Raw genomic sequence first — 144179 nt, forward strand, 5'->3', positions numbered from 1 at the left:
GGGTTACTTAGCACGGCCCTGCGCTTAGTAACCCGATATTTACCCTGGTTACCATTGTAAAACATTGCTGGCATCGTTGCTTTTGCTGTCAAACACAACGATACACGCTGATCTGACGACCAAATAAAGTTCTGAACTTTCAGCTACGACCAACGATATCACAGCAGGATCCAGATCGCTGCTGCGTGTCAAACACAGCGATATCGCTATCCAGGACGCTGCAACGTCACAGATCGTTGTCGTTCTCGTTGTTAAGTCGCTCAGTGTGAAGGTACCTTTAGTCATTGAAGCTATGTTTAAGTGGGTGTGTGTTAGTATCTCTGCTCAACAAGGGGGCTGATCCCAAGAGTGGAAGGACAATAAGCCAAATGTTCAGTTAGTTGATGCTGTGTTTTTAAGGACAAGGATCTGCAGCTGGATCCTGGTATCATGTATGGAGATTGGAGAGCATTTTGCCACATGGAACTGTGATGTCTCACCACCCTACTGGATTTAAGGACTGAATCTAAAGACTTGTGTGGTGACTTGCAAAGGGCTGGGATCTTATGTGAGATCCCTGTGACCATGTGTATTGTTAGAAGCTACCACGTGGGACTATGTTGTGTCCCTCATCTGCTGGATCCCTTGAATTCACCCAAGGACTATTTCTATTTTCCTAGTGTCGTATAGCCGGGTGGCGCCCCCGGATCTACTCCCTTTCTGTGGACTCATTGTGGACTCGTTGTGGACTAATTACGGACACTGCAGAATTATTTTGATTTGTGTTTTCCCACGTTAGCTCCAATAAATCTCATTGGATTGTTTATCAGCCTGGTGTCTCTTCCTGCTCTGTCGCATACCCCATCACAAACTGGTGGAAAGCAGTGGGGTCAGAGCAGAAAGAATGGAGGGCAGCGGCCCATCAATGTCTGGAACCGGAACCTCAGGATTAGTGTTGAGCATTCCGATACCGCAAGTATCGGGTATCGGCCGATACTTGCGGGTATCGGAATTCCGATACCGAGATCCGATACTTTTGTGATATCGGGAATCGGTATCGGGATTAATATGTGTAAAATAAAGAATTAAAAGTAAAAATAGGGATATACTCACCTCTCCGACGCAGCCTGCACCTTACCGAGGGAACCGGCAGCCTTCTTTGCTTAAAATGCGCGCGTTTACTGCCTTCCGTGACGTCACGGCTTCTGATTGGTCGCGTGGCGACCAATCACAACAAGCCGTGATGTAATTTTCAGGTCCTGAATGCCTAATTCTAGGCATTCAGGATTTGAAAATTACGTCACGGGCGGCTAGTGATTGGTCGCGTGCTGCCCATGTGACCGCGACGCGACCAATCACAACAAGCCGTGACGTAATTTTCAGGTCCTGAATGCCTAATTCTAGGCATTCAGGATTTGAAAATTACGTCACGGCTTGTGATTGGTCGCGTGCCGCCCATGTGACCGCGACGCGACCAATCACAAGCCGTGACGTAATTTTCAGGTCCTGAATGCCTAATTCTAGGCATTCAGGACCTGAAAATTACGTCACGGCTTGTTGTGATTGGTCGCGTCGCGGTCACATGGGCGGCACGCGACCAATCACAAGCCGTGACGTCACGGAAGGCAGTAAACGCGCGCATTTTAAGCAAAGAACGCTGCCGGTTCCCTCGGTAAGGTGCAGGCTGCGTCGGAGGGTGAGTATATCAATATTTTTTATTTTAATTCTTTATTTTACACATTAATATGGATCCCAGGGCCTGAAGGAGAGTTTCCTCTCCTTCAGACCCTGGGAACCATCAGGGATACCGTCCGATACTTGAGTCCCATTGACTTGTATTGGTATCGGGTATCGGTATCGGATTAGATCCGATACTTTGCTGGTATCGGCCGATACTTTCCGATACCGATACTTTCAAGTATCGGACGGTATCGCTCAACACTATTCAGGATACAGGAACTGGACTGTGTTGAGCTTACAAAGGCCAGTGAATTAGAAGTCGGCTACAAAGGGCTGTCCAAGGAGCAACTGATTGAGGCTCTGGAAGAAACTTGCCTGCAAGATGGCACAGAGGAAGGATTTCCACAGCAAGCAGAGGAAAGACGGGAGCTGGAGGTAAATACCCAAAAAGTCAGTGGGTTGTGTGGTATGAGGAGGAGATGGCACTGCTTGAGGATGAGGCCACCATAGAGGATAAGAGGGAGGCCATTCTCACAGCTAAGGAGAGGCAGCGCATAGTGGAAGTAGCTTGAAGCCCCAGACAGACTGTAACCACAGCACCCACAATGAAGGAATTCCCAAGGGTGTCCCGCAAGGACTTTAAACCGCTTAACGATGCTGCAGGCGACATTGAGGGCTTCTTCCAGAACTTCGAACATCAATATCGATTAATGGAAGTCCCGGAAAGGGAGAGAGTCAAACATCTGGTGGGCCCTTTTTATTGGGAAGGTCTTTAAGGGGATTGGTAATGTCTATGTTCGTGATGCCACCTGTGGTGTTCGGTCAGGGTAACCGACGCTGCAATAAAGGGGTCCTCTGGGGTGATGGTATGCGGCTAGATGGTAATGCTTCCCACAGGTAAAGCGGGGTACCCAGGGTTTCCCAGGTGTAGGGCACCAATGGTGTGGTGAATGGTAAGGCGAATAATGAGGACACAGGTTTGCAAGCCTTTACCTGGTTTACTGTAGATGGTAGTAGTAGTAATCCTCAGTCCAGGGTACCAAGTGCAAGGTAGCTGTGGTCCGGCCAGCCTGGAGGCAATAAGAGATCTCTCTTCCAGGTGAGGTCCGTAAGCCTTTCCTACTAGCGCCGTTTAGTTAGTTCCCTGCTGCTTGAAGCTCAGTGCAAGTCCCCTCTCTCCTGTCCTAAGACAGTTGTCTGTACGATAGGCAGTTTGAGCCTGTTTATAGGATCTCTTAGGCTACTTTCACACTAGCGTCGGGGGCCAAGGTTCCCGACGCTAGCGTTGTCTCCGCCGCACAACGGGGGCAGCGGATGCATTTTTCCAGCGCATCCGCTGCCCCATTGTGAGGTGCGGGGAAATGCGGGGAGGTGGGGGCGGAGTTCCGACCGCGCATGCGCGGTTGGAAAAAGCGACTGTCGGGAGCAAAAAACATTACATGTAACGTTTTTTGCTCCCGATGGTCCGCCACAGCACGGCGCAACCGTCGCACGACGGTTGCGACGTGTGTCATTGCGTCGCAAATGTGTTGCTAATGTTAGTCAATGCAGAAAAAACGCATCCTGCAAGCACTTTTGCAGGATGCGTTTTTTCGGCAAAACGACGCATTGCGACGTAATGCAGTTAACGCCAGTGTGAAAGTAGCCTTAGATGACCCGGCTCTCACAGTTACTGCTTCACCCCAGATGTAATGCGAGCAAATAACGTATAGTTCAGTGCTCTCCGGTTCTGTCACGCATCCTGGAGAACAACACAACCTCAGGCTCCCGGTACCCGGCTTCTGCACTCTGACCCTGAGGGTGTCCTTCCGCTGTTCCCCTCCTGAGAACTTTCCTCCTCTGTGCTTCTTTCCTCTAAACTCCTCCACGATTCAACTTTCCCTCTGCTTCTCTTTCAAGGGGTAGCAGCTCCCTCATGGCTGCTCGATCCCCACATCTGCTCCAGACGTCCTTCCACAATCTCTCCTTCCTGGAGACTCTCTAATCACTGACTCCTCCTCCAGACCAGGATACTAAGGGAGCTCCCCTGAATCCGGGTCCTGAGCTCCCCCTCCTGGCCTAGATTCAGATTGTGTTGAATGCGAGTGTCTTACCTGACAGATAAGATCCCTCTTGCCTCCAAGCTTGACATCACCCTCCCCGAAGGGAAGGCAACATCACTGCAGCAGCCTGTTACCTGGGGTGCTGCATATGCCCAGAGGCTCAAACAAGTATGTCATCGCTGGCTGGAGGGAGAGGGGGCCTTAACTTGGGATGCTTTCCTCCAGGTCATCCTAAAAGAGTTCTACGCCAAATGCTCTGCTGAGATCCGGGAATGGGTGTGTGAGAGAAAACCAGTGACAATAGAACAAGCTTTAGCTGATGAGGTTTTCACCATTGAGCTTCAGTGGAAAAATTTACTGGTGGATGGAGTAAAAACTACCAGTACCCCACCACCAGTGGTCTCTTGTCCTTCAGTCCCCAAAGTTTGCTGTCCCACTAGACCACCACCTCATACTATTTAACAGCTTGTTACAGCCAGTTCTGGCACTGCCCCCATTTCTGGTCCCTCACCCACTCCGGCTCCCGAGGCTGCTTCCGTACCTCTGCGAGGTCCCTGTCGGGATCTTCGTTCTCTGTCTGTTCCTCGGTGTCCTGTTGCTGTTTCTCTCTCCCCCACTTCCTGGCATGCTGCCAGCAGGCCTCCAGGGAGAATACTTAGGACACGCGTGCACTTACCTCCAGTCTTTTAAAGGGACAGTTTAAAAAAACTGACTGTCACATCCAAACATAGACTAGAGAGAGAGAATGTTAGTCTAAGAACAGGTTTCACAGGTACCCATTCAGATGGAGACGTTTATTCTCAGCAAGGAAAGCGTAGGACCTGGTATACGAGAGATGCCCTAAAGTGGCTACCAGGTACACATAAAATTGGCCATTTTTATGCGCTAAACGCTCTCATTTTTCATATTTCTAGTGCAGTAATGCAGTTCAGTTTTCATGTTTCATGTTTGCATGTTTCAGCGCTGCAGTGTGCTGCCTTATTTACTTGACTGTATATGAGTTGGTGACTCTAGGTTCAGCACCTGTTCACACTTAGTCTATGTTTGGATGTGACGGTCAGTTTTTTGAAATGTATTCTTTAGCCTTCTGACCGAGCACTCCGCCTCCTAGCCACAGGTGTTTTAATCGTAACAGGTCCATTACCCCTCCACAGAGAGAGGGAATGTTAGTCTAAGAGGTTTCACAGGTACCCATTCAGATGGAGACACTTATTCTCAGCGAGGAAAGGAAAGTGTAGGACCTGGTATACGAGAGATGCCCTAAAGTGGCTACCAGGTACACATAAAATTGGCCATTTTTATGCGCTAAACGCTCTCATTTTTCATATTTCTAGTGCAGCAATGCAGTTCAGTTTTCATGTTTCATGTTTGCATGTTTCAGCGCTGCAGTGTGCTGCCTTATTTACTTGTCTTAAAGGGACAGGGCGCATTTTTTAAAATTCCAATTAACTAATGGCAGCGCACTGATTACTACTTCTGGACCCTTTGTCATAGGGAGGGTGCCGGAGCAATAAGTATCTACTCTTTTTATTTCTGGTTCTCTTCCTGCTCTGTTGTTATAGCATTCTGAGGCACTCTGCTTATACTGTTTGTTTCCGCAGAATATCAGTAATCAGTGGTTCGGCTAACATATGATGACACCTGTACCTACATACTCAAGTGCCATCCCGTTCCGTCACTCGCCATCCGAACTCCTCGACAACACTAAAGGTGCTGGAGCCAGCTTCCTCCCATCTACCTGGAATCTGACTTCATTCGCTAGAGCCAGCTTTGTGTCTTATACCCGGTGTCCGCCGGTCAGCTCTACCATATCTGTTTATCCATTTGTCCCGCTGGGACAGCTACCACGTGTCCAGGGTCTAACTGGAGGTAGCACCTGTCTCCCCCAGGTATTCCATTTTGGTCCTGTTCGAGGGATCTTACTATGGATACCTGGGGCTCACTAGTTATGCCCCCTTCGGAGCCCCCCAGGTCAAGGTTCCACTCAAAAAATAAAAAACGAATGTGAACTTCATCATCTGTGCCTCCTCTGCAATTTGTTACACAGCTGTTACAATACCAAGCTAGGGCAGTCCCTATAGGAGAAAAACACAAGAATTATACTGTATTTTCACATATTATATACTCCTGACAATGGAGTGGCGTATAAACTTACGAAGTATATAGTTTCAGGTCTGGGGTCTGCCAGTATGTGGCTGGTTTTCTGACTTGTTTCCGATAACATGATACATTATTTTAGTTTTTTTGTCTAGTCTCACTTGAATATTCGTCAATATTAAATAGTCTCCTGAAGAGTCGCCTTTGGTGAAGATGATGAAACCCGTAGAAATGAGAGGCTGGGAGAGTGTGTGTATACATCACTTCACCCTACATACTGAACTGTGGGGTACATGTTTTTCTATTAGTCACCTACTGACTAAGCTTCAAGGGGTGAATTATGGGTATAGTTTTACATTTGGAATTAATAAAGTTTAGATTTATCCTTTTGTCAGCAAACATGAGGAATGACAAGAGACAACCCATTTAAGAAGATCCAATTTTGGTTAAAACTATTCCAACATTATGAACATAAAAAACGCTTCTCCCCTATGTGATATGTCTGATGTTTATTAACAGTTGACTTCCAATTAAAGTATTTCCCACATTAAGAAAATGAAAAAGGTTTCTCCTCTGTGTGACTGCTCTGATGTCTAACAAGAAGTGCTTTCCATTTATAACATTTCCCACATTCTGAACAGGAAAAAGGCTTCTCCCCTGTATGAGTTCTCTGGTGATTAACCAAATCTGATTTCTGGATAAAACATTTCCCACATTCTGAACAGGAAAAAGGCTTCTCTCCTGTGTGGGTTCTTTGGTGTTCATCAAGATTCCTTTTGTAGGTAAAACATTTCCCACATTCTGAACATGAAAAAGGCTTCTCCCCTTTGTGAGATCTCCGGTGATCATCAAGATTCACTTTGTTGGTAAATCATTTCCCACATTCTGAACATGAAAAAGGCTTCTCTCCTGTGTGAGTTATTTGGTGTCTAACAAGATTCTCTTTGACGGTAAAACATTTCCCACATTCTGAACATGAAAAAGGCTTCTCCCCTGTGTGAGTTCTATGGTGAGTAACAAGCAGTGATTTACGTGCAAAACATTTCCCACATTCTGAACATGAAAAAGGCTTCTCTCCTGTGTAGGTTCTTTGGTGTTCATCAAGATTCCTTTTGTAGGTAAAACATTTCCCACATTCTGAACAGGAAAAAGGCTTTTCTCCTGTGTGAGTTCTATGGTGAGTAACAAGCAGTGATTTACGTGCAAAACATTTTCCACATTCTGAACATGAAAAAGGCTTCTCTCCTGTGTGAGTTCTCTGGTGATTAACCAAATCTGATTTCTGTTTAAAACATTTCCCACATTCTGAACAGGAAAAAGGTTTCTCTCCTGTGTGGGTTCTTTGGTGTTCATCAAGATTCCTTTTGTAGGTAAAACATTTCCCACATTCTGAACATGAAAAAGGCTTCTCTCCTGTGTGGGTTCTTTGGTGTTCATCAAGATTCCTTTTGTAGGTAAAACATTTCCCACATTCTGAACATGAAAAAGGCTTCTCCCCTTTGTGAGATCTTCGGTGCTCATCAAGATTCACTTTGACGGTAAAACATTTCCCACATTCTGAACAGGAAAAAGGCTTCTCCCCTGTGTGAGTTCTATGGTGAATAACAAGCAGTGATTTACGTGCAAAACATTTCCCACATTCTGAACATGAAAAAGGCTTTTCTCCTGTGTGAGTTATTTGGTGTGTAACAAGATTCCCTTTATGGTTAAAACATTTTCCACATTCTGAACAGGAAAAAGACTTCTCCCCTGTGTGAGTTCTATGGTGACTAACCAAATCTGATTTCTTGTTAAAACATTTCCCACATGCTGAACATGAAAATGACTTATTTGCTTTAGGAGCAGTTTGTTTTTTAATGCCTCTTTTGTGACTTTGATTTTCCTTAGTAGTCAGTAATGAATCAGAAGATGGGACCTGTTTCAAAGGATCAGATGATAGATCTTTGCTGTGAATGAATGATGTTATAACTGGAGTAATGGCATTCACTTCAGTTGTATCTTGTAGAATCTCAAGATCATCAGATTTAAAAATTGAAGATGTCAGCTGTCCCTCTAATCTCCTGGTACAGTCATCTGCTAAGATAAAAAAAAATATTTTTAATAAAATAACCTTGAGTTTTATATTTTTGAACATTTCTACTTAAACTGTCCATAAAAATGGCAAGCTATGTAAAAACTTTAAATATTTACCAAGACAATGACAGTCTAATAGAAAACCTTGTTGGATGAACCAGTAGTGTGTGGTGTTCAACTGTTTGTTCATTCTGCCTCCCACATATCGAATAAAAAGAAACCAATCAATGTTATTTAGGCAAAAATAATACCAATTCTCATCTCACAAAAACCAAATCCCCACTCAGGTCCATCATCTGTCAATGGGAAAACATGGGTAACCCTGATGAAGAAGGGCGTTCACCCTTCGAAACGCATCGGTTAGTTTTTTGTCCCTAGTGAGGCTCCGTAGGCCGGAGACGTCACACGCTGCTCGGCAGCGGCGGCCATCTCTTTTTTTCCGAAGTGTAACCAGGGACGCCTCCGGCCAGGACGATCCCTGGCTCTACACTTACCAGCGGCACTCCACACTGGTCATGTCCGATCAGTACCTGTGCGCCCACCTGTTTGCTACCATCTACAGGCCAGGCTCGCGCCTTTGCCTGCCCCTGTCATCTGCGTGACATTGCACACCACCTCCGGTACTCACCAGAAGCAGCTGGGCTGTTACCCAAGGCAGCACATGGTAAGAGATACAGCGATTGTTTCATTATGTGCTGACTGCGGTCACCACATTTGTGTATATGTTTTCTGCTGGGAGTTATATCATTTCCTTTCGGGTGTACAGTATATACCGCTAGCATTATACAGTTGGACAGTGGGCACAATAGCTCATAATTGAGCGTACCACTACCTACAGTGGGGGCGTTCTTATTCTACTATCGCACTTGGTCTATCCCATCCCTGCAGCTAGGGTTAGGTCACTCTAATCACCCGAGCGCAGTATCAGTTATTAACATATTGACGGGAAAACAGAGGTTCCAACACTACTAGTGGTTCAAAGGTTTTTGAAAAGCAACAGGGTTTCTATAAACCAATCCAGTAAAATCCGCTCTCACTTCTGAGTCTTGCAGTGTGCTCAATCAACATTTAGCATCCCTGTATTTAGCAATATTATAGTGAGAAGAATCCACTTAATTTGCGGTGTGTGTCTCCTGAAGAACAATCTGCGCACTATGTGCTGGGTAATAAAATGGCAAATGTGTAATGTTTACTCTCAAACATCCACTGCATGTAAATTTCCAGAAAGTGGCTGTGAAGTCAAAATATTCATTCTGCCTGCACACATGGTCTAAATTGTTGGTACCCCTTGTTTAATGACAGAAAAACCGACAATGGTCACAGAAATAACTTGCATCTGACAAGAAGTAATAATAAAACAAAAATCTATAAAAATAAACAAATGAAAGTCAGACATTGCTTTTCAACCATGCTTCCACAGAATTTTATAAAAATAAAACTCATGAAATAGGCCTGGACAGAAATGATGGTACCCTTAACTAGCGCTTGTGATCGCCAACAGTAGATAAACATCGGCGCTAGAAGGGCTTTGTGCAGCACCGATGTTTGTCTTCAGTCGGCGGTTTTGTGCTCATCGGGACCCCAACGTACCTTATAACAAGGGGATTCCGGCGCACAACACTTCCTGTGACCCCTGCCCTCGAGACCTCATTGGTTTAGGTCCTGATGATGTCAGCGTCACACCAGCCAATGAGACATATCACTAGGAAAGTTTGTTGTAGCAACGAACTTTCCTGGGTGATCTGCCTCATAAAAATGCTGTTTCTCCTCAGATCTCCTGTCAGTGAGAGATTATAGGAGAAATAGTGTTAGGCTATGTGCACACGTCAGGATTTCTTGCAGAAATTTTCCTGACAAAAACCGGACATTTCTGCCAGAAAAATCTGCTTGTGTTTTTTTCTCGTTTTTGACGTGTTTTTTGTGCATTTTTTCCCAAATGCATAGAATTGCGTGAAAAATGCGGAAATCCGCAAAATTAATGAACATGCTGCTTTTTTTACAGCGATGTGTTTTTTTGGCGGAAAAAAACGCACCATGTGCACAAAACATGCAGAATGCATTCTAAATGATAGGATGCATAATGTATGCGTTTTTAATGAGTTTTCAAAAAAACGCGAAAAAAAACCTGAACGTGTGCACATACCCTTACAAGTGCTGCTGACAAAAGCTGTATCAGTCAGCAATTTTGCTATAAAATAAAAAAAAGATAAGACAGGTTAGTGTTTGGGGCTAAAGTTAGGTTACTGTTACGCTAAAGTTAGAGTTGGGGTTTATTCTAAAGTTAGGGTTAGGCTAAAGAATTAGGCTTTTCTCAATTGTCTCCCAATAATTTGGTCACCTCAGTCACGTCACGTCAGAGTTTTCTATTTCTGGGAAAAATAAATAAAAACGAGTAAAATGGCCCGTCAGTGCAGATGAGGCTTATGCACTTTTATGTTCTGACAGCGAAGAAAGTGCAGGCGCAGATGGCGATGTGAATTTCGAGGGCTGTAGTAGCAGCGACAGTGATAGCTCAGAAATGAGCAGTAATTCTGGCCCATCCTCACACACAAGGACCAGTACAAGAAGAAGGACAAATAGCGCTTCTGGAGAAATGTCTCCAACTCAGGGAACAATGCCCAGTACTAGCGCTATCCCTAGTGCTCGTGATTTGGCGCACACCAATGTCCAACGGGCTTTGCCTCTTGATGTAGCATTTCCCAAATGGGAGACTTCATATTCGGCTACTCCATTCATCCCTAATTTTAATGCCATAGCTAGTATAAATGTAGAGCTGGAAAATTTTGGACCAGTTAATTTTTTTAATTTGTTTCTGACAGATAGCTTGCTTGAGCATATTATCCCACAAACAAATTTATATATGTCCCAATTCATCAGCCAGAATCCACGATCCTATCATGCTAGGTCAAATTTATGGACAGCAAATAATGTCCTAGAAATGAAAACATTTTTAAGACTTACATTCTCTATTGGGCTTGTTAAAGGGAACCGGTCACCCCCAAAATGGAAGGTGAGCTAAGCTCACCATCATCAGGGGCTTATCTACAGCATTCTGTAATGCTGTAGATAAGCCGCCGATGTTAAGGTACCTTCACACGAAACGACTTTGTAACGATATCGCTAGCGATCCGTGACGTTGCAGCGTCCTCGCTAGCGATATCGTTTAGTTTGACACGCAGCAGCGATCAGGATCCTGCTGTGATGTCGCTGGTCGCTGAATAAAGTCCAGAACTTTATTTGGTCGTCCGATCGCCGTGTATCGTTGTGTTTGAAAGCAAAAGCAACGATACCAGTGATGTTTTACACTGGTAACCAGGGTAAACATCGGGTTACCAAGCGCAGGGCCGCGCTTAGTAACCCGATGTTTACCCTGGTTACCAGCGTAAAAGTAAAAAAACAAACACTACATACTCACCTGCGCGTCCCCCAGCGTCTGCTTCCTGACACTTACTGAGCGCCGGCCCTAAAGTGAAAGTGAAAGCACAGCGGTGACGTCACCGCTGTGCTGTTAGGGCCGGAGCTCAGTCAGTGTCAGGAAGCAGACGCTGGGGGACGCGCAGGTGAGTATGTACTGTTTGTTTTTTTTACTTTTACGCTGGTAACCAGGGTAAACATCGGGTTACTAAGCGCGGCCCTGCGCTTAGCAACCCGATGTTTACCCTGGTTACCCGGGGACCTCGGCATCGTTGGTCGCTGGAGAGCGGTCTGTGTGACAGCTCCCCAGCGATCAAACAGCGACGCTGCAGCGATCGGCATCGTTGTCGCTATCGCTGCAGCGTCGCTTCGTGTGAAGGTACCTTTACCTGAAAGATGAAAAAAGAGGTTATATTATACTCACCCAGGGGCGTTCCCACTGAGGTCCGGTCCGGCACCTCCTATCTTCATTCCATGATGTCCTCTTCTGGTCTTCACGCCACGGCAGGCGCTGGGCCTCTCTGACCTTTCCCGGCGCCTGCGCACTGCAGTACTTTGCTCTGCCATCAACAGGGCAGACAAAGTACACCTGCGCCAGAGCGGCGGCATGAAGACCAGAAGAGGACGTCATGGAATGAAGATAGGAGGCGCCGGACCGGACCAGCGACGCCCATCGCAGCGGGACCGCCCCTGGGTGAGTATAATCTAACCTCTTTTTATCATCCTTCAGGTAACATTGGGGGCTTATCTACAGCATTACAGAATTCTGTAGATAAGCCCCTGATGACGATGAGCTTTGCTCACCTTCCATTTTGGGGGTGACAGGTTCCCTTTAAATAAGACGAGCATTCGGTCCTATTTGTCCAACCGCCCTGTTCAAGCCACCCCTATGTTTTCTGCCACTCTTCCTAGGACCCGTTATGAAATGCTCATGAGATTTTGGCATTTTAATGACAACAGTCAATGCCTACCCAGAGATGCCCCACAACATGACAGAATATTCAAAATCAGACCCATCATCGAAGACTTGACAGAAAAGCACAAAAACATTTCCATTGATGAGTCCCTTGTAAAATTCAAAGGAAGACTGCACCTCAAGCAATTTATTCCTTCTAAGAGGGCAAGGTTCGGAATAAAGCTCTATAAAATGTGCGAAAGTGCAACCGGATAAATATCAGCTTTTCGCATTTATGAGGGAAAGATAGCCAACTAAACCCACCAGGATGCCCTACTTATCTGGGGATATCTGAAAAAAACGTTTGGGAGCTGATAACTCCATTTTTACAAAAAGGCTACAATCTGTATGTTGACAACTACCACACCAGCATACCCCTATTTAAATGTCTGGTTGAACATAACATAGGGGCTTGTGGGACCATTCAGGGATTTCAACAATCATTGGTCAACAAAAAGTACTGAAAGGGGCAGTCAGGGGCTTTACAAAATGGAGAGCTGCTTGCCCTTAAGTATAAGGATAAAAAAGATATTTTTATCCTGAGCTCGATCCACACAGATGCCACAAGGACCACTGCAGACCAACAGGGATCCACTACTACAAAACCTGTGTCTGTCATGGACTACAACAAATACCGTATATGGGGGGTGTGGACCTTGCCGATCAGGTTCTACAGCCATACCAAGTATCAAGAAAATCATATATCTGGTATAAAAAGTTAGTAATTTATTTGTTTCTGGTGGCCACATATAATTCTTTTGTGTTATACAAAAAAGCCGGAAATGCAGATACTTTCCTTGATTATCAGGAATAGGTAATTGAAAATCTTGTTTTTGAAAATTTTGTCCCCGCCAATCCTTTAGAATCTGAAGATGTCAGAAGACTCACTGAGCGACATTTTATTGCACTCATTCCAGCAACTGAAACAAGAAAGAACCTCCAGAGAAGATGTCTTGTATGTTCCAAGAGAGGAATGAGGCATGATACCCGCTATTATTGCCCACAATGCCCATCATTGCCAGCCTTATGCCTTCATGACTGATTTAAAATCTTCCACACACAACCAAAACTTCAAAATTAAAATTCAAGCATTTGGTTTATTTAGTGACAGACACATCTGAGTAGAGCTGACTTAATTTTCGGGGGTAGGTGGGATGTCTCAAGAGACACAAGCTGGGCACAATTTATTGGGCACTACAATGACATTTTTGCAATTTTTGCTCTAAAACTTCCACTACATGTTTCTGGAAATCATCCATGTAGTGAAAATGGTCACTATATCCATAGATGAATTCCCAGAGGGGTGTCATTTCCAAAATTAGGAAAATTTTTGTGAAAGAAAAGTAAATGTTTATTTTTTCCTTCCACATTCCATTCATTGCTGTGAAGCACCTGAAGGGTTAATAAACTTCTTGAATGCGGTTTTGAGAACCTTGAGGGGCTCAGTTGTTAGAATGGTGTCACTTTTGGATATTTTCTGTCATATTGACCCCCCAAACTCACTTCAAATGTGATGTGGTCCCTAAAAAATGGTTTTGTAAATTTTGTTGTAAAAATGAGAAATTGCTGGTTAACTTTTAACCCTTATAACTTCCTAACAAAAAAAATTGTTTCCAAAATTGTGCTCATGTAAAGTAGACAAGTGGGAAATGTTATTTATTAGCTATTTTGTGCGATATGACTCTCTGATTTAAGAGCATAAAAATAAAAACGTTGAAAATTGTAAAATTTTCAAACTTTTCGTCAAATTTCCATTTTTTTAACAAATAAGCGCAAGTTATATCAAATACATTTTTATCACTATCATAAAGTACAGTATGTTACAAGAAAATCTCAATCACCAAAATTCGTTGAAGCGTTTTAGAGTTATGACCTCATAAAGAGGCACTGGTCAGAATTGAAAAATTGGCCAGGTCAAGAAGGCAAAAACAGGCTCTGGCGCAAAAGGGTTAATATTTTGCTGCACAACCTTTTTAGGCAATCACGGCAATCAAACAATTCCTGTAACTGTCAATGAGACTTCTGCACCTCTCGACAGGTATTTTGGCACACTCCTCAAGAGCAAACTGCTCCAGTTGTCTCGCGTTTGAAGGTTGCCTTTTCCAGACGGCATGTTTCAGCTCTTTCAAAGATGCTCAATAGGATTTAGGTCAGAGCTCATAGAAGGCCACTTCAGAATAGTCCAATGTTTTTTCCTCTTAGACATTCTTGGGTGTTTTTAGCTGTGTATTTTGGGTCATTATCCTGTTGCAAGACCCATGACCTGCGACTGAGACCACGCTTTCTGACACTGGGCAGCACATTTCTCTCAAGATTCCATTGATAGTCTTGAGATTTCATTGTACCCTGCACAGATTCTAGACACTCTGTGCCAGATGCAGCAAAGCAGCCCCAGAACATAACAGAGCCTCCTTCATGTTTCACAGTAGGGACAGTGTTCTTTTCTTGATATGCGTAATTTTTCCATCTGTGAGCATAGAGCGGATGTGCCTTGCCAAAAAGTTCCATTTTTGTCTCATCTGTCCATAGGACATTCTCCCAGAAACTTTGTGGCTTGTCAACACGTAGTTTGGCAAATTCCTGTCTGTCTTTTTTAGGATTTTATTTGGAGATGGTCTTATAACTCTTACCTTTAACATGTTTCTCTATAATTTTTTTTTCTAATCTCCTGAGACAACTCTTTCCTTTGCTTCCTCTGGTCCATGTTGACTGTGATGCACACCATGTCACCAAACAGCACAGTATCTGTAACCCTATATACAGACCACTCACTGATTCCAAGATTGTAGACACCTGTGATGCTAGTCACTGGACACACCGCGATTTAACATGTCCCTTTTGTCACATTATTTTTAGGGGTACCATCATTTCTGTCCAGGCCTATTTCATGAGGTTTATTTTATAAAAAATTTCTGTGGAAGCATGGTTGAAAAGCAATGTCTGACTTTCATTTGTTCATTTTCAAAGATCTTTTATTTCTTATTACTTTTGTCAGATTCAACTTATTTCTGTCTCCATTGTGGGTTTTCCTGTCATTAAACGAGGGGTACCAAAAATTTTGACCACGTGTGTATAGATTATAACCTTCAATGACTTAATTTATAACATGAAGTCACTTTATGAAGATTTCGACTATTCTGGTTTTCTGTCACTTAGTTATATTAGGGCTTCTGCATATGTTGTGTCCAATCTCATCTGGGATCTGTTCCTGCTGTCCAAGTGTAGTACTCTCCTTCCTACTTCAGCCAATTGGAAAGTGCCACACCCTACTAAAGCTCAAAGCACATGGCCGTAATCTGCCAGAAACAGCGTTGTTCTCCTCTGGTTCTGTCCTCTGTGCTCAGCTTGCGGCTTGTTTATTTGTTTACTTTTGTGACCGTGGCCCGTTTACGGACTACTCTTGTGTAGGGTTGAGCGAAACGGATCGGACAAATTCAAAAATCGCCGACTTTCGGGAAAGTCAGGTTTCATGAAATCCTAGTGTGGGATCGGCCATGAGGTCGGCAATCTTCGCGCCAAAGTCACGTTTCGTATGATGCGTTCAGCACCATTTCTCAGCCAATGAAGGAGGATGCAGAGTGTGGGCAGCGTGATGACATAGGTCTCGGTCCCCACCATCTTAGAGAAGGGCATGACAGTGATTGGCTTGCATTCTGCGGCATCAAAGGGGCTATAAAGGGGCATGCACGCCGACCGCCATCTTACTTCTGCCGATCTGAGCATAGGGAGAGGTTGCTGCAGCTTCGTCAGAAGCAGGGATATACTTAGGGAGGGAAGATAAACCCCCAAACTGCTTTTCCTGTAGCGATTTCCACTGTCTAACACCACCTTTTCTTTGCAGGGACAGTGGAGGCTAGACACCTTTTCTTTGCAGGGACAGTGGAGGCTAGACTTTTGTGCATCAGCTCTGTAGCTTATTAGGCTGCCTTGTAAGGCTCCCTGATAGCTGCATTGCTGTTTGTATGCCGCTGTGCAAACCAACTGCTTTTTTAAAAGCAAAAATCCTGTTGCTCCTTTCTGCACAGTTCTATTGTTTATTTGTCCACACTTTTGTGTGCAGCAGTCCTTTTTATTGGTGGCTGCCATACTTGTCCTGAGATCATTGTAGGGAGATTGAAATTGTAGTACAGTCATGTTTTTTATATATATCTTCCAGCCACGTTCTGCCACTTACATTGTATAGTGTAATACATAGGGCCTGTTTTTTGCTCCAGTCTCCCCCCCCCAAAAAAAGGGAGATTTAAATTGCCAACAAGTTTATATACGTCAGTTCTGTTTGTCGTATATCTGCCAGCCAAGTTCTGCCTTTTACATTGTGTAGTGTAATACACAGGGCCTGTTTTTTGCTCCAGTCTCCCCCCCCCAAAAAAGGGAGATTTAAATTGCCACCAAGTTTATATACGTCAGTTCTGTTTGTCGTATATCTGCCAGCCACGTTCTGCCTTTTACATTGTGTAGTGTAATACACAGGGCCTGTTTTTTTGCTCCAGTCTCCCCCCCCAAAAAAGGGAGATTTTAATTGCCAACAAGTTTATATACGTCAGTTCTGTTTGTCGTATATCTGCCAGCCAAGTTCTGCCTTTTACATTGTGTAGTGTAATACACAGGGCCTGTTTTTTGCTCCAGTCTCCCCCCCAAAAAAAAGGGAGATTTAAATTGCCACCAAGTTTATATACGTCAGTTCTGTTTGTCGTATATCTGCCAGCCACGTTCTGCCTTTTACATTGTGTAGTGTAATACACAGGGCCTGTTTTTTGCTCCAGTCTACCCCCCCAAAAAAGGGAGATTTAAATTGTCAACAAGTTCATATACGTCAGTTCTGTTTGTCGTATATCTGCCAGCCACGATCTGCCACTTACATAGTGTCGTGTAATACACAGGGCCTGTTTTTTGCTCCAGTCTCCCCCCCAAAAAAGGGAGATTTAAATTGCCAACAAGTTTATATACGTCAGTTCTGTTTGTCATATATCTTCCAGCCACGTTCTGCCACTTACATTGTATAGTGTAATACACAGGGCCTTTTTTTTTTGCTCCAGTCTCCCCCTTAAAGAAGGGAGATTTTAATTGCCAACAAGTTTATATACGGCAGTTCTGTTTGTCGTATATCTGCCAGCTACGTTCTGCCACTTACATAGTGTAGTGTAATACACAGGGCCTGTTTTTTGCTGCAGTCCCCCCCCCCAAAAAAAGGGAGATTTAAATTGCCAACAAGTTCATATACGTCAGTTCTCTTTGTCGTATATCTTCCAGCCACGTTCTGCCACTTACATTGTATAGTGTAATACACGGGGCTTGTTTTTTGCTCCAGTCTACCCCCCAAAAAAAGGGAGATTTAAATTGCCAACAAGTTCATAAACGTCAGTTCTGTTTGTCGTATATCTGCCAGCCACGTTCTGCCTTTTACATTGTGTAGTGTAATACACAGGGCCTGTTTTTTGCTCCAGTCTCCCCCCCAAAAAAGGGAGATTTTAATTGCCAACAAGTTTATATACGTCAGTTCTGTTTGTCGTATATCTGCCAGCCACGTTCTGCCACTTACATAGTGTCGTGTAATACACAGGGCCTGTTTTTTGCTCCAGTCTCCCCCCCAGAAAAAGGAGATTTAAATTGCCAACAAGTTTATATAAGTCAGTTCTGTTTGTCATATATCTCCCAGCCACGTTCTGCCACCTACATTGTATAGTGTAATACACAGGGCCTGTTTTTTGCTCCAGTCTCCCCCCCAAAAAAGGAGATTTAAATTGCCAACAAGTTCATATACGTCAGTTCTGTTTGTCGTATATCTTCCAGCCACGTTCTGCCACTTACATTGTATAGTGTAATACACAGGGCCTGTTTTTTGCTCCAGTCTCCCCCCCCCAAAAAGGGAGATTTAAATTGCCAACAAGTTTATATACGTCAGTTCTGTTGGTCGTATATCTGCCAGCCAAGTTCTGCCTTTTACATTGTGTAGTGTAATACACAGGGCCTGTTTTTTGCTCCAGTCCCCCCCCCCAAAAAAAAGGGAGATTTAAATTGCCAACAAGTTTATATACGTCAGTTCTGTTTGTCGTATATCTTCCAGCCACGTTCTGCCACTTACATTGTATAGTGTAATACACGGGGCCTGTTTTTTGCTCCAGTCTACCCCCCAAAAAAGGGAGATTTAAATTGCCAACAAGTTCATATACGTCAGTTCTGTTTGTCGTATATCTTCCAGCCACGTTCTGCCACTTACATTGTATAGTGTAATACACAGGGCCTGTTTTTTGCTCCAGTCTCCCCCCCCAAAAAAATGGAGATTTAAATTGCCAACAAGTTCATATACGTCAGTTCTGTTTGTCGTATATCTGCCAGCCACGTTCTGCCTTTCACATTGTGTAGTGTAATACACAGGGCCTGTTTTTTGCTTCAGTCTCCCCCCCCCCAAAAGAGGGAGATTTAAATTGCCAACAAGTTCATATACGTCAGTTCTGTTTGTCGTATATCTTCCAGCCACGTTCTGCAACTTACATTGTATAGTGTAATACACAGGGCCTGTTTTTTGCTCCAGTCTCCCCCCCAAAAAAGGGAGATTTTAACTGCCAACAAGTTTATATACACCTACCTTGTTTTACAGTACCATATAACAGTTGTTAGTTTGGTTAAATTTTCCCAAAAATGAGGAAGTCTGGTGGAAGAGGCCGTGGGCGGTCGTTGCCAGCTGGTAATGATGGTGGTGGAGCATCTGGTGGTAGTGGGAAAAGCAAAATAGCACCTAAGGCTCGAGTTGTTGAGCCAGCATCATCTTCTGGCTACACAAGGCCTCGAAGGCTCCCTTATCTGGGAGTTGGAAAACCACTTTTAAAGCCGTAGCAGCAGGAAAAAGTTTGGCTTTCCTTGCTGACTCAGCCTCTAGCTCTTTCGCCTCCTCTTCCGAAAGTTCCAAATTTAAAAGCAGCAAGTCGTCAGTGGATGTTCCCGGTTAGGATCAAGTCGCTTCCTTGTGTCCTTCACCCAAAGCAAAAGTGAAGGATGTGGCAGGCGACACTACAGTTTACTCCATGGAGCTCTTTACACATACCGTGCCAGGGTTAGAAAGGGAAATAGTTAACAGCCCATTACAAGATGAATCGGACATGGAGTGCACAGATGCACAGCCACAGCTAGATTATTATGCTGTTCCATTGACTCAGATCACTACATTGCCCTCGCAGTGTACTGAGCCCGAATGTGACCCTGATGAGACTATTGTGCCCCGTCCCGAACGCTATAGCACCTTACACAATGACACAGAGGAAGTTGCACATGACATTGAAGAGGAGGTGATAGATGACCCAGTTGGTGACCCAGATTGGCAGCCATTGAGGGAACAGGGTGCCGCTGGCAGTAGCTCTGAAGCGGAGGAGGATGATCCGCAGCAGGCATCTACATCGCAACAGCTTTCATCTGGCAGGTCCGTATCTGACCAAAAACGTTTGACAAAACAAAAAACACTTTTAGGACAGCGTGGCTGTCATGTCGGACGCTGTTCAGACCAGGTCATTCGACAGACAGCGGTAATTCCGCTTTTGACCACTATGTGCTCATTGGCGTCGGCTAGATTTTATCTAGCTGGTCCGGGGTTAATTTACCTGATGCTCGGATTGGAAGCTGGGCCATGCCCATTGCCTTTAAATAGTTCTCCTGAACATTGGGCGTCGCCGATTATAGCTTCTGTCTTGTGCATTGTTATCTCGGTCTGGAGTGGTGAGCTAGTAGTTGGAGTATCGTTGCTGGTGGTGTATTTCCCTTTGTCTTATTTACTCCTTCCTATATTTGTATTTATTTTGCCCTGCGCATTTATAGTGTATTCCTGAGTGACTGCGGGGTGGTGTATATTTTCCATTATCCTTGTCTGTTCTAACTGTGGGTATTGGTGTATTATCTTTTCACTGGGTGGTGTGCGGTGGTTTCAGCCTAGGGTTGAAACAGGAGACAGGGCGAGAGTCGAGGCCTAGACATGCACACCATCAGTGTAAACTGTAGGTAGAGGGTCAGTCAGGATTTCCCTAGTCTGAGGGAAATTGCAGGGGCCCGGGTTATTAGCTCTTGCCCACCTAGTCTCCCCGTGACATTATAATCGGCCTTAAAAAAAAAAAAAAGGTTTCCTTTTTTTTGTTTTGTCATGGATCCCATGACTTCCATAACCCACCAGTTGGAGGCGCTGTCCCTACAGGTCACTGAGTTGAGGGGGGCAGTGCAGCAACAAGGACTAGCAGTATCTAATGTGCAAGCTGGAGCGACAGGTAGAGTTGCTGATTCTAAGTTTCCTTTGCCTGAAAAATTTGCTGGGGAACGCAGTAAATTTGTTTCTTTTCGTGAAGCTTGCAAACTATATTTCCGTATGCGCCCGATCTCCTCAGGTAACGAGGCTCAGCGTGTGGGCCTGGTGTTGTCATTGTTAAGCGGGGATCCCCAAGCATGGGCGTTTTCTTTGCCATCTGATTCTGCTGCATTTGACTCTGTGGAGTTTTTTTTCCTTTCTTGGAAATATTTACGATGAGCCAGACAGAATGGCTCTAGCAGAATCTAAGATACGCACTATTCGCCAGGGGGAGCGAGTTGCAGAGGATTACTGTTCTGAATTTCATCGCTGGGCGATCGATACACAGTGGAACGATCCAGCGCTGCGGAGTCAGCTTATTCATGGGGTTTCTGGAAGGGTTAAAAAAGCCCTTCTGATGTACGAGACTCCTACTTCTCTAGATTCCGCTATGAGTCTGGTTGTCCGCATTGATCGCCATTTGCTTCAGGGGGAGCATGAGACAACGCCTATGGGAGAGGGTTTAGGTTCACGTGTGGTTGCTGCAGGTGAGCCCACGGAGCCTATGCAAATCGCAGGGGTGTTATATGTGAAGCGTCGAGCCCCTGAGCTGTTTTTACTGCGGTAAGACTGGTCGTTTTATTAACATCTGTCCTCTACTGTCTAAGAAAAACGCAACGGCGGAAAACTTCTAAGCTCAGAGGGTGTGGAGGAGACCAATCTGAGCTTATGTATATCCTCAATGGTGGTTTCTCAATGCATTCTCCCTGCTAAGGTTATAATCGCTGGCAGTGAGCTGCCAAATACAATGTTTGTGGATAGTGGTTCAGCCACAAATCTCATTGATGAGGAGTTTGCGCGCACAGCAGGTTTTAGGATTGAAAAACTGCCTCATCCTATCCGCGTGGTCACCATCAATGCTGCTCCTCTCTCACAGGGGGAGATTACTGAATTTGTGGCTGAGGTGAAATTCCACATTGGGGTTCTACATTCTGAGCAGGTCACATGTAAGGTGCTCAGGAATCTTCCTGCTCAGGTGGTTTTGGGTTTTCCATGGTTGTCTATGCACAACCCGGTAACTGACTGGAAAACTCAGGACATAATTCAGTGGAGCGAATTCTGCCAGGAGAATTGCCTGGCCACATGTGTGTCTGCTGTGACTTCAAGCGTTCCGGAGTCACTTCTAGATTTTATGGATGTGTTCTCTGAGAAGGGTTGTTCAGAGTTGCCGCCACATCGCCCCTATGACTGTACTATCAGATTTAAACCAGGGGCCAAATTGCCTAAAGCAAGGATGTTTAACATTCCCAGTCCAGAGAGACAAGCATTAAAGGATTACATTGCTGAAATTTTGAGCAAAGGGCACATCAGGCCTTCATCCTCGCCTGTGGCAGCAGGGTTCTTCTTCGTGAAGAAGATGGCGGATTACGCCCGTGTTTGGATTTCAGGGAATTGAACCAGATTACGGTTCGTGATCCATACCCTATGCCACTAATACCAGATTTGTTCAACCAGGTGGCAGGTGCTAAGTGGTTTACCAAGCTTGACCTCAGGGGGCGTACAACCTCATAAGAGTCCGTCAAGGTGATGAGTGGAAGACGGCTTTTAATACCCCTGAGGGTCATTTTGAAAATTTGGTGATGCCATTTGGGTTGACTAACGCACCTGCAGTGTTCCAACATTTCATTAATGATGTGTTTTCGCATGTTTTGGGGAAATTCGTTATCGTGTACCTTGATGACATTCTCATATATTCTTGCGACCGTGATACTCATTTAGATCATGTCAGGCAGGTGTTACAGCTTCTCAGAGAGAATAAGCTGTATGCTAAACTTGAGAAATGTGAATTTTCTGTTCAAGAGTTGCCTTTCTTGGGTTATATTGTGTCTGCTTCTGGTTTTAAAATGGAAGCCGCTAAGGTGCAAGCGGTGCTGCATTGGGAACGGCCTGATAACCTGAAAGCACTTCAGCGGTTCCTTGGGTTTTCTAACTACTATAGGAAATTTATCAAGGATTTTTCCATCATTGCTAAACCACTAACTGACATGACTAAAAAGGGTACCAATTTCTCCGTTTGGCCTGAGGCTGCTGTGCGCGCATTTGAATTTCTTAAGAACAGTTTTGTTTCAGCCCCCATTCTTGTGCAGCCAGACGTATCAAAACCTTTTGTTGTGGAAGTCTATGCGTCTGAGGTTGGTGTGGGGGCGGTACTATCACAAGGCTCATCTTTGAGTGATTTGCGTCCATGCGCCTATTTCTCCAAGAAACTGTCGTCCGCCGAACATAACTACGATATCGGCAACAGGGAGTTGTTGGCAATCAAGTTGGCCTTTGAGGAATGGCGACACTTCCTGGAGGGGTCGGTACATCAGGTTACTGTCATTGCCGACCATAAGAATCTGCTGTATTTTGAGTCAGCCAAGCGTCTGTCCCCCAGGCAGGCTCGCTGGGCATTGTTTTTCACGCGGTTCAATTTTGTTGTCACTTACAGACCGGGGTCTAAAAACACTAAGGCGGATGCTCTGTCCAGGTGTTTTCCGGGGGGAGAACCTCGGGAGGATCCAGTACCCATCTGTTGTGAACTATACTTTTTGGCTCCCTCTTGTGGTCACTAGTGATTTGGCACTTGGATTGTCTTTTACCAGGTTTGTGCTCACATGCTTCGTTAGGCCTGGGGTGTTGCTATTTAAACTTCCTGGATTCTCAGTCCAGTGCCTGGCTTCGTTGTAATCAGTTCACTTCTGTTTGCTCCTGTCTTCAGGTCCTGGTTCTTTGCAAGATAAGCTAAGTCCTGCTTTCGTACTCTTGATCATTTGCATTGTTCTTATTTTTTGTCCAGCTTGTACAATATGTGATTCCTGTTTTTGCTGGAAGCTCTAGGGGGGCTGATATTCTCCCCCCCACACCGTCAGTCGGTTTGGGGGTTCTTGGATATTCAGCGTGGATATTTTGCAGGGTTTTTTGCTGACCATATAAGTCTTCTTACTATATTCTGCTATTAGTCAGTGGGCCTCTCTTTGCTAAATCTAGTTCATTCTTACGTTTGTCTTTTCTTCTTACCTCACCGTTATTATTTGTTGGGGGCTTGTATTACTTTGGGGTCTTTTCTCTGGAGGCAAGAGAGGTCTTATTTTCCCTGATAGGGGTAGTTAGTTCTCCGGCTGGCGCGAGACGTCTAGAATCAACGTAGGCACGTTCCCTGGCTGCTGTTAGTGTTTGCGCTAGGATCAGGTATATGGTCAGCCTAGTTACCACTTCCCTATGAGCTGGTATTTATGTTTTGCAGACTTTGCTGTAATCTTTGAGGGCCCCTGCCATTGGGATCATAACACCCATCCTCCAAAAGGGTGTTGTGGTTTTGGCTCTCACTACCGAGGTTGAGGCCGAGATTGCCGAGGCTCAGGAGGAGGTACCATCTGAGCTTCCCATCAACAAATCTTTTGTACCGCTTCATCTCTGATTAAAGGTTTTGGCGGAGCATCATGATGCTGTCCTGGCTGGCCACCCAGGGGTTAGAGATACCTTGGAGTTGGTGTCACGTCGGTTTTGGTGGCCCAAGATCCAACAGGACGTGGTCTCATACGTGTCAGCTTGTACCACGTGCGCTAGGGCTAAGACGCCCCGCTCCCGTCCTGTTGGCACACTACTTCCTCTTGAGGTACCTAGTAAGCCATGGACGGAAATCTCCATGGATTTCATCACTGATTTGCCCTCCTCAGCTGGGAACACGGTCATCTTGGTGATTGTTGATCGGTTTTCAAAAATGTCGCACTTTGTGTCTGCCTTCGTTGCCTAACGCTAAGACTCTGGCTCAGGTATTTGTGCAGGAGGTGGTCAGACTTCATGGGGTTCCGTCTGACATCGTGTCTGATAGGGGTACTCAGTTTGTGGCAAAATTTTGGAAAGCATTTTGCTCACGGCTGGGGATCAAGTTATCTCATTCTTCGGCGTTTCATCCTCAGTCAAATGGTCAGACTGAGTGTATGAACCAAAATTTGGAACAGTACTTACGCTGCTTTGTCTCTGATAACCAGGAGGAGTGGTCTACCTTTCTTCCTTTGGCTGAGTTTGCCATCAATAATCACCGCCAGGAGTCGTCTGGGGAGTCTCCGTTTTTTTGTGTTTACGGGCTACATCCTCAATTTTGTACTTTGAGTCAGAGGGGCTCTTCCAGCGTTCCGGAGGAGGACCAGTTAGGAGCACAATTGTCATCAATCTGGAGGAGAGTTAAACAGCGCCTGTTGAGTTTGGGTGCTAGGTACAAACGTGTGGCTGACAGTAGGCGTGTGCCAGGTCCGGACCTGAGTGTGGATGACTGGGTGTGGTTATCCACAAAAAACATAAGACTCAAAATACCATCCCTTAAATTGGGTTCACGGTTTATTGGGCCATTTAGGGTCACCGCCGTCATTAACCCAGTAGCGTACCGATTGGAGCTTCCTACGGTGTATAAGATACACAACGTGTTCCACAGGTCTCTTTTGAAGAAGGTGGTGGGTTCTGTGGACGCGGCGCCTATGCCACTTACAGTCTTGGTGGATGGTAATTTGGAATTTGAAGTCTCCAAGGTGGTTGACTCTCGTGTAGTGCGCCGCACTTTACAGTACTTGGTACACTGGCGTGGTTATGGGCCTGAGGAGAGGTCCTGGGTACCAGCCTCGGACATTCATGCGGATCGGCTGGTCAGGTTTTTTCAAGGTCGCCATCCGGACAAGCCGGGTCCTATAAGCCGTGAGGGCCCTGGGGTCCCTCGTAGAAGGCGGGGTACTGTGACGTCGGACGCTGTTCAGACAAGGTCGTTCGACAGACAGCGGTAATTCCGCTTTTGACCACTATGTGCTCATTGGCGTCGGCTAGATTTTATCTAGCTGGTCCAGGGTTAATTTACCTGATGCTCGGATTGGAAGCTGGGCCATGCCCATTGCCTTTAAATAGTTCTCCTGAACATTGGGCGTCGCCGATTATAGCTTCTGTCTTGTGCGTTGTTATCTCGGTCTGGAGTGGTGAGCTAGTAGTTGGAGTATCGTTGCTGGTGGTGTATTTCCCTTTGTCTTATTTACTCCTTCCTATATTTGTATTTATTTTGCCCTGCGCATTTATAGTGTATTCCTGAGTGACTGCGGCGTGGTGTATATTTTCTGTTATCCTTGTCTGTTCTAACTGTGGGTATTGGTGTATTATATTTTCACTGGGTGGTGGGCGGTGATTTCAGCCTAGGGTTGAAAACAGGAGACAGGGCGAGGGTCGAGGCCTAGACATGCACACCATCAGTGTAAACTGTAGGTAGAGGGTCAGTCAGGATTTCCCTAGTCTGAGGGAAATTGCAGGGGCCCGGGTTATTAGCTCTTGCCCACCTAGTCTCCCCGTGACAGTGGCCATCCGGATAAAGTAGCACAGTGTGCAATGCCTGAAAAGGTATTCAATAGTAGAAAGAGTGCACTGTGGGAGTTTTTTAACCAAGATCCGAATGATCAGTACAAAGTTATCTGTAAGAAATTCTCAAAGACCTTTAGCAGAGGGAAGAATGTCCAAAATGTAAATACAGGGTGCATGCGTAGACATTTAACCAGCATGCACTTGCAAGCCTGGACTAACTACCAAACGTCCAGTACCGTTGGTGCACCTGCTCAGAATGAAGGTAGTCAGCAACGCTACATTGCTTCCCTCACTGTAAGCCCACCAGTTAGGACACCACCAGCAGCAAATGTGGAGATATCGTCGCAAGGCCAAAGCAGTCAGGGAATCACAAGGTTATTGGTAGGAAACACTGTATGTAGGCCAACATCGAGAATACCATCTCCAACCCTCTCTCAATCCGCCATGTCCACCACCGCCACCACCGCTAGTTCCACCATATGCAGCTCTCCAGTCCAGCTCACCCTACAAGAGACTCTCGTTAGGAAAAGGAAGTACTCATCCTCTCATCCGCGTACACAGGGTTTGAACTCCCACATTGCTAGACTAATCTCGTTAGAGATGATGCCCTATCAGTTGGTTGAAAGCGAAGCTTTCAAAGATCTGATGGCCTACGCAGTACCACGCTATGACCTACCCAGTCGACACTTCTTTGCGAGAAAAGCCATCCCAGCCCTCCACCAGCATGTCAAAGACAGCATTGTCCATGCACTCAGGCAATCAGTCAGTAGAAAGGTGCACCTCACAACAGATGCATGGACCAGTAGGCATGGCCAGGGACGTTACGTGTCCATCATGGTGCACTGGGTTAATGTGGTGGATGCAGGGTCCACAGGGGACAGCCATAGTGGGACAGTTCTGCCTAGCCCACGGTCTAGGAAACAGTTGGCAGTAGGCGTTCGACACCCCTCCTCCTCCTCCTCCAGAAACGAAAGCTCGTCCACAGAGCGCAGTCGCCCTACCACTCCATCCGCAGCTGCCAGTGTTGCACACGAGGTGTCACATTATGGAACAGCTAGTGGTAAGCGTCAGCAGGCTGTGTTGGAAATGAAGTGTTTGGGTGACAACAGACACACCGCGGAAGTACTGGCCGAGTACTTGCAGCTAGTGTTGAGCGATACCTTCCGATATGCAAAGGTATCGGTATCGGATTGGATCGGCCGATATCCAAAAAATATCGGATATCGCCGATACCGATACCCGATACCAATGCATATCAATGGGACACAAAATATCGTAATGGTTCCCAGGGTCTGAAGGAGAGGATCCATATGCATGTATAAAATAAAGAATAAAAATAAAAAATATTGATATACTCACCCCTCTGACGGCCCCGGCTCTCACCGGTCCAAGCGTCTGCCTCCGATCCTAAGAATGCAGAGTGAAGGACCTTCGGTGACGTCGTGGCTTGTGATTGGTCACGTGACCGCTCATGTGACCGCTCACGCGACCAATCACAAGCCGCTACGTCATCGAAGGTCATTCACTCCCTGCATTTTTAGGAACGGAGGCACCGCTAAGAGCCAGGGTCCGCCGGAGGGGTGAGTATATCAATATTTTTTATTTTTATTATTTATTTTTTACATGAATATGGATCCCAGGGCCTGAAGGAGAGTCTCCTCTCCTCCAGACCCTGGGAACCATACGCACCCGCACACTTCCGATTCTGATTTCCGATATCGCAAATATATCGGAACTCGGTATCGGAATTCCGATACAGCAAATATCGGCCGATACCCGATATTTGCAGTATCGGAATGCTCAACACTACTTGCAGCAAGAAATTCAGTCATGGCTGGGCAGTGTACATCTTGAGGCAGGCAAGGTAGTCAGTGATAACGGAAGGAATTTTATGGCTGCCATAGCCCTTTCAGAACTGAAACACATACCTTGCCTGGCTCACACCTTGAACCTGGTGGTGCAGTGCTTCCTGAAAAGTTATCCGGGGTTACCAGCCCTGCTCCTGAAGGTGTAAAGACTTTGCTCGCACATCCACCGGTCGCCCGTACACTCCAGTCGTATGCAGAACCATCAGCGATCACTAAAGCTTCCCCAGCACCGCCTAATAATCGATGTTGCAACAAGGTGGAACTCCACACTGTTAGGGGTCGAATTCCTGCCACTGCACAGGGGGAATCTTGGGCCATCTCCGCTGCGGTCTCCCATTCTTCTCCTGCCGCAGTGGAGCCTGCTCGGCGGAGACATCAGTCCCAGTGTCTCGCTCAGTCTGACTCTGTGCAAAGGGTTACTGCTGCTTTTCCAGCTTCTGCCATTGAAGCCAGTGATGGGCAGCGGCGAGCAGACGTTTTTGGGACTAAGTCCTGCTTTTCTCCTTCTGACCATGCCCAGGGTAAGATCTCTCATTGGAGATCGAGGGTCACATGCTTGGATACTGCAGCAAAGACCATTGGTTCTCCAGGAAGGTCCTGAAGGAGCTCAGGCTCTGTGGCAGCCTCTCATTGGTCCTTCCAGGAAGGTCTTGTACTTGCTGCAGCTATATAAGTTTCGCATGGCCTAGTATCAATGCAAGTTATGTGTTTTGCGCCTATGTGGTCACGCTTGTGTGGATTCAGGGACCCGGCTGAAATAAGCCACCTAGAATACCGGCTCCTCCGGTGAGGAGATTGTGTGTATGGTTTCAGGGCCCCGGCTGAAATAAGCCACCTAGAATACCGGCTCCTCTGGTGAGGAGATTGTATGTTTGCCTCCTTGACTGCGTGACCACAAGCTGCGTTCCGCTCAGCAGTTACTGTGTATTCCTGTGGAGTTTAACAGGACACAGCTTTCTTTGTAGCGACTCTGTGAAGCAACAGAGATCGCTTCTACCGCCATATAGTGCCGCCATTTGCCAGCAGCAGGTTCTTTTCCTGCACGGTGGGCCCCGGGCTGCGAACGCACCAAATAACATCTTTATATTTACTCAGTGCATTCCGCCAGCCCTAACACACACTACACATGCTTCAGAGGCTGTGCGAACAGAGGCTGTCATGTTCTCAATGGCTAGAGAACATAGCATCAGCATATATAGGAACTAGCTCTTGGAAGATGGGAACTGAGCTGACCATGAACTAAACCTAACGCACAACTAGCAGTGGCCGGGTAGCATGCCTACGTTGATTCTAGATGCCCAGCACCAGCCGGAGGACTAAATAATGCTAGCAGAGGAAAATATTAGTCCTAGCTCACCTCTAGAGAAATACCCCGAAAGGAGACAGAGGCCCCCCACATGTATTGGCGGTGAATTAAGATGAAATAACAAACGTAGTATGAAAATAGGTTTAGCAAATTTGAGGTCCACTTACTACATAGCAGAAGACAGAAAGGACACTTTCATGGTCAGCTGAAAACCCTATCAAAACACCATCCAGAAATTACTTTAAAACTCTGGCATTAACTCATAACACCAGAGTGGCAATTCCTGTTCACAAGAGCTTTCCAGACACAGTAACGAAACTTCAGCTGTGAACTGGAACAAAAATGCAAAAACAAACATGGACAAGAGTCCAACTTATCTAGTAGTTGTCTAGGAGCAGGAACAAGCACAGAGAGGCTTCTGATAACATTGTTGACCGGCAAGCAACTAACAGAGCAGCAAGGTTATATAGCGACTCCCACATCTTGATGGGAACAGGTGAACAGAGAAGATGACAACACCAGTTCAATTCCACCAGTAGCCACCGGGGGAGCCCAGAATCCAAATTCACAACAGTACCCCCCCCTCAAGGAGGGGGCACCGAACCCTCACCAGAACCACCAGGGCGATCAGGATGGGCCCTATGAAAGGCACGAACCAGATCAGAGGCATGAACATCAGATGCATTCACCCAAGAATTATCCTCCTGGCCGTATCCCTTCCACTTGACCAGATACTGGAGTCTCCGTCTGGAAACACGAGAGTCTAAGATTTTCTCCACAACGTACTCCAACTCACCCTCAACCAACACCGGAGCAGGAGGCTCAACGGAAGGCACAACCGGTACCTCATACCTGCGCAATAATGACCGATGAAAAACGTTATGAATAGAAAAGGATGCAGGGAGGTCCAAACGGAAGGAAACAGGGTTAAGAATCTCCAATATCTTATACGGGCCGATGAACCGAGGCTTAAACTTAGGAGAAGAGACCCTCATAGGGACAAAACGAGAAGACAACCACACCAAATCCCCAACACAAAGCCGAGGACCAACACGACGGTGGCGGTTGGCAAAAAGCTGAGTCTTCTCCTGGGACAACCTCAAATTGTCCACCACCTGCCCCCAGATCTGATGCAATCTCTCCACCACAGCATCCACTCCAGGACAATCCGAAGTTTCCACCTGACCAGAGGAAAATCGAGGATGAAACCCCGAATTACAGAAAAACGGGGACACCAAAGTGGCAGAGCTGGCCCGATTATTGAGAGCGAACTCCGCCAATGGCAAAAAAGCAACCCAATCATCCTGGTCAGCAGACACAAAACACCTCAGATATGTCTCCAGGGTCTGATTAGTCCGCTCGGTCTGGCCATTCGTCTGAGGATGGAAAGCGGACGAAAAAGATAAATCTATGCCCATCCTAGCACAGAATGCCCGCCAAAATCTAGACACGAATTGGGTCCCTCTGTCAGAAATGATATTCTCAGGAATACCATGCAAACGAACAACATTTTGAAAAAACAGAGGAACCAACTCGGAAGAAGAAGGCAACTTGGGCAGAGGAACCAAATGGACCATCTTAGAGAAACGGTCACACACCACCCAGATGACAGACATCTTCTGAGAAACAGGCAGATCTGAAATAAAATCCATCGAGATGTGCGTCCAAGGCCTCTTAGGAATAGGCAAGGGCAACAATAATCCACTAGCCCGAGAGCAACAAGGCTTGGCCCGAGCACAAACGTCACAAGACTGCACAAAGCCTCGCACATCTCGTGACAGGGAAGGCCACCAGAAGGACCTTGCCACCAAATCCCTGGTACCAAAAATGCCAGGATGACCTGCCAACGCAGAAGAATGAACCTCAGAGATGACTCTACTGGTCCAATCATCAGGAACAAACAGTTTATCAGGTGGGCAACGATCCGGTCTATCCGCCTGAAACTCCTGCAAGGCCCGCCGCAGGTCTGGAGAAACGGCTGACAATACCACTCCATCCTTAAGGATACCTGTGGGCTCAGAGTTACCAGGCGAGTCAGGCTCAAAACTCCTAGAAAGGGCATCCGCCTTAACATTCTTAGAACCCGGTAGGTATGACACCACAAAATTAAACCGAGAGAAAAATAATGACCAGCGCGCCTGTCTAGGATTCAGGCGCCTGGCGGTCTCAAGATAAATCAAGTTTTTGTGGTCAGTCAATACCACCACCTGATGTCTGGCCCCCTCAAGCCAATGGCGCCACTCCTCAAAAGCCCACTTCATGGCCAAAAGCTCCCGATTCCCAACATCATAATTCCGCTCAGCGGGCGAAAATTTACGGGAAAAGAAGGCACAAGGCCTCATCACGGAGCAGTCAGAACTTTTCTGCGACAACACTGCCCCAGCTCCGATCTCAGAAGCGTCGACCTCAACCTGAAAAGGTAGAGCAACATCAGGCTGACGCAACACAGGGGCAGAGGAAAAACGGCGCTTAAGCTCCCGAAAGGCCTCCACAGCGTCAGGGGACCAATCAGCAACATCAGCACCCTTCTTAGTCAAATCGGTCAATGGCTTAGCAATATCCGAAAAACCAGCAATAAATCGACGATAAAAGTTAGCAAAGCCCAAAAATTTCTGAAGACTCTTAAGAGAAGAGGGCTGCGTCCAATCACAAATAGCTTGAACCTTGACAGGATCCATTTCAATGGAAGAGGGAGAAAAAATATATCCCAAAAAGGAAATCCTCTGTACCCCAAAAACACACTTAGAACCCTTCACACACAAAGAATTAGACCGCAAAACCTGGAAAACCCTCCTGACTTGCTGGACATGAGAGTCCCAGTCATCCGAAAAAATCAGAATATCATCCAGATACACAATCATAAATTTATCCAAATAATCGCGAAAAATATCATGCATAAAGGACTGGAAAACTGACGGAGCATTTGAAAGACCAAAAGGCATCACTAAATACTCAAAGTGACCCTCGGGCGTATTAAATGCGGTTTTCCACTCATCCCCCTGCCTGATTCGCACCAAATTATACGCCCCACGAAGGTCAATCTTAGAGAACCACTTTGCCCCCTTTATGCGAGCAAACAAATCAGTCAGCAACGGCAATGGGTATTGATATTTTACAGTGATTTTATTCAAAAGCCGATAATCGATACATGGTCTCAAAGAGCCGTCTTTTTTTGACACAAAGAAAAAACCGGCTCCTAAGGGAGATGACGATGGACGAATATGTCCCTTTTCCAAGGACTCCTTTATATATTCTCGCATAGCAGCATGTTCAGGCACAGACAGATTAAATAAACGACCCTTTGGGTATTGACTACCCGGGATTAAATCTATGGCACAATCGCACTCTCGGTGCGGAGGTAATGAACCAAGCTTGGATTCTTCAAAGACGTCACGATAGTCAGACAGGAACTCAGGAATTTCAGAGGGAATAGATGATGAAATGGAAACCACAGGTACATCCCCATGAGCCCCCTTACATCCCCAGCTCAACACAGACATAGCTTTCCAGTCGAGGACTGGGTTGTGAGATTGCAGCCAAGGCAATCCTAGCACCAAATCATCATGTAGATTATGCAGCACCAGAAAGCGAATAATCTCCTGGTGATCCGGATTAATACGCATAGTTACTTGTGTCCAGTATTGTGGTTTATTATTAGCCAATGGGGTGGAGTCAATCCCCTTCAGAGGAATAAGAGTCTCCAAAGGCTCTAAATCATACCCACAGCGTTTGGCAAAGGACCAATCCATAAGACTCAAAGCGGCGCCAGAGTCGACATAGGCGTCCGTGGTAATAGATGACAAAGAGCAAATCAGGGTCACAGATAGAATAAACTTAGACGGTAAGGTGCAAATGGAAACAGATTTATCAAGCTTTTTAGTGCGCTTAGAGCATGCTGATATAACATGAGTAGAATCACCACAATAGAAACACAACCCATTTTTCCGTCTAAAATTCTGCCGCTCGCTTCGGGACAGAATTCTATCACACTGCATACTCTCTGGCGACTTCTCAGTGGACACCGCCAGATGGTGCACTGGTTTGCGCTCCCGCAAACGCCTATCGATCTGAATAGCCATTGTCATGGACTCATTCAGACCCGCAGGCACAGGGAACCCCACCATAACATCCTTAATGGCATCAGAGAGACCCTCTCTGAAAGTCGCCGCCAGGGCGCACTCATTCCACTGAGTAAGCACAGACCATTTACGGAATCTTTGACAGTAAATTTCCGCTTCATCTTGCCCCTGAGATAGGGACATCAAAGTTTTTTCTGCCTGAAGCTCCAAATGAGGTTCGTCATAAAGCAACCCCAAGGCCAGAAAAAACGCATCCACATTGAGCAACGCAGGATCCCCTGGTGTCAATGAAAAAGCCCAGTCTTGAGGGTCGCCCCGGAGCAAGGAAATCACAATCCTGACCTGCTGTGCAGGGTCTCCGGCAGAGCGAAATTTCAGGGACAAAAATAATTTGCAATTATTTCGAAAATTCTGAAACCCAGATCTATTCCCCGAGAAAAATTCCGGCAAAGGAATTCTCGGCTCAGATACAGGTGCATGACAAACAAAGTCTTGCAAATTTTGTACCTTCGTGGCGAGATTATTCAAACCTGCAGTTACACTCTGAAGATCCATTACAAACAGGTGGACACAGAGCCATTCAAAGATTAGAAGGAGAGGAAAAAAAAAAAAATTCTCAGCAGACTTCTTATTTCTCTCCTTTCTCAGCCAAGGATTTTAACCCTTTAGTGGGCCGGTCAAACTGTCATGTTCTCAATGGCTAGAGAACATAGCATCAGCATATATAGGAACTAGCTCTTGGAAGATGGGAACTGAGCTGACCATGAACTAAACCTAACGCACAACTAGCAGTGGCCGGGTAGCATGCCTACGTTGATTCTAGATGCCCAGCACCAGCCGGAGGACTAAATAATGCTAGCAGAGGAAAATATTAGTCCTAGCTCACCTCTAGAGAAATACCCCGAAAGGAGACAGAGGCCCCCCACATGTATTGGCGGTGAATTAAGATGAAATAACAAACGTAGTATGAAAATAGGTTTAGCAAATTTGAGGTCCACTTACTACATAGCAGAAGACAGAAAGGACACTTTCATGGTCAGCTGAAAACCCTATCAAAACACCATCCAGAAATTACTTTAAAACTCTGGCATTAACTCATAACACCAGAGTGGCAATTCCTGTTCACAAGAGCTTTCCAGACACAGTAACGAAACTTCAGCTGTGAACTGGAACAAAAATGCAAAAACAAACATGGACAAGAGTCCAACTTATCTAGTAGTTGTCTAGGAGCAGGAACAAGCACAGAGAGGCTTCTGATAACATTGTTGACCGGCAAGCAACTAACAGAGCAGCAAGGTTATATAGCGACTCCCACATCTTGATGGGAACAGGTGAACAGAGAAGATGACAACACCAGTTCAATTCCACCAGTAGCCACCGGGGGAGCCCAGAATCCAAATTCACAACAAGAGGCGTGCTGTAATGTATTTGTGGGAGGATACACATACACGGGCAGGCAGTTGGATGGCAGACATGGAGTTGTCAGGTGTGCAGTGGTCGAAACTACAAGACCTCTGTCAAGTCCTTCAGTGTTTTGAGGAATGCACACAGCTGGTAAGTGCAGACGACACCATCATAAGCATGAGCATCCCACTAATGCGTCTGCTGATGCAAAGTTTGACGCACATTAAGGAGCAGGCGTCTGCAGCCGAGGATGAGGGAAGCCTTGATGACAGTCAGCCATTGTCTGCTCTGGGAACTCTCCTGGAGGAGGTGGCGGACGAAGAGGAGGAGGAGGAGGATGGGGATGAATATTTGTGGGAGGAGGATGCTTCTCAGGGGGCAATAGAAACTGGAAGCGTTGCAAGGTCAGATACAGGGTTTTTGCGGGAGACAAGTTACATAGTTACATAGTTATTAAGGTTGAAGGAAGACTTTAAGTCCATCTAGTTCAACCCATAGCCTAAAATGCCCTAACATGTTGATCCAGGGGAAGGAAAAAAAAACCCATGTGGTAAGAGTAAGCTCCACCATGGGGAAAAAAATTCCTTCCCGACCCCACATACGGCAATCAGACTAGTTCCCTGGATCAACGCCCTATCAAGGAATCTAATATATATACCCTGTAACATTATACTTTTCCAGAAAGGTATCCAGTCCCCTCTTAAATTTAAGTAATAACTCACTCATTACAACATCATACGGCAGAGAGTTCCATAGTCTCACTGCTCTTACAGTAAAGAATCCGCGTCTGTTATTACGCTTAAACCTTTTTTCCTCCAGAAGTAGAGGATGCCCCCTTGTCCCTGTCACCGGTCTATGATTAAAAAGATCATCAGAAAGGTCTTTGTACTGTCCCCTCATATATTTATACATTAACATAAGATCACCCCTTAGCCTTCGTTTTTCCAAACTAAACAGCCCCAAGTGTAATAACCTATCTTGGTATTGCAGATCCCCCAGTCCTCTAATAACCTTGGTCTCTCCTCTCTGCACCCGCTCCAGTTCAGCTATGTCTTTCTTATACACCGGAGACCAGAACTGTGCACAGTATTCTAAGTGTGGTCGAACTAGTGACTTGTATAGAGGTAAAATTATGTTCTCCTCATGAGCATCTATGCCCCTTTTAATGCATCCCATTATTTTATTTGCCTTTGTAGCAGCTGCCTGACACTGGCCACTGAATATGAGTTTGTCATCCACCCATACACCCAGGTCTTTTTCATTGACGGTTTTGCCCAGAGTTTTAGAATTAAGCACATAGTTACACATCTTATTACTTCTACCCAAGTTTATGACCTTACATTTATCCCCATTAAAGCTCATTTGCCATTTATCAGCCCAAGCTTCTAGTTTACATAAATCATCCTGTAATATAAAATTGTCCTCCTCTGTATTGATTACCCTGCAGAGTTTAGTGTTATCTGCAAATATTGAAATTCTACTCTGAATGCCCCCTACAAGGTCATTAATAAATATGTTAAAAAGAAGAGGGCCCAATACTGACCCCTGTGGTACCCCACTGCTAACCGCGACCCAGTCCGAGTGTGCTCCATTAATAACCACCCTTTGTTTCCTATCCCTGAGCCAGCTATCAATCCACTTACACACATTTTCCCCTATCCCCATTATTCTAATTTTATGTAACAACCTTTTGTGTGGCACCGTATCAAAAGCTTTTGAAAAGTCCATATACACTGCATCCACTGGGCTCCCTTGGTCCAGTCCGGAACTTACCCTCTTCATAGAAGCTGATCAAATTAGTCTGACATGAACGGTCCCTAGTAAACCCATGCTGATACTGGGTCATGAGGTTATTCCTCTTCAGATACTCCAGTATAGCATTCCTTAGAATGCCATCCAGGATTTTACCCACAGTAGAGGTTAAACTTACTGGCCTATAATTTCCGAGTTCAGTTTTTGTCCCCTTTTTGAATATTGGCACCACATTTGCTATACGCCAGTCCTGTGGTACAGACCCTGTTATTATGGACTCTTTAAAGATTAAAAATAATGGTCTATCAATGACTGTACTTAATTCCTGCAGTACTCGGGAGTGTATCCCTTCCGGGCCCAGAGATTTGTCAATTTTTTTGTTTTTTAGACGCTGCCGTACTTCCTCCTGGGTTAAGCAGGTGACATTTAATTGGGAATTTTTATCACTAGTCATATTGGCTGCCATGGGATTTTCTTTTGTAAATACTGATGAAAAAAAGTCATTTAGCAGATTGGCTTTTTCCTCATCCTCATCCACCATTTCCCCCAGACTATTTTTAAGGGGGCCAACACTATCATTTTTTAGTTTCTTACTATTTATGTAGTTAAAGAATATTTTGGGATTATTTTTGCTCTCTCTGGCAATGAGTCTCTCTGTCTTAATCTTTGCTGCCTTGATTTGCTTTTTACAGAATTTATTTAATTTTTTGTATTTACTTAATGCCTCCTCACTACCTACTTCCTTTAATTCTCTAAATGCTTTCTTTTTGTCCCTTATTGCACCCCTTACAGCTCTATTTAGCCATATTGGTTTCCTCCTATTTCTAGTATGTTTATTTCCATACGGTATATACTGTGCACAGGTCCTATCCAGGATGCTAATAAACGTCTCCCATTTTCTTTGTGTACTTTTATGTCTCAGGATATCGTCCCAGTTAATTGCACCAAGATCCTCTCTCATCCGTTGGAAATTTGCCCTCCTGAAGTTTAGTGTCCTTGTCACCCCTCTACTACACATCTTATTAAAGGAGACATGAAAACTTATTATTTTGTGATCACTATTCGCCAAGTGACCCCCAACCCTTACATTTGATATGCGGTCTGGCCTGTTGGTTAACATTAGGTCTAGCAGTGCCCCCCTTCTTGTTGGGTCCTGAACCAGTTGTGAAAGGTAATTGTCTCTCATAGTTGTCAAAAACCGATCACCTTTACTGGAACTGCAGGTTTCTGTTCCCCAATCTATTTCAGGGTAGTTGAAGTCCCCCATAATAATGACTTCTCCTTGAGTCCCAGCTTCATCTATTTGCTTTACGAGGATATTCTCCATTGCTTCCATTATTTTTGAAGATTTATAACAAACTCCTATCAGTAATTTATTATTTTTCCCCCTCCCCTTATCTCCACCCACAGGGACTCTACATTTTCATTAGATTCACCTATATTATCACGCAGGATGGGTTTTAAGGTCGATTTTACATACAGATGTATGTATGTAAGTGATGTTGATTTGCAAGAAAGTGCTCCTCAACCCAGCACAAGCAGTGAATTGACACCTGGAACATTAGCCCACATGGCTGATTTTGCCTTGCGTATCCTAAAAAGGGACCCCCGCATTATAAAAATGATGACCGATGACGATTACTGGTTGGCCTGCCTCCTGGATCCACGATATAAAGGGAAATTACAAAATATCATGCCACATGAGAACCTTGAGCAAATATTGGCTACCAAACAACCAACTCTTGTAGACCGTTTGGTTCAGGCATTCCCAGCACACAGCGGCGGTGATTGTTCTCACACGAGCTGTAGGGGGCAACATGGCAGAGGTGTTAGAGGTGCACAGATCAGAAGTGGCATTGGACAGAGGGGTTTTATGGCCAGGTTGTGGAGTGATTTCGCAATGACCGTAGACACGAAAGGTACTGCTGCATCGATTCAAAGTGACAGGAGACAGCATTTGTCCAGTATGGTTACAAACTATTTTTCCTCCCTTATCGATGTTCTCCCTCACACATCATTCCCCTTTGATTACTGGGCATCTAAAATAGACACCTGGCCTGAATTGGCAGAATATGCATTACAGGAGCTCGCTTGTCCAGCTGCTAGTGTGCTATCAGAAAGAGTCTCCAGTGCTGCTGGTTCAATACTGACCGAAAAAAGGACTCGCCTGGCTACCCAAAATGTTGATGATCTAACCTTCATTAAAATGAACCAATCATGGATTTCAAATTATTTTGCCCCACCTTCCCCTGCTGACACATAGCTTGCCTGAAAAATGTCTTGCTTTTGGCCTCCTGTTACTGACTGCTTCAATTCCTCCATTTGCAGCTGCTGCAGCGGCCTTTTTTTACCTCCTTAAATGGGCTGACTCCCCCCCACAGGGCCATGGTCACCACCTAACGCAAGCACCCGTGCGAGTGCCGTTTGCCTGGACAGGTGGGTGTGCCCACTCTTGGGCGACGGCACTGGCACAGGGTCCCTCATAGTACAATGAAGTGTCTCTGACGGTGGTGGTGCATAACCAACGTCAGACACACCGTCGTAATATAAGGGGCCCTGTGCCAGTACCGCCGCCCACGAGAGAGTGTTCCCCCCAGCTCGGACAGTGCTCTACCACTTGCAAAACTTACCTCTCCCGGCTCCACCACTGTGTAGTCTGTGCTGTTAAATCCTTCAATGGCACTGCCAATACAAATTTGTGATATGATAGATGATAGTAAAAATATACAGGGGCCCTGGCCTCCATTTAGACCACTTAATACTTTGCGCCAACTACCACTGTCTGCTACTCAGCAGAGGAGCCCACCCCTGTACCTAGCTATGCCACCTGTTTATTTTTGAAAAAATTTTTGGCAGACATTTACCTCACTATTATTTTGGCCTACTAACTGTGTCAGCCACTCCTTACAGTTGTCCTCCACTGAACAAAGCTATGCCGCCTGTGTACCCCTGTAACCAGTTTTAAACTGCATTGAGCCTACTTTTTTATTTTAGGCCTACTAAGTCTGTCTGCGCCACTCATTACAATCGTCCTCTGTTGAACAACGCTATGCGGCCTGTGTACCCCTGTAACCAATTTTAAACTGCATTGAGCCTACTTTTTTATATTAGGCCTAAGTCTGTCTGCGCCACTCATTACAATCGTCCTCCGCTGAACAACGCTATGCTGCCTGTGTACCCCTGTAACCAATTTTAAACTGCATTGAGCATACTTTTTTATTTTAGGCCTACTAAGTCTGTCTGCGCCACTCATTACAATCGTCCTCCGCTGAACAATGCTATGCCGCCTGTATACCCCTGTAACCAATTCTAAACTGCATTGAGCCTACTTTTTTATTTTACTTTTTTATTTTAGGCCTACTAAGTCTGTCTGCACCACTCATTACAATCGTCCTCCGCTGAACAATGCTATGCCGCCTGTATACTCCTGTAACCAATTCTAAACTGCATTGAGCCTACTTTTTTATTTTAGGCCTACTAAGTCTGTCTGGGCCACTCATTACAATTGTGCTCCGCTGAACAACGCTATGCGGCCTGTGTACCCCTGTAACCAATTTTAAACTGCATTGAGCCTACTTTTTTATTTTAGGCCTACTAAGTCTGTCTGCACCACTCATTACAATCGTCCTCCGCTGAAAAACGCTATGCGGCCTGTGTACCCCTGTAACCAATTTTAAACTGCTTTGAGCCTACTTTTTTATTTTAGGCCTACTAAGTCTGTCTGCACCACTCATTACAATCGTCCTCCGCTGAACAACGCTATGCCGCCTGTGTACCCCTGTAACCAATTTTAAACTGCATTGAGCCTACTTTTTTATTTTAGGCCTAGTAAGTCTGTCTGCACCACTCATTACAATTGTCCTCCGCTGAACAAACATATGCCGCCAGTTTACTCCTGTTTCCATTTTTGAACTGCTTGGAGCCAACTTTTTTAATGTGGGCCTACAAACTGTGTCTGCGCCACTCATTTCAGCTGTCCTCCACTGCACAAAGCTATGCCACCTGTTTACTCCTGTTTCGAATATTAAACTGCATTTGGCCTACTTGTTTGGTTGGGCCTACTAACGGTGTCTGCTGCTCCTTGCTTTTCTCCTCCACTGAACAAAGCGGAGCTTCAATTTTCAGCCTATATCTAATATTAAACTGCATTTGGCCTACTTGTTTCGTTGCGCCTACTGAAGGTGTCTGCCTCTCCTTGCTTTTCTCCTCCACTGAACAAAGCTGAGCCTCAATTTTCATCCTGTTTCGGATATTAAACTGAATTTGGCCTACTTGTTTGGTTGGGCCTACTAACAGTGTCTGCTGCTCCTTGCTTTTCTCCTCCATTGAACAAAGCTGAGCCTCAATTTTCATCCTGTTTCAGATATTAAACTGAATTTGGCCTACTTGTTTGGTTGGGCCTACTAACGGTGTCTGCCGCTCCTTGCTTTTCTCCTCCACTGAACAAAGCTGAGCCTCAATTTTCATCCTGTTTCGGATATTAAACTGAATTTGTCCTACTTGTTTGGTTGGGCCTACTAACAGTGTCTGCCGCTCCTTGCTTTTCTCCTCCACTGAACAAAGCTGAGCCTCAATTTTCATCCTGTTTCAGATATTAAACTGAATTTGGCATACTTGTTTTCTTGGGCCTACTAACAGTGTCTGCCACTCCTTGCTTTTCTCCTCCACTGAACAAAACTGAGCCTCAATTTTCATCCTGTTTCGGATATTAAACTTAATTTGGCCTACTTGTTTGGTTGGGCCTACTAACGGTGTCTGCCGCTGCTTGTTGTTCTCCTCCACTGAACATAGCTGAGCTTCAATTTTCAGCCTATATCAAATATTAAACTGCATTTGGCCTACTTGTTTGGTTGGGCCTACTAAAGGTGTCTGCCGCTCCTTGCTTTTCTCCTCCACTGAACAAAGCTGAGCCTCAATTTTCATCCTGTTTCGGATATTAAACTGAATTTGGCCTACTTGTTTGGTTGGGCCTACTAACAGAGCCTACTTTTTTATTTTAGGCCTACTAAGTCTGTCTGCACCACTCATTACAATCGTCCTCCGCTGAAAAACGCTATGCGGCCTGTGTACCCCTGTAACCAATTTTAAACTGCATTGAGCCTACTTTTTTATTTTAGGCCTACTAAGTCTGTCTGCGCCACTCATTACAATCGTCCTCCGCTGAACAACGCTATGCCGCCTGTGTACCCCTGTAACCAATTTTAAACTGCATTGAGCCTACTTTTTTATTTTAGGCCTAGTAAGTCTGTCTGCGCCACTCATTACAATTGTCCTCCGCTGAACAAACATATGCCGCCAGTTTACTCCTGTTTCCATTTTTGAACTGCTTGGAGCCAACTGTTTTAATGTGGGCCTACAAACTGTGTCTGCGCCACTCATTTCAGCTGTCCTCCACTGCACAAGCTATGCCACCTGTTTACTCCTGTTTCGAATATTAAACTGCATTTGGCCTACTTGTTTGGTTTGGCCTACTAACGGTGTCTGCCGCTCCTTGCTTTTCTCCTCCACTGAACAAAGCTGAGCTTCAATTTTCAGCCTATATCTAATATTAAACTGCATTTGGCCTAATTGTTTTGTTGGGCCTACTAAAGGTGTCTGCCGCTCCTTGCTTTTCTCATCCACTGAACAAAAGCTGAGCCTCAATTTTCAGCCTATATCAAATATTAAACTGCATTTGGCCTACTTGTTTGGTTGGGCCTACTAACGGTGTCTGCCGCTCCTTGCTTTTCTCCTCCACTGAACAAAGCTGAGCCTCAATTTTCATCCTGTTTCGGATATTAAACTTAATTTGGCCTACTTGTTTGGTTGGGCCTACTAACGGTGTCTGCCGCTGCTTGTTGTTCTCCTCCACTGAACAAAGCAGTGCCACCTGTTTACTCCTCTTACCAATTTTGAACTGCATTTGTCCCACTTTATTACTTGGGCCTACTAACTGTGTCTGCCACTCATTACAATTGTCCTCCACTGAACAAAGCAATGCCGCCTGTTTAGTCCTGTTACCACATTTGAACTGCATTTAGCCTACTTTATTATTTGGGCCTACTAACTGTGTTTCCTTCTCATCCTGCCCATTGCCCAGCCACTGCTAGATGAGTCTGCTGGTACATTGACCCAGACGACTACATTCCCCTTGCACTCTACACAGCCAAAATCTGACCCTGCTGAAAGTCAGGTTCCCCTTCCCGCATACTATACCACCTTACACGGGGACAAAGAGGAAGGTGCAGATGAAAGTGCAGGTTCCTTCATCAGGTGGGGGGCATACTCATTGGCAACGTCACTGGCACAGGGCCCTTCATAGTACGCAAAAGTGTCTCTGCCGGTGGGAGGCGCCCCCGCCGTCAAACATACCGCCGTACTTTGAGGGGCCCTGTGCCAGTGCCAATGCCGAGTGTGCCCCCCCCCCTGTTTGCTCAGGATCACAGCACTTGCAAAGTTTAAATACTTACCTCTCCCTGTTCCACCGCCGTGACGTATTCCGCGTTTCCTGAGCCAACGAAAATCTTGAGCCAGCCCTACCCCCCCACAAGTTTAGCCAAATGACTCCCAATTTTCAATGACTAACTATTATTATAAGGTAAATTAAGATTGACAAGCTTAAGTAACAAGAATTGATGTTTCTGGCATTAAAATGGGCACTGTAGGTGTTTTCCTGTCCTCCACTCACTGCCGACTTTGATTCCCCATTGACTTGCATTGGGTTTCTTGTTTCAGTCGGCCCCCGACTTTTCGCAATAATCGACCGATTTCACCTGACAAAACCCGACTCGATCCTAAAAAAAGTAAAAGTCGCTCAACTCTACTCTTGTGTTTTCTGATTCTGTCCTTCTGGTTCTGACCCAGCTACCTGACTATTTTTCTTGCCATCTAATACCACAGAATAGTAGGTAACACCATGGCCAAAGCCTAGGGGTCCCAATGTAAGTCCAGATCTATGTAAAGGTGTTATACAGAGATAAGCAAGGCAATCGTTGGGATATGGAAAGCAGAGAAGATAGTGCCAAGCATGTTAATGGTGGAGATCTTTTGAGCTGCCAGTTGACCACGAACAGTGCTCCCAGTACATTGTGTCTGCAAACTATTCCAGGTAGATCTGCATTCAAATAGCTAAATGGCACTCCTTCCCTTCGGAACACTGCCATGTGCCCAAAGAGTAGTGTACAATCGTATGTAGGGTATTGTGAGATGTTGAAAAATAATTTGTAAGATCCATTTGTTTTCTATTATCCTTTGTGAATAATTCCAAAGTTATCACCACATAAAGTGACACACGCCAGATTTTAAAAATGGGACCTGATTAAGAACACAAAACTGGCCTCGGGAAGAGGTTAAATCAGAGCATTTTGGACACTACTGTAATCAAAAACTGTGACTATAGACAATAACATCTACTGAAATGATCAAACTCAACAGTCTTCATCAGTAATAAATGAGTAGCTAGTGGTGAAACCTCTCTGGGGTAATTAGAGCACGGGGCTCGGTGACTTCACAATCTAAACTATCGTAAGTTCCAATATTTTCTGTCAGATGAGAAATATTACACTTTAAAAGAGAACTGTGTATAATACTATAGAGCTGAGATGTCTTAAAGGGAACCTGTCAGCAGGATTGTGCACAGTAACCTACAAACACTTTCAGGTCGGTGCTGTTATACTAATTACACTGATACCTAGTGATGAAATCCATCTTGTGGTTGCTGTTTAATCTGTATTTGCAGTTTTCAGTTAACGAGATTCTCTTGCTTCGGGGCAGGGCTGTGGACGGCTTGTGGGCAGGGCTGTGGGCGGCCTGTTGGCGGAGCTTTATGTGGTGCTTTCATTACATATGCATCTGTATTGGCTTATGACAGGTCACTTATCCCTCACTACAGGGGCTGACAGCCCCTCTGACTTTGAATCAAAAACCCCGTGGTAGGACGTGGGATCCTGATCGCTGCCATGGAGACCTGATGTCGTCATGACGACAACCGGGTATCCAAACCTGAGAGGCTTCTTGTCATGCGCAGTGATGATCAGGAAGTCTCTCAGGTCAGTGTATAGAAGCTGCAGCGCTGACAGATCTGTATGCTATAGAAGCGATCAGCCTGCACAAAATGATTGTCCCACAGTGGAAAACAGTGTAAAACTAAGAATGAATTAAAAAAAATACCAGGGGGTAGGTGGATCTACCAGGTTGTAAGTTCTATAGAAAAGGGTTTTCAATGACCAAAGTCATTTAAACAGTTTAGGGTGGAGGAGAATGTTTTGGTCTAGAGGCAAAATGGTGATCATGGTAATATGGCCGGACTACACCACCGATAAAGCAGCCACAGCCTGTGACTGAGAAGAATCTGTGACATCTCTGTAGATAGTGGTTACTACTCACCTGGGTAGTCATATGTGGGAGTCTCCTCTTTACACCACTCATCACCCCTCACATATATCTCTGTAGTATTAATATGGGTCAGATCTTCACCCTGAAACAAATATTATAAAAGTCACAGACAGATGGAGAAGTCACATCTATGATCAGCTCTAATCCTGCCATCTCCACCATTCTCATTACACAAGTATAAAACATATACTACTGGGGGATTAAACAAGACTGAGCACAAGACCCTCACAGCCATCTACACATCATAGGGGAGATCTCATGACACCTTCTCTCCATCTACCTGATGATCCTGAGGTGCATTGGGATCTTCTTGCTTACAGTCCTGTGGAAGAAGAGGACGGGGACATCTCTCTGGTGTTGTCCTCTTACTGGATAGATCTGGAGGAAACACAGGGACTGAATTCATTCTTAACATACAGATAACTATAGGCCGTGTGTATTTAGTCCTATCTATTACCTGGAGATGTGAGGGGCTGGGGAACCTCCATTAAGACGTTCTTGTACAGATCTCTGTGTCCTTCTAAATACTCCCACTCCTCCATGGAGAGATAGACGGCGACATCCTGACACCTTATAGGAACCTGACACATACAATGATACAGTCATCCCCCGATCCCTTCATAGTGTTACTGTATAATGTCCCAGCATTCCCAGCAGTGTCACCTCTCCAGTCAGCAGCTCAATCATCTTGTAGGGGAGTTCTAGGATCTTCTGTTCATTGATGTCCTCATGTATCAGGGGGTGAGGTGGAGGCCCCGTGATTGGGCTCAGGGGTCTTCCCCATCCCTCAGACACAGGGTCCTGACAGCGCTCACTAGAGGTCTTCTTCACTACTGTGTAAGCCTGGTTATGGAGAGACACATTAATAAATCTCACTACAGACATTTCCAGAGTCCTCACCTCTCCAGTTCTGTCCATCTGTTATTCCCAGAGATAAGAATGATGTAATGTGATGTCATCAGAATCTCTCACCTCTCCAGTAAGCCGGAAGAGGATCTCTAGGGTGAGGTGTAATATCCTTTCCGCCATCTTTTCTTTGTCCATATCCATCTTTGATGGGTAAATCAGGAAAATTTTCTTTTGTATACGATCTTCACTGAGAGGATCCGATATTGTAGAGACCTGAATGAGAAGATGAGCTGATGCAACATCATAAAAATCATGTGTAATAATACAATTACTGGAGATAATAAGGGAAACATATGAGGAGATTTATTATTTTACATTATTTAGTTTTCTTCTTGACATCTACTAATAAAACCTATATATTTAGGCCACAGACAACAAGCAGTTTCTTCCTCGGAGTTGGCAGCTGAATACGTTCCTCATAGACTCATCTTCCATAACGCTAATTCTCGTCTCATTTACCGACACTGGAATCAGCATTAGCAATACTGCAGGAGATATTCATTACTCGTGACATGAGAAATATTTACTTCATGATTAGGACAACATCTTCATCTTATACTAGAAACATTTTTGACTAGAGTCGGTTACTGACTCCACCACCGCCGGCCATCTATATGAATGTTTCCCGTCTTCCCCGCACTGTAATCTTCTATCACGCTAGATCTCAGGTCTGATTCACAGACAGAAGTTTGTTTATAGGCTAGGAGGGCGGTAATACCCATGGAGCTTCCCAGGCTATTAACATCAGCTCACAACTGTATACTTGGCCTTTAGTGGCTATTAAAATGGAGGACCCCCCAAAAAAAGTGATATAGGGTCCTCCTATATTTAATAACCAGCAAAGGCTATGCAGACAGCTGTGTGTTGATAATGATAGCCTACGAAGGGGCCAGGAATACTGGTCCCCTCAGGCTAAAAACATCAGATCTCAGCCACTTCGGTAAAGGCACGTCTCTAAGATGCACCAATTCTGGCACTTAGGCTCTCTCTTCCTACTTGCCCTTTAGCGGTGGCAAGTGGAGTAATAGTTGGTGAGGCTGGTGTCACCTTTGTATTGTCTGGTGACATCAAGCCCCGAGGTTAGTAATGGAAAGGCGTCAATAAGACGCCCCCATTACTAACCCCATAGTCACATTGTAAGAAAACACAGACATCCAGGAAAAAATCTTTTAATTTAAAGAATGACACAGACTCCTTAAAAATCTCACTTAAACCATACTTACGACCTCGCCTAATTCCACCGAAGCCCTCAAACTCCTGTAATAAACCAAAGATAATAAAACAACAATATCCCTCACCTCTCCATTGTTCTGTCCCACGCTGTAATCCACGTCTGGGGAGAAATAGTTTCCAACCTGGACATAGTAACATAGTTATTAATGTTGAAGGAAGACTTTAAGTCCATCTTGTTCAACCCATAGCCTAACCTAACATGCCCTAACATGTTGATCCAGAGGAAGGAAAAAAAACCCATGTGGCAAACAGTAAGCTCCACATTAAGGAACAAAATTCCTTCCCGACTCCACATACGGCAATCAGACTGGTTCCCTGGATCAACACCCTATCAAGGAAACTAGTATATATAACCTGTAACATTATAATTTTCAAGAAAGGCATCCAGTCCCCTCTTAAATTTTAGTAATTAATCAGTCATTACAACATCATACGTCAGAGAGTTCCATAGTCTCACTACTCTTACAGTAAAGAATCCGCGTCTGTTATTATGATTAAGCCTTCTTTCCTCCTGACATAGAGGATGCCCCCTTGTCTCAGGTCTACGAGTAAAAAGGTCATCAGAAAGGTCTCTGTACTGTCCCCTCATATATTTATACATTAAAATAAGATCACCCCTTAGCCTTCATTTTTCCAATCGAAATAACCCCAAGTGTAATAACCTGTCTTGGTATTGCAGACCCCCCAGTCCTCACATAACCTTGGTCGGTCTTCTCTGCACCCGCTCTAGTTCAGCTATGTCTTTTTTATACACTGGAGACCAGAACTGTGCACAGTATTCTAAGTGTGGTCGCACAAGTGACTTGTATAGAGGTAAAATTATGTTCTCCTCATGAGCATCTATTCCTCTTTTAATGCATCCTATTATTTTATTTGCATTTGTAGCAACTGCTTGGCACTGGCCACTAAATGTGAGTTTATCGTCCACTCATACACCCGGGTCTTTTTCATTGACGGTTTTGCCCAGTGTTTTACAATTAAGCACATAATTATACATCTTATTTGCTCTACCCAAGTACATGACCTTACATTTATCCCCTTAAAGCTCATTTGCCATATCAGCCCAAGCTTCTAGTTTACATAAATCCTCCTGTAAAATCAAATTGTGCTCCTCTGTATTGATTACCCTGCGGAGTTTAGCGTCATCTGCCAATATTTAAATTCTACTCTGTATGTCCCCTACAAGGTCCTTAATAAATATGTTAAAAAGAAGAGGGCCCAATACTGACACCTGTGGTACCCCACTGCTAACTGTGACCCAGTCCGAGTGTGCTCCATTAATTACCACCCTTTGTTTCCTATCCCTGAACCAGCTCTTAACCCACTTGCATATATTTTCCCCTATCCCCATTATTCTAATTTTATTTATCAACCTTTTGTGTGTGGCACTGTGTCAAAAGCTTTTGAAAAGTCCAAACACACTACGTCCAATGCGTTCCCTTGGTCCAGACCAGAACTTACATCTTCATAGAAACTTCAAAATCAGATTAGTCTGGCAGGTGCCAAGATGTGACTGTACAGGCTGAGAACCACTGACGAATGAGCTGCTGCAAGCGCAGCCTCAGTGTCTAGCGGTGACATCACTGATGCTCCATTCCCAGCTGGGCTGAACTGCGGTGATCTTGGTGAGAAACCCCACTAGCACCGTGAGAAAGTCGCGCGGTACAGAGGTGGATTCACCGGGACATAGCTATAGTAGGAATTAAAACGTAACCTTTAATATATTACGAAGTAAAATGTAAAAAACAAAAAGACAGACAGTGTCACCCCAAGCAAACTTATAATGGTACTAAATAATGTAACCTATATGATAAAACATCATCATGGGTGGTACCACAATAAAGTATTGGTGAGGACAGCCGTTATAAGAATAAAGTGTGCTGTCCCACACTCACAAGATACCTCTAGTGTATAACAACCGCGCACAATCGTGCCAAGATGTCTAACCAGATGACCTTATTTATATAGGTATTAGCAGGTATCATAAACAATAATGAGAGGTAGGGAGGGGGGTAAGAGAAACAGGTGGATGTCATAAACAACAAAAATGTTTCAAATAGGAACAATCTCACCAATTCCCGGAGGTCAATGACATAAGAGGCCCACAGTTCGCTGGAGTGGAGAAATCCATACGATCAGCGTTGTCGGGAGACAATACCCTGTCAATCCCTAGGGGGGATTGAGGAAGTTCTTTCGCAAACAGAACTCCCGTGTGTGTCATGACCTTGGCATCCCAATAGATATGTTACCAGATGTGAGGCTTCTAAATAGCATTGGTGACATTGATCCCAATACTCAGGGTCTGGGACCTTTTTCGCAGCTAAAAGAAAAAAGCACCAGGATGCCACCTAACACGGGTGACCTCTCAGCGATTGATATCTTCTCAAATCTCGTTACCGCAGAATTAAGGGAGCTCTCTCATAGCCACATACAATGCGATTTTAACTGCTCAAGGCAAGAAATGGAAGCAATCAAAAGGCTTGAACAAAATACCAACATAGTTATAAAGCCCTCTGATAAAGGGGGCAATGTTGTTATACTTGGGATTAAAGACTATCAAGAAATGTGCCAAACTATTCTGGCAGATAGAACAACATATGAAATTCTTTCATTTAATCCCACAAATGAATACTGTATTGAGCTAAGAACAATTTTACAGGAGGGCTTGAATGATGGGATCATTGACAAAACGGAGTTTGATTACATCTTTCCAAAATGTCCAGTGACTGCCACATTTTACAGTCTGCCTAAGATACATAAGGGCCTACACCCTCTTAGGGGTAGGCCCATTGTGTCAGGGGTAGATAGCCTTTGCCAAAATGCAGGAATTTATCTGGATCGTATTTTGTCACCCTTCGTTTCAGCCCTGCAATCATTTGTTAAGGACACCCCAGACCTACTGCGACGAATAGAGGGCCTCACTATCGGTCCGGAGTCATCTCTTGCAAGTATTGATGTGGAGGCCCTCTATTCCTCTATTCCCCATGACAAGGGTTTAGAGGCAGTGCGGTACTTTCTCAACACCAGGGGTCAACAATACCATCAACATAACTGCTTTGTGTTAAGGCTCCTTCGGTTTTGTTTGACACGTAACTATTTTGTCTTTGATGGCAGGACCTACCACCAGCTGAGGGGGACCGCCATGGGCAGTCCCTGTGCCCCGGCCTACGCGAATCTCTTCCTCGGCTGGTGGGAGGAGTCTTTGGTCCTGGGTAGTGAACCTGAAGAAAGTGATTCGTCTCTGTATCATGTATCCGAACTGTGGACACGATACATTGACGACATTCTGATTGTCTGGCGAGGTACCAAGGACGAGTTCACCGCGTTTGTAAACTCTTTAAATCATAATGATATTGGTCTCTCCTTTACATCTGTCTTTGACACCTGTTCCTTGCCATTTCTGGACATCTTAATTACAAAGGGTGGAGGTGGAGAATTGCTTACTTCCACATATAGGAAACCTACAGCCACCAATTCACTTTTACACTGGGAAAGTCATCATCCAGCACATCTTAAAAGAGGAATCCCGAAAGGGCAATATCTTCGAATTCGGAGGAATTGTTCTGAGGACCATGTCTTTGAAACACAGTCCCAAGAATTGAGAGAGCGTTTCTTGGCAAGAGGTTACCCCCAGGCAGTCTTGAGCAAGGCATACCATGAGTCAAAGCGGAGAGACCGCAGTGAACTGCTGAATCCTTCCCTTAAAAAACAGGATGATGCCACTGTTCGTTTTATTACTACCTATGACAATGGGGCTAATCGAGTTAGGGACATTCTCAAAAGACATTGGTCCATTCTTCAAATGGACCCAGATATTTCTGAACATCTGGGGGATGTCCCTACTATTACCTATAAAAAATACAGATCATTACGGGATAGAATTGTCCATAGCCACTTTACCAACCCGTCTAGGGATACATGGCTAAAGAGTAATGTCATTGGGTGTCACAAGTGTGGGCATTGCTCGGTTTGCCAATATGTGGACACTAGAAAGTCTTTTGTCAGTAATGTAACCGGTAAGGAGTACCCCATTAAGCAGTTTATTAACTGCAGCACTAAAGGTGTGATCTATAGGGCCTCCTGTACTTGTGGCATGGAGTATATAGGTAAGACGATTAGGGAATTCAAGAAGAGAATTGGTGAACATGTGGGAGATGTTCTGCACAAAAGGGACACGTCCGTGTCTCGACACATTAACCAGTTACATAACGGACAAGTCAATAACCTACGATTCGTAGGGATTGAGAAAGTCATTATGCCAACCCGTGGAGGCAACTGGGATCAGTTGCTGTTGCAGAAGGAGTCAAAATGGATTTTTTACCTAAATACTGTTGCACCCTATGGTCTTAATGACCAAATCAATTATGGGTGCTTTCTCTAATCCTCTGTGAGGATCCTCCTGGTCCTTTTTATCTTTGGTCAAATTGTCTGTGACACATATTATGTGCCCCCCTTAAATCCCTTTTTTTTTGCACCCCTCCCCTTTTCTTTATTTGTGTAGGGATTGTCTGTTATCATTAATACCCCTTTTATATATTCCTATTTGGGGGTATGGTATATGAACAAGATTATAGTTACATATGGGAACTGTTTTGATTAGGGCGTCCCCATTCGGTACTATATGGGAACATATATGACATGTAAACATGTGGATACATATATGTATACTCATAAAATAATTTTTGCTATGTCCATCAATTGGCTTGGTGAGAGGGAGATTTGGTCGACCCTTATACTGATACAATTTTAGCACTCCAGCGTACTGTTATACTCGGCGTAGCGGCGTTTTTGTTGCTTTTGAGACTCTTACACCGATGCAATTTCGGCACTCCAGCATCTTTTTTATACATGGCGTAGCGGTGGTCTTACAGCGCTTTGAATACCTCCATTAGATGTCATGGGGTCTTTCGGGACGCACTGATGTTTTAGTTAATAGTGGCGCTTCTACGTAGGCTATAGCGTGGACTGTAGCGCCCTAGTATCCTAGCAACCAATACTTCCGCTATAACCGGAAGCTTCTCTGTCCGAGCGCTGGACGGCATCACGGTATCTTAGTAACACCAACTTCCGTTGCTACCGGAAGTTGGATAGCGCTGGTATCCTCGTGTTTTTCTTACCAGTTCCACGGTGGAAATTCCCGGTATTACTACTTTACAGGTATGTTTACCTATGGTCTAATTCACGTCTCCTCTCTGCTTATTGATGGAGCTATCAGTACCGATGTATATAATGCTTGTTCTCCTGTGTCAGTCACATGATACGTGCTGAATATGTGATTGGTTAATTATGCCCGACAGCATATTATTTAAATGAACTTGGTGACTCCCTCCGGTCTCCTCAGTATAACATGGAGGGCGGCAGGTTCTTATGTCCTTACCTTTAGCACTCGTGCACTTTATCTCCCAAGCAGGCAGTCCCCTGATGATTAAGCCTGCGAAGAAACGCGTTGGGACACACCAGTAGGGAGAGTGCAGGGCATGATTTTGTTCAGGGGTAGCTGTGGACTGCCCTTGTAAGGGCAGGAGCTGGGGTTTTGAGGTCTATTGTTAGCCCCCTAGGGATTGACAGGGTATTGTCTCCCGACAACGCTGATCGTATGGATTTCTCCACTCCAGCGAACTGTGGGCCTCTTATGTCATTGACCTCCGGGAATTGGTGAGATTGTTCCTATTTGAAACATTTTTGTTGTTTATGACATCCACCTGTTTCTCTTACCCCCCTCCCTACCTCTCATTATTGTTTATGATACCTGCTAATACCTATATAAATAAGGTCATCTGGTTAGACATCTTGGCACGATTGTGCGCGGTTGTTATACACTAGAGGTATCTTGTGAGTGTGGGACAGCACACTTTATTCTTATAACGGCTGTCCTCACCAATACTTTATTGTGGTACCACCCATGATGGTGTTTTATCATATAGGTTACATTATTTAGTACCATTATAAGTTTGCTTGGGGTGACACTGTCTGTCTTTTTGTTTTTTACATTTTACTTCGTAATATATTAAAGGTTATGTTTTAATTCCTACTATAGCTATGTTCCTATAAATTTGGTGGGATTTGTTAGTTGACTCTAACGTTATTAGAATTATACATTTGCTGTTTTTGTGTGGATTCACCGGGAGAATTATTAAAAAATACAGCGTGGGGACCACTCTATTCTTGATAACCAACCTTGCAGAAGCTGACAGTTGAGGGTTGCAGCCCCCAGCTGTGAGTTTTGCCTGGCTTGTTTTCAAAAATAGGGGAAACCCACACAGGTTTTGCTTTGATGACTGCTTTGCACACTCTTTTCATTCTCTTGATGAGCTTCAAGAGGTAGTCACCTGAAATGGTCTTCCAACAGTCTTGAAGGAGTTCCCAGAGATGCTTAGCACTTGTTTGCCCTTTTGCCTTCACTCTGCGGTCCAGCTCACCATCTTGATTGGGTTCAGGTCTGGTGACTGTGGAGGCCAGGTCATCTGGCTTAGCACCCTATCACTTTCCTTCTTGGTCAAATAGCCCTTACACAGCCTGGAGGTGTGTTTGGGGTCACTGTCCTGTTGAAAAATAAATGATGATCCAACTAAACGAAACCGGATGGAATAGCATGCCGCTGCAAGATGCTGTGGTAGACATGCTGGTTTAGTATGAATTTAATTTTGAATAAATCCCCAACATTGTCATCAGCAAAGCACCCCCACACCATCACACCTCCTCCTCCATGCTTCACGGTGGGAACCAGGTATGTAGAGTCCATCCGTTCGCCTTTTCTGCGTCGCACAAAGACACGGTGGTTGAAACCAAAGATTTCAAATTTGGACTCATCAGACCAAAGCACAGATTTCCACTGGTCTAATGTACATTCTTTGTGTTCTTTAGCCCAAACAATTCTCTTCTGCTTGTTGCCTGTCCTTAGCAGTGGTTCCCTAGCAGCTATTTTACCATGAAGGCCTGCTGCACAAAGTCTCCTCTTAACAGTTGTTGTAGAGATGTGTCTGCTGCTAGAACTCTGTGTGGCATTGACCTGGTATTATGAGCTGCTGTTAACCTGCAATTTCTGAGGCTGTTGACTCGGATACACTTATCCTCAGAAGCAGAGGTGACTCTTGGTCTTCCTTTCCTGGGGCGGTCCTCATATGAGCCAGTTTCTATGTAGCGCTTGATGGTTTTTGCAACTGCACTTGGGGACACTTTCAAAGTTTTCCCAATTTTTTGGACTGACTGACCTTCACTTCTTAAAGTAATGAAGGCTACTCGTTTTTCTTTACTTAGAATTTGTATTATGGCAAGAAAAAAGAAGCTAACAGTCTATTCAGTAGGACTATCAGCTGTGTATCCACCAGACTTCTGCACGACACAACTGATGGTCCCAACCCTATTTATAAGGCAAAAAAAAATCACATTTATTAAACCTGACAGGGCACACCTGTGAAGTGAAAACCATTTCCGGTGACTACCTCTTGAAGCTCATCAAGAGAATGCCAAGAGTGTGCAAAGCAGTAATCAAAGCAAAAGGTGGCTACTTGGAAGAACCTAGAATATAAGACATATTTTCTATTGTTTCACACTTGTTTGTTAAGTATATAATTCCACATGTGTTAATTCATAGTTTTGATGCCTTCAGTGTGAATGTACAATTTTGAAAATACAGAAAAATCTTTGAATGAGAAGGTGTGTCCAAACTTTTGGTCTGTACTAATATATATATATATATATATATATATATATATATATATATATATATATATATATATATATATATATATATATATATATATATATATATATATACACTCACTGGCCACTTTATTAGGTACACCTGTCCAACTTCTTGTTAACACTTAATTTCTAATCAGCCAATCACATGGCGGCAACTCAGTGCATTTAGGCATGTAGACATGGTCAAGACAATCTCCTGCAGTTCAAACCGAGCATCAGTATGGGGAAGAAAGGTGATTTGAGTGCCTTTGAACGTGGCATGGTTGTTGGTGCCAGAAGGGCTGGTCTGAGTATTTCAGAAACTGCTGATCTACTGGGATTTTCACGCACAACCATCTCTAGGGTTTACAGAGAATGGTCCGAAAAAGAAAAAAAATCCAGTGAGTGGCAGTTCTGTGGGCGGAAATGCCTTGTTGATGCCAGAGGTCAGAGGAGAATGGGCAGACTGGTTCGAGCTGATAGAAAGGCAACAGTGACTCAAATCGCCACCCGTTACAACCAAGGTAGGCCTAAGAGCATCTCTGAACGCACAGTGCGTCGAACTTTGAGGCAGACGGGCTACAGCAGCAGAAGACCACACCGGGTACCACTCCTTTCAGCTAAGAACAGGAAACTGAGGCTACAATTTGCACAAGCTCATCGAAATTGGACAGTAGAAGATTGGAAAAACGTTGCTTGGTCTGATGAGTCTCGATTTCTGCTGCGACATTCGGATGGTAGGGTCAGAATTTGGCGTAAACAACATGAAATCTTTGGGATGTGGTGGAACGGGAGATTCGCATCAGGGATGTGCAGCCGACAAATCTGCGGCAACTGTGTGATGCCATCATGTCAATATGGACCAAAATCTCTGAGGAATGCTTCCAGCACCTTGTTGAATCTATGCCACGAAGAATTGAGGCAGTTCTGAAGGCAAAAGGGGTCCAACCCGTTACTAGCATGGTGTACCTAATAAAGTGGCCAGTGAGTGTATATTAGCTGTACTACCCGGCTTCGCCCGGGTTAATGACTGCTGTTAGCAAAATAGAATGTGTTAACAAAAATTTATTCTGCCCACAAAAACCACAAAACAAATAGATAGAAATGTAATTATTAAAAGGCAAAAACTAAGCTAATAGAAGAATTTCACAACATATATTAGCTTTGTTATGCTGAGAATGTCTTTGTTGCCTATATTAACCAATCAGAGCTCAGATTAATTAACTGTAGCAAAATAGAAGCTGAGCTGTGATTGGTTGCTATTGGCAGCCTGATAAATCCCCAGCCAACAGGAAGCCCTCCCCTGTATTAGCTCACACATACACATAATAGACAGGTCATGTGACTGACAGCTGCCGTATTTCCTATATGGTACATTTGTTGCTCTTGTAGTTTGTCTGCTTATTAATCAGATTTTTATTTTTGAAGGACAATACCAGACTTGTGTGTGTTTTAGGGCGAGTTTCATGTGTCAAGTTGTGTGTGTTGAGTTGTGTGTGGTGACATGCATGTAGCGACTTTTGTGAGATGAGTTTTGTGTGGCGACATGCGTGTAGCAACATTTTGTGTGTCGAGTTGCATGTGACAGGTTAGTGTAGCAAGTTGTGTGCAGCAAGATTTGTGCATGGCGAGTTTTGCGCGTGGCAAGTTTTATGTGTGGTGCGTTTTGAGTATGTGCAAGTTTTGTGTGAGGCAACTTTTGCACGTGGTGCAACTTTTGTACATGTGGCAATTTTTCTGTGTGTGCAAGTTTTGCATGAGGTGAGTTTTCCATGAGGTGAGTTTTGCACGTGTGGCGAGTTTTGCGTGAACCTAGTTTTGCATATGGCAAGTTTTGCATGTAGCGAGTTTTGCGCGTGGCGAGTTTTGAGTGGTGACTTTTGTGTTTCGACTTTTATGTGGCGAGGTTGGTGTGTGTGTGGTGAAATGTGTGCTGAGGGTCGTATATGTGTTCAAGCACGTGGTAGTGTGTGGCGCATTTTGTGTTTGTGTTCATATCCCCGTGTGTGGTGAGTATCCCATGTCGGGGCCCCACCTTAGCAACTGTACGGTATATACTCTTTGGCGCCATCGCTCTCATTCTTTAAGTCCCCATTGTTCACATCTGGCAGCTGTCAATTTTCCTCCAACACTTTTCCCTTCACTTTTTCCCCATTATGTAGATAGGGGCAAAATTGTTTGGTGAATTGGAACGCGCGGGGTTAAAATTTCACCTCACAACATAGCCTATGACGCTCTCGGGGTCCAGACGTGTGACTGTGCAAAATTTTGTGGCTGTAGCTGCGAAGGTGCAGATGCCAATCCCGGACATACACACATACATACACACACACACATTCAGCTTTATATATTAGATATACCTGTGTGTCATCTCCCCTGTAAATAGTATATACCTGTGTGTCATCTCCTCTTGTATATAGTATATATCTGTATGTCATCTCCTCCTGTATTAGACCTCGTTCACACATTATTTGGTCAGTATTTTTACCTCAGTATTTGTAAGCTAAATTGGCAGCCTGATAAATCCCCAGCCAACAGTAAGCCCACCCCCTGGCAGTATATATTAGCTCACACATACACATAATAGACTGGTCATGTGACTGACAGCTGCCGGATTCCTATATTGTACATTTGTTGCTCTTGTAGTTTGTCTGCTTATTAATCAGATTTTTATTTTTGAAGGATAATACCAGACTTGTGTGTATTTTAGGGCGAGTTTCATGTGTCACGTTGTGTGTGTTGAGTTGCGTGTGGCGACATGCATGTAGCGACTTTTGTGAGATGAGTTGTGTGGCGACATGCGTGTAGCAACTTTTTGTGTCGAGTTGCATGTGACAGGTTAGTGTAGCAAGTTGTGTGCAGCAAGTTTTGCGCATGGCGAGTTTTGCGCGTGGCGAGTTTTATGTGTGGTGCCTTTTGAGTATGTGCAAGTTTTGTGTGAGGCAACTTTAGCATGTGTTGCAACTTTTGTGCATGTGGCAATTTTTCCGCATATGCAAGTTTTGCGTGTGGCGAGTTTTCCACGAGGTGAGTTTTGCACGTGTGGCGAGTTTTGCATGTGGAGAGTTTTGTGCATGGCGAGTTTAGAGCGGCGACTTTTGTGTTTCGACTTTTGTGTTTCGACTTTTATGTGGCGAGGTTGGTGTATGTGTGGTGAAATGTGCGCTGAGGGTGGTATATGTGTTCGAGCACGTGGTAGTGTGTGGCGCATTTTGTGTGTGTGTGTTCATATCCCCGTGGTGGTGTGGTGATTATCCCATGTCGGGGCCCCACCTTAGCAACTGTACAGTATATACTCTTTGGCGCCATCGCTCTCATTCTTTAAGTCCCCCTTGTTCACATCTGGCAGCTGTTAATTTGCCTCCAACACTTTTCCTTTCATTTTTTCCCCATTATGTAGATAGGGGCAAAATTGTTTGGTGAATTGGAAAGCGCGGGCTTAAAATTTCACCTCACAACATAGCTTTGACGCTCTCGGGGTCCAGACGTGTGACTGTGCAAAATTTTGTTGCTGTAGCTGCGACGGTTCAGATGCCAATCCCGGACATACACACATACATACATACATACATACACACATTCAGCTTTATATATTATATATATACATATATATATATATATATATATATATATATATATATATATATATATATGTGTGTATGTGTATATATATATATATATATATATATATATATATATATATATATATATATACATACACACACACACACTGTGTCACTGACATCTATAAGAAAAAAAACTTCCTTCTTACCCCCAATGGAGGTGGTCTTTGTTGTCCTTACTCATTCTCGGGTCTTCTACCAGAGACCTGGGAGTTTGAGGGTTCTGCGCAGGATCTTAGTTCTTCCCAGCATTGCGCTTTTCTTGACAGAGACCTCAGATATTGCTCCTGGGATCTGTTGTAGCCATCCTTCTTACTTAGGGGTCACTGCTCCAAGTGCTCCTATCACCACTGGAATCACTGTTGCCTTCACTTTCCACATCTTCTCCAGTTCTTCTTTGAGGCCCTGGTATTTCTCCATCTTCTCATATTTCTTCTTTCTGATGTTGCTGTCACTTAGCATTGCCACATCTATTATCACAGCTGTCTTCTGATCCTTGTCTACTATCACAATGTCTGGTTGGTTAGCCAATATCTGCTTATCCGTCTGGATCTTGAAGTCCCACAGGATTTTAGCCCTTTCATTCTCCACCATTTTTTTGGGGTCTCCCACCTGGACTTAGGGAGAATTAGCCCATATGCAGTGCAGATGTTCCTGTATACAATACCCGCTACTTTGGTTGTGGCGTTCAGTATATGCTACTCCTGTTTGCAATTTGCATCCTGCCACTATGCGGTTTCTGAGGTTTCTTTGCATAGTCTGCACCTTGGGTCTTGTCTTGTGTGGTAGATTACTGCTTCTATGGATCTGGTACTTAGTGCTTGCACTTGTGCCGCTATGATTAGTGCGTCTGTGCTGTCTCGGAGAACAGCTTTTTCCAGCCATTGGTAGGATTTCTCCATGTGAGCCACCTCCATTATCTGTCGATGGTACATCCAATGCAGCGGCTTGTCTTCCCATGGCGGTTCATGTTCCTGTTCTTCCTTCCAGATCTGTTCTTGTTGCTGCCTTAGGCTTTCTCTCAGCATCTCATCTTTTGGTGCCATTTTTCTGATGTATTCCTGGATGCTCCTTGTTTCATCCGTGATGGTGGCTTGGATGCTTATCAAGCCTTGACCACCATCCTTTCTGTTGGTATACAATCTTTGGGTGTTAGACTTAGGGTGGAGATCTCCATGCATTATGAGGAGCTTTCAAGTCTTCACATCTGCAGCATCCATCTCTTCTTTTGGCCAGCACACTATGCCAGCAGGGTATCTGATAACTAGCAGGGCATATATATTGATGGCGCGGATTTATTCTTCCCCTTGAGCTGGCTCTTCAGGATCTGTCTTACCCTTTGATAGTATTTGGATGTTGCTGCTTTCCTTGCATCCTCCTCATGGTTACCGTATCCTTGTGGGATGCCAATGTACTTGTAGCATGTCTGTACATCTGCTATGTGCCCTGCTGGTAATTCCACTCCATTAGTCTTGACTACCTTGCCTCTCTATTATCAACCGGCCGCACTTCTCCAGTCCGAAGGACATCCCAATGTCTTCACTGTAGATCCTTGTCAGGTGGATCAGTGAATTGATGTGTCGTTCGTTTTTCGCATACAGCTTGATGTCATCCATGTAGAGGAGGTGGCTGATGGTGCTTCCACTCTTGAACTTGCATCCATAGCCAGACTCTGTAATTATCTGATTGAGGGGGTTCAAGCCTATGCAGAACAGCAATGGGGACAGTGCATCACCTAGGTATATGCCGCATTTGATGGTCACTTGTGCTAGTTATCTTGAGTTGACTTCCAATGTTGTTCTCCATAGCCCCATTGAGTTTCTGAGGAAGGTTCTTAATTTCCTGTTGAAATTGTACAGAGCCAAGCATTCATAGATCCATGTGTGCGGCACTGAGTCATAGGCTTTCCTGTAGTCAATCCAGGCTGTGCTGAGATTGATCAACCAGAAAAAATAGGAGTGTTAGGTCCATGAATATCATAAAACATGTAAATTTTAGTGCCCATCACATAGTAACATGATAAATAAATCACAATTTAAGAAAAACATACAGATAGAGAGGGATCATATATTAATCGGCCAAAGGTGTCTCAGCATAAATATAAAAAACAATAAAGTGCCAAGTGTTATTATTATCAAGGGAAGCAAAAATAGCACACAAGAGCTTGTTCAGTCAATCAAGTATATATTTGCTAAGTAGCAAGCTCTCCATACACATCAAAGCCTAATTATGCTTACTGTTCTGTCTCCGCCATCAAATTTTTTACCTCCGATTACCTGTTTGCATAATTTGCAGGTTTCTCAGTTTTCTAGTATACAGTTATTGATATATTCATACCTTTATTTATCTGTAGTGCTTTGGCTCCCTCTAGCGGTCAGAGTCATGTTGACAGTTCTATTTTCTGTTTTTGTATTTTCCATGTCTGATTCTCCTCCCCCTTTGCAATGCATTATGGTAGCTCAGCTTCCATCTCCCTCCATTTTCTCTTCACTTCCTTCAGTCTGCTTTCAAGGAAAGATGCTTGTACTTCATCCCCCTTGCGATTGCATTGCCGGTATGTCTTTATGTTTTCTCTAGATAATTCCTGCTCTACTGTATATTAGCCTAGCCTAGCCAGTTGTACTCCTAGTTCAGTTACTAGCTTTCTAAATGTTATGCATAATGTACATCATGTGTAGTATGTATTTCTTCTATACCATGCACTGATTCTATGTATATCATTGTTTACAATTTCACCGCATCAATATACCACTACGTTTAATAAAGCACTGACTCAACCACAGTCTCCTTATTGGACTCCGGTATAGCGGTTTAGCTGCCTGTATAGCTACGTGAGCCTGCCTTAGTTAGTGAGGACTGAACACTTACCCATTATGTGTTTAAAGCCGGACCCATGCCACGCCGCCACCGACCTGCGTTTCACTTCTCTTTTTCAAGGTGCGGTGGTGTAATGTATGTGGGCCAGTTTAAATACCATTTTGAGCCAGGTACCAGTATCGGCGGCGCATGTTTCCGGAAGTACTTGCCGGAACTTGCATCACTTCGGGCAGGGTAGGACGATACCGAGTGTCACCGCGATCGTCGCACTGACATCACTGAAACGCAAGTGTCATCTACCAGCGCCATCGGTGACGCTCCGGATCAGAGTAACAGGAGACATGCGCACAACAGGACCTGACCATATATGAAGAAAGGAGATAGAAACCATAGGGCAAACCACCATGATTGGAGAAAGGAGATGTATGGATGATACCCTAATATAACTAAGATTAAAAGAGAACTATATATATTGTGGGCAAATGTGAACAGTATAAATATATATACACATATATTATAGTGACTAAGTATAAATGACGACATATATAAAAACTTTTTTTTATAGTCCACAATCAGAACAATAAATGTGAATATGTGTCCATTACCTAGAAATTAACATATATACTTATCCCAATACATCATAGTTATTACATAAATAGTGACTCTTAAAAAAAAATATAAAAAGTGTAAAACAGATAATATCAATCTGTTTAAACATAAAATAATATAACATAAATGTGGATCCACTTCATCTTTCATAATTCCAATCCATAGATAGAAAACAGTATGGATAAGGTTTCAAAACAACTTTTTGGCCCCAGATAACTTTGCCAGTTCACACATCAAGATGGTCACATTCATCAAAAAAAGAGACTAAAAGAAATAATATATATATATATATATATATATATATATATATATATATATATATATATATATATATATATATATACACATATACATATATATATATTTATTTATTTATTTATTTATTTTTTTACCTATAAAAAATGACAAAGATCAAAACAAAACACAAAAAGGTTAAAAACAAGTCAGAGATTTTATGCTCATTACTCTATATAAATGAACTGAAACTCAACTGCTCATTGAGACCTGTCGGTGCCACAGTATTTAATACCGTGATCCATCGACATTCCCTTTAAGCCAAAATACGCTTGGTGTCACCCCCCCCCCCCCAATTCCTGCGTGGATTTGATCAATACCACAGGCTTTCAAACCGTTTGGATTGCATTTAAGTTTGAGGCGGAAATGTTTAGGAATTGGTTTCAACCGATTAACATCCTCCACGTCACGTGCGGCCATGATGTCCCTCACATGTTCGTGTATACAGATACGCAATTCTCGTGATGTTAAGCCAATGTAAATCAATTTACAGGGACTTTCTCCATTCTGTTGACATTGTACAGAGCCAAGCATTCAGAGATCCATGTGTGTGGCATTGAGTCATAAGCTTTCCTGTAGTCAATCCAGGCTATGCGGAGATTGGTCTGTCTGGATCGTGAGTCTTCAGCGACTGCTCCATCTAATAGGAGCTGGTGATTAGAGCCTCTGGTGTCAGTCCCAATGCCTTTCTAAGCTGGATTCATGTACTGGTTCATATGGTTCTGTAGCTTGGTGGCTATGATGCCTGACAGAAGTTTACATGTTGTTGTAAGGCAGGTTATTTAGCGGTAGTTGGATGGAACTGTTCCTTTGTGAGGATCCTTCATGATCAGCACTGTTCTTCCATGTGTTAGCCAAGCTGGGTGGTGGCCTGCCTTTATCAGATGGTTAATCTGCTTTGCCATGCATTCATGTACCACTGTGAATTTCTTTAGCCAGTAGGTGAGGATCATGTCTGGGCCAGGTGCTGTCCAGCTCTTCATGTTCTTGACCCGCTGTTGGATGTCTGCTTCTGTAATGGTGACTGGTTCTTGCTCTAGGTGGTTGCTGTGTTTCATTCTCAGATATTGCAGCCACATTGCACTGCTGTTTTTTTTTTTACACTTTAGATGGTTCTTTGGAGAACAGGGCATTTATCTTCTTGGCCTCAGCTTCTCTAATGTACCTCCATAGTCTTGCCACAAGTGCTGTGAGCCTTTGTTCAGCAGTCTCTTCAGTTGGGGTCAGGCCTTTGTACTTGTCCAGCTTGGTCTTATTCTTGATATTTACACACGTCTGTATTTCTTATAGTTGGCTGACTTCCCTTCGTGGCACCTTGATCTTTGTCTACAGTCTTATTTTCCAAAGGGAGCACATACTTCTGTTGTTCTTGCTGGTTGTATAGCCAAGCATTTCCATGATTACTGAGGCAGTAGCATAGATCAGGTTATTAGTTTGAGTAATGTTGGTGGTAAGTATTGATGCAAGTGCTGCTCTATTGGCATCTTTTAGCATACTGTCTGGTGGTGTTTCTTTGCTGAGCCTTGGTAGTCGATAAATTAATACCATCAATACCAGTTATCTAAGATCTTCTGTTTCAGACCAGCTGCAGTGTTCTCTAGTTGCAGGGTTGGATCAGGATCTTCAGCGGGTTGCATATGTTGTTCTTCCAGGTCTACATGTGGGGTGGATCTGCAGTGCAGTTTATCCATCTCAAGTTGTGATAATGGTTTTCTCTTTATGATATTGAAACGTTTGGTGACTAGTTGTTTCTCAGTTAGTGGACATGCAGATCTTGTGTCCATCCAGAGTTTCTTCGTACTCTTCATATATCCTCTCCCATTTGGACTGCTGTTATAGTAACATTTCGCACAGATCCAGGTTCTCTTGCCTTGTCCATGCATGGTTTGGTCCAGTAGCCCATTTATCATAAGATTGTCGTGGTTCCTCGACATCTTGTTAATCCAGGAGACGTCTGAGCCGGCATGACTCTCTTTGCTCATGACACTCTCATGTTTATTGAGGTAGGCACCATAGTGTTATGGACCATTACTGGTATATTATGTCCAACAGGGCAGAGCCAGGGATTGAACCTCAGTCTCCCACATTGGTGGCTGTGATTTTACTAAACGTGGCACATGTATTGCCGGCTTCCATTACATCTTTTACCGAATGTTACCGACTTTTTCCGATCTTAACAAAAATGCTCGTGTTACCGATCATGAATTCGAGTGTACCATATTCGTGCTGAATTTATGTTTGGCAATCGTTTTACGAACATATTCGCTCATCTCTAATTATGGCCACCACAACCTGCCACACAAAATAAAAAACCCCACTCAGTATGGAGGCATTTACAGTCCACCACAACCCCAGTATAATGGCCCCTAGGAGCCACACATTCAGTATGAGAGTCCCAACAGCTCTTCTCTTAATATGATGCCCCCACAATGCTGATATTTGAAAAAAAAAAAACACTCTACTCAGCCAACCCAGTTCCTGAGGTGCGCTGCTCTGGTCTGTGCGGTGTGAGTCCTGAGGCTCCATACTACAGGTGTGATGTAGTGACATTATTGTGACTGCAGTGCACGGAGTCTCAGACTCAGAAGTGAAGGCTGAATGGTGGATCAGGAGCTTCTGATTCCCTGATTCACTAATCTATTCAGCTGTATCACCATCATGAGAATGTGGATATCACTGAAATTGTGAAGATGGGAAGGAAAGGGTGACCAATACCACACCTCACCGAGCCCTGTCAATTCATAGGCATCATAGCAACAGAGTTTTGGATGATACACTCCTGCCTATCCAACTATCGTATGGTAAATATCTCATAGATCCTGGGTTCATTAGTATCTGCACCAAGAATGAGGCTAAGTGAGTATTTATTAATTAACTGTCGGAGGTAGTCAGTGAGGTGGATGGTACCATATTGTGCATGTAGGGGGAAGTACTGTGGGGACATTACAAAGTGGGGGGATGGCAGTACTGTGGGGACATTATACTGTCTGTGGGGGGATGTCAGTCCCGTGGAAACATTGTCCTGTTCATGTGGGAAGCCACAATTGTGGGAAGAAAATACTGTGTGTGGGGGTATAGCTTAACTGTGAGAACATTACACTGTGTGTGGGGGATGGCGATTCTATGAGAACATTATACTGTGTGTGGGGGTATAGCGGTACTGTGAGAACATTATACTGTATGTGGGGGTATGGCGGCACTATGAGAAGATTATACTGTGGGTGGGGGGATGGAGGTACAGTAGGAACATTATACTGTGTGGTGGGATGGCGGTAATGTGAGAAGATAATTATGTGTGGGGATATAGAGGTACTGTAGGAACTTTATACTGTGTTTGGGGGTATGGCGGTACTACGAAAAGATTATACTGTGTGTGGTGAGATGGAGGTACTGTAGGAACATTATACTGTGTGTGGTGGTATGGCAGTACTACGAGAAGATTATACTGTGTGGGGGGTATGGCAGTACTGTATGAACATACTGTGTGGGGGTATGGCGGTACTGTGAGAACATTATACTGTATGTGGTGGGATGGAGGTACTGTATGAACATTATACTGCGTGTGGGTATGGCGGTACTATGAGAACATTATACTGTGTGTGTGGGAGTATGGCGGTACTGTGAAAATACCTTTTTTACGAGAGATGCCAGTACTGTGGAAACATTATACTGTGTGAGCGGCATCATATATATTGCGTAAGGGGTGTAAAAAGGAGAGTCATAGAAAAGACTCCTCAGGGCTGTGCTGCATTTGTACAAAAAGACTGCTATCTGCCGTCCAGGCGGGACCATGGGAAATCAATGGGAAGAGGGAGGGTGTCAGGAAGGAAGAGTCTAGATGGTACACCTGGTCAGGAGACCTTGATGACACAGATTACTGATATTATAAAGGCCAGAGCCCCAAAGGCAGAACAGATTTGGCACCAAGCAAAGGAAAGGGGTGCGGGGAGGAATCTGAGGTACCAGCTCATGGTAAAGTGCCCGAGGCAGCTGGTTGTGGGGCAGAACCCTGCTTACAGGGGCATAATGGGGGCATTACACTGTGTGGGGCCAAGAAAGGGGCCCTGTACTAGGAGAACAATCCGCTCCCTCACTTCCTGTCCTCCATAGTTGGGTCGTATGTATCTATTACAGGAAACAGAACAAAAACGTTATGATTCTTATAAAGTGGCAACAACAACATCAAAAGAGTCTTAGTGCAGAAGGGGTTAATGTCCCCGCGCTCAGTAATGGGGAATCTCCAGCACCTACCTCCACCTGCAGAGCCGCACTCCACATATATGGCTGCTCTGTGCGCACAGGACCTGTGATGAGGTCACAGGAGGGGAGGAGTCAGGGGTCACATGATCAGGGGCCTCAGGGAATGATATCCGCAGTGAAGACCCTACATGGAAACTTCTCCTCAGTCAGTGACATTCCCGCCATTATTCCCCCTCACTACTGGCACAATTACCTCACGCCGCCTTTTCTGCACAGTGTTATGTGTGGGATGTAACGTGTGATTTCTCTGGAGACAAATAGACCCCACACATGAGGGAATTATTACCAGTTACCGGACGTCTAGTATATGGCGACATATGACTGTGCTATCGCCTCCACACCAGGAGCTAAAATGCCGAAATCTCGCTTATTTAACCCTTTCCAGTGTCCGGCTAAGGGTCATATACGGCCATGCACCTCTCCAGTCGCTGTGGGGGTTTTTTTGTAAAAGGATGGAGGGCTGCGTCCATGCTTGGACCAGAGAGATTAATAAAATCACAGCTCACCTTCCCTATCCTTTACCCCTTATACCTGACCTGTTTAGCCAATTATCTGGAGATAAATGGTTTTACAGACTGAACGCGAGAGGGGCATATAACCTTATACGTATACGCCATGGTGACGGATGGAAGACCGCACACAATACACCAGAGGGGCAGATTGAACATTTGCTGCTGCCATTCGGGTTAACCAATGCTCCGGCAGTCTTTGAAAATGTGATTAATTATATGTTTTTCTCACTGATCAGTAGATTTGTGGTAATTTTCCTGGATGATATATTGAGTTACTCACGAACTCTGGAGGAGCATGGTGAGCATGTCAGACAGGTTCTCCAGGTTCTACGTGACAACTATTTATTTGCTAACCTGGAGAAATGGCAATTTGTGGTACAGCAGGTCCAGGTCTCAGGACATTTGGCTTCTGCATTGGGCTTTCGGATAGACCCCGTTAAGGTCCAAGCAGTCCTTGATTGCTTTTAACCAAGTAACCTGAAAGCGTTAGGGTATGTGTCCACGGTCAGGTTTGCTTCAGGCTTTGGTCAGGATTTTATGCAAGTAAAATCCTGACCAAAAATGCACCTGAGGTCACTGGCAGGTCACCTGCGGTGTTCCTGCATGTTTTGCTCATTGTAGCAACATGCTGCGTTCTGAAAAAACGCACCGCATGTGCATTTTCGCGGGAAAAACGCATGCGTTTTTTACTGCACAGTGGAGATGGGATTTCATTAAATCCCCTCCACTATGCTGTAACATCTGGACGCTGAGTTTTTGACGCTGCGGCTCAGCACTGCGTCAAAAACGCAGAGTTTCCTGAACGTGGACACATACCCTTACAGAGATTTCTTGTAGTTGAGATACTGAGGAACAAACAAGCGAAAAATAGGGTCTTACCTGCTAAGAAGATATAGTGAAAATGGAGGAATATTACACTCACCTGATAGAGTGGCACCTTAGCAACATGTTCAATGCATAAATCAGCTGCTGCAGGACACGGGGCCAAAGACCGAGCAGAATAGTTGATCCGGGTACAATGTGTCTGTACCTGCACTGCTGATGAAGACTATCAGATATGGAGATTTCCTTAAAAACATTTATTCAAATAGGTTTTCAAAGTCAACGCATTTCAAAGTCACGCAGGACCTCTTCCTCAGGACAAAACCTGATAGCGGATAAACATGTCAAGCTTGGAAAGTTTTATATGCTGTCTTTTTGAAAACAAAAAACACGATATGTCAAAGTTCATGAGAAAGTCCGTCAAACAAAGATAAATTATGGTTCAAGAAAAAAAAAACATTTACATACATTAATTATATTAAAAAGTACTTATGAATTAAGTGAGGTCACCTAAAAGAATGAATAAACATGTATGTGATATGAATGAGAAAGTTCTTGCCATTATATAAATCATTTATAAATGGTGTTATTGAGTTGTGTCAGTAGTTTCCTATATGAGATGTGACCTGGTGTTCTGTAAGTTTCTGAAGTCACAGGTATAGTGGTGTAGAGCTGGGCACCACTACTGAACTTGATGGATCAGCATTGGACTGAAAAAATAGGGATTATTGGAAAAGAATCCATTGAACCAGAAGACGAATACGTAACCAAATGGTTAATAAGTAATAAGAATGAATGTCAGCCTAGGGTGTTACATAGTGAGAAATGGAAGTGCTGACAAACCAAGAATGTGATTGAATCTTGTATGTGACGGCTGTCTATTAGAAGAGCGCGTGTTGTTCCTGATCGCGGCTGTTCTGGTAACAGGAGACATAAACCTAGTGAGCATGTATCGGGGTCAGCTACTATGGTGGAAGCTGATAGAATGTTTAGTGAATGGGAGTGAGGGACAATGAGGAGGTGTTGTAGATGAGGTGAATAATGCGATACAAAGAGCGTCGGCTGATCACTCAGGCTACAGAATGGAGGATCCATTGGAGGAGCGCTCTGGATGCCAGAGACAACGAAAAAACTGGGGAAACGAACTACACTAGTGATGAGTGAGCATACTCGGTAATGCTCGTTAGTCGCCCGAGCATCGCTGTACTCGGTGAGCACCGAGCATTTCCGGATTTGCTCGGTGGTAGTTCAGGTCCCCGTCCTGCATGTTTGGTGCTCTTTAGAGAGCCAATAAACATGCAGGGATTGTCTGCCACGCACTGTAATGCCGCAGCCATCTTTGTTGTGGCATTACAGTGATTAATCACAAATAAAGAAAAAACGGCTAAAAAGCCGCAGCCAGCTCACCAACCAGACCGAAGGCACGTAGCAACGGAGTCCGTCCTGACCCAGACGTAGAACACCAGCAGCAAGTCCAAAACATGTAGATACTCCAGCTTTGATAAAATTGGTAAAGTCTTTATTAATCCAAAGTGGATAAAATATGATCCTTACAAACAGTGGACCACATAGGTGCTATATGAAGAAATCTTAGCAACACGTTTCGACCTTAACGGTCTTACTCATGCTTAAGTCAAAGCAGGAATGACATTACATATATAAAGCTCATGGTTTAAGACCCGCCTCTTAAAAGTCACATGATCTACCTTATAGGTCCTGCAGATATCCAAACTTAACTTATAATGCAAAGAAATACATAAAATCATACATATATATAAAATAGAAACAAATAATAACTATACATAGTTAGTAATGGTATAAAATTTCGTTTCTTTTATTTAATCCTAATGGGAAGCGAGTGTTTAAGTTATATATCCAAAAAGCCTCTCGCGTAAGTATGCGTCTTTTCATATCTCCCCCCCGTTTAGGAAAATGTATTTTTACAGTGATTGGCTGGCCCCACAGCATCATCAGGTCTATAAGAGACCTGGTGCCGCCCTGCTCCGGATTCAGACAGTGTAGCGAGAGCTTCTGCCAAGATAGGGTCAGATGTGGGGGGTTTTCAGTTAGTGAGAGTCTACCATCATAGAATCCACAAATCCAGCTAAACCAACAGTCCTTCTAAGGACTAATTACGGAGTATATAGATTGCAGTGCTAGTTAGGCAGGGGAGTGTATGTGGGTATATAGATATCAGTGCAAGGTATGCAGGCACTGTATGTGGGTATATAGATATCATTGCATACATCAAGAGGGTCCATTCCATTACTGTCTGCTGCTGCCTATTACATATGTACATAGCCTCAGGTATAAGTGGCCAGGAATAATTTTTTTGTATCTTAATCCTGATTATTTTATTCCAAAGCAATCCAGATCCCCTTTTTTTTCCCCATTTGCTTGTTGACACTGGAGACTACAGCCAGATCCTTTTCATAGTTCAGCGTAAAAATCCAGCTATTTTATATGGGTTTGCCTGTCCCTGCGATCACATCTGAGTGCGCAGAAAATTCTGCTGTTTTTTGTGGTACTGCAACATTTTTTTGGAGTGTCTTATCCAATTTATTGACACCATTTTGCTGGCCAAAAAAATTTAGCTGCAAAAAAAAAAATTTAACAACAGGGCAGATATTTTCAGCTGAGTTTTGTACAGCACACGGATCGCATATCATTGCGGTAAAAATTGTGCCACTTCAGGGCTCCATAGAATTTTTTTGTTCTGCCATTGCAACTTATTGTCACAATTTTGCTGGGCAAAAAAAAAAATACAGGCCTGATATTTTACAGTGTGGTGTCTCCATGACACGCCTCATCTATCTGTGGGCTACAAACTGTGGCATTTGAGGCCTCCATTGAACTGTTTTTGCTCTGTGTTACCCTAGTTATTGACACCAGTTTGCTAAAAATAATTTGTTACCTACAGGGCAGATATTTTAACCTGTGGTTTTCCCGCACATGGATCACATATAAGTTCACTCCAAATTCAGCCATTTGTAGTGAGCGTGGAAAATACTGTAGTCCATTTAAAATGGGCAAGACGCGTGGCAAGGGATGGGGAAGTGGACGTGATGGTGATGGTGCATTCAGAGGTCGAGGCCGTGGGCAAGATGAAAGTGGGTCACAACAAACACCCACATTTGCTGGCTCGACCTTCCTGTCCCAATTACTAGGGCACTGCAGCAGGACAGCCATATTGAAGCCAGAGCAGTGTGAGAAGGTTGTTGGTTAGATAGTGGATAATAGAAAATAGCAAAAAATGGGAACCTAAAACATCACATTTAATAAGACTATTAAAATGACATGGAACAACAACCAAAATCAAACCTGTATTTAGCAAAAACTAACCAGATAGGAAGCTGATTATAAGCCTAGAGACCACTAGCTAATATAGGCAGGCTTCCCTGCTCCCTTAACTTGAAGCAGTCACTAAACTGATAGACATTTATAGTCAAGCAGAGAAAAGAAACAAGGTACATAGATCCAAAAGAATAATACCACCACTGCCAGTAATATTGTCAACATAACCAAATTTTTACACATTAGGAAAATCAGTGCCACTGATAATCATATATATATATTATGTTAACAAAGAAAAGATAGGGGGTACATGAATAATTGGAACAATCTTACCAAACGATGGGGATACCTCATGGAGAATGGACCCTCCTATTACAGAACAGGAATCCGTAAGTTTGATACAAGCTTTCTCAAACCATTCCTATATAAGACCACCTCCCTACACGTTTCATCCCGGGGGGACTAATCAGGGGATAGGTCAGTCAAGTGGTAGTCTAAATGATGGAGCGCTCCGCCATCGCTGGCCTCTATATGGAGCCTCTCACAAGAAGGATTCCACAAAAATGTCTCTTAAAGAACTCATATCAAAGAAAATGCCCGCACATCAACTTCCTGTTTGTCCACAACCAATCATATCTGCGCGTCAACCAGGTGCCCAGTAGTCAAACTAACCTCATTGGTAGCTCAGAGGATTGAGTCCATGAACCGCACGTCATCCAGCGTGGCCGCACGCCAAGACAGTTAAAAAGAGCGCGCCTGGGGAGTATGGACTCATCCAGTCCATGAGACGCAAGGAGTGGAACCCATAAAAGGATGCAGATCACCTGTTTCCTGTACGCTTATCACTCAGTGCGCATGCGTGATCCGCAAAGAGGTAAGGCATCAATTAACTAGTGAAACTGCAACATATTATAGGAATCTCAATGCGCCAACTATGTTATCAAACTAAATTTCGTCCCAGCATGTAAATTATATATATAAAAAAGCATTATATTAGATGGTGCTGTATGTTACCATAATTATTAAATAACACTGGACGTAAATGAGGGGCATTTAATAATTGTGTCATAAACAATCACATTCTGCCACACATTAGGGAAACGAGTAAAACGAGTAACAAAATGAGAAATTACTGAATAACATATTCAGTATATTAAAGGAGTTTGGGTTGGCCTCACATATTACCACATGGACAAGTCCTCCAGTGAGTGTGAGCCACTGCCGCAGAGTGGGGGCGCCACTGCGCAGGTCTAAGGTTACAACCTCCGCTGCCAGGTAGGGTGTATTTAGTATAGGGGAAGGTGTTAAGGTATTACATATGGTTTTTTACTCCCCCTTCCTTTTCCATTCATAGTGGCGGTGTGATTCACTCCTGTTGGTGCTGGTGCCCAACTTGCTGTAATTAATCGAAGGTGCCACCAGTTTTCTTGTATTTTGGTGAAATTAAGCTTAAAATAGTAATTAAAATGTATTCATGCAATGTTTGCACTGTTTGCAAACATTTCTATATGAAAAATCTACTATATAATTGTCTAAGGGTCACTTCCGTCTGTCCTTCTGAATGTAACGGTTATTCGTTCGCTGATTGGTCTCGCCAGCAGCCTGTCATGGCTGCCGCGACCAATCAGCGACGTGCACAGTCCGGAAGAAAATGGCCGCTCCTTACTCCCCGCACTCACTGCCCGGCGCCCGCATCCTCCCCTCCGCTCACCCCTCACACAGGGTTAATGCCGGTGGTAACGGACCGCGTTATGCCGCGGGTAACGCACTCCGTTACCGCTGCTATTAACCCTGTGTGACCAAGTTTTTTTACTATTGACGCAGCCTATGCAGCGCTGATAGTAAAAACATCTAATGTTAAAAATAATTAAAAAAATAAAAAACTATTATATACTCACCTACGTCGCCTTTCACGCTCCTCGCTATGCAACCGGCACGTTCCGGTGGCACAGATGGTCTGGCAGAAGGACCTGCCATGACGTCATGGTCATGTGACCACGACGTCATCACAAGTCCTGCGCGCCTGCGCGGAAAGGACCTGCCGTGACGTCACGGTCATGTGACCGCGACGTCATCACAAGTCCTGCGTGCCTGTGCAGAAAGGACCTGCCGTGACGTCACGGTCATGTGACTGCGACGTCATGACAGGTCCTGCACGACAAGGACCTGCCGTGACGTCACGGTCATGTGACCAAGTCACGGTCACGTGACCGCGACGTCATCACACCCTGGGACCGGGAGATGCCGCCTGCACCCCAAACAGGCGACAGAGCTACAACACGCCTGCGGAAGGTGATTATATGTTTATTTTTTATTTTTTTAACCTGTGTCATACGTGGATGGGCAATATGCTACATAGCTGGGCAATATACTACCTGTGTCATACGTGGCTGGGCAATGTACTACATAGCTGGGCAATATACTACATGGGCTGTGCAATATACTACGTGGCTCTGTGCTGTATACTACGTCACTGGGCAATATACTACGTCACTGGGCAATATACTACGCAACTGGGCAATATACTATGTGGCTCTGCTGTATACTACGTCACTGGGCATTATACAATGTAACTGGGCAATATACAATGTAACTAGGCAATATACTATGTGGCTGGGCAATATACTACGTGGCTGGGCATTATACTACATCACTGGGCAATATACTACGTCACTGGGCAATATACTACGTGGCTGGGCAATATACTACATGGGCTGTGCAATATACTACGTGGCTCTGTGCTGTATACTACGTCACTGGGCAATATACTACGTCACTGGGCAATATACTATGTAACTGGGCAATATACTATGTGGCTCTGCTGTATACTACGTCACTGGGCAATATACAATATAACGGGGCAATATACAATGTAACTAGGCAATATACTACGTGACTGGGCAATATACTACGTGACTGGGCAATATACTACGTCGCTGGGCAATATACTACATCACTGGGCAATATACTACGTGGGCTGTGCAATATACTACGTGGCTGTGCAATATACTACATCACTAGGCAATATACTACGTCACTGGGCAATATACTATGTGGCTGGGCAATATACTACGTGGCTCGGCAATATACTACGTGGCTGGGCAATATACTACGTCACTGGGCAATATACTACGTCGCTGTGCAATATACTACATGGCTGGGCAATATACTACGTGGCTGGGCAATATACTACGTGGCTGGGCAATATACTACGTCACTGGGCAATATACTACGTGGCTGGACACTATACTACGTCACTGGGCAATATACTCCGTGGCTGGGCAATATACTACGTGGCTCGGCAATATACTACGTGGCTGGGCAATATACTACGTGGCTGGGCAATATACTACGTGGACATACATATTCTAGAATACCCGATGCATTAGAATCGGGCAACCATCTAGTATTATATATTTTCTTACAAATATACATATTTACCACTAGGGGGAGCATTTTCCGTTTTAGACCTCAAGCAGCTATAGTAAGACTTACCAGCTTTACTGTTAGCTGGAAAATTGGGGCAGTAACTGCTGACATCACCATTTCCCTCCCCTTTTGGGTGGTCTAGTATCCCTGGGGCAGAATGAAGAGCAACATCACAGGGCAGCGCCATTTTGTGTGTGACTGCCCTGTGACCTGCTATTACCAGCAGTTACTGCATCAGAAGCACAGCTTGTTTACAGAGCAGGAGACAGTGGGCTCAGCAGCATGGTGGACCCGATGCATGGAGCAGCATTAGGAGCTGTCTCTGACTCATCCCTCAAGAAGGTAAGAAGGAGCTCTTTCTCTTTCTCTCTCTCTCCCATCAGTCTCTCTCAGCCATACCAATGTATCTCTCGCCTCCCTCCACAATGCCTGGTCCTTCACTGCAGACCTGGAGCTCCTTCTTATCTTCTTGAGGGATGAGTCACAGACAGCTCCACTCTGATAATGCTGCTCCCACACTGTTCCTCCTTGATGTATTTGCAGTCTCTGATACTATGCCTGCAGTGCTGGGACTTTTCTCCCACATTTTACTCCTCTGGATCTAGGATCTGTTCTGAAGCAGTAATACTTCTGTTGGCAGATCCTAATGACAGGAGACAAATCACAGCGGAGGGCTCCAGGAATATGGCAGCAGAACACTCCCACTACTGTGAATTGTGCAGCCCACAGAGGCGTGCCCAGTTCACTGCTAATGCTGCTGCACTTTTAGAGATAGGGTCCCTGGCGGTCTATTATCTCCTATGACCATGGGGTGCCATATTATGACACTGATAGTGTCCTGCTACTGCTGTGAAACCAAGATGTCAGCATCCAGTGCCTTCTTTAAACTATAACACACAAAATATGTTTTAAATGCAATCAAATCTTGGTTACAACAGTATGTTATGCTACAATACATTGATTTATTAATGATCTACAAACGCGGTACCTTCCCTTTAAGGTTTCCTGACCTCCTTTTAATGTCCTTGATCTCTTTGTGCCTGTATATCTCTGTCCTTGTGGAATCCTTGTGAGAGGCTCCATATAGAGGCCAGCGATGGCGGAGCGCTCCATCATTTAGACTACCACTTGACTGCCCTATCCCCTGATTAGTCCCCCCGGGATGAAACGTGTAGTGAGGTGGTCTTATATAGGAATGGTTTGAGAAATCCTGTATCAAACTTACGGATTCCTGTTCTCTAATAGGAGGGTCCATTCTCCATGAGGCATCCCCAATGTTTGGTGAGATTGTTCCAATTATTCATGTACCCCCTATCTTTTCTTTGTTAACATAATCTATATGATTATCAGTGGTACTGATTTTCCTAATGGGTAAAAATTTGGTTATGTTGACCAATATTACTGGCAGTGGTGGTATTATTCTTTTGGATCTATGTACCTTGTTTCTTTCCTCTGCTTGACTATAAATGTCTATCAGTTTAGTGACTGCTTCAAGTTAAGGGAGCAGGGAAGTCTGCCTATATTAGCTAGTGGTCTCTAGGCTTATAATCAGCTTCCTATCTGGTTAGCCTTTGCTAAATACAGGTTTGATTCTTGTTGTTGTGTCATGTTATTTTAATAGTCTTATTAAATGTGATGTTTTAGGTTCCCATTTTTTGCTATTTTCTATTATCCACTATCTAACCAACAACCTTCTCACACTGCTCTGGCTTCAATATGGCTGTCCTGCTGCGGTGCCCTAGTAATTGGGACAGGAAGGTCGAGCCAGCAAATGTGGGTGTATGTTGTGACCCACTTTCAGCTTGCCCACGGCCTCGACCTCTGCATGCACCATCACCATCACGTCCACTTCCCCATCCCTTGCACATGCCTTGCCCATTTTAAATGAACTACAATATTTTCCACGCTCACTACAAATGGCTGAATTTGGAGCAAACTTATATGTGATCCGTGTGCGGGAAAACCACAGGTTAAAATATCTGCCCTGTAGGTAACAAATTATTTTTTAGCAAACTGGTGTCAATAACTAGGGTAACACACAGCAAAAACAGTTCAATGGAGGCCTCAAATGCCACAATTTGTAGCCCAAAGATAGATCAGGCATGTGATAGAGATAGGCCACTTTCAGGCAGGTATTTTATTTTTTTTCGAACAGGAGAATTGTGTCAATAAGTAGGTAATTAGAGAGCTAGAGAAAAAGGAGGCATGTACAAAGTGGGGATCACCAAGTTTAGGAATCATATAAATATAATAAATTTTATTGAAAAATCAAGACACACAACACTACAAAAACCTTTAAAAACATATAAAACAACCATAAACATGGTGGATACAAAGACCCATAATAGGGTCTATAACCCTGGTTCACAACACCCCCACATCTGATAATATGTTCAACATCAGTATAATGCACTGAACGTAGATATACTATGCAGTCCCAAATGCAAAAGTATTAAAATTAGCAGGTCTATACTTACACCTGAGCAAGAGGTGCCTATTCAAATGTACCTATGCAGCAATATAGGTTCCAAAGCACAAGCGATTATATACAAAGCCAAGATGGTGCATTGGGCAGATATAAAAGTATAAACCCTATGTAAGGCAAGGTCCCGATCTCCAAGAAATATCAAAGGGATATTGAGGGACAAGCAAGGAGGGTGGAGAACCAGGGCACAAGACGCCCAACGCGTGTCGCCAGTAAGTCTGGCTTCCTCAGGGTAAGTAGGTAATGGCACAACAAATTAAATTCTATGGAGCCCTGAAATGGCACAATTTTGAATGCAATGATATGTGATCCGTGTGGCGTACAAAACTCAGTTTAAAATATCTGCCCTGTTGCTAAATATTTTTTTGGCGGCTAAATATTTTTTGGGCAGCAAAATGGAGTCAAGAAATTGTATAAGACACTCCAAAAAAATGTTACATTACCACAAAAAATGGCAGAATTTTCTGTGCACTCAGATGTGATCGCTGGGACGGGCAAACCCATGTAAAATAACTGGATTTTTATGCTGAACTATGAAAAGGATCTGGCTCTAGTCTGCAGTGTCAACAAGCAAATGGAGAAAAACGGGGGGCTCTGGATTAAAATAATCAGGATTAGGATGCAAAAAAATTATTTCTAGCCAATCGTACCTGGGGCTATGTATATGTGTAATACTCAGCAGCAGACAGTAATGGAATGGACACTCTTGATGTATGCAATGATATCTATATACCCACATACAGTGCCTGCATACCTTGCACTGATATGTATAGAGCCACATACGCTCTCCTGCCTACCTAGCACTGCAATCTATATACTCCGTAATTAGTCCTTAGAAGGACTGTTCGTTTAGCTGGATTTGTGGATTCTATGATGGTAGACCCTCACTAACTGAAAACCCCCCACATCTGACCCTATCTTGGCAGAAGCTCTCGCTACACTGTCTGAATCCGGAGCTGAATGTGACGAGCAGGGCGGCGCCAGGTCTCGTAAAGATCTGATGATGCTGTGCGGCCAGCCAATCACTGTAATGCCACAACAAAGATGGCTGCGGCATTACAGTGCGTGGCAGACAATCCCTGCATGTTTATTGGCTCTCTAAAGAGCACCAAACATGCAGGACGGGGACCTGAACTACCACCGAGCAAACCCGGAAATGCTCGGTGCTCGCCGAGTACAGCGATGCTCGGGCCAGTAACAAGCATTACCGATTATGCTCGCTCATCACTAGTGTAGTTCGTTCCTCCAGTTTTTTCGTTGTCTCTGGCATCCAGAGCGCTCCTCCAATGGATCCTCCGTTCTGTAGCCTGAGTGATCAGCCGATGCCCTTTGTATCACATTATTCACTTCATCAACAACACGACCCTCATTGTCCCTCACTCCCATTCACTACACATTCTATCAGCTTCCACCATAGTAGCTTGACCCCGATACATGCTCACTAGGTTTATGTCTCCTGTTACCAGAACAGCCGCGATCAGGAACAACACGCGCTCTTCGAACAAACAGCCGTCACATACAAGATTCAATCACATTCTTGGTTTGTCAGCAGCACTTCCATTTCTCACTATGTAACACCCTAGGCTGACATTCATTCTTATGACTTATTAACCATTGGGTTACGTATTTGTCTTCTGGTTCAATGGATTCTTTTCCAATAATCCTATTTTTTCAGTCCAATGCTGATCCATCAAGTTCACTAGTGGTGCCCAGCTTTACACCACTATACCTGTGACTTCAGAAACTTACAGAACACCAGGTCACATCTCATATAGGAAACTACTGACACAACTCAATAACACCATTTATAAATGATTTATTTAATGGCAACAACTTTTTCATTCACATCACATACAGTACAGACCAAAAGTTTGAACACACCTTTTCATTCAAAGATTTTTCTGTATTTTCATGACTATGAAAATTGTACATTCACACTGAAGGCATCAAAACTATGAATTAACACATGTGGGATTATATACTTAACAAAAAAGTGTGAAACAACTGAAAATATGTCTTATATTCTAGGTTCTTCCAAGTAGCCACATTTTGCTTTGATTACTGCTTTGCACACTCTTGGCATTCTCTTGATGAGCTTCAAGAGGTAGTCACCGGAAATGGTTTTCACTTCACAGGTGTGCCCTGTCTGGTTTAATAAGTGGGATTTCTTGCCTTATAAATGGGGTTGGGACCATCAGTTGTGTTGTGCAGAAGTCTGGTGGATACACAGCTGATAGTCCTACTGATTAGACTGTTAGAATTTGTATTATGGCAAGAAAAAAGCAGCTAAGTAAAGAAAAACGAGTGGTCATCATTACTTTAAGAAATGAAGGTCAGTCAGTCTGAAAAATTGGGAAATCTTTGAAAGTGTCCCCAAGTGCAGTTGCAAAAACCATCCAGCGCTACAAAGAAACTGGACCACATGAGGACCGCTCCAGGAAAGGATGACCAAGACTCACCTCTGCTTCTGAGGATAAGTTTATCTGAGTCACCAGCCTCAGAAATCACAGGTTAACAGCAGCTCATATTAGAGACCAGGTCAATGCCACACAGAGTTCTAGCAGTAGACACATCTCTACAGCAACTGTTAAGAGACTTTGTGCAGCAGGCCTTCATGGTAAAATAGCTGATAGGAAACCACTGCTAAGGACAGGCAACAAGCAGAAGAGACTTGTTTGGGCTATAGAACACAAGGAATTGACATTAGACCAGTGGAAATCTGTGCTTTGGTCTGATGAGTCCAAATTTGAGATCTTTGGTTCCAACGACCGTGTCTTTGTGCGATGCAGAAAAGGTGAACGGATGGTCTCTCTATGCCTGGTTCCCACCGTGAAGCATGGAGGAGGAGGTGTGACGGTGTGGGGGTGCTTTGCTGGTGACACTGTTGGGGATTTATTAAAAATTGAAGGCATTATGAACCAGCATGGCTACCACAGCGTTTTTGTTATGATACAGTGACCTTGGAGCCGCATGAGACTTTCTCAGGAGTAGGTGGAACCTGTACTGACCGCAAACCCTAAACTGTCACCGCAACTAGAAATAGCCGTGGGGTGTACCTAACACATCCTAGACACCTCGACACAGCCGTAGGACTAAATACCCCTATAGATGGAAATGGGAATTCTATCTTGCCTCAGAGCAGAACCCCAAAGGATAGGCAGCCCCCCACAAATATTGACTGTGAGTATTAGAGGAGAGACACATGCAGGCAGAAATCAGGATTTAGCAAAAGAGGCCACGCTAGCTAAATAGGAAAGGATAGGACAGAATACTAAGCGGTCAGTATTAAAACCCTAAAAATATCCACAGCAGATAATACCAAAATTCCACCATCTAACTAAAGACATGGAATGTAAATCTGCATCTCCTGAGAATCCAACTAGACTGAAATATCCAAACACAGTCTAAGCTGGACAAGAAAAAACATTGAATAGTACTGAATTGTAAAGCACACAGCATGTGTGCTGTAGAAACAAAACCAGACACTTTTCTTTGCTGATTTGGCAGCAGGGCTGGAGGAACCAGACAGAGATGCAAAACCTCCAAGAACAATGGACAACTGGCAAGGGCTAATGAATCCTGCACACCTAAATATCCCAGTCAGAGCTGCAATCAGCAGGGACACCTGCCCAGGATTGCAACCCAGGGACAACTGCATTACTACCAACAACCACCGGAGGGAACCCAAGAGCAGAATGCACAACACGTTTTGCAGCGGCATGCTATTCCATCCGGTTTGCGTTTAGTTGGACCATCATTTATTTTTCAATAGGACAATGACTCCAAACACACCTCCAGGCTGTGTAAGGGCTATTTGACCAAGAGGGAGAGTGATGGGGTGCTGTGCCAGATTACCTGGCCTTCACATTCACCAGACCGGAACCCAATCGAGATGGTTTGGTGTGAACTGGACCGCAGAGTGAAGGCAAAAGGGCTAACAAGTGCTAAGCATCTCTGGGAACTCCTTCAAGACTGTTGGAAGACCATTTCCTGTGACTACCTCTTGAAGCTCATCAAGGGAATGCAAAGAGTGTGCAAAGCAGTAATCAAAGCAAATGGTGGCTTTGAAGAATCTAGAATATAAGACATATTTCAGTTGTTTCACACTTTTTTGTTAAGTATATACTGTATATACTCGAGTATAAGCCGACCCGAGTATAAGCCAAGACCCCTAATTTTGCCACAAAAACTGGGAAAAGTTAATGACTCGAGTATAAGCCTAGTGGAAATTGCAGCAGCTACCGTTAAATGTCAAAAATACAAATAGATACCAATAAAAGTAAAATTAATTGAGACATCAGTAGGTTAAGTGTTTTTGAATATCCATATTGAATCAGGAGTCCCATATAATGCTCCATAAAGTTTATGATGGGCCCCATAAGATGCTCCATATTAAAATATGCCCCATATAATGCTGTACAAATGCGGATTATGGCCCATAAGATGTTCCATACAGACATTTGCCCCATATAAAGCTCCACAAATGTTGATTATGGCCCCATAAGATGCTCCATAGAGACATTTGCCCCATATAATCGTGCACAAACGTCGCTTATGGCCCTATAAGATGCTCCATACACATACAGTAATTTGCCCCATGTAGTGCTCCACAAACGTTGCTTATGGCCCCTTAAGATGCTCAGTACAGACATTTGTCCCATATAATGCTCCACAAGCATTGCTTATGGCCCCATAAGATGCTCCACGTAGATAATTGCCCCATATGCTGTTGCTGCGATAAAAAAATAAAAAATCACATACTCACCTCTCGTCGCTCAGGCCCCCAGCACTTTCTATATTCACCTGCTCCCCGTTCCACCGCCATTACACTGCGTTCCCCGTCCTCTGCACTGACTGCTCAGGCACTAATCGTGTCACCGCGCCCTCTGACCTGAGCCTAAGTGCAGAAGACGGGGAAGACACAGTGATGGCTGGCGGCGGTGGAACGGGGAGCAGGTGCGTTATACTGCGTTATACTCACCTGCTCCTGGCGTTGTACCTGGTTCCCCGGCGCCGGAAGCTTCTTCCTCTAGTGAGCGGTCACATAGTACCGCTCATTACAGTAATGAATATACGGCTCCACCCCTATGGGAGTGGAGTCGAGTCCATATTCATTACTGTAATGAGCGGTACCATGTGACCGCTCACTACAGGAAGAAGCTGCTGGCGCCAGAGATCCAGGGACGTGCAGGGACCGCGCCAGGAGCAGGTGAGTATTACTAAACAGCTGCCGCTCCCCCTCCCCTGCCGACCCCTGGGAATGACTCGAGTATAAGCCAAGAGGGGCAATTTCAGCTTAAAAAAAATGGGCTAAAATTCTCGGCTTATACTTGAGTATATACGGTAATTCCACATGTGTTAATTCATAGTTTTGATGCCTTGAGTGTGAATGCACAATTTTCATAGTCCTGAAAATACAGAAAAATCTTTGAATGAGAAGGTGTGTCCAAACGTTTGGCCTGTACTGTACATGTGTCATGTCGGACGCTGTTCACACTAGGGCGTCCGACAGACAGCCGTAATTCTGCTTTTGTCCACTATGCGCTCAGTGGCATCGGCTAGATTTTATCTAGCTGGTCCAGGGTTAATGTAGCTGGTGCTCGGATTGAAAGCTGGGTCACGCCCACTGCCTTTAAAAAGTTTTCTGAACATTGGGCATCGCCAATTATAGCTTCTGTCTAGTGCTTGGTTATCTCGGTCTGGAGTGGTGATCTAGGAGAAGGAGTATCGTATCTGGTGGTGTATTTCCTTTTGTCATATTTACTCCTTGCTATATTTGTGTTTGTTTTGCCCTGTGCACATATAGTGTATTCCTGTGTGTACTGCGGCGTGGTGCATAATTTCCGTTATCCTTGTCTGTGCTAACTGTGGGTATTGGTGTGTGATCTCTTCACTGGGTGGTGGGTGGTGATTTCAGCCTAGGGTTGAAACAGGAGATAGGGTGAGGGTGGAGGCCCAGACATGCAGGCCATCAGTGTAAAACTCTGGGAGAGGGTCAGTCAGGGTTTCCCAGAGTTGAGGGAAATCGCAGGGGCCTGGGTTTTTAGCTCTTGCCTACCTAGGCTGCCCGTGACATTATAATCGGCCATAAAAGAGAGAAAAAAAAAGGGTTTCTTTCTTTTGTCATGGATCCCATGAATTCCATAACCCGCCAGTTGGAGGCGCTGTCTCTTCAGGTCACTGAGCTGAAGGGGGCAGTTCAGCATCAGGGTCTAGTAGTATCTAAAATGCAAGCTGAATCTGCAGGCAGAGTTGCTGAGCCCAAGTTTCCTATGCCTGAAAGGTTTGTTTGCTGGGGAACGCAGAAAATTTGTTTCTTTTCGTGAATCTTGTAAACTATATTTTCGTATGCGCCCGATCTCCTCAGGTAATGAGGCTCAGCGTGTGGGCCTGGTGTTGTCATTACTGAATGGGGATCCTCAAGCACAATCATAGGCCGCCATATACTAGACGTCCGGTAACTGGTGATAATTCCCTCATGTGTGGGGTCTATTTGTCTCCAAGCAGAGAAATCACACGTTACATTCCACACATAACACTGTGTAGAAAAGGCGGCGCGAGGTAATTGTGCCAGTAGTGAGGGCGAATAATGGCGGAAATGTCACTGACTGAGGAGAAGTTTCCATGTAGCGTCTTCACTGCGGATATCATTCACTGAGGCCCTCTGATCATGTGACCCATGACTCCTCCCCTCCTGTGACCTCACCACAGGTCCTGTGCACACAGAGCAGCCATACATGTGGAGTCCGGCTCTGCAGGTGGAGGTATGTGGAGATTCCCCATTACTGAGCGCCGTGGACATTAACCCCTTCTGCACTAAGGCTCTTTTGATGTTGTTGTTGCCCCTTTATAAGAATCATAACGTTTTTGTTCTGCTTCCTGTAATAGATTTATATGACCCAAATATGGAATACAGGAAGTGAGGGAACGGATTGTTCTCCTAGTACAGGGCCCCTTTCTTGGCCCCCACACAGTGTAATGTCCCCATTATGCCCCTGTAAGCAGGGTTCTGCCCCACAACCAGCTGCCTTGGGCACTTTACCATGAGCTGGTACCTCAGATTCTTCCCCGCACCCCTTTCCTTTACTTGGCGCCAAATCTGTTCTGCCTTTGGGGCTATGACCTTTGTAATATCAGTAGCCTGCGTCATCAAGGTCACCTGACCAGGTGTGTTGTGAATTCTGTTCTCGAACTCCCTCCTGTTGTCATGAATGGTACTTCGGCGAGTTCTGTCCTTGGACTCCCTCTGGTGGCTGTGAGTGGAGCTGCTGGTTCTGAGGTTCCTTCCACAGCTGACCTAGTTTATTCCTAGGCTGGTTTCTCTATTTAACTCCACTCAGATCGTTACTTCATGCCAGCTGTCAATGTCCTAGTACTGGTTCAGATCTCTCTTGGATCTTTCTGATGACCTGTCTACTCCAGCAGAAGCTAAGTCCCTGCTAGTTTATTTGTTGTTCATTGTTTTCTAGTCCAGCTTGCTATCATGATTTTGCCTTGCTAGCTGGAAGCTCTGGGATGCAGAGTGGCACCTCCGCACCGTGAGTCGGTGCGGGGGTCTTTTTGCACACTCTGCGTGTTTTTTTTGTAGTTTTTTGTGCTGACCGCAAAGATACCTTTCCTATCCTCAGTCTGTTTAGTGAAGTCTGGCCTCCTTTGCTGAAACCTGTTTCATTCCTGTGTTTGTGATTTTCATCTTAACTCACAGTCAATATTTGTGGGGGGCTGCCTTTTCCTTTGGGGAATTTCTCTGAGGCAAGGTAGGCTTTATTTCCTATCTCTAGGGGTAGTTAGCTCTTAGGCTGTGAAGAGGCGTCTAGGCAGTTAGGTACGCTCCACGGCTATTTCTAGTGTGTGTGATAGGATTAGGGGTTGCGGTCAGCAGAGCTCCCACTTCCCAGAGCTTGTCCTGTGTTAGTTTAACCATCAGGTCTTTCCGGGTGCTCCTAACCACCAGGTCCATAACACAGGTGCACCATCTAGACCAGGTGTACCATCTAGACTCTTCCTTCCTGTCATGAATTTCAACTCGCCTCTGCACTGTGCGACTTTCTTATGGTGCTAGCGGGGATCTCACTGAGGTCAGCGCAGTTCAGCCCGGCTGGGAAAGCAGCCTCAGGGACGTCACCGCTAGTGCAGTAGTGCCTGATGAATACACCCATCAGCCGCTCTGGTTCTCACTGTTATTAGCAGCTGTAGGTGTCGGATGATGGGAGCTGTAATCCCATCAGCTTACACTAGCCCAGTGCCTATATACCCATGAAACATCCTCCATCCCATAGTCCCATGCCCATATAGCCATCATGCATATCCTCCATCCCATAGTCCCATGCCCATATACCCATCATACATATCTTCCATCCCATAGTCCCATGCCCATATACCCATCACATATACCCATCATGCATCCTCCATCCCTTAGTCCAGTGCCCGTATACCCATCATACATATCCTCCATCCCATAGTCCTGTGCCCATTGTTATGATCCCAGTGGCTGGGGATCACAGGAAATACCAGCTAAGTTACTAAGCAAAGAACAAGCTCTAGGGAGGTGGTAACTGGACTGACCGCAAATCTGATCCTATCCAAACACACTAAAGGTAGCCGGTGAACGTGCCTAAAATCCTGGACGTCTCGACGCAGCCTGAGAAACTGACTACCCCTAAAGAGAAAGCAAGACCTCACTTGCCTCAAGAGAAATAACCCCAAGGATATAGGAAGCCCCCAACAAATAATAACGGTGAGGTAAGGGAGAAAAGACACACGTAGGAATGAAAACAGATTCAGCAAATGAGGCCCGCTAATACTAGATAGCAGAAAACAGATAGAGAATTGTGCGGTCAGCAAAAAACCCTACCAAAATATCCACGCTGAGAATTCAAGACCCCCACACCAACTAACGGTGTGGGGGGGAGAAACTCAGCCCCCTAGAGCTACCAGCAAGCTGGGAAATCACATATTAGCAAGCTGGACAAGAAACATATTGAACACAGATGATCAAAAAATGAACAAAACGGAAACTTAGCTTCTCTTGAAGAGACTGGTAGCAAGGTAGTCAGAAGGAATCAGAATAGCACTGAATACATTGATCGCAGGCATGGACTGAGAGTCCAAGTGAGCTTAAATAGAAAACCAGCCCACAGATAACGAGACAGCTGATGCCAGTCACAACCTGCAGAAAGACAGCACTCACACAGTACCACTTGTGACCACAAGAGGGAGCCCAGAAATAGAGTTCACAACAGTACCCCCCCCTTGAGGAGGGGTCACCAAACCCTCATCAAGACCCCCAGGGCGATCAGGATGAGCCACATGGAAGGCACGAACAAAATCGGCCGCATGAACATCAGAGGCGACAACCCAGGAATTATCCTCCTGACCATAGCCCTTCCACTTAACCAAATACTGAAGCCTCCGTCTGGAAATACGAGAATCCAAGATCTTCTCCACCACGTACTCCAATTCGCCCTCAACCAGCACCGGAGCAGGAGGCTCAACAGAAGGAACCACAGGCACCACATACCTCCGCAACAAAGACCTATGGAACACATTATGAATGGCAAACGATGCTGGGAGGTCCAAACGAAAAGACACCGGGTTAAGGATTTCCAAAATCTTATAAGGACCGATGAAGCGAGGCTTGAATTTAGGAGAGGAAACCTTCATAGGAACATACCGAGAAGACAGCCATACCAAATCACCAACATGAAGTCGGGGACCAACACCGCGACGGCGGTTGGCAAAGCGCTGAGCCTTCTCCAGTGACAACTTCAAATTGTCCACCACATGGTTCCAAATCTGCTGCAACCTATCCACCACAGAATCCACCCCAGGACAGTCAGAAGGCTCAACCTGACCCGAGGAAAAACGAGGATGAAAACCAGAATTGCAGAAAAAAGGCGAAACCAAAGTAGCAGAACTAGCATTAAGGGCAAACTCGGCCAATGGCAAAAAAGTCACCCAATCATTCTGATCAGCAGAAACAAAACATCTTAAATAAGTTTCCAAGGTCTGATTAGTTCGCTCGGTTTGGCCATTCGTCTGAGGATGGAAGGCCGACGAAAAAGACAAATCAATGCCCATCTTAGCACAAAAAATCCGCCAAAATCTGGACACAAACTGGGATCCTCTGTCAGACACAATATTTTCAGGAATGCCGTGCAAGCGAACCACATTCTGAAAAAATAAAGGAACCAAATCGGAGGAGGAAGGCAACTTAGGCAAGGGCACCAAATGGACCATTTTGGAAAAACGATCACACACCACCCAGATGACAGACATTCTCTGAGATACTGGAAGATCTGAAATAAAATCCATGGAAATGTGCGTCCAAGGCCTCTTCGGGACAGGCAAAGGCAAAAGCAAACCGCTGGCACGAGAACAGCAAGGCTTAGCCCGAGCACAAATCCCACAGGACTGCACAAAGGAACGCACATCCCGCGACAAGGAAGGCCACCAGAAGGACCTAGCCACCAAATCTCTGGTACCAAAAATCCCAGGATGACCTGCCAACACCGAAGAATGAACCTCGGAAATAACTCTGCTGGTCCATCTATCTGGGACAAACAGTCTCTCTGGTGGGCAACGGTCAGGTCTATCAGCCTGAAATTTCTGCAGCACTCGTCGCAAATCTGGGGAAATGGCAGACAAAATCACTCCCTCTTTGAGGATACCAGCCGGCTCTAAAACTCCCGGAGAGTCAGGCACAAAACTCCTAGAAAGGGCATCAGCCTTCACGTTCTTCGAACCAGGCAGGTACGAGACCACGAAATCAAAACGGGAGAAAAACAACGACCAACGAGCCTGTCTAGGATTCAGACGCTTGGCAGACTCGAGATAAATCAGATTTTTGTGATCAGTCAAGACCACCACACGATGCCTAGCTACCTCGAGCCAATGTCGCCACTCCTCAAATGCCCACTTCATAGCCAACAACTCCCGATTACCAACATCATAATTCCGCTCGGCAGGTGAAAACTTTCTTGAAAAGAAGGCACAAGGCTTCATCACAGAGCCATCAGAGCTTCTCTGCGACAAAACAGCCCCTGCTCCAATCTCAGAAGCATCCACCTCAACCTGGAAAGGAAGAGAGATAGGCTGACATAAGACTGGAGCTGAAGAAAACCGGCGCTTCAGCTCCCGAAAGGCTTCCACTGCCGCAGGAGACCAATTAGTCACATCAGAACCTTTCTTGGTCAAATCTGTCAAGGGCTTAACCACGCCAGAAAAATTAGCGATGAAGCGACGGTAAAAATTAGCAAAACCCAAGAACTTCTGAAGACTCTTAACAGATGTAGGCTGAGTCCAGTCATGAATAGCCTGGACCTTGACTGGGTCCATCTCAATAGTAGAAGGAGAAAAAATAAAACCCAAAAAGGAAACCTTTTGTACTCCGAAGAGACATTTTGAGCCCTTCACAAATAAAGCATTAGCACGCAGGACCTGAAACACCATCCTGACTTGCTTCACATGGGACTCCCAATCATCAGAAAAGACCAAAATGTCATCCAGATACACAATCATAAATTTATCCAGATATTCTCGGAAAATGTCATGCATAAAGGACTGAAACACAGAAGGAGCATTAGAGAGTCCAAAAGGCATCACCAAGTACTCAAAATGGCCTTCGGGCGTATTAAATGCTGTTTTCCATTCGTCCCCCTGCTTGATATGCACAAGGTTATACGCACCACGAAGATCTATCTTGGTAAACCAACTGGATCCCTTAATCCGAGCAAACAGATCAGACAACAATGGCAAAGGATACTGAAATTTGACCGTGATTTTATTTAGAAGACGATAATCTATACAAGGTCTCAGAGAACCATCCTTCTTGGCCACAAAAAAAAAATCCTGCACCAAGAGGGGAGGAGGATGGGCGAATATGTCCCTTCGCCAAAGACTCCTTTATATAACTCCGCATCGCGGCATGTTCTGGTATAGACAAATTAAAAAGTCGTCCCTTAGGGAACTTACTGCCAGGAATCAAATTTATAGCACAATCACAATCCCTATGAGGAGGCAGGGCACCGGATCTGGGCTCATCAAATACATCCTGGTAGTCCGACAAAAACTCAGGGACCTCAGAAGGAGTGGAAGAAGCAATTGACACCAAAGGGACATCGCCATGAATCCCCTGACAACCCCAACTTGACACAGACATAGCTTTCCAATCCAGAACTGGATTATGGGCCTGCAGCCATGGCAGACCCAACACGACAACATCATGAAAATTATGCAGCACAAGAAAGCGAATCACCTCCTGATGTACAGGAGTCATGCACATGGTCACTTGAGTCCAATACTGAGGCTTATTCTCAGCCAATGGCGTAGCATCTATTCCCCTCAGTGGAATAGGAAATTCCAAAGGCTCCAGAACAAAACCACAGCGCTTGGCAAACGACAAATCCATAAGACTCAGGGCAGCACCTGAATCCACAAAAGCCATAACCGAGTAGGATGACAAAGAACAGATTAAAGTAACAGACAAAATGAACTTAGGCTGTATAGTACCAATGGTGACAGGTTTAGCGTTTTTTTTTAAGCGCTTAGAGCATGCTGAGATAACATGAGTAGAATCACCACAGTAAAAGCACAACCCATTTTGACGTCTAAGATTTTGTCGCTCAATTCTAGTCAGAATTCTGTCACATTGCATTGACTCAGGTCTCTGTTCAGAGAACACCGCCAGAGGATGCGCAGATTTGCGCTCCCGCAAACGCCGATCAATCTGAATGGCCAAAGCCATTGAATCACTCAGACTTGCAGGCGTGGGGAACCCCACCATAACATTCTTAATGGCTTCAGAAAGACCCTCTCTGAAATTTGCAGCCAGGGCACACTCATTCCATTGAGTAAGCACTGACCATTTCTGAAATTTTTGACAGTACACCTCAGCTTCATCCTGACCTGGAGAGATAGCCAGCAAAGCCTTTTCTGCCTGGTTCTCAAGATTAGGTTCCTCATAAAGCAGTCCAAGCGCCAGAAAAAACGCATCCACATTGAGCAATGCAGGATCTCCTGGCGCCAGAGAGAAAGCCCAATCTTGAGGGTCGCCGCGTAACAAGGAGATAACAATTTTAACTTGCTGAGCGGAATCACCAGAGGAACGAGGTCTCAAAGCTAGAAACAATTTACAATTATTCCTAAAATTCAGAAACCTAGATCTATCTCCAGAAAACAACTCAGGAATAGGTATCTTTGGCTCAGACATAGGGCTATGAACAACAAAATCCTGAATATTTTGCACCCTTGCAGCAAGATGATCCACACTAGAAGTCAGACTCTGAGTATCCATGTCTGCAGCTGAGCTCAAAACCACCCAGAGATTAAGGGTATGAGAGAAGCTGGACAGACTGCAGCAAAGGAGGAAAAAAAAATTGTACTCAGGACTTCTTTTATCCCACTTCATGCGATGCATTAAACACTTTTTTGGCCTGCTGTACTGTTATGATCCCAGTGGCTGGGGATCACAGGAAATACCAGCTAAGTTACTAAGCAAAGAACAAGCTCTAGGGAGGTGGTAACTGGACTGACCGCAAATCTGATCCTATCCAAACACACTAAAGGTAGCCGGTGAACGTGCCTAAAATCCTGGACGTCTCGACGCAGCCTGAGAAACTGACTACCCCTAAAGAGAAAGCAAGACCTCACTTGCCTCAAGAGAAATAACCCCAAGGATATAGGAAGCCCCCAACAAATAATAATGGTGAGGTAAGGAGAAAAGACACACGTAGGAATGAAAACAGATTCAGCAAATGAGGCCCGCTAATACTAGATAGCAGAAAACAGATAGAGAACTGTGCGGTCAGCAAAAAACCCTATCAAAATATCCACGCTGAGAATTCAAGACCCCCACACCAACTAACGGTGTGGGGGGGAGAAACTCAGCCCCCTAGAGCTACCAGCAAGCTGGGAAATCACATATTAGCAAGCTGGACAAGAAACATATTGAACACAGATGATCAAAAAATGAACAAAACGGAAACTTAGCTTCTCTTGAAGAGACTGGTAGCAAGGTAGTCAGAAGGAATCAGAATAGCACTGAATACATTGATCGCAGGCATGGACTGAGAGTCCAAGTGAGCTTAAATAGAAAACCAGCCCACAGATAACGAGACAGCTGATGCCAGTCACAACCTGCAGAAAGACAGCACTCACACAGTACCACTTGTGACCACAAGAGGGAGCCCAGAAATAGAGTTCATAACAGCCCATATACCCATCACACATCCTCCATCCCATAGTCTAGTGCAAATATACCCATCATACATATCCTCCATCCCATAGTCCCGTGCCCATATACCCATCACACATCCTCCATCCCATAGTCCCGTGCCCATATACCCATCATACACATCCTCCATCCCATAGTCCTGAGCTGGGTGGCGCTGAGCAGGGAGTTCCTGGAGATGTGCTGTTATGTAACCTGGCAGTGCGGCTCTGTGTGCGGCCGCTGATGATGCGATTTTCTATGCCGGTAACAATAGAGCGCGGCAGTTATAGAGGAGGGGGGATTCATTTCTGTCATGTGCTCTCTGCTCCTTTCTGGGGGGCAGACAATGGCTGGAGCTTATGTTCCTGGGGATGCTAGATTTCTCCCACCCAGTCAGTGTCTGCTGAGGTGTTGTGGAGTGGGAAAACTGTTGCTCATAGCAACCAATCACAGCTCAGCTTGTTTTAAACAGCTCTGGTGAAATGAAAGATGCTTAGTGATTGGTTGCTATGTGGAATGGGCGTGGCTTGACACACACACACATGGAGCGCCCCCACGTTAAGAGCAATGGGGTACTCAGCACCGGGTCCTTCAGTGCTCTGCGGGGACGTCACGGTGGCCAGACCCGGTCCGCGGCCCTTAGAGGGGCGTCCAATAATGGGAATAGTTTTTATGGTTTTGGGAAAGGGCTTTAAAAGGATAGTTTGTGACGCCACCTGTGGTATTCAGTCAGGGTGACCGACGCTGCTTAGGGGTCCGCTGGGGTGATGTTATGGCAGCAAGATGGTATACCTTCCCACAGGTGAAGTGTATCCCCAGGGCTTCCCAGAAGTGTAGGTGGTGATGGTGGATGATGTAAGACGCAATGAAGAATGAGGACACAAGGTTGCAGTCTCTTTACCTTTTACTGGAAGCTTCAGCATCCACAGTCCAGGGTACAGACCACAGGGCAGGCAGAGTCCGGCCGGTCCGAAGGCAAATCCAGAGTCCCCTTTAACCAGGTGGAAATCAGTAGCCTTCCTACTAGCGCCTGTGTGTTGTAGTCCCTCCCTGCTGAGCTTCTCGGTAAGGTCCTCACAACTCTTGTAGATGTTCTAGATGTTATTTCTTCCTCTCTATCCCCCAGATGGTGTGGATAGGACAAACCCGTATGACTGATGGCGTGAGGCTTGTTTATAGGGACCCTAGAGACGCCCCGACCCCCACAAATTGCCAACGTGTCTTCCTATGTATTAATGTCGGGCAGCCAACTTGGAAATGACTGTCCTGCCGGTCTCTGAAGTAAAGCGTAGAGTCAATTACTCCCTCGGTGTTCCAGCTACGCGCCTCAGAAGGAGGCAACCTATTTCAGGGCAGGACTCCTCCTGGTGTTTTCTCCTTGTGCTATGATTTCGTTTCTCACCCTCTACAATACAATTCTCTTTGTGTCCTTTCTTAGGATGCTGCCGCACGTGGGGCAGGCACAGCTCCGTAGCCTTCTGTCTAGCTAGGCCTCTGACAGGATCCCACCTCTGTCAGGGACCCTCTGTCTGCAGCTCTGATGTTCCTCATTTCCCCCTGTCTGCCTGACAAGTGTTGCCTGGGCAAAGCCCAGCCAGCTTCTCTCTAACTTTCTATCCAGCCCACCAGTTTTACACTTCTGTGAGGAGTGCCCTAATAGATAGGAGCAAGGCTCCCCCTAGTGGTCTGGAGTGTGAAGTGTGGTGTATGGTTTGTGATACCTGGTCGGAAGATCTCCTTTATTACCTTCAGACGTAATATCACTCCCCCTGGTGGAAGAACGACATTACTGCAACAACCAGGACTCTGGGGCGCTGCACACATACACACACACACACATACATATATACATACATACTGTACTCTCAACTTTATATATATATATATTTTTTTTTTTCTTTATGTTGTAGAGCCCAATTCCAGCTATTGCTGTCGGACCTGTGATTTCTATCTCCTCCACTGTGTACAGGATAATAGAGTATAATAAAGTAGTTATGGACGAGCCTTAACTAACATTGTGCAGTGACTCTGCTTTCCATATAGTGACAGATATTTCTTGTTGCTGAAACTATGATGTTTTTCACTTTAAACCTTTGTTAAACCCCTCTGGTTAGTGGGATCATACAGCATACAAGCCTCTGATGGCTCCGGTGATGCCCTGTACTACTGTAGTGCCCTGTATCATCACTGCTGTCAGTGTAATACTAACGGCCCTATACACATGAGATAAGAGTTGGCTGAACGGTCATTAGGCAGACGGCCATCTCTCCCGACTCCCCCATACACACAAATATTCCAGCTTTCCTGTGGTCTGTATGAGCGAGTCGCCTCCAGACTCCTCTAACGGAGGATTATCTACAGGAAGAACAAACAGATTATCCTCTGAAATTCAGGATGTCAGATCCTTCTCTGCCCTGACATCGTCTGTCGGGAGGCCCCCAAATACATTATATAGTCGCCCAAAACCCCGAAATCAGTGATTTCATGGAACTTTAATGTGTATGGGGGCGATAAAAGGTAACTTATTGGACGCTGCATGTGGCCTGACTGACCTTCATACATTGCAGCCCAGACACCATTATTAGGCATGTAAGTATCGTAGTAACTAAGCCGCCCTATACTATCGAGTACATGGGGAGGAGGGCATTCAGCCAAACTCTGTCACACCTTCTTAGATGCCATGTTTGCTTTTCACAGCAGCAAGTGGTTAAACTGCCAGGGTTTTTGTTGAAGCCTCATCTGTGCCGTCCCTGCGGTGCAAATCTATGTTCTGGTGCACAAAAAGAATAATTTATTTTTAAAGGGAACCTGTCACCTGAATTTGGCGGGACCAGTTTTGGGTCATATGGGCGGGGTTTTCGGGTGTTTGATTCACCCTTTCCTTACCCGCTGGCTGCATGCTGGCCGCAATATTGGATTGAAGTTCATTCTCTGTCCTCCGTAGTACACGCCTGCGCAAGGCAATATTGCCTTGCGCTGGCGTGTACTCCGGAGGACAGAGAATGAACTTCAATCCAATATTGCGGCCAGCATGCAGCCAGCGGGTAAGGAAAGGGTGAATCAAACACCCGAAAACCCCGCCCATATGACCCAAAACTGGTCCCGCCAAATTCAGGTGACAGGTTCCCTTTAATAAATGTTTAACATGTTAAAAATTATAAAATGTGTCTTCTGCTTTTTTATGTTTTTTTCTTTTTACAAGAATTGTTGGAGCCAATTTTCTTTCGAAACATTTCAATGTCTTTTTTTTTTTCTGGTGTTTTCCTGTAATATAGGAAAGCCTAAGGCCAGAAATCAACCCCATAAATCACTGTACATGGAGACTTTGGGATCAGATTATTTCTGTCCGCGCTGATTGTCGAAGCAAAAAACCTTTTCTAAAAGCCTCAAACTTCTGTGTGTGAATCAGACCTGAGATCCAACGTGATGGAAGATTACAGTGCGGGGAAGACGAGAAACCTTCATATAGACGGCCGGTGGTGATGGAGTCAGTGACGGACTCTGGCCAAATCTGTTTCTAGAGCCGTAGTAGAAGATGAAGATGTCGTCCTCATCATGAAGTAGTTATTTCTCCTGTCACGTGTAATGAATATCTCCTGCAGTATTGCTAATGCCAATTCCAGGGTCAGTAAAAGAGACGAGAATTAGCGTTATGGAAGATGAGTCTATGAGAAAAGTATTCAGCTGCCGAGTCCGAGGAAGAAACTGCTTGTTGTCTGTGGCCTAAATATATAGGTTTTATTAGTAGATGTATAGAAGGAAACTAAATACTGTAAAATAATAAATATTCTCATATGTTTCCCTTATTATCTCCAGTATTTGTATTATTACACAGGATCCTTTTGATGTTACATCGGCTCATCTTCTCATTCAGGTCTCTACAATATCGGATCCTCTCAGTGAAGATCTTCTATATAAGAGAATTTTCCTGATTTACCCATCAAAGATGGATATGGACAGAGACAAGATGGCGGAGAGGATATTACACCTCACCCTAGAGATCCTCTTCCGGCTTACTGGAGAGGTGAGAGATTCTGATGACGTCACATTACATCATTCTTATCTATGGCAATAACAGATGGACAGAACAGGAGAGATGAGGACTCTGGAAATGTCTGTAGTGAGATTTATTAATTTGTCTCTCCATAACCAGGATTACACAGTAGTGAAGAAGACCTCTAGTGAGCGCTGTCAGGACCCTGTGTCTGAGGGATGGGGAAGACCCCTGAGCCCAATCACGGGGCCTCCACCTCACCCCCTGATCCATGAGGACATCAATGACCAGAAGATCCTAGAACTCACCTACAAGATGATTGAGCTGCTGACTGGAGAGGTGACACTGCTGGGAATGCTGGGACATTATACAGTAATGCTATGAAGGGATCGGAGGGATGACTGTATCATTGTATGTGTCAGGTTCCTATAAGGTGTCAGGATGTCGCTGTCTATTTCTCCATGGAGGAGTGGGAGTATTTAGAAGGACACAGAGATCTGTACAAGAACGTCAAAATGGAGGTTCCCCAGCCCATCACATCTCCAGGTAATAGACAGGACTAAATACAGTACACACAGCCTATAATTATCTGTATGTAAAGAATGAATCCAGTCCCTGTATGTGTTTCCTCCAGATCTATCCAGTACGATGACACCAGAGAGATGTCCCTGTCCTCTTCTTCCACCACAAGACTGCAAGCAAGAAGATCCCAATGTTCCTCAGGATCATCAGGTAGATGGAGAGAAGGGTCAGGATATCTCCCCTATGATGTGTAGACGGCTGTGAAGGTCTTGTGCTCAGTCTTGTTTTATCCACCAGTATTATATGTTTTATACTTGTGTAATGAGAACGATGGAGATGGCAGGATTAGAGCTGATCATAGATGTGACTTCTCCATCTGTCTGTGACTTTTACAATATTTGTTTCAGGGTGAAGATCTGACCCATATTAATACTACAGAAACATATGTGAGGGGTGATGAGTGGTGTAAAGAGGAGATTCCTACATATGACTACCCAGGTGAGTAGTAACCACTAAATGTAGAGAAGTCACAGATTCTTCTCAGTCACCGGCTGTGGCTGCTTTATCGGTGGTCTAGTCCGGCCATATTTCCATGATCACCGTTTTGCCTCTAGACCACAATTTCTATTTTTTTCACAATTAAACGCAGGTAATATCAAATAAGTTTTAACACTATCATGAAGTACAATATGTCACGAGAAAACAATGTCAGAATCAACCGGATCCTTCGAAGCGTTCCAGAGTTATAACCTCATAAAGGGACAGTGGTCAGAATTTTAAAAATTGTCCTGGTCATTAACGTGCAAACCACCCTTGGAGGTTAATCCAGGTTTAAAGCTCCCCCTTCTGGCCTTGAGTGTGAACATGTTGTGTGCTTTGTGATTACCTGATAAAAGAGATCTTCCTTCATTTCCAAGTGTGACATCAATCTCCCTGTGAGGAAAACAATGCCACTGTAACAACCAGGACCAGGGCCGGCTCCAGGTTTTTGAGGGCCCCGGGCGAAAGAGTCTCAGTGGGCCTCCCTCTTTAACACATACCACAATTCATGATGCCCAGATACAGCAGAGAAATATAGCACAGCCACGTAGTATATAACACAGCCACGTAGTATATAACAGCCCACGTAGCATACATAACAGCCCACGTAGTATATAGCACAGCCACATAGTATATTGCACATCCACGTAGTATATAACACAGCCACGTAATATATTGCACAGCCACGTAATATATAGCACAGCCACGTAATATATTGCACAGCCCACGTAGCATATAACAAAGGCCACGAAGTATATAGCACAGCCCATGCAGTATATAGCACAGCCCACGTAGCATATAGCACAGCCCACGTAGCATATAACACAGCCACGTAGTATATAACAGGCCACGTAGTATATAACACAGCCACGTAGTATATAACACAGCCCATGCAGTATATAACACAGCCACGTAGTATATTGCACAGCCACGTAGTATATTGCACAGCCACGTAGTACATAACACATCCACGCAGTATATAACATAGCCCACGCAGTATATAACAGCCCACGCAGTATAAAACACAGCCCATGCAGTATATAGCACAGCCCACGCAGATGCAGTATATAGCACAGCCCATGCAGATGCAGTATATAGCACAGGGGGGCCCGGCTCCCCACACACCCCTCTAATGCACTGGGGGGCCCGGCTCCCCACACACCCCTCTAATACACTAGGGGGGCCCGGCTCCCCACTAACCCCTCTTCCACACTAGGGGGGCCCGGCTCCCCACACACCCCTCTAATGCACTGGGGGGGCCCGGCTCCCCACACACCCCTCTAATGCACTGGGGGGGCCCGGCTCCCCACACACCCCTCTTCCACACTAGGGGGGCCCAGCTCATCACCTGCACCTTAGTGCCCTTACAGGCTGCCACAGAGCTTGCCGAGGAGCCCACAGGGGACATCACTCTGGGGTAAGGACAATGGTGACGGCTGCTGTGATGTGCTGACCCTGGAGCACGGGCCGCTCAGCAGCCTCCTGTAGTCACAGCGCCCTCCCTCGCACACTGAGAGCACTGCAGAACAGGCCTCTCCGTGCAGCCATTACTCAGTGGCGCAGCTCTCCCCGCCGCTCCCGTGCTGGGTCAGGTCGGGACCACTTGCTATCCCCTGGGGACAAGGTGACCCCGCAGGATGGAGCTGGGAGCGGGCGCTGTGAGCGGGCGCTGTGCGCACACCCGTAATGTCTACTCACCAGATCTGGAACTTCAGCAGCGGCCCCGCCGTGTACTGCATCCTCAGCTTCCTGCTCGGGACACCGTTCCCGTCCGCCGAGGCCGCGCTCAGCACAGCAGCCAAGACGCCGCTCACCAGCAGCAGCCACGGAACACACCGAAGCAGCAATCCTGGCCTCAGCGAGCGACTGCAGTGAGCGCCGGCCGGAAGTGACTCGTCTCCATGGTGATGGCGGCGCCGGTGGTGACTGGTGAGTATTGCAGCTGCGTGAAACTCAGTCTCAGGCCCGGCCCGGATGTGACTCACTCTGCGTATCCATGGTGACGGTCCCGACTCCCGGAGGTGAGCATTCCTGCTGCAGCTGCTCAAAGTAAATGGGCCCCCCCATCTCGCCAGGGCCCCGGCACTTGCCCGGGTATGCCGGGTGCTGACGCCGGCCCTGACCAGGACCCAGGGGTGTTAAAAATATGTAATCAGAGCACCACATAAGGCCCCTCCCACAGGCCACCCACAGCCCCACCCCAGAGCACGAGAATCTCATTAGCTGAAAAGTACAAATAGAGATAAAACAACAACCACAAGATGGATTTTATCTACCAAGGTATCAGTGTAATCAGTATAACGACACGAACCTGACAGTGTCTGTAGGTTATTGAGCACAATTGACAGGCTCGCTTTAAGACATCTCAGCTCTGCACTATTATACACAGTTCACTTTAAATGTGTAATATGTCTTCTTGAAATTCATCTGACAGAAAATATTGGAGCTTACGATAGTTTAGATTGTGAAGTCACCGAGCCCCGTGCTCTAATTACACCAGAAAGGTTTCAACACTAGCTACTAATTTATTACTGACTAGCTGAAGAGCCCGGCGTTGCCTGGGCATAGTTAATATCTGTGGTTAGTTATAGAACCTCACATCTCTTATTTTCCCATCACCCCTCTCATTTAGCACTTCACTTCTCTCATTTTTTCCCTCACATCTCTCATTTTCCCCCTCACTCCTCTTATTTTCCCCCTCTTTCCTCTCATTCCCCCCTCACTCCTCTCATTCCCCCCTAACACTTGTCATTTCGACCTCACATCTGTCATTTTCTGAACACTCCACTATTTTCCCTCACTCCTCTCATTTTGCACTCACACCTTTTCATTTTCACCTCACACCTCTTATTTTCACCTCACACCTCTCATTTTCCCCTCAGTATATACATGTTTGTCATCTCCCTTATATATTATACACCTGTATGTCATCTCCTGTATATAGTATATACCTGTATGTCATCTCCCCTATATATGGTATATACCTGTATGTCATCTCCCCTGTAAATAGTATATACCTGCTGTATGTCATCTCCTCCTGAATATTGTATATATCTGTGTGTCCTCTCCCCTGTATATAGTATATACCTGTATGTCATCTCCTCCTATATATAGTATAAACCTGTATGTCATCTCCCCTGTATATAGTATATACCTGTATGTCATCTCCTCCTATATATATTCTCACCATAGAAAAACCAGTATACTGTGCTGGGTAAAAGATATAATATTTATTGCAGTATATTCAACAAAAATTAGAGATATGTAATACACAAAATATCAATGAAAATTATAAAAACTGTTCAGGTCACTACTCTAACAACCTGAACGGTTTTTATAATTTTCATTGATATTTTGTGTATTACATATCTCTAGTTATTTGTTGAATATACTGCAATAAATATTATATCTTTTACCCAGCACAGTATACTGTTTTTTCTATGGTGAGAATATAACGTGTAACAGTTTTTCCTGTGCCATATTTATGGGGAAGTTGTGGTAATGAGTATTCCTCCTATATATAGTATATACCTGTATGTCATCTCCTGTGTATAGTATATATCTGTATGTCATCTCCCCTGTATATAGTATATGCCTGCTGTATGTCATCTCCTCCTGTATATACAGTACAGACCAAAAGTTTGGACATACCTTCTCATTTAAACATTTTTCTGTATTTTCATGACTATGAAAATTGTATATTTACAATGAAGGCATCAAAACTATGAAATAACACATGTGGAGTTATATACTTAACAAAAAAGTGTGAAACAACTGAAATTATGTCTTATATTTAGGTCCTTCAAAGTAGCCACCTTTTGCTTTGATGACTGCTTTGCGCACTCTTGGCATTCTCTTGATGAGCTTCGAGAGGTAGTCACCGGGAATGGTTTTCACTTCACAGGTGTGCCCTCTCAGGTTTAATAGGTGGGATTTCTTGCCTTATAAATGGGGTTGGGACCATCAGTTGTGTTGTGCAGAAGTCTGGTGGATACACAGCTGATAGTCCTACTGATTAGACTGTTAGAATTTGTATTATGGCAAGAAAAAAGCAGCTAAGTAAAGAAAAACGAGTGGTCATCATTACTTTAAGAAATGAAGGTCAGTCAGTCCAAAAAATTGGGAAAACTTTGAAAGTGTCCCCAAGTGCAGTGGCAAAAACCATCAAGCACTACAAAGAAAATGGCTCACATGAGGACCGCCCCAGGAAAGGAAGACCAAGAGTCACCTCTGCTTCTGATGATAAGTTTATCCGAGTCACCAGCCTCAGAAATCGCCACTCAGATTAGAGACCAGGTCAATGCCACACAGATTTTAGCAGCAGACACATCTCTACAATAACTGTTAAGAGGAGACTTTGTGCAGCGGGCCTTCATGGTAAAATAGCTGCTAGGAAATCACTGCTAAGGACAGGCAGCAAGCAGAAGAGACTTGTTTGGGCTAAAGAACACAAGAAACGGACATTAGACCAGTGGAAATCTGAGCTTTGGTCTGATGAGTCCAAATTTGAGATCTTTGGTTCCAACCACCGTGTCTTTGTGCAACTCAGAAATGGTGAACGGATGGACTCTACATGCCTGGTTTCCACCGTGAAGCATGCAGGAGGAGGTGTGATGATGTGGGAGTGCTTTGCTGGTGACACTGTTGGGGATTTATTCAAAATTGAAGGCATAGTGAACCAGCATTGCTATCACAGCATCTTGCAGCGGCATGCTATTCCATCCGCTTTGTGTTTAGTTGGACCATCATTTTATGTGGCGACATTGGTGTATGTGTGGTGAAATGTGTGCTGAGGGTGGTATATGTGTTCAAACACGTGGTAGTGTGTGGCGCGTTTTGTGTGTGTTCATATCCCCGTGTGTGGTGAGTATCCCATGTCGGGGTCCCACCTTAGCAACTGTACTGTGTATACTCTTTGGCACCATCGCTCTCATTCTTTAAGCCCTCCTTGTTCACATCTGGCAGCTGTCAATTTGCCTCCAACACTTTTCCTTTCACTTTTTCCTCATTATGTAGATAGGGGCAAAATTGTTTGGTGAATTGAAACGCACGGGGTTAAAATTTCGCCTCACAACATAGCCTATGAGGCTCTCAGGGTCCAGATGTGTGACTGTGCAAAATTTTGTGGCTGTAGCTGCGACGGTGCAGATGCCAATCCCAGACACACACACACACACACACACACACACACACACACACACACACACACACACACACACACACACACACACCTTTATATATTAGATGAAGACTGTTCAGTTTGATCATTTCAGTAGATGTTATTGTCTATAGTTACAGTTTTTGATTACAGTAGTGTCCAAAATGCTCTGATTTAACCTCTTCTTGCAGCCAGTTTTGTGTTCTTAATCAGGCCCCATTTTTACAATCTCACGTGTGTCACTTTATGTGGTGATAACTTTGGAATTCTTCACAAAGGATAATAGAAAACAAATGGATCTTACATGTTAACCCCTGAAGCCCCGAGGGTGGTTTGCACGTTAATGACAGTAAGCCAATTTTTACAATTCTGACCACTGTCCCTTTATGAGGTTATAACTCTGGAACGCTTCATCGGATCTTGGCGATTCTGACATTGTTTTCTCGTGACATATTTTACTTCATGACAGTGGTAAAATTTCGTTGATATAACTTGTGTTTATTTGTGAAAAAAATCGGAAATTTGGCAAAAATTTAGAAAATTTCGCAATTTTCCAAATGTTAATTTTTATGCCCTTAAATCACAGAGATATGTCACACAAAATACTTAATAAGCAACATTTCCCACATGTCTACTTTACATCAGCACAATTTTGGAACCAACATTTTTTTTGTTAGGGATTTATAAGGGTTAAAAGTTGACCAGCAATTTCTCATTTTTACAACACCAATTTTTCTTAGGGACCACATCTCATTTGAAGTCGTTTTGAGGGGTCTATATGATAGAAAATACCTAAGTGTGACACCATTCTAAAAACTGCACCCCTAAACGTGCTCAAAACCACATTCAAGAAGTTTATTAACCCTTCAGGTGTTTCACAGGAATTTTTGGAATGTTTAAATAAAAATGAACATTTAACTTTTTTTCACACAAAATTTATTTCAGCTCCAATTTGTTTTATTTTACCAAGGGTAACAGGAGAAAATGGTCTGCAAAAGTTGTTGTACAATTTGTGCTGAGTACAATGATACCCCATATGTGGGGGTAAACCACTGTTTGGGCGCATGGCAGAGCTCGGAAGGGAAGGAGCGCCATTTGACTTTTCAATGCAAAATTGACTGGAATTGAGATGGGATGCCATGTTGCGTTTGGAGAGCCCCTGATGTGCCTAAACATTGAAACCCCCCACAAGCGACACCATTTTGGAAAGTAGACCCGTAAGGAACTTATCTAGATGTGTGGTGAGCACTTTCACCCAACAAGTGCTTCACAGAAGTTTATAATGCAGAGCCATAAAAATAAAAAATCATATTTTTTCACAAAAATGATCTTTTCGCCCCCAATTTTTTATTTTCCCAAGGGTAAGAGAAAGAATTGGATCACAAAAGTTGTTGTGCAATTTGTCCTGAGTACGCCGATACCCCATATGTGGGGGTAAACCACTGTTTGGGCACATGGCAGAGCTTGGAAGGGAAGGAGCGCCATTTGACTTTTCAATGCAAAATTGACTGGAATTGTGATGGGACACCATGTCGCGTTTGGAGAGCTCTTGATGTGCCTAAACAATAAAACCCCCACAAGTGACACCATTTTGGAAAGTAGACCCCCTAACGAACTTATCTAGATGTGTTTTGAGAGCTTTGAACCCCCAAGTGTTTCACTACAGTTTATAACGCAGAGCCGTGAAAATATATATTTTTTTTTTTTCACAAAAATGATTTTTTAGCCCCCAGTTTTGTATTTTCCCAAGGGTAACAGTTGAAGTTGGACCCCAAAATTGTTGTCCAATTTGTCCTGAGTATGCTTATACCCCATATGTGGGGGTGAACCACCGTTTGGGCGCATGACAGAGCTCGGAAGGGAAGGAGCGCCATTTGGAATGCAGACATAGATGGATTGGTCTGCAGGCGTCACATTGCATTTGCAGAGCCCCTGATGTACCCAAACAGTAGAAACCCCCCACAAGTGACCCCATATTGGAAACTAGACCTCCCAAGGAACTTATCTAGATGTGTTGTGAGAACTTTGAACCCCCAAGTATTTCACTACAGTTTATAACGCAAAGCCGTGAAAAAAAAAATTCCACAAAAATTATTTTTTAGCCCCCAGTTTTGTATTTTCCCAAGGGTAACAGTTGAAATTGGACCCCAAAATTGTTGTCCAATTTGTCCTGAGTACGCTGATACCCCATATGTGGGGGTGAACCACCGTTTGGGCGCATGACAGAGCTCGGAAGGGAAGGAGCGCCATTTGGAATGCAGACATAGATGGATTGGTCTGCAGGCATCACGTTGCATTTGCAGAGCCCCTGATGTACCCAAACAGTAGAAACCCCCCACAAGTGACCCCATATTGGAAAATAGACCCCCCAAGGAACTTATCTAGATGTGTTGTGAGAACTTTGAACCCCCAAGTGTTTCACTGCAGTTTATAACGCAGAGCCGTGAAAATAAAAACTCTTTTTTTTCCATAAAAATTATTTTTTAGCCCCCAGTTTTGTATTTTCCCAAGGGTAACAGGAGAAATTGGACACCAAAAGTTGTTGTCCAATGTGTCCTGAGTACGCTGATACCCCATATGTTGGGGTAAACACCTGATTGGGCGCACGGGAGAGTTCGGAAGTGAAGGAGCACTGTTTTACTTTTTCAACGCAGAATTGGCTGGAATTGAGATAGGACATCATGTCGCGTTTGGAGAGCCCCTGATGTGCCTAAACAGTGGAAACTCCCCAATTTATACCGTTCCACGTTTGGTAAAATTGATAAAGCAGTTTAGAAGTATTCTTCGGGTCAGTACGAATACAGCGATACCCCATTTATATCATTTTTTAATGTTTTGGCGCTTTTATACGATAAAAACTATTTTATAGAAAAAATAATTATTTTGGTATCGCTTTATTCTGAGGACTATAACTTTTTTACTTTTTCACTGATGATGATGTTTCGTGGCTCCTTTTTTGCGGGACAAGATGACGTTTTCAGCGGTACCATGGTTATTTATATATGTCTTTTTGATCGCGTGTTATTCCATTTCTTGTTCGGCAGTATGATAATAAAGCGTTGTTTTTTCCTCGTTTTTTTTTTTTACCATGTTCACTGAAGGCGTTAACTAGTGGGACAGTTTTATAGGTCGGGTCATTATGGACGCGGCGATATTAAATATGTGTACTTTTATTGTTTCTTTTTTTATTTAGATAAAGAAATGTATTTATGGGAATAATATTTTTTTTTCTTTATTTAGGAATTTTTTTCTTTTTTTACACATGTGGACATTTTTTTTTTTACTTTTTTACTTTGTCCCAGGGGGGACATCACAGATCGCTGATCTGACAGTTTGCACAGCACTCTGTCAGATCAGCGATCTGACTTACAGCGCTGCAGGCTTACCTGCGCTTGCTCTGAGCAGCCCTGCGGCCATTTTGGATCCGGGGCCTGCAGGGAGAGGAGGTAAGAGGGTCTCAGGGAAGCCCACAGGGAGCCCCCTCCCTGCACGATGTTTCCCTATACCGCCGGAACACTGCGATCATGTTTGATCGCGGTGTGCCGGGGGTTAATGTACCGGGGGCGGTTCGTGACTGCTCCTGTCACATAGTGCCGGATGTCAGCTGCGATAGTCAGCTGACACCCGGCCGCGATCGGCCGCGCTCCCCCCGGGAGCGCGGCCGATCGCATATGACGTACTATCCCGTCACCGGGAATTAAGTCCCAGGTCACCTTGACGGGATAGTACATCATATGGGATTAAGGGGTTAAGCTTCTCACAATACCCTACATATGGTTGTACACTACTCTCTGGTCACATGGCAGTGTTCAGAAGGGAAGGAGGACCATTTAGCTATTTAAATGCAGATCTAGCTGGAATAGTTTGCAGACACAATGTATTAGGAGAACTGTTCGTGGTCAACTGGCAGCTCAAAAGATCTACAGGATGAACATGCTTGGCACTATCTTCTCTGCTTTCCATATCCCAAGCATTGCCTTGCTCATCGCCCTTTAACACTATTACATGGATCTGGACTTACACTGGAACCCCTAGGTTTGGACCATGGTGTTACCTGCTATTCTGTAGTATTAGATGGCAAGAAGAATAGTCAGGTAGCTGGGTCAGAACCAGAAGAACAGAATACAGAATCAGAAGATACAAGATTAGTCAGTAAACGAGCCACGGTCACAACAGGAAACAAATACACAAGCCGCAAGCTGAGCACAGAGGACTGAACCAGAGGAGAACAACGCTATTTCTGGCAGATTCCGGCCATGTACTTTGAGCTTTAGTAGGGTGTGGCGCTTTCCAATTTACTGAAGTAGGGAGCAGATTACTCCAGCTGGACAGCAGGAATAGGTCCCAGATGAAATTGGACATACCATATGCAGAAGCCATAATATGACTAAATGACAGAAAACCAGAATAGTCAAAATCCTTCTAAAGTGATTCCATTTTATAAATTAATTCACTGAGGTTTATAATCTATACATATGTGGTCAAAATTGTTGGTACCCTTCGTTTAATGACAGAAAAACTGACAATGGTCACAGAAATAACTTGAATCTGACAAAAGTAATAAGAAATAAAAGATCTATGAAAATGAACAAATGATAGTCAGACTGCTTTTCAGCCATGCTTCCACAGAATTTTTCAAAACATAAAACTCATGAAATAGGCCTGGACAGACATGATGGTGCCTCTGAAAATAATGTGACAAAAGGGACATGTTAAATAACGGCGTGACCACTAATTAGCATCAGAGGTGTTTATAATCTTGGATTCAGTGAGTGGGCCTGTATATAGGGCTACAGATACTCACTGTCCAAAAAGAGTTATTTCATAAAAATAACAAAGTTTATTGAAAATATATTACACGAAAATCACAAAAAAACCATGATAAAAACAGCTTATCAATGACAAGGCACAGAGAGAGCTTCTGTGTGAAGGACACAAAAACAGTGGCACTGAGAAAAAGCAGGCTGGGCAAGCAAACAGAGGTCATAAATCTCCACCTCAATAAACTTCAATGCAATAGCAAAAAATTGCATAGTGCAAATAAAGTGCAAACATTATACCAATTATCCAAAAAAGTAGAGGGCTTAATATGGCTTAATGTGGGAGAGTATACATCGCTCTAAATAAACTCATTAGCCAAATATCATTACGCTAGGGATAAAAGAAACACTCAAACAAAGTCCTACTTACCCTTGTCGCCTGTCAGCGTGTGTCCAAGGCAGCCCGACGCACATTTTGCGTGGGCTTCTTCAGGAGAATGCCTCCTGAATGCTCTGTTTTTATCATGATTTTTTTGTGATTTTCTTGTAATAGCATGTTTTCAATAAACTTTGTTATTTTTATGAAATAATTCTTTTTGGACATTTACTCCTTGTGTTTGTGCAGGAATTATCTAGCTTGGAGTGTCCTTGATCATATTGATCTAGTCCCTTGAAAAGGTATGTAATCGGACCTGTTTAATTAGTATGTATCAATGGTTTTTGTTCTCAGATACTCACTGTGCTGTTTGGTGACATGGTGTGTATCACACTCAGCATGGACCAGAGGAAGCAAAGGAAAGAGTTGTCTCTGGAGATTAGAAAGAAAATTATAGACAAACCTGTTAAAGGTAAAAGTTATAAGACCATCTCCAATCAGTTGGATGTTCCTGTGACTACGTTACACATATTATTCAGAAATGTAACATACATGAGACTGTAGCCAACCACCCTGGACATGGCCGCAGGAGGAAAATTGATGGAAAATCAAAGAGACTTATAATACGAATGGTAACCAAAGAGCCCAGAAAACTTCTAAACAGATTAAACGTGAACTTCAAGCTCAAGGAACATCAGTGTCAGATCGCACCATTCGTCGTTGTATGAGCCAAAGTGGACTTCATGGAAGACGACCAAGGAGGAAACCATTGTTGAAAAAAAATCATAAAAAAGCCAGACAGGAATTTGCCAAGCTACATGTTGACAAGCAACAAGGCTTCTGGGAGAAATTCCTATGGACAGATGAAACAAAAATGGAACTTTTTGGCAAGGCACATCAGCTCTATGTTTACAGATGAAAAAATGAAGCATATCAAGAAAACTCTGTCCCTACTGTGAAACATGGAGGAGGCTCTGTTACGTTCCTGGACTGCTTTGCTGCATCTGGCACAGGGTGTCTAGAATCTGTGCTGGGTACAATGAAATCTCAAGACTATCAAGGGACTCTTGAGTGAAATGTGCTGCCCAGTGTCAGAAAGCTTGGTCTTAGTCACATGTCATGGGTCTTGCAACAGGATAATGACCCAAAACACCGCTAAAAGCACCCAAGAATGGCTAACAGGAAATAATTAGACTATTCTGAAGTGGCCTTTTGTGAGCCCTTACCTAAATCCTATTGAGCATCTTTAGAAAGAGCTAAAACATGCCGTCTGGATAACGCAACCTTCAAACACGAGACAACTGGAGTAGTTTGCTCCTGAGGAGTGTGCCAAAATACCTGTTGAGAGGTGCAGAAGCCTCATTGACAGTTACAGGAATCGTTTGATTGCAGTGCTTTCCTCAAAAGGTTGTGCAGCAAAATATTAAGTTAAGGGTACCATCATTTCTGTCCAGGCCTATTTCCTGAGTTTTACTTTTTTATTTTATTCTGTGGAAGCATGGTTGAAAAGCAATGTCTGACTTTCATTTGTTCATTTTCATAGATTATTTATTTATTATTACTTTTGTCAGAGTCAAGTTATTACTGTGACCATTGTGGGTTTTTCTGTCATTAAACGAGGGGTACCAATAATTTAGACCACGCGTGTAGGAGGAATTAATATTTTGACTCCACAGCCACTTTCCCGAAATTCACACACAGTGGATGTTGGAAAGTGAAAAATTACACATTTGCCATTTTATTACCCAGCACATAATGCCCAAATTGTGCTCCAGGAGACACAAACCGCAAATTAAGTGGATTCTTCTCACTATAATATTGCTAAATACAGGGATCCTAAATGTTGTTTGAGCAAACTGCAAGACTCAGAAGTGAGAGCGGATTTTGCTGGATTGATTTATAGAAACTCTGTTACTTTTCAACAGCCTTTGAGCCACTAACAGTGTGGGAACCTCTGTTTTTCCATTCACAGATGATGGAACTGAGAGGGGACTTGTTTTTTGTGAGAAGGCTAGGAACATAAGGATGAATGACCTCGGGGAGATCAAAACATCCAACACCACGGAGACACCATCACGTGTTTCCTACTCCACACTGATGAAGGGCAAATACCCCGAAACAGCTGTCTGTGGATGGATACCATGTTTTGGCATAGGTGGTTTTCCTTTATTGGATGCTGCCCTTCCTGTTATGATCCTTAGTGGTTGAGGATCACAAATTACTCCAGCTAAGTAACAAAACATAGGACAAGCTCTAGGGAGGTGGCAAACTGGACTGACCGCAAATCTGAATCTATCCAAACACACTAGAAGTAGCCGGTGAACGTGCCTAAAAATCCTAGACGTCTCTAGCCAGCCTGAGGAACTAACTACCCCTAGAGAGAAAGAAAGACCTCTCTTGCCTCCAGAGAAATAATCCCCAAAGATATAGAAGCCCCCAACAGATAATAACAGTGAGGTAAGAGGAAGGCACATACACAGGGGTGAAAGCAGATTCAGCAAAAGAGACCCACTAATTCTAGATAGCAGAAAATAGCAAAGGGGTCTATACGGTCAGTAAAAAACCATTACAAAATATCCACACTGAGATTTCAAGAACCCCCACACCAACTAACGGTGTGGGGGGAGAAAGTCAGTCCCCTAGAGCAACCAGCAAGTAAGAAATCACATTTTAGCAAGCTGGACAAAAAAACATGATGAACGCTGATAATCAGAAAATGAACAAACAAGGACTTAGCTTGTCTTGGAGAGACTGGGAGCAAGGTAGTCACAAGGAATCTGAAGAGCACTGAATACATTGATAGCAGGCAAGGAACTGAGTATCCAGGTGAGTTAAATAGGAAACCAACCAAGGATAACGAACCAGCTGATGAGGCCACCTGCAGAAAGACAACACTACACAGTACCGCTTGTGACCACTAGAGGGAGCCCAAAAATAGAGTTCACAACACCTTCCCGTGGTTGTTCCTTCCCGGTGAAAGACCTGGCTATTCATTGCTTGCGTTGAGAAACACGTGATGGTGTCTCTGCGGCTTTTCTATATGCATTTGCATATTTCCCATAAGGGATGGAGGCAGTGTTTTGGATCACTGCGTTGAGAAACACGTGATGGTGTCTCCGCGGTATTGGATGTTTTCATTTCCCTAGGTCATTCATCCTTATGTTCATAGCCTTTTCACAAGGCACTGCTCCTAATAGCCAGTTTCCTACTCCACACTGATGAGGGGCAAATACCCCGAAACAGCTGTCCGTGGATGGATACCATGTTTTGGCATAGGTGGTTTTCCTTTATTGGATGCTGCCCTTCCCGTGGTTGTTCCTTCCCGGTGAAAGACCTGGCTATTCATTGCTTGCGTTGAGAAACACATGATGGTGTCTCTGCGGCTTTTCTACATGCATTTGCGTATTTCCCATAAGGGATGGGGGCAGTGTTCTGGATCACTGCATTGAGAAACACGTGATGGTGTCTCCTGTTATGATCTGGTGACCTTGGAGCCGCATGAGACTTTCTCTGGAGTAGGTGGTACCTGTACTGACCGCAAACCCTAAACTGACACCGCAACTAGAAGTAGCCGTGGGGTGTACCTAACACATCCTAGACACCTTGACACAGCCGGAGGACTAAATACCCCTATAGATGGAAATGGGAATTCTATCTTGCCTCAGAGCAGAACCCCAAAGGATAGGCAGCCCCCCACAAATATTGACTGTGAATATAAGAGTAAAGACACACACAGGCAGAAAACAGGATTTAGCAAAAGAGGCACCTCTAGCTAAATAGAAAAGGATAGAACAGAGTACTAAGCGGTCAGTATTAAAACCTTAAAAATATCCACAGCAGATAATACAAAAATACCACATCTAACTAAAGACATGGAATGTATATCTGCATCTCCTGAGAATCCAACATGACTGAAAAATCCAAACACAGTCTAAGCTGGACAAATAAACACAATGAATTGCACTGAATTGTAAAGCACACAGCATGTGTGCTGCAGAGACAAAAACAGAAATGTATCTTAGCTGAATTGGCAGCAGAGCAGGAGGAACCAGACAGAGATGTAACACCTCCAAGAACAATGGACAACTGGCAAGGGCTAATGGATCCTGCACACCTAAATAGCCCAGTCAGAGCTGCAATCAGCAGAAACACCTGCCCAGGATTGCAACCCAGAGGCAACTGCACTACCACCAACAACCACCGGAGGGAACCCAAGAGTAGAATTCACAACAGTACCCCCCCTTGAAGAGGGGTCACCAAACCCTCACCAGAGCCCCCAGGCCGATCAGGACGAGCCAGATGAAAGGCACGGACCAAATCAGCAGCATGGACATCACAGGCAAAAACCCAAGAATTATCCTCCTGACCATAACCCTTCCATTTGACAAGGTACTGAAGCCTCCGCCTCGAAAAGCGAGAATCCAAAATCTTCTCAACCACATACTCCAACTCCCCATCAACCAACACAGGGGCCGGAGGATCCACAGAGGGAACAACGGGCACCACATATTTCCGCAATAAAGATCTATGGAAGACATTAAGATAACAAAAGAGGCCGGAAGGGCCAATCGAAAAGACACTGGATTAATAATCTCAGAAATCCTATAAGGACCAATAAACTGAGGCTTAAACTTAGGGGAAGAAACCTTCATAGGAACATGACGGGAAGACAACCAGACCAGATCCCCAACCCGAAGCCGGGAACCAACACACCGACGACGGTTAGCAAAACACTGAGCCTCCTCCTGAGACAACACCAAATTGTCCACCACATGAGCCCAAATCTGCTGCAACCTGTCAACCACAGAATCCACACCAGGACAGTCAGAAGGCTCAACCTGCCCCGAAGAAAAATGAGGGTGAAAACCAAAATTACAAAAGAAGGGCGAAACCAAGGTAGCCGAACTAGCCCGATTATTAAGGGCAAACTCGGCCAATGGCAAGAAAGCCACCCAATCATCCTGATCAGCAGACACAAAGCATCTCAAATAGGTTTCCAAACTCTGATTAGTTCGCTCGGTCTGGCCATTTGTCTGAGGATGAAATGCGGAAGAAAAAGACAAATCAATGCCCAGCCTAGCACAAAAGGCCCGCCAAAACCTAGAAACAAACTGGGAACCTCTGTCGGACACAATATTCTCCGGAATACCATGCAAACGAACCACATGCTGAAAAAACAATGGAACCAAATTAGAAGAGGAAGGCAATTTAGGCAAAGGCACCAAATGAACCATCTTAGAGAACCGGTCACAAACAACCCAGATAACCGACATCCTCTGGGAAACCGGAAGATCTGAAATAAAATCCATAGAAATATGCGTCCAGGGCCTCTCAGGGACCGGCAAAGGCAAAAGCAACCCACTAGCACGGGAACAACAAGGCTTGGCCCACGCATAACTCCCACAGGACTGCACAAAAGAACGCACATCACGCGACGAAGGCCACCAAAAGGACCTACCAACCAAATCTCTGGTACCAAAAATACCAGGATGGCCCGCCAACACAGAACAATGAACCTCAGAAATCACTCTACTAGTCCATCTATCAGGAACAAACAGTTTCACCACTGGACAGCGGTCAGGTTTGTCAGCCTGAAATTCCTGAAGAACCCGTCGCAAATCAGAGGAAATGGCAGAAAGAACCACCCCTTCTTTCAGAATGCCAACCAGTTCAAGGACCTCAGGAGAATCAGGCAAAAAACTCCCTAGAGAGGGCATCAGCCTTAATATTCTTAGAACCCGGAAGATACGAGACCACAAAATCAAAACGGGAAAAAAACAGGGACCATCGAGCCTGTCTAGGATTCAGCCGTTTGGCAGACTCGAGGTAAATCAGATTTTTATGATCGGTCAAGACCACAATACGGTGCTTAGCTCCCTCAAGCTAATGTCGCCACTCCTCAAATGCCCACTTCATAGCCAACAACTCCCTATTGCCGACATCATAATTGCGTTCAGCAGGCGAAAACTTATGGGAAAAGAAGGCACACGGTTTCATCAAGGAACCAACAGAATTCCTCTAAGACAAAACGGCCCCTGCTCCAATCTCAGAAGCGTCAACCTCAACCTGAAACGGAAGAGAAACATCCAGTTGACGCAACACCGGGGCAGAAGTAAATCGGCGTTTAAGCTCCTGAAAAGCAGAGACAGCCGCAGAGGACCAATTTGTCACATTAGCGCCTTTCTTCGTCAAATCGGTCAAGGGTTTAACCACACTGGAGAAGTTAGCAATGAAACGGCGATAAAAATTAGCAAAGCCCAAAAATTTCTGAAGGCTCTTCACGGATGTGGGCTGAATCCAATCATGAATGGCCTGAACCTTAACCGGATCCATCTCTATAGATGAAGGAGAAAAAATGAAACCCAAAAAAGAAACCTTCTGCACTCCAAAGAGACACTTAGACCCCTTCACAAACAAAGCATTATCACGAAGGATCTGAAATACCATCCTGACCTGTTCCACATGAGACTCCCAATCATTGGAAAAAATTAAAATGTCATCCAAATATACAATCATGAATTTATCAAGATAAGTCCGGAAGATATCGTGCATGAAGGACTGAAAAACAGATGGAGCATTAGAGAGTCCGAATGGCATCACAAGGTATTCAAAATGGCCTTCGGGCGTATTAAACGCAGTTTTCCATTCATCACCCTGCTTAATACGAACAAGATTATATGCCCCCCGAAGGTCAATCTTCGTAAACCAACTAGCCCCCTTAGTCCTAGCAAACAAATCGGAAAGCAAAGGTAAAGGGTATTGAAACTTGACCGTGATCTTATTCAAGAGGCGATAATCAATACAGGGTCTCAAGGAACCATCCTTCTTAGCAACAAAAAAAATCCCGCTCCCAACGGTGAAGAAGATGGCCGAATATGCCCTTTCTCCAAAGACTCCTTAACATAACTCCTCATGGCGGTATGTTCAGGCACAGACAGGTTGAAAAGTCGGCCCTTAGGAAACTTACAGCCTGGAATCAAGTCAATAGCACAATCACAGTCCCTATGCGGTGGAAGGGAACTGGACTTGGGCTCATCGAATACATCCTGAAAATCAGACAAAAACTCTGGAATTTCAGAAGAGGGAGAAGAGGAGATTGACATCAAAGGAACATCATTATGAACCCCCTGACAACCCCAACTAGTCACAGACATAGACTTCCAATCCAACACAGGATTATGTACCTGCAACCATGGAAAACCCAGCACAATAGCATCATGCAAATTATGCAACACCAGAAAACGACAATCTTCCTGATGGGCTGGCGCCATGCACATGGTCACCTGTGTCCAAAACTGGGGTTTATTTTTAGCCAAAGGTGTAGTATCAATGCCCCTCAAAGGAATAGGGTTCTGCAAAGACTGCAAGGGGAAACCACGACGCCTGGCAAACTCAAAGTCCATTAAGTTCAAGGCGGCGCCTGAATCCACAAACGCCATGACAGAAAATGATGACAATGAGCAGATCAAGGACACAGATAACAGAAATTTAGGTTGTACAGTACTGATGGTAACTGAACTAGCGATCCTCTTAGTACGCTTAGGGCAGACTGAAATGACATGAGAAACATCGCCACAATAAAAACACAACCTATTCTGACGTCTGAATCCTTGTTGTTCCGTTCTAGACAGAATCCTATCACACTGCATTGGCTCAGGCATCTGCTCTGAGGACAACGCCACAGCGCGCACAGTTCTGCGCTCCCGCAAGCGCCGATCAATCTGAATGGCCAGAGACATAGAATCACTCAGACCGACAGGCGTGGGAAACCCCACCATAACATCTTTAACGGATTCAGAAAGACCCTTTCTGAAAATTGCCGCCAAAGCATCATCATTCCATTTAGTCAACACAGACCATTTTCTAAATTTCTGACAATACAATTCTGCCGCTTCTTGACCCTGAGACAGAGCCAACAAGGTCTTCTCTGCTTGATCCACAGAATTTGGTTCATCATATAATAATCCTAAAGCCTGAAAAAAGGCGTCTACATTAAGCAAGGCCGGATTCCCAGATTCCAGGGAAAATGCCCAATCCTGAGGGTTGCCACGCAGCAGGGAGATGACAATTTTAACCTGCTGAATGGGATCACCAGAGGATCGAGGTCTCAGAGAAAAAAACAGTTTACAGTTGTTTTTAAAACTCAAGAATTTGGACCTGTCCCCAAAAAACAAATCAGGAGTAGGAATCCTAGGCTCCAAAACCGGAGTCTGAACAATATAATCAGAAATACCCTGTACCCTAGCAGCAAGCTGGTCTACACGAGAAGCTAATCCCTGAACATCCATACTTGCACAAAACTACTCAGCCACCCAGAGAAAAAGAGGGAAGGAAAGACAAAGTAGGCTACAGAAAAAAAAATGGCTCAACACCTTTCTTCCCTTCTTCTGAGATGCATTTAACTCATTGTTGGCCAGTTGTACTGTTATGATCTGGTGACCTTGGAGCCGCATGAGACTTTCTCTGGAGTAGGTGGAACCTGTACTGACCGCAAACCCTAAACTGACACCGCAACTAGAAGTAGCCGTGGGGTGTACCTAACACATCCTAGACACCTCGACACAGCCGGAGGACTAAATACCCCTATAGATGGAAATGGGAATTCTATCTAGCCTCAGAGCAGAACCCCAAAAGATAGGCAGCCCCCACAAATATTGACTGTGAATATAAGAGTAAAGACACACACAGGCAGAAAACAGGATTTAGCAAAAGAGGCACCTCTAGCTAAATAGAAAAGGATAGGACAGAGTACTAAGCGGTCAGTATTAAAATCCTAAAAATATCCACAGCAGATAATACAAAAATACCACATCTAACTAAAGACATGGAATGTATATCTGCATCTCCATCTAAGCTGCACAAATAAACACAATGAATTGCACTGAATTGTAAAGCACTCAGCATGTGTGCTGCAGAGACAAAAACAGAAACTTAGCTGAATTGGCAGCAGAGCAGGAGGAACCAGACAGAGATGTAACACCTCCAAGAACAATGGACAACTGGCAAGGACTAATGGATCCTGCACACCTAAATAGCCCAGTCAGAGCTGCAATCAGCAGAAACACCTGCCCAGGATTGCAACCCAGAGGCAACTGCACTACCACCAACAACCACCGGAGGGAACCCAAGAGCAGAATTCACAACAGTCTCCGCTGTGTTGGATGTTTTGATCTCCCCAAGGTCATTCATCCTTATGTTCATAGCCTTTTCACTAGGCACTGTTCCTAATAGCCAGTTTCTGACTCCACACTGATGAGGGGCAAATACCCCGAAACAGCTGTCTGTGGATGGATACCATGTTTTGGCATAAGTGGTTTTCCTTTATTGGATGCTGCCCTTCCCGTGGTTGTTTCTTCCCGGTGAAAGACCTGGCTATTCATTGCTTCTGTTGAGATACACGTGATGGTGTCTCCGCGGCTTTTCTACATGCATTTGCATATTTCCCATAAGGGATGGGGGCAGTGTTCTGGATCACTGCGTTGAGAAACACGTGATGGTGTCTCCGCGGTGTTGGATGTTTTGATCTCCCTGAGGTCATTCATCCTTATGTTCATAACCTTTTCACTAGGCACTGCTCCTAATAGCCAGTTTCCTACTCCACACTGATGAGGGGCAAATACCCCGAAACAGCTGTCCGTGGATGGATACCATGTTTTGGCATAGGTGGTTTTCCTTTATTGGATGCTGCCCTTCCCGTGGTTGTTCCTTCCTGGTGAAAGACCTGGCTATTCATTGCTTGTGTTGAGAAACACGTGATGGTGTCTCCGCGGCTTTTCTACATGCAATTGTTTTTTGTGAGAGTCATTGTCTGTTGTGAATTAGACTTTTTTGGCTCCCTCTTGTGGTTACTAGTGATATGACTCTGGGATTTCCTTCCCTCAGTTTGCACCCAGCTGGGTCGTTACTTCAGGGGTGTTGCTATATAAACCTCTTGGAACCTTAGTCCAGTGCCTGGCATCGGTGTTATCAGACACATTCTGTTTGCTGGTCCTGGTTCGTGCAAATTAAGCTAAGTCTTTCTTCTTTGTTTTTTGGGTTATTTGTTTGCTATCATTTTTGTCCAGCTTGTACTAAATGTGATTCCTGACCTTGCTGGAAGCTCTAGGGGGCTGGTGTTCTCCCTCCGGGCCGTTAGACGGTTCGGGGGTTCTTGAATTTCCAGTGTGGATATTTTTGATAGGATTTTTTGCTGACCATATAAGTTATCTTTCTATATTCTGCTATTAGCTAGTGGGCCTCTCTTTGCTAAATACCTAGCTCATTCTTATGTTTGTCTTTTCCTCTTACCTCACCGTTATTATTTGTGGGGGGCTTCTATCCAACTTTCGGGGTATTTCCTCTGGAGGCAAGAAAGGTCTTTCTTTTCCCTTCTAGGGGTAGTTAGCTCTCCGGCTGGCGCGAGACGTCTAGGATCAACGTAGGAACGTTCCCCGGCTGCTGGTATTTGTGGTGCTAGGATTAGTTATATGGTCAGCCCAGTTACCACTGCCCTATGAGCTGGTTTTCTGTATTTACAGACTTAGCATTATTCCTGAGACCCTCTGCCATTGGGGTCATAACAGTATGCCAGGCCAACATTGAATGTTTAATGCATTGCAGAAGTGGGATAATAAGAAAGGAAATTCTGAGTTTTTTTTTTTTCCTTCTCTTCCTCCCCTTTACCTTTGAGTGGCTTGTGCTTGCTGCAGACATGAATGTCCAGACCTTGATTACAAGTGTAGACCAGCTGGCAGCTCGTGTGCAGGGTATACAAGATTTTGTTACCAGTAGTCCTATGTCTGAACCTAAAATACCTATTCCGGAATTGTTTTCTGGAGACCGATTTAGGTTTAGGAATTTCAAGAATAATTGTAAATTGTTTCTTTCTCTGAGACCCCGTTCGTCTGGAGATTCAGCTCAGCAAGTTAAAATTGTTATTTCTTTTTTGCGGGGCGACCCTCAGGATTGCGCTTTCTCGCTAGCGCCAGGAGATCCGGCATTGGCGAATATTGATGCTTTTTTCTGGCGCTCGGATTGCTTTACGAGGAACCCAATCTTGAAATTCAGGCAGAAAAAGCCTTGCTGGCTATTTCTCAGGGTCAGGATGAAGCTGAAGTGTATTGCCAAAAATTTCGGAAATGGTCCGTGCTTACTCAGTGGAATGAGTGTGCTCTGGCCGCAAATTTCAGAAATGGCCTTTCTGAAGCCATTAAGAATGTGATGGTGGGTTTCCCCATTCCTATAAGTCTGAATGATTCTATGGCGCTTGCTATTCAAATTGACCGGCGTTTGCGGGAGCGCAAAACCGCTATTCCTCTGGTGGTGTTGTCTGAACAAACACCTGATTTAATGCAATGTGATAGAATTCAGACTAGAAATGAACGGAAAAATCATAGACGCCAGAATGGGTTGTGTTTTTACTGTGGTGATTCTACACATGTTATATCAGCATGCTCTAAACGCCTAACAAGGCTTGTTAGTCCTGTCGCCATTGGCAATTTGCAACCTAAATTTATTTTGTCTGTGACTTTAATTTGCTCTTTGTCTTCTTACCCTGTTATGGCGTTTGTGGATTCAGGTGCTGCCCTGAGTCTTATGGATCTGTCATTTGCCAAGCGCTGTGGTTTTGTTCTTGAACCGTTAGTAAATCCTATTCCTCTTAGAGGTATTGATGCTACGCCATTGGCGGAAAATAAACCGCAGTTTTGGACACAGGTGACCATGTGCATGACTCCTGAACATCGGGAGGTGATTCGTTTTCTTGTTCTGCATAAAATGCATGATTTGGTCGTTTTGGGTCTGCCATGGTTACAGACCCACAATCCAGTCTTGGATTGGAAGGCAATGTCTGTGTCAAGTTGGGGCTGTCAGGGAATTCATGCTGATTCCCCGCCGGTGTCTATTGCTTCCTCTACTCCTTCGGAAGTTCCTGAGTATTTGTCTGATTATCAGGATGTATTCAGTGAGTCCAGATCCAGTGCTCTGCCTCCTCATAGGGACTGTGACTGCGCCATAGATTTGATTCCAGGTAGTAAATTTCCTAAGGGAAGATTATTTAATCTGTCAGTACCTGAGCATGCCGCAATGCGTTCATATATCAAGGAGTCTCTGGAGAAGGGGCATATCCGTCCATCCTCTTCCCCTCTTGGTGCGGGATTCTTTTTTGTGGCCAAGAAGGACGGATCTTTGAGACCTTGTATTGACTATCGGCTTCTGAATAAAATCACTGTAAAATTTCAGTATCCTTTGCCTCTCTTGTCGGACTTGTTTGCCCGGATTAAGGGTGCCAAGTGGTTCACCAAGATAGATCTTCGTGGTGCGTACAACCTTGTGCGCATTAAGCAAGGTGATGAATGGAAGACTGCATTTAATACGCCCGAAGGTCATTTTGAGTACTTGGTGATGCCTTTTGGGCTTTCTAATGCTCCCTCAGTATTTCAGTCCTTTATGCATGACATTTTCCGGAAGTATCTGGATAAATTTATGATTGTTTATCTGGACGATATTCTGGTTTTCTCTGAAGATTGGGACTCACATGTGGAGCAGGTCAGGATGGTGTTTCAGGTTTTGCGTGAGAATGCCTTGTTTGTTAAAGGCTCAAAGTGTCTCTTTGGAGTACAGAAGGTTCCCTTTTTGGGGTTTATTTTTTCTCCTTCTGCTGTGGAGATGGACCCAGTCAAGGTCCGAGCTATTCATGAGTGGACTCAACCCACGTCAGTTAAGAGTCTTCAGAAGTTCTTGGGTTTTGCTAACTTCTACCGTCGTTTTATCGCTAATTTTTCTAGCGTTGTTAAACCTTTGACGGATATGACCAAGAAAGGTTCTGATGTTGCTAACTGGGCTCCTGCAGCCGTGGAGGCGTTCCAGGAGTTGAAGCGCCGGTTTACTTCGGCGCCTGTTTTGTGCCAGCCTGATGTCTCACTTCCCTTTCAGGTCGAGGTGGATGCTTCTGAGATTGGGGCAGGGGCCGTTTTGTCACAGAGAGGCCCTGGTTGCTCGGTAATGAGACCATGTGCTTTCTTCTCTAGGAAGTTTTCGCCTGCTGAGCGGAATTATGATGTTGGCAATTGGGAATTACTGGCCATGAAGTGGGCATTTGAGGAATGGCGTCATTGGCTCGAGGGTGCTAAGCATCGTGTGGTGGTCTTGACTGATCACAAAAATTTGATGTATCTCGAGTCTGCTAAATGCTTGAATCCTAGACAGGCCCGCTGGTCATTGTTTTTCTCCCGTTTTGACTTTGTGGTCTCGTATTTACCAGGTTCAAAGAATGTGAAAGCTGATGCTCTTTCAAGGAGCTTTGTGCCTGACTCTCCTGGAGTCACAGAACCTGTTGGTATTCTTAAAGAAGGAGTTATTTTGTCAGCCATTTCTCCTGATTTGCGACGTGTCTTGCAGAGATTTCAAGCTGGTAGACCTGACTCTTGTCCACTTGACAGACTGTTTGTTCCTGATAAGTGGACCAGTAGAGTCATTTCCGAGGTTCATTCCTCGGTTTTGGCAGGTCATCCGGGAATTTTTGGCACCAGAGATCTGGTGGCTAGGTCATTTTGGTGGCCTTCCTTGTCACGGGATGTACGGTCATTTGTGCAGTCCTGTGGGACTTGTGCTCGAGCTAAGCCTTGCTGTTCCCGTGCCAGCGGGTTGCTCTTGCCCTTGCCTGTCCCGAAGAGGCCTTGGACACATATTTCCATGGATTTTATTTCTGATCTCCCGGTGTCTCGGGGTATGTCTGTCATCTGGGTGGTATGTGATCGCTTTTCAAAAATGGTCCATTTGGTGCCTTTGCCTAAGCTGCCTTCCTCTTCCGATCTGGTTCCTGTGTTCCTTCAGAATGTGGTTCGTTTACACGGCATTCCTGAGAATATTGTGTCTGACAGAGGATCCCAGTTTGTTTCCAGGTTCTGGCGATCCTTTTGTGCTAGGATGGGCATTGATTTGTCGTTCTCGTCTGCCTTTCATCCCCAGACTAATGGACAAACGGAGCGAACTAATCAGACTTTGGAGGCTTACTTGAGGTGTTTTGTTTCGGCAGATCAGGATGATTGGTTGACCTTCTTGCCGTTGGCTGAGTTTGCCCTAAATAATCGGGCTAGTTCCGCTACTTTGGTTTCGCCATTTTTCTGCAACTCTGGTTTCCATCCTCGTTTTTCCTCGGGACATGTGGAGCCTTCTGACTGTCCTGGGGTAGATTCTGTGGTGGATAGGTTGCAGCAGATCTGGAATCATGTGGTGGACAATTTAAAATTGTCACAGGAGAAGGCTCAGCGTTTTGCCAACCGCCGCCGCGGTGTGGGTCCCCGACTTCGTGTTGGGGATTTGGTGTGGCTGTCTTCTCGATTTGTTCCTATGAAGGTCTCCTCTCCTAAATTTAAGCCTCGCTTCATCGGTCCTTACAAGATATTGGAAATCCTTAATCCAGTGTCCTTTCGCTTGGATCTGCCGGCTTCGTTTGCCATTCACAACGTGTTCCATAGGTCTTTGTTAAGACGCTACGTTGTGCCTGTGGTTCCTTCTGCTGAGCCTCCTGCTCCAGTGTTGGTTGAGGGCGAGTTGGAGTACGTGGTGGAGAAGATCTTGGATTCTCGTCTCTCCAGGCGGAGGCTTCAGTATTTGGTCAAGTGGAAGGGTTATGGTCAGGAGGATAATTCCTGGGTGGTTGCCTCTGATGTGCATGCGGCCGATTTAGTTCGTGCCTTTCACGCTGCTCATCCTGATCGCCCTGGTGGTCTTGGTGAGGGTTCGGTGACCCCTCCTTAAGGGGGGGGTACTGTTGTGAATTAGACTTTTTTGGCTCCCTCTTGTGGTTACTAGTGATATGACTCTGGGATTTCCTTCCCTCAGTTTGCACCCAGCTGGGTCGTTACTTCAGGGGTGTTGCTATATAAACCTCTTGGAACCTTAGTCCAGTGCCTGGCATCGGTGTTATCAGACACATTCTGTTTGCTCCTGTTTGCTGGTCCTGGTTCGTGCAAATTAAGCTAAGTCTTGCTTCTTTGTTTTTTGGGTTCTTTGTTTGCTATCATTTTTGTCCAGCTTGTACTAAATGTGATTCCTGACCTTGCTGGAAGCTGTAGGGGGCTGGTGTTCTCCCCCCGGGCCGTTAGACGGTTCGGGGGTTCTTGAATTTCCAGTGTGGATATTTTTGATAGGATTTTTTGCTGACCATATAAGTTATCTTTCTATATTCTGCTATTAGCTAGTGGGCCTCTCTTTGCTAAATACCTAGCTCATTCTTATGTTTGTCTTTTCCTCTTACCTCACCGTTATTATTTGTGGGGGGCTTCTATCCAACTTTCGGGGTATTTCCTCTGGAGGCAAGAAAGGTCTTTCTTTTCCCTTCTAGGGGTAGTTAGCTCTCCGGCTGGCGCGAGACGTCTAGGATCAACGTAGGAACGTTCCCCGGCTGCTGGTATTTGTGGTGCTAGGATTAGTTATATGGTCAGCCCAGTTACCACTGCCCTATGAGCTGGTTTTCTGTATTTACAGACTTAGCATTATTCCTGAGACCCTCTGCCATTGGGGTCATAACATTGTCTTAGTAAATAACACCATGTAACACAATTTGTGTGCCCGGCTTCCAAGTGTAATATTTCAACTGCTTATGTTTAAATACTATGGAAAAACGACTACATTCAGCACAAACATTGATTTTATAACCGCAGCCCAGAAAAATGTCATATTTATTTTGACAAAAAAAGGAAATTATTATATTTTCGTTCATGCAGTCTGATAAAAAAACACTTGCATGGTAAATAGACAAAGACAGTAAACAATCTCTCAAAAAGGTTCAGAAATGAGTAGGTGCTCTAGATTTGCGAGTGTACTGCAAATCACTTTCTCTAAGAAGCCCCCAAATGTAGTCCCCCATCATGTTTTCGTTATACTGTCCATGGTAATGACATTCAAAGTCCAATATATCTTGATGAAAGGGCTCGTCTTGCTCCTCTGAGTTCTCATGTTCTTGAACTTGTCAAGATGAGCGTCAAGGATATGGACTTTGAGAGACAATCTGCATCCCGTTATGGCGTAATTCTTTATGAGAGTCTGAACCAACTGCACATAGTTTTCAGCCTTGTGATTACCCAGGAAGCCATGAACCACTGCAATGAAACTGTTCCAAGCCGTTTTCTCCATCCTGTTCAGTAGCTTGGCGAACTCATCACATTCTATGATCTTCTTGATTTAAAACACAAAAAAGGACACAGTAAAATCAAAAAATACTCTGTTGCCAAAAAATATAACAGTAAACAGCAAGTGCTAATAAAAAGATGGAAAAACACAGGGTATTTGGTTTAATACGTTTTTTGCAAAAGATATATATTAAGCCGCTCTACCAAACATCAACGTATACCCATATTAGAGCAGTCCTAACTAATGTACAGTACAGACCAAAGGTTTGGACACACCTTCTCATTTAAAGATTTTTCTGTATTTTCATGACTATGAAAATTGTACATTCACACTGAAGGCATCAAAACTATGAATTAACACATGTGGAATTATATACTTAACAAGAAAGTGTGAAACAACTGAAATTATGTCTTATATTCTAGGTTCTTCAAAGTAGCCACCTTTTGCTTTGATGACTGCTTTGCACACTCTTGGCATTCTCTTGATGAGCTTCAAGAGGTAGTCACCGGGAATGGTCTTCCAACAATCTTGAAGGAGTTCAAAGAGATGCTTAGCACCCTTGGCCCTTTTGCCTTCACTCTGCGGTCCAACTCTCCCCAAAGCATCTCGATTGGGTTCAGGTCTGGTGACTGTGAGGCCAGGTCATCTGGCGTAGCACCCCATCACTCTTCTTCTTGGTCAAATAGCCTTTACACAGCCTGGAGGTGTGTTTAGGGTCATTATCCTGTTGAAAAATAAATGATGGTCCAACTAAACGCAAACCGGATGGAATAGCATGCCGCTGCAAGATTCTATGGTAGCCATACTGGTTCAGTATGCCTTCAATTTTGAAGAAATCCTCAACAGTGTCACCAGCAAAGCACCCCCACACCATCACACCTCCTGCTCCATGCTTCACGGTGGGAACCAGGCATGTAGAGTCCATCTGTTCACCTTTTCTGCGTTGCACAAAGACACGGTGGTTGGAACCAAAGATCTCAAATTTGGACTCATCAGACCAAAGCACAGATTTTCACTGGTCTAGAACTGCTGCTAGAACTCTGTGTGGCATTGACCTGGTCTCTAATTTGAGCTGCGGTTAACCTGCGATTTCTGGGGCTGGTGACTCGGATAAACTTATCCTCAGAAGCAAAGGTGACTCTTGGTCTTCCTTTCCTGGGGCGGTCCTCATGTGAGCCAGTTTCTTTGTAGCGCTTAATGGTTTTTGCCACTGCACTTGGGGACACTTTCAAAGTTTTCCCAATTTTTCGGACTGACTGATCTTCATTTCTTAAAGTAATGATGGCCACTCGTTTTTCTTTACTTAGCTCCTATTTTCTTGCCATAATACAAATTCTAACAGTCTATTCAGTAGGACTATCAGCTGTGTATCCACCAGACTTCTGTACAACACAACTGATGGTCCCAACCCCATTTATAAGGCAAGAAATCCCACTTATTCACCATTCACTTATTCACCATTCCCGGTGACTACCTCTTGAAGCTCATCAAGAGAATGCCAAGAGTGTGCAAAGCAGTAATCAAAGCAAAAGGTGGCTACTTTGAAGAACCTAGAATGTAAGACATAATTTCAGTTGTTTCACACTTTTTTTGTTAAGTATATAATTCCACATGTGTTAATTCATAGTTTTGATGCCTCCAGTGTGAATGTACAATTTTCATAGTCATGAAAATACAGAAAAATCTTTAAATGAGAAGGTGTGTCCAAACTTTTGGTCTGTACTGTATGTAATCCCTATCTGATGTATTTGAAAACCTGTTCATATGTATAATACCTGTATGAGCAGGATTCAGAAAGGTAAAGTCCAATGTGGACACGCAGGATAGAACGTCTCTTATATGCACGGCTCAAAAGGAGGGGTGGAAAACTCCCTGCTCTTTTAGGGACACTGTTCACACCACCAAGAGACTGAAAACACAAAAAAGGACACAGTAAAACCAAAAAATACTCTGTTGAAGCAGAGTATTTTTTGGTTTTACTGTGTCCTTTTTTTGTGTTTTCAGTCTCTTGGTGTGAACAGTGTCCCTACAGGCTTGTTCACTGTGTGCACGGCTCATGTGTTTTTGTTTTAATCAATTGCATCATAGTGGCTCTATACATCATATTGTATCATAAGGCCTCTATACATCATATTGCATCATAGTGCCTCTATACATCATATTGTATCATAGTGCCTCTATTCATCATATTGTATCATGGTGCCTCTATACATCATATTGCATCATAGTGCCTCTATACATCATATTGTATCATAGTGCCACTGTGCATCATATTGTATCATAATGCCTCTATACATCATAATGCCTCTATACATCATATTGTATCATAAAGCCTCTATACATCATATTGTATCATAGTTCAGGGACACTGTTCACACCAAGAGACTGAAAACACAAAAAAGGACACAGTAAAACCAAAAAATACTCTGTTGCAACAGAGTATTTTTTTGTTTTACTGTGTCCTTTTTTGTGTTTTCAGTCTCTTGGTGTGAACAGTGTCCCTACAGGCTTGTTCACTGTGTGCACGGCTCATGTGTTTCTGTTTTAATCAATTGCATCATAGTGGCTCTATACATCATATTGTATCATAAGGCCTCTATACATCATATTGCATCATAGTGCCTCTATACATCATATTGTATCATAGTGCCTCTATACATCGTATTGTATCATAGTGCCACTGTGCATCATATTGCCTCTATGCATCATATTGCATCATAGTGCCTCTATACATCATATTGTATCATAGTGCCTCTGTGCATCATATTGCATCATAGTGCCTCTGTGCATCATATTGCATCATAGTGCCTCTATACATCATATTGCATCATAGTGCCTCTATACATCATATTGTATCATAGCACCTCTATGCATCATGTATCATAGTGCCTCTATACATCATATTGTATCATAGTGCCTCTGTGCATCATATTGCATCATAGTGCCTCTATACATCATATTGTATCATAGTGCCTCTATACATCATATTGTATCATAAGGCCTCTATACATCATATTGCATCATAGTGCCTCTATACATCATATTGTATCATAGTACCTCTATGCATCATGTATCATAGTGCCTATATACATCATATTGTATCATAGTGCCTCTATACATCATATTGTATCATAGTGCCTCTGTACAACATATTGTATCATAGTGCCTCTATACATCATATTGTATCATAGGCCTCTATACATCATATTGTATCATAGTGCCGCTGTGCATCATATTGTATCATAATGCCTCTATACATCATATTGTATCATAGTGCTTCTATACATCATATTGTATCATAGTGCCTCTATACATCATATTGTATCATAGTGCCTCTATACATGATATTGTATCATAGTGCCTCTGTACATCATATTGTTTCATAGGGCCTCTGTGCATCATATTGTATCATAGTGCCTCTATACATGATATTTAATCATAATGCCGCTATACATCATATTGCATCATAGTGCCTCTATACATAATATTGTATCATAGTGCCTCTGTGCATCATATTGTATCATAGTGCCTCTGTGCATCATATTGCATCATAGTGTTTCTGTGCATCATATTGCATCATACTGCATCATGGTACCTCTATGCATCGTATTGCATCATACTGCATCATAGTGCCTCTGTACATCATATATCATAGTGCTTCTTGGTACCTCTGTGTATCATATTGTATCATAGTGACTCTGCATCATATTGCATCATACTACCTCTATGCATCATATTGCATCTTATTGCATTATAGTGCTTAGGTGCCTCATGGGGTATTATTAGTGTGACATAGTGCCTCTGTGCTTCATAGTACCACCGGACCTTGTGCCTTTTTTGCCTCTGGGTCAGACCTTCTGACTTGTGCCTTGTTGCGTGGCTGCACATTGTATCATCGGCCTACCACCTCACATTTTGTCTTGGGCCCCAACTCTGGTTATAGAGTCCTCGAGTTTTGGACCCAGATCCAACTTCTGTTGCTTCATTCTTTACAACAGGGCTTAGCCAAACAAACAGCTATGCTTGAATTGGCTTAGTAAATTAGCATTTTTTCCGTTTGAAACAGATCTCCAAAGACATACTGATAGGGAATTTAGATTGTGAGCCCCATTGGGGACAGCGATGATAATGTGTGCAAACTGTAAAGCGCTGCGGAATATGTTAGCGCTATATAAAAATAAAGATTATTATTATTTATTATCTCTCAAATGAGCTACTACCTTGAGTGCTAAAGGCAGGTCTCTTTCATAATTAGCTTTAAAAGGTGACTTTCGTCTTTTTTGGGGTTCATCCTATAAAAGGACGTACTACTATCCTGGGAGCAGAAAATCCCAAGAGGTGAAAGGAAAGAATCCTTCCTGACTCCACATATGGCAATCAGACTAGTTGCCTTGATCAACTTCCAGTAGACAGATTCTTGTCCCATAAGTCCTTTGTATTATGTTACCAGAGACGGTATCTCTGCCTTTGGTACCTTGTGGCAAATCAGCAGCATTGTGTCAGGTGGCAGAGGTTCACATACTCTCTGCTCTTAGAGCTCCTAAGATAAATGAAACTGTATCCAGGACTCTTACAGTTGAGAACCCATAGTCCCATTGTCTCACAGTAGATAATCTCCCTCTGTGATTGGAAGAAACCTACTTTTCTCTAGCCATAGAGTATGGTTACTCCCTCCATGGCTGTCTGGGTGTATAAATATCACTGAGAAGATTTTAGGGTATGTACATGTGTCTAGCATCAGTAATACAGGATTGATGATCCGCGTTTCCCTTTCAGCGGTTCTAATGAGAAGCCCGACGTTGGTAATGGCAGGAGATGTTACCTGCCAGGTGGCATATTCCTTAGTTTCAATAATATCCAACCCTTACTTGGGATTTAGACATCTAAGGATTCGGAATAGATGTGATCTCCTGGATGAGTAATGTGCGTACATCCCAATGCTCTGCTATTATCCATGTACTAACTGTTATTGGTTTGATCTTCCATCAGTCCAGGGTCTCTGTCCTGCAGGTTCCCTTGTAGTATGGTAAGCTGATCTCTAACCGAGATTTAATCTGAGCCCAGGAGGACCGATGAAGGAACAGTCCTGTGTTATAAGCACATGCAGCTGATTATTGGTCGGTATAGTCCTCATTGTGTGGTGGCTGGGACTATCACCATACTTTTGCTGAGCAATAAGGTTCTTTGTAAACCTATTTTGGGACTGTGGTGTTTATAAGTATCTATCACAATAACTGTAATTCACTGCGATTCATTATTGGTATTGGGGCTCAGTGTGTGTGCTTCACTCTGTTTCTGCTCCATACCTTGTTTAACCCCTTTCTGACATCGGACGTACTATCCCGTTGAGGTGGGGTGGGCCCGTATGACCACCGACGGGATAGTATGTCCAGCGCGATCGGCGGCGCTCACGGGGGGAGCGCGGCCGATCGCGGCCAGGTGTCAGCTGCCTATCGCAGCTGACATCCGGCACTATGTGCCAGGAGCGGTCACGGACCGCTCCCGGCACATTAACCCCCGGCACACCGCGATCAAACATGATCGCGATGTGCCGGCGGTGCAGGGAAGCATCGCGCAGGGAGGGGGCTCCCTGCGGGCTTCCCAGAGCCCCCCGCAGCAACGCGATGTGATCGCGTTGCTGCGAGGGTCTTACCTCCCTCCCTGCCTGCTCCAGACCCGGATCCAAGATGGCCGCGGATCCGGGTCCTGCAGGGAGGGAGGTGGCTTCACAGAAGCCTGCTCAGAGCAGGCACTGTGAAGCAGCCTGCACTTCTCTCAGATCGGTGATCTGTCAGAGTGCTATGCAAACTGGCAGATCACCGATCTGTATTGTCCCCCCCTGGGGCAAAATAAAAAAGTAAAAAAAAAATGTTCCAAATGTGTAAAAAAAAATAAAAAAAAATATTCCAAAATAATGGAAAAAAAAATATTATTCCCATAAATACATTTCTTTATCTAAATAAAAAAAAAACAAACAATAAAAGTACACATATTTAGTATCGCCGCGTCCGTAACGACCCGACCTATAAAACTGGCCCACTAGTTAACCCCTTCAGTAAACACCGTAAGAAAAAAAAAAAAAACGAGGCAAAAAACAACGCTTTATTATCATACCGCCGAACAAAAAGTGGAATAACACGCGATCAAAAAGACAGATATAAATAACCATGGTACCGCTGAAAGCGTCATCTTGTCCTACAAATAACGAGCCGCCATACAGCATGATCAGCAAAAAAATAAAAAAGTTATAGTCCTGAGAATAAAGCGATGCAAAAATAATTATTTTTTCCATAAAATAGTTTTTATCGTATAAAAGCGCCAAAACATAAAAAAATAATATAAATGAGGTATCGCTGTAATCGTACTGACCCGAAGAATAAAACTGCTTTATCAATTTTACCAAACGCGGAACAGTATAAACGCCTCTCCCAAAAGAAATTCATGAATAGCTGGTTTTTGGTCATTCTGCCTCACAAAAATCGGAATAAAAAGCGATCAAAAAATGTGACGTGCCCAAAAAGTTACCAATAAAAACGTCAACTCGTCCCGCAAAAAACAAGACCTCACATGACTCTGTGGACCAAAATATGGAAAATTTATAGCTCTCAAAATGTGGTAATGCAAAAAATATTTTTTGCAATAAAAAGCGTCTTTCAGTGTGTGACGGCTGCCAATCATAAAAATCCGCTAAAAAACTCGCTATAAAAGTAAATCAAACCCCCCTTCATCACCCCCTTAGTTAGGGAAAAATAAAAAAAATGTATTTATTTCCATTTTCCCATTAGGGTTAGGGTTAGGGCTAGGGTTGGGGCTAGGGTTAAGGCTACAGTTAGGGTTGGGGCTAAAGTTAGGGTTAGGGTTGGGGCTAAAGTTACGGTTAGGGTTTAGATTACATTTACGGTTGGGAATAGGGTTGGGATTAGGGTTAGGGGTGTGTCAGGGTTAGAGGTGTGGTTAGGGTTACTGTTGGGATTAGGGTTAGGGGTGTGTTTGGATTAGGGTTTCAGTTATAATTGGGGGGTTTCCACTGTTTCGGCACATCAGGGGCTCTCCAAACGCGACATGGCGTCCGATCTCAATTCCAGCCAATTCTGCGTTGAAAAAGTAAAACAGTGCTCCTTCCCTTCCGAGCTCTCCCGTGTGCCCAAACAGGGGTTTACCCCAACATATGGGGTATCAGCGTACTCAGGACAAATAGGACAACAACCTTTGGGGTCCAATTTCTCCTGTTACCCCTGGGAAAATACAAAACTGGGGGCTAAAAAATAATTTTTGTGGGAAAAAAAAAGGATTTTTTATTTTCACGGCTCTGCGTTATAAACTGTAGTGAAACACTTGGGGGTTCAAAGTTCTTACAACACATCTAGATAAGTTCCTTGGGGGGTCTAGTTTCCAAAATGGGGTCACTTGTGCGGGGCTTCTACTGTTTAGGTACATTAGGGGCTCTGCAAACGCAATGTGACGCCTGCAGACCATTCCATCTAAGTCTGCATTCCAAATGGCGCTCCTTCCCTTCCGAGCCCTCCCATGCATCCAAACGGTGGTTCCCCCCACATATGGGGTATCAGCGCACTCAGGACAAATTGGACAACAACTTTTGGGGTCCAATTTCTCCTGTTACCCTCGGGAAAATACAAAACTGGGGGCTGAAAAATAATTTTTGTGGGAAAAAATTTTTGTTTTATTTTTACGGCTCTGCATTATAAACTTCTGTGAAGCCCTTGGTGGGTCAAAGCACTCACCACACATCTAGATAAGTTCCTTAGGGGGTCTACTTTCCAACATGGTGTCACTTGTGGGGGGTTTCTACTGTTTAGGTACATTAGGGGCTCTGCAAACGCAATGTGACGCCTGCAGACCATTCCATCTAAGTCTGCATTCCAAATGGCGCTCCTTCCCTTCCGAGCCCTCCCATGCATCCAAACGGTGGTTCCCCCCACATATGGGGTATCAGCGCACTCAGGACAAATTGGACAACAACTTTTGGGGTCCAATTTCTCCTGTTACCCTCGGGAAAATACAAAACTGGGGGCTGAAAAATAATTTTTGTGGGAAAAAATTTTTGTTTTATTTTTACGGCTCTGCATTATAAACTTCTGTGAAGCCCTTGGTGGGTCAAAGCACTCACCACACATCTAGATAAGTTCCTTAGGGGGTCTACTTTCCAACATGGTGTCACTTGTGGGGGGTTTCTACTGTTTAGGTACATTAGGGGCTCTGCAAACGCAATGTGACGCCTGCAGACCATTCCATCTAAGTCTGCATTCCAAATGGCGCTCCTTCACTTCCGAGCCCTTCCATGCGTCCAAACGGTGGTTCCCCCCCACATATGGGGTATCAGCGCACTCAGGACAAATTGGACAACAAATTTTGGGGTCCAATTTCTCCTGCTACCCTCGGGAAAATACAAAACTGGGGGCTAAAAAAATAATTTTTGTGGGAAAAAATTTTTGTTTTATTTTTACGGCTCTGCATTATTAACTTCTGTGAAGCCCTTGGTGGGTCAAAGCGCTCAAAACACATCTAGATAAGTTCCTTAGGGGGTCTACTTTCCAAAATGGTGTCACTTGTGGGGGGTTTCAATGTTTAGGCAGATCAGTGGCTCTCCAAACGCAACATGGCGTCCCATCTCAATTCCTGTCAATTTTGCATTGAAAAGTCAAACAGTGCTACTTCCCTTCCGAGCTCTCCCATGCGCCCAAACAGTGGTTTACCCCCACATATGGGGTATCAGCGTACTCAGGACAAATTGTACAACAACTTTTGGGGTCCAATTTCTTCTCTTACCCTTGGGAAAATAAAAAATTGGGGGCGAAAAATAATTTTTGTGAAAAAATATGATTTTTTATTTTTACGGTTCTGCATTATAAACTTCTGTGAAGCACTTGGTGGGTCAAAGTGCTCACCACACCTCTAGATAAGTTCCTTAGGGGGTCTACTTTCCAAAATGGTGTCACTTGTGGGGGGTTTCAATGTTTAGGCACATCAGGGGCTCCCCAAACGCAGCATGGCGTCCCATCTCAATTCCAGTCAATTTTGCATTGAAAAGTCAAATGGCGCTCCTTTGCTTCCGAGCTCTGTCATGCGCCCAAACAGTGGTTTACCCCCACATATGGGGTATCGGCGTACTCAGGACAAATTGTACAACAACTTTTGGGGTCCATTTTCTCCTGTTACCCTTGGTAAAATAAAACAAATTGGAGCTGAAGTAAATTTTTTGTGAAAAAAAGTTAAATGTTCATTTTTATTTAAACATTCCAAAAATTCCTGTGAAGCACCAGAAGGGTTAATAAACTTCTTGAATATGGTTTTGAGCACCTTGAGGGGTGCAGTTTTTAGAATGGTGTCACACTTGGGTATTTTCTATCATATAGACCCCTCAAAATGACTTCAAATGAGATGTGGTCCCTAAAAAAAAATGGTGTTGTAAAAATGAGAAATTGCTGGTCAACTTTTAACCCTTATAACTCCCTAACAAAAAAAAATTTTGGTTCCAAAATTGTGCTGATGTAAAGTAGACATGTGGAAAATGTTACTTATTAAGTATTTTGTGTGACATATCTCTGTGATTTAAGGGCATAAAAATTCAAAGTTGGAAAATTGCAAAATTTTCAAAATTTTCGCCAAATTCCATTTTTTTTGCAAATAAACGCAGGTAATATCAAAGAAATTTTACCACTATCATGAAGTACAATATGTCACGAGAAAACAATGTCAGAATCGCCAAGATCCGTTGAAGCGTTCCAAAGTTATAACCTCATAAAGGGACAGTGGTCAGAATTGTAAAAATTGGCCTGGTCATTAACGTGCAAACCACCCTTGGGGGTAAAGGGGTTAAAACATTCATACTGAAATTGGCCATTATAGACCTATATCAGACACTCACTACGGTGATTATCTTTGCGGATTTCTTTAGATATCTATATTTCTATTGATCATTTCTATATCTAGCCTGGTTTTTGCCTGGGACTTTGGTCCTTGGGCTTCTGTACTCACCCTGGGACCTTTACTTTGGTATTCTCCATGGTGCTGTCCGGAGGGACGTAATGGAAAAAGGGAATTAGACCTACCAGTAATTCTGTTTCTCGGTAGTCCCTCAGGACAGCACCCTTATTTCCCTCACTTATGTTTTTCTTTAGGCTTGCATGGGATCAATCATCCGGCAGATAGTTCAACCTTTGGGTTGCCATGGCTCGAGATTAAGATGAAGCCGTTAAATGGTTTATTACATATGTGTTTGTAAGGCCGTGTTTAGACCATTTCCTTCCATCCTTCTGTGGTACTTTGAAAAAACACTGGAGGGTGGAGGTGGGAAGGGCTTTTTAAACTCTCTGTGATCCTGTCCCGCTATAGGTCAAGGGAGGATACCTCCATGGTGCTGTCCTGAGGGTCTACCTGGAAACAGAATTACCAGTAGGTCTAATTCCCTTTTTTATGAGGCAGATCGCCTGGAAAAGTTTGTTTCTACAACAAACTTTCCTAGTGTTTTGTCTCATTGGCTGGTGTAATGCTGACATCATCAGGACCTGAACCAATCAGGTCTCGCTGAGGTTGGGGTTACAGGATGCATTATGCACCGGAATCCCCTCGTTATAAGGTACGTAGGGGTCCCGATGAGCACAAAACCGCCATTCGTAGACAAACGTCGGCGCTGCACAATGTCAGCGCTGCACAAAGCCCTCCCATTGGCGGTCACAAAGCGCTTAAGTTAAGGGTACCATCATTTCTGTCCAGGCCTATTTCATAAGTTTTTTAAAAAATTTAATTCTGTGGAAGCATGGTTGAAAAGCAATGTCTGACTTTCATTTGTTTATTTTCATAGATATTTGATTTATTATTACTTTTGTCAGTTTCAAGTTATTTCTGTGACTATTGTGGGTTTTTTTGTCATTAAACGAAGGGTGCCAACAATTTAGACCACATGTGCAGGAGGAATGAATATTCTGACTCCAAAGCCACTTTCCGGAAATTAACACGCAGTGGCTGTTGGAGAGTGAAAATTACACATTTGCCATTTTATTATCCAGTACATAGTGTCCAGATTGTGCTCCAGTAGACACACACCGCAAATTAAGTGGATTCTTCTCACTATAATATTGCTAAATACAAGGATCCTAAATGTTGTTTGAGCACACTGCAAGACTCAGAAGTGAGAGCGGATTTTGCTGGATTGATTTATAGAAACGCTGCTACTTTTCAACAAACTCTGTTTTTCCATTGAAAAATGATTTACCTGAGTGGGGACTTGTTCTTTGTGAGATGAGAATATGTATTATTTTCGCCTGCATAACATTGATTGGTTTCTTTTTATTCAATATTTGGGAGGCAGAATAAACAAACAGTTGAACACCACGCACTACTGGTTCATCCAACAAGGTTTTCTATTAGACTGTGAACTGTCATTGTCTTGGTAAATAATTAAAGCTTTTTTTACATAAACTGTACATAAAAATGGCAAGCTAAGTAGAAATGTTCAAAAATATAAAACTCAAGGATATTTTATTAAAAAAAATTGTGTTTTTTTTTCTTAGCAGATGACTGTACCAGGAGATCAGACGGACAGTTGACATCTTCAGTTTTTAAATCTGATGATTTTGAGATCCCACAAGATACAACTGAAGTGATTGCTGTTACTCCAGATATGTCATCATCCATTCCCAGCAAAGTTCTGTTATCTGATCCTATGAAACAGGTCCCATCTTCTGATTCATTACTGACTACTAAGGAAAATCAAAGTCACAAAAGAGGCATTAAAAAACAAACTGCTCCTAAAGCAAAGAAGTCATTTTCATGTTCAGAATGTGGGAAATGTTTTAAATGGAAATCAGATTTGGTTCATCACCATAGAACTCACACAGGGGAGAAGCCTTTTTCCTGTTCAGAATGTGGGAAATGTTTTAACAGCAAATCACATTTTGTTACTCACCATAGAACTCACACAGGGGAGAAGCCATTTTCCTGTTCAGAATGTGGAAAATGTTTTACCCTCAAAGAGAATCTTGTTAGACACCAAATAACTCACACAGGGGTGAAGCTTTTTTCATGTTCAGAATGTGGGAAATGTTTTAGCCAAAAATGGTATCTTGCTAGTCACCAGAGAACTCACACAGGGGAGCAGCCTTTTTCCTGTTCAGAATGTGGGAAATGTTTTATCCAAAAATCAGATTTGGTTAGGCACCAGAGAACTCATACAGGAGAGAAGCCTTTTTCCTGTTGAGGATGTGGGAAATATTTTAAATGGAAAGTGTTTCTTGTTAGACATCAGAGCAGTCACACAGAGGAGAAGCCCTTTTCCGTTTCTTAATGTGGGAAATATTTTACTTGGAAATCATATGTTAATAAACATCGGAGACATCACATAGGGGAGAATCCTTTTTTATGTTCATAATGTTTGAATAGTTTTAACCAAAATTGAATCTTCTTAAATAGGTTGTCTATTGTCATTCTTCATGTTTGCTGACAGAAGGATAAAACTAAACTTTATTAATTCCAAATGTAAAACTATACCCATAATTCACCTCTGAAGGTTAGTCAGTAGGTGACTAATAGAAAAAAACATGTACCCCACAGTTCAGTATATAGGGTGAGGTGATGTATACTCACTCCCTCTCCAACCTCTCATTTCTATGGATTTCATCATCCTCACCAAAGGCGACTCATCATGAGACTATTTAATATTGACCTATATTCAAGCGGGACTAGACAAAAAAAAAAGCTAAAATCATGTATCATGTTATCCTAAACAGAAATCTAGCCACATATTGGCAGATCCCAGACTTCAAACTATGTACTTCATAAGTTTATAAGCCACTTGTCACGGATCCCACCAATCTGTTATGGTTCACGGGGAAGATACCTTTATCATCCCCACCCCTAACACCAATTTGACATGAACCGGGGTTGTTTGGTTGCCCCTGGTTCTTTCTGAAGGGGATTTTTCTATATCCCACTTCCCAATTCCGCTTTGGAACTTGCAGCTCTTTGGCGCCCCCCTTACCCTCAGGTCAGTCAGGGTACTGCACCTAGGGCAATTAGTCACAAGAAGGGCTGTCTGCTATGTAATGGCTATTGGGAGTGCTGCAGCGAGGGCGATATAACTAATCCCACAGAGGCGGGAACAATAATTATCAACACAGACGGTCGCCACAAAGATGCCTAATTGCACAGGGCAAGGTATGCTGCCACCAGCTCCGATTTCTTAAGGATTAACGGGTCTGGAGCCAACCCAAATCAGTAGCATAATTCACTTCAGAGGACGCAACAGTTCATTTAGAGCATGGAGAGACAAGCTAGTAATTTTATATTTTACTCCAAAAAAAGGTAGGCAGTGTTTACAAAGTATAAAAGAAATTATAAAGGAGACAATATCATATGTGCAATACAAATTACAAATAAAATAGGATTAAAATTGAAAAAGAACACTTACCTTTCGCTATGGCATCTTATCTCATGACTGACCATGTGCTGGGGGAAGAAGGATGGCTATGTGTCCAGATGCAACATATATCTGACCAGCAGCTAGACCCCTGTGGTGACATCACTTACAGGCTGAAACCTCCCCTTTACTTAGAATATGAAAACTATTTTTGCGCATATTTTGCTGTATGAACGCTATAAGAAAGACACGATGATCAGCATGTGGCCCACAACATGTGAATTCTTTTAAGTGTAAACACAGAGTAATTACCTGACCTGCTTGCAGAGAATCCGCACTTTGCACTCATTGCGTTTACCTTCTAGCGCTTTCAGTGAGTGATAGATCTATCGATGGACATCCGGAATATATAATTCTTATATCTCTAGCCCGGATCGGTGCCACTATATATAAACTTAATAGAACAATAAAAGCTCATGCAGTTTGCAAGTGGATATACCAGTTCAGACTGGTATTGGTTGGGAGGAGGGCATGAGTAGTTTTAGGGAGATTTGTTCTGCTGCAGCAAAAACCATAAACTGCTCACACATTAGTATCAAGTTGCACAGAGTGTGCCTGCCATAGAGCATGTTTTTTTTTAAATCAGCGAGTGCAGTGGGGGTTAAAGGGGGGTCGAATCAGCAGCATGTGTCTGTGCCATGGTACCTTCTAGAACTGAACTCACATTGGCATTTTTACATTATCGTGACACCTCCCCCTTTTGGACTGCGCTACGGAGGCAGAACCTTATGGTACTCTTCCATGGGCACCTCAGCAAGTTCGCCCCGGCGGGACAACCCATCTGCATTGCCATGCTCCCTGTCTGTTTTGTGTTTGACTGTGAAGTCATACTGCTGGAGGGCAAGGCTCCAGCGTAGCAACCTTCTGTTGGTTCCACACATGGCTTGTAGCCAGCGCAGAGGGTTGTGGTCCATCACCACAGTGAAGGTGCGACCGTACAGGTAGGGCTGCAAACGTTGCAGGGCCCAGACTATGGCCAGGCACTCCTTCTCGATAGTAGAATAGGCCACTTCCCTCGGCAGAAGCTTTTGGCTCAGGTACAACACAGGGAGCTCTTGGTTCCCTGAGTCGACCTGGCTGAGCACATCACCGAGGCGAAAATCACTGGCGTTGGTCTGCACCAAGAACGGTTGCCTGCTTTCACCACAGGAGCGTTGCACAGGGCTGTTTTCAAAGCCTGGAAGGCTTCCTCACAGCCGTCAGTCCAGTCGACTATTTGGGGTAGCTACTTCCTGGTGAGGTCCGTCAAGGGTTTTGCCAGGCTTCTATAGTTCTGTACGAAGCGCCTATAGTACCCTGCAGTTCCCAGGAAGAACATCACCTGTTTCTTGGTCCTGGGAGTGGGCCAGGATGCCATTGCATCCACTTTCCCAGGCTCTGGCTTTATTGACTTCCCACCTACTCAGTGCCCCAGGTAGTGGACCTCTCTCTCGTCCATCTGGCACTTTCACGGCTTGATGGTCAGACTGGTTTGGAGAATTCGCCTGAGCACCTCCTGAAGATGCTGCAGGCATTCATCCCAGGAGAAACTGAAGATGGCAATGTCATCCCGGTACGCCACCACGTACTACTCCAGTCCCTGAAGCAGGTTGTTGACCATCCGCTGGAAAGTGTCAGGGGCATTCTTCATGCCTAAGGACATGTCCGTGGACTCGTACAGTCCGAAGGGAGTGATAAAAGCGGACTTCTCCTGCGCCTCGGGGCTCGGGAATCTGCCAGTATCCTCGACTCAGATCCATTATGGTCAGACATTTTGCGCCAGCTAACCGATCAAGCAGCTCCTTGATGCACGGCATTGGTTGAGCGTCGGAGACTGTGATGACGTTGAGCCCCCTGTAGTCCACGCAGAACCGGGTGGTCCAATCCTTTGGCACGAGAACTACAGGTGTGGCCCAAACACTCTGACCATTGAATCACCCCCAGCTGTAACATTTCATCGATCTCCTGGGCATAACCTGCTGCACCTCGTCGGAGATCCGATAGGGTGTTTGCCGTAGTGGGGCATGATTACCGGTGTCCACCTCATGGACTGCTAACATAGTCCTTCCAGGTTGGATGGAGAACACGACCCGGAAGGGTTCCAGCGTGGTCCGCAACTGCGACCGCTGGGATTCGGTTAACAAGGCGCTTACCTTCACGTCCTCAATGGACCCACCGGCCTTGGCTTGGGCCAGCATGTCCAGGAGGGGGTCTTCTTCCCTGTTTTTGGGCAGGCTGCAGACCGGTAGGATGTAGGCTTCACCTTCGTGATGAGCCTTCATCATGTTGACGTGAAAGGCCTTTCGCCTACCCCGAGTGTGGTCAAGCGTGACCACGTAGGTGACTGGGCTGAGCTGTTGGTGGACGACGTACGGGCCTTCCCAGGCTGCCTGAAGCTTATCCTTTGGTACGGGGACCAGCACCCACACCTTTTGACCCACCCCGTAGATTCTCGTTGTACCAGTGCTTCTGATCAGCCTGAGCCTGCATCATGTTGTCATCCACCAACTGCGTCAAGGTCTGCGTTTTGTCACGGAAGCGCATGACATACTCCACTATGGACACTTCAGAAGGGTTCAGCTCCTCTTCCCAGGATTCCTTTACCCACCCAAGGAGTCCCCGAACTCACCTGCCGTACAGGAGCTCGAAGGGGGAGAACCCTCTCTCAGTAAGCGAATAGCAGGTGTGGGAGGTACCACTCCCAGTCGCGTCCTTGGGTCTCAACCAGCATGTGTAGCATCTGTTTGAGGGTACAATATAAGTGCTCACACAAGCCATTGGTTTTTAGGTGATACACACTCGATACTAGATGCCTCACCTGCATTTTCTTACAGAGAGCCTTTATTAGGCGAGACATGAATTGGGTCCCTTGATCAGTAAGCATCTCCCTGGGAAATCCTACCCGTGAAAAGATAACCAACAGTGCATACACCACCTTATCTACCCTAGTTGAGGACAGTGCCACTGCCTCTGAGTACCGGGTAGCATAGTCTACCACACTGAGGACGTATTGCTTTCCAGAGCTGCTGGGGACGGCCAGCGGGCCCATAATGTCCACCGCAATCCTCTAGATAGGCTCCTCTATCACTGGCAAAAGGATCAGGGGAGTCTTAAGTGCAGGCCCCGCCTTCCCCACTTTTTGGCAGGTGATACAGGAGCGGCAGTAGTTTGTCACATCTGTCCCCATCTTGGGCCAATAGAAGTGTTGAGACAGCCAGGCCTTAGTTTTGCTGATCCCGAAGTGTCCAGTGAGCGGGAACTCATGGACAATCCACAACAACTCACTCCTGAATTGGTGCGGGATGACCAGCTGTCTGTTCCTCAACCACTCCTTTTGGGATTTTCCGAGTACTGTCTCCGGTACATCCGCTCTCGTTCCCAGAACACCCTCTCCTTATCAAATATTGTACAAAACACGGCACTCTGCAAGATGGTGAGGTTTGGTGCTCAAGTAGGGTATCCAAACCTTCAATCAATATATGCAATAAACTTGGCACTCAAATTGGTTGTAAGGTGAAGTTAGTTATCTTTATTGCATGTCCAGACACAGATTCAACAGTAAGTTAAACGTTTTCGGTCCCACTGGACCTTCTTCAGAACAATTTCCAATTATCTGGTTTGCTGGTTAAGCCGTGTGGAAGGTAAAATCACCTTCTAGAGCGAAGCTGTGGAGCGATGCAATAAATAAGAGAATGTGGGGGCTCTAGGCGAACTAAGCCGCTAATGGAGTCTATGGCCCATGATCAGGAAGAGGAGATCTAGTGCCAAGTTTATTGCATATACCCTCTCCTTATCAGTCACAGAGGTGGGCGTCTTGGCGAGGTGTCTCAAATTCTCCAGGCTCGCATCTGAATGCAGAGCGGCCTGGAGCTCCTGGCTAGGGGTAGTGTTGTGAATTTGGATTCTGGGCTCCCCCGGTGGCTACTGGTGGAATTGAACTGGTGTCTTCATCTTCTCTGTTCACCTGTTCCCATCAAGATGTGGGAGTCGCTATATAACCTTGCTGCTCTGTTAGTTGCTTGCCGGTCAACAATGTTATCAGAAGCCTCTCTGTGCTTGTTCCTGCTCCTAGACAACTACTAGATAAGTTGGACTCTTGTCCATGTTTGTTTTTGCATTTTTGTTCCAGTTCACAGCTGTAGTTTCGTTACTGTGTCTGGAAAGCTCTTGTGAACAGGAATTGCCACTCTGGTGTTATGAGTTAATGCCAGAGTTTTAAAGTAATTTCTGGAGGGTGTTTTGATAGGGTTTTTAGCTGACCATGAAAGTGTCCTTCCTGTCTTCTGCTATGTAGTAAGTGGACCTCAAATTTGCTAAACCTATTTTCATACTACGTTTGTTATTTCATCTTGATTCACCGCCAATACATGTGGGGGGCCTCTGTCTCCTTTCGGGGTATTTCTCTAGAGGTGAGCTAGGACTAATATTTTCCTCTGCTAGTTTTATTTAGCCCTCCGGCTGGTGCTGGGCATCTAGAATCAACGTAGGCATGCTACCCGGCCACTGCTAGTTGTGCGTTAGGTTTAGTTCATGGTCAGCTCAGTTTCCATCTTCCAAGAGCTAGTTCCTATATATGCTGATGCTATGATCTCTTGCCATTGAGATCATGACAGTTTGACCGGCCCACTAAAGGGTTAAAATCCTTGGCTGAGAAAGGAGAGAAATAAGTAGTCTGCTGAAATTTTTTTTTTTTTTTTTTTTCTCTTCTTTGAATGGCTCTGTGTTCACCTGTTTGCAATGGATCTTCAGAGTGTAACTGCAGGTTTGAATAATCTCGCCACGAAGGTACAAAATTTGCAAGATTTTGTTTGTCATGCACCTGTATCTGAGCCGAGAATTCCTTTGCCGGAATTTTTCTCGGGGAATAGATCTGGGTTTCAGAATTTTCGAAATAATTGCAAATTATTTTTGTCCCTGAAATCTCGCTCTGCCGGAGATCCTGCACAGCAGGTCAGGATTGTGATTTCCTTGCTCCGGGGCGACCCTCAAGACTGGGCTTTTTCATTGACACCAGGGGATCCTGCGTTGCTCAATGTGGATGCGTTTTTTCTGGCCTTGGGGTTGCTTTATGACGAACCTCATTTGGAGCTTCAGGCAGAAAAAACTTTGATGTCCCTATCTCAGGGGCAAGATGAAGTGGAAATTTACTGCCAAAGATTCCGTAAATGGTCTGTGCTTACTCAGTGGAATGAGTGCGCCCTGGCGGCGACTTTCAGAGAGGGTCTCTCTGATGCCATTAAGGATGTTATGGTGGGGTTCCCTGTGCCTGCGGGTCTGAATGAGTCTATGACAATGGCTATTCAGATCGATAGGCGTTTGCGGGAGCGCAAACCAGTGCACCATCTGGCGGTGTCCACTGAGAAATCGCCAGAGAGTATGCAGTGTGATAGAATTCTGTCCCGAAGCGAGCGGCAGAATTTTAGACGGAAAAATGGGTTGTGTTTCTATTGTGGTGATTCTACTCATGTTATATCAGCATGCTCTAAGCGCACTAAAAAGCTTGGTAAATCTGTTTCCATTTGCACCTTACCGTCTAAGTTTATTCTATCTGTGACCCTGATTTGCTCTTTGTCATCTATTACCACGGACGCCTATGTCGACTCTGGCGCCGCTTTGAGTCTTATGGATTGGTCCTTTGCCAAACGCTGTGGGTATGATTTAGAGCCTTTGGAGACTCCTATTCCTCTGAAGGGGATTGACTCCACCCCATTGGCTAATAATAAACCACAATACTGGACACAAGTAACTATGCGTATTAATCCGGATCACCAGGAGATTATTCGCTTTCTGGTGCTGTATAATCTACATGATGATTTGGTGCTAGGATTGCCTTGGCTGCAATCTCACAACCCAGTCCTCGACTGGAAAGCTATGTCTGTGTTGAGCTGGGGATGTAAGGGGGCTCATGGGGATGTACCTGTGGTTTCCATTTCATCATCTATTCCCTCTGAAATTCCTGAGTTCCTGTCTGACTATCGTGACGTCTTTGAAGAATCCAAGCTTGGTTCGTTACCTCCGCACCGAGAGTGCGATTGTGCCATAGATTTAATCCCGGGTAGTAAATACCCAAAGGGTCGTTTATTTAATCTGTCTGTGCCTGAACATGCTGCTATGCGTGAATATATAAAGGAGTCCTTGGAAAAGGGACATATTCGTCCATCGTCATCTCCCTTAGGAGCCGGTTTTTTCTTTGTGTCAAAAAAAGACGGCTCTTTGAGACCATGTATTGATTATCGGCTTTTGAATAAAATCACTGTTAAATATCAATACCCATTGCCGTTGCTGACTGATTTGTTTGCTCGCATAAAGGGGGCCAAGTGGTTCTCTAAGATTGACCTTCGTAGGGCGTATAATTTGGTGCGAATCAGGCAGGGGGATGAGTGGAAAACCGCATTTAATACGCCCGAGGGCCACTTTGAGTATTTAGTGATGCCTTTTGGTCTTTCAAATGCTCCGTCAGTTTTCCAGTCCTTTATGCATGATATTTTTCGCGATTATTTGGATAAATTTATGATTGTGTATCTGGATGATATTCTGATTTTTTCGGATGACTGGGACTCTCATGTCCAGCAAGTCAGGAGGGTTTTTCAGGTTTTGCGGTCTAATTCTTTGTGTGTGAAGGGTTCTAAGTGTGTTTTTGGGGTACAGAGGATTTCCTTTTTGGGATATATTTTTTCCCCCTCTTCCATTGAAATGGATCCTGTCAAGGTTCAAGCTATTTGTGATTGGACGCAGCCCTCTTCTCTTAAGAGTCTTCAGAAATTTTTGGGCTTTGCTAACTTTTATCGTCGATTTATTGCTGGTTTTTCGGATATTGCTAAGCCATTGACCGATTTGACTAAGAAGGGTGCTGATGTTGCTGATTGGTCCCCTGATGCTGTGGAGGCCTTTCGGGAGCTTAAGCGCCGTTTTTCCTCTGCCCCTGTGTTGCGTCAGCCTGATGTTGCTCTACCTTTTCAGGTTGAAGTCGACGCTTCTGAGATCGGAGCTGGGGCAGTGTTGTCGCAGAAAAGTTCTGACTGCTCCGTGATGAGGCCTTGTGCCTTCTTTTCCCGTAAATTTTCGCCCGCTGAGCGGAATTATGATGTTGGGAATCGGGAGCTTTTGGCCATGAAGTGGGCTTTTGAGGAGTGGCGCCATTGGCTTGAGGGGGCCAGACATCAGGTGGTGGTATTGACTGACCACAAAAATTTGGTTTATCTTGAGACCGCCAGGCGCCTGAATCCTAGACAGGCGCGCTGGTCATTATTTTTCTCTCGGTTTAATTTTGTGGTGTCATACCTACCGGGTTCTAAGAATGTTAAGGCGGATGCCCTTTCTAGGAGTTTTGAGCCTGACTCGCCTGGTAACTCTGAGCCCACAGGTATCCTTAAGGATGGAGTGGTATTGTCAGCCGTTTCTCCAGACCTGCGGCGGGCCTTGCAGGAGTTTCAGGCGGATAGACCTGATCGTTGCCCACCTGATAAACTGTTTGTTCCTGATGATTGGACCAGTAGAGTCATCTCTGAGGTTCATTCTTCTGCGTTGGCAGGTCATCCTGGCATTTTTGGTACCAGGGATTTGGTGGCAAGGTCCTTCTGGTGGCCTTCCCTGTCACGAGATGTGCGAGGCTTTGTGCAGTCTTGTGACGTTTGTGCTCGGGCCAAGCCTTGTTGTTCTCGGGCTAGTGGATTGTTGTTGCCCTTGCCTATTCCTAAGAGGCCTTGGACGCACATCTCGATGGATTTTATTTCAGATCTGCCTGTTTCTCAGAAGATGTCTGTCATCTGGGTGGTGTGTGACCGTTTCTCTAAGATGGTCCATTTGGTTCCTCTGCCCAAGTTGCCTTCTTCTTCCGAGTTGGTTCCTCTGTTTTTTCAAAATGTTGTTCATTTGCATGGTATTCCTGAGAATATCGTTTCTGACAGAGGGACCCAATTCGTGTCTAGATTTTGGCGGGCATTCTGTGCTAGGATGGGCATAGATTTATCTTTTTCGTCCGCTTTCCATCCTCAGACGAATGGCCAGACTGAGCGGATTAATCAGACCCTGGAGACATATCTGAGGTGTTTTGTGTCTGCTGACCAGGATGATTGGGTTGCTTTTTTGCCATTGGCGGAGTTCGCTCTCAATAATCGGGCCAGCTCTGCCACTTTGGTGTCCCCGTTTTTCTGTAATTCGGGGTTTCATCCTCGATTTTCCTCTGGTCAGGTGGAATCTTCGGATTGTCCTGGAGTGGATGCTGTGGTGGAGAGATTGCATCAGATCTGGGGGCAGGTGGTGGACAATTTGAGGTTGTCCCAGGAGAAGACTCAGCTTTTTGCTAACCGCCGTCGTCGTGTTGGTCCTCGTCTTCGTGTTGGGGACTTGGTGTGGTTGTCTTCTCGTTTTGTCCCTATGAGGGTCTCTTCTCCTAAGTTTAAGCCTCGGTTCATCGGCCCGTATAAGATATTGGAGATTCTTAACCCTGTTTCCTTCCG

General features: G+C 44.5%; 2 protein-coding genes across 4 annotated transcripts in view; one reads left to right on the plus strand and one right to left on the minus strand.

Annotated features, from left to right (window-relative positions):
• Window positions 1-6290: 6290 nt before the first annotated feature.
• Window positions 6291-66120, minus strand: LOC143766522 (uncharacterized). Of its 3 annotated transcripts, none has more exons than XM_077254274.1 (7): window positions 66081-66120; window positions 45634-45783; window positions 45325-45504; window positions 45119-45242; window positions 44942-45039; window positions 44653-44743; window positions 6291-7874 (listed from the first exon to the last, which is right to left on the minus strand). In XM_077254274.1, the coding sequence occupies exons 1-7, from the start codon at window positions 66105-66107 to the stop codon at window positions 6670-6672; spliced, it is 1875 nt and encodes a 624-aa protein (XP_077110389.1). In that variant the 5' UTR covers window positions 66108-66120; the 3' UTR covers window positions 6291-6669. The 3 variants fall into 3 exon arrangements, with proteins under 3 accessions (XP_077110389.1, XP_077110391.1, XP_077110392.1); XM_077254276.1 differs by having other exon boundaries at window positions 6291-7871; window positions 66081-66117; XM_077254277.1 differs by lacking the exon at window positions 66081-66120 and adding an exon at window positions 58259-58337.
• A 17211-nt stretch (window positions 66121-83331) lies between these two features.
• The window catches only part of LOC143766500 (uncharacterized), a 250253-nt gene continuing 189405 nt past the window's right edge, over window positions 83332-144179 (plus strand). Inside the window, exons 1-3 of the mRNA XM_077254235.1 lie at window positions 83332-83395; window positions 94718-94867; window positions 94997-95176. Coding sequence (XP_077110350.1) covers window positions 83369-83395; window positions 94718-94867; window positions 94997-95176 — 357 coding nt within the window. The 5' untranslated portion in view covers window positions 83332-83368. The remainder of the gene's footprint in view (window positions 83396-94717; window positions 94868-94996; window positions 95177-144179) is intronic.

The sequence above is a fragment of the Ranitomeya variabilis genome, chromosome 4 (assembly GCF_051348905.1).
Source record: "Ranitomeya variabilis isolate aRanVar5 chromosome 4, aRanVar5.hap1, whole genome shotgun sequence".
NCBI lineage: Eukaryota > Metazoa > Chordata > Amphibia > Anura > Dendrobatidae > Ranitomeya > Ranitomeya variabilis.

Coding starts and splice junctions, on each gene's coding strand:
- LOC143766522 (XM_077254274.1), bottom strand. CDS start 66,107: ATGTGGAGTGCGGCTCTGCAGGTGGAG. Junction 45,505..45,633: donor TCTTCCGGCTTACTGGAGAG/GTGAGAGATTCT, acceptor CTCCATAACCAG/GCTTACACAGTAGTGAAGAA. Junction 45,040..45,118: donor CCAGCCCCTCACATCTCCAG/GTAATAGATAGG, acceptor TGTTTCCTCCAG/ATCTATCCAGTAAGAGGACA.